Source organism: Rhea pennata, unplaced genomic scaffold, assembly GCF_028389875.1.
Source record: "Rhea pennata isolate bPtePen1 unplaced genomic scaffold, bPtePen1.pri scaffold_44, whole genome shotgun sequence".
Lineage (NCBI taxonomy): Eukaryota > Metazoa > Chordata > Aves > Rheiformes > Rheidae > Rhea > Rhea pennata.
Window position 1 is genome coordinate 83,150 of NW_026907683.1, and position 127,387 is coordinate 210,536.

Here is a 127,387-nt window from a genome sequence, read left to right on the forward strand (position 1 = left end):
TGCGCGCTGGCCAGCTCCAAGTCTCGGCACATAGAAGCGCAAGCGAGGCACCTGCTCGCAGTTTGTCCCGGGCATGGGAAGCAGCATGCTGCGTGCCCAGAACACATCTCGCACTGTCCTGCCTGCCACAGGGCTGTTTCTGAGCACGGAGGCACGCCTACAAGCCAGCTGAGATGGGCTTTGCCTAAGAGTGAGGGAAGTGTCGAGTGGAACAAGGGATGTGCTGCACAGCTTCCCTCGCAGGCAGATTCCCTCCTGGGCCGCTAACTTCTCTTGCTTTAGTGCCCTGCTTTGTTTGGAGGCTGTTTGCGGACAGCAGCACACACAGCGGGAAGGTGCGCTCTGATCGGCTCCAAGTCTCGGCAGATAGAAGCGCAAGCGAGGCACCGGCTCGCAGTTTGTCCCGGGAATGGGAAGCAGCATGCTGCGTCCCCAGAGTACTTCTCGCACTGTCCTGCCTGCCACAGGGCTGTTTCTGAGCACGGAGGCACGCCTACAAGCAAGTTGAGATGGGCTTTGCCTAAGAGTCAGGGAAGTGTCGAGTGGAACAAGGGAACTGCTGCACAGCTTCCCTCGCAGGCAGATTCCCTCCTGGGGCTCTTAGTTTTCTTGCTTTAGTGCCCTGCTTTGTTTGGAGGCTGTTTGCGGACAGTAGCACACACAGCGGGAAGGTGCGCTCTGATCGGCTCCAAGTTTCGCAGATAGAAGCGCAAGCGAGGCACCGGCTCGCAGTTTGTCCCGGGCATGGGAAGCAGCATGCTGCGTGCCCAGAACACATCTCGCACTGTCCTGCCTGCCACAGGGCTGTTTCTGAGCATGGAGGCATGCCTACAAGCAAGTTGAGATGGGCTTTGCCTAAGAGTGAGGGAAGTGTCGAGTGGAACAAGGGAACTGCTGCACAGCTTCCCTCGCAGGCAGATTCCCTCCTGGGGCGCTTACTTCTCATGCCTTAGTGCCCTGCTTTGTTTGGAGGCTGTTTGCGGACAGCAGCACACACAGCGGGAAGGTGCGCGCTGGCCAGCTCCAAGTCTCGGCACATAGAAGCGCAAGCGAGGCACCGGCTCGCAGTTTGTCCCGGGCATGGGAAGCAGCATGCTGCGTGCCCAGAACACATCTCGCACTGTCCTGCCTTCCAAGGGACTGCTTCTGAGCACGGAGGCACGCCTACAAGCAAGTTGAGATGGGCTTTGCCTAAGAGTGAGGGAAGTGTCGAGTGGAACAAGGGAACTGCTGCACAGCTTCCCTCGCAGGCAGATTCCCTCCTGGGGCGCTTCCTTTTCCTTTCCTTAGTGCCCTGCTTTGTTTGGAGGCTGTTTGCGGACAGCAGCACACACAGCGGGAAGGTGCGCGCTGGCCAGCTCCAAGTCTCGGCACATAGAAGCGCAAGCGAGGCACCGGCTCGCAGTTTGTCCCGGGCATGGGAAGCAGCATGCTGCGTGCCCAGAACACATCTCGCACTGTCCTGCCTGCCACAGGGCTGTTTCTGAGCACGGAGGCACGCCTACAAGCCAGCTGAGATGGGCTTTGCCTAAGAGTCAGGGAAGTGTCGAGTGGAACAAGGGATGTGCTGCACAGCTTCCCTCGCAGGCAGATTCCCTCCTGGGACGCTAACTTCTCATGCCTTAGCGCCCTGCTTTGTTTGGAGACTGTTTGCGGACAGCAGCACACACAGCGGGAAGGTGCGCGCTGGCCAGCTCCAAGTCTCGGCAGATAGAAGCGCAAGCGAGGCACCGGCTCGCAGTTTGTCCCGGGCATGGGAAGCAGCATGCTGCGTCCCCAGAGTACTTCTCGCACTGTCCTGCCTGCCACGGGACTGCTTCTGAGCACGGAGGCACGCCTACAAGCAAGTTGAGATGGGCTTTGCCTAAGAGTGAGGGAAGTGTCGAGTGGAACAAGGGATGTGCTGCACAGCTTCCCTCGCAGGCAGATTCCCTCCTGGGACGCTAACTTCTCATGCCTTAGTGCCCTGCTTTGTTTGGAGGCTGTTTGCGGACAGCAGCACACACAGCGGGAAGGTGCGCGCTGGCCAGCTCCAAGTCTCGGCACATAGAAGCGCAAGCGAGGCACCGGCTCGTAGTTTGTCCTGGGCATGGGAAGGAGCATGCTGCATGCCCAGAATACATCCCCCTGTATCCTGCCTGCCACGGGACTGCTTCTGAGCACGGAGGAACACCTACAAGCCAGCTGAGATGGGCTTTGCCTAAGAGTCAGGGAAGTGTCGAGTGGAACAAGGGATGTGCTGCACAGCTTCCCTCGCAGGCAGATTCCCTCCTGGGGCGCTTACTTCTCTTGCCTTAGTGCCCTGCTTTGTTTGGAGGCTGTTTGCGGACAGCAGCACACACAGCGGGAAGGGGCGCTCTGATCGGCTCCAAGTCTCGGCACATAGAAGCGCAAGCGAGGCACCGGCTCGCAGTTTGTCCCGGGCATGGGAAGCAGCATGCTGCGTGCCCAGAACACATCTCGCACTGTCCTGCCTTCCAAGGGACTGCTTCTGAGCACGGAGGCACGCCTACAAGCAAGCTGAGATGGGCTTTGCCTAAGAGTGAGGGAAGTGTCGAGTGGAACAAGGGAACTGCTGCACAGCTTCCCTCGCAGGCAGATTCCCTCCTGGGGCGCTTACTTCTCTTGCCTTAGTGCCCTGCTTTGTTTGGAGGCTGTTTGCGGACAGCAGCACACACAGCGGGAAGGTGCGCGCTGGGCAGCTCCAAGTCTCGGCAGATAGAAGCGCAAGCGAGGCACCGGCTCGCAGTTTGTCCCGGGCATGGGAAGCAGCATGCTGCGTGCCCAGAACACATCTCGCACTGTCCTGCCTGCCACGGGACTGCTTCTGAGCACGGAGGCACGCCTACAAGCCAGCTGAGCTGGGTTTTGCCTAAGAGTCAGGGAAGTGTCGAGTGGAACAAGGAAACTGCTGCACAGCTTCCCTCGCAGGCAGATTCCCTCCTGGGGCGCTTACTTCTCTTGCTTTAGTGCCCTGCTTTGTTTGGAGGCTGTTTGCGGACAGCAGCACACACAGCGGGAAGGTGCGTGCTGGGCAGCTCCAAGTCTCGGCAGATAGAAGCGCAAGCGAGGCACCGGCTCGCAGTTTGTCCCGGGAATGGGAAGCAGCATGCTGCGTCCCCAGAGTACTTCTCGCACTGTCCTGCCTGCCACAGGGCTGTTTCTGAGCACGGAGGCACGCCTACAAGCAAGTTGAGATGGGCTTTGCCTAAGAGTCAGGGAAGTGTCGAGTGGAACAAGGGAACTGCTGCACAGCTTCCCTCGCAGGCAGATTCCCTCCTGGGGCTCTTAGTTTTCTTGCTTTAGTGCCCTGCTTTGTTTGGAGGCTGTTTGCGGACAGTAGCACACACAGCGGGAAGGTGCGCTCTGATCGGCTCCAAGTTTCGCAGATAGAAGCGCAAGCGAGGCACCGGCTCGCAGTTTGTCCCGGGCATGGGAAGCAGCATGCTGCGTGCCCAGAACACATCTCGCACTGTCCTGCCTGCCACAGGGCTGTTTCTGAGCATGGAGGCATGCCTACAAGCAAGTTGAGATGGGCTTTGCCTAAGAGTGAGGGAAGTGTCGAGTGGAACAAGGGAACTGCTGCACAGCTTCCCTCGCAGGCAGATTCCCTCCTGGGGCGCTTACTTCTCATGCCTTAGTGCCCTGCTTTGTTTGGAGGCTGTTTGCGGACAGCAGCACACACAGCGGGAAGGTGCGCGCTGGCCAGCTCCAAGTCTCGGCACATAGAAGCGCAAGCGAGGCACCGGCTCGCAGTTTGTCCCGGGCATGGGAAGCAGCATGCTGCGTGCCCAGAACACATCTCGCACTGTCCTGCCTTCCAAGGGACTGCTTCTGAGCACGGAGGCACGCCTACAAGCAAGTTGAGATGGGCTTTGCCTAAGAGTGAGGGAAGTGTCGAGTGGAACAAGGGAACTGCTGCACAGCTTCCCTCGCAGGCAGATTCCCTCCTGGGGCGCTTCCTTTTCCTTTCCTTAGTGCCCTGCTTTGTTTGGAGGCTGTTTGCGGACAGCAGCACACACAGCGGGAAGGTGCGCGCTGGCCAGCTCCAAGTCTCGGCACATAGAAGCGCAAGCGAGGCACCGGCTCGCAGTTTGTCCCGGGCATGGGAAGCAGCATGCTGCGTGCCCAGAACACATCTCGCACTGTCCTGCCTGCCACAGGGCTGTTTCTGAGCACGGAGGCACGCCTACAAGCCAGCTGAGATGGGCTTTGCCTAAGAGTCAGGGAAGTGTCGAGTGGAACAAGGGATGTGCTGCACAGCTTCCCTCGCAGGCAGATTCCCTCCTGGGACGCTAACTTCTCATGCCTTAGCGCCCTGCTTTGTTTGGAGACTGTTTGCGGACAGCAGCACACACAGCGGGAAGGTGCGTGCTGGCCAGCTCCAAGTCTCGGCAGATAGAAGCGCAAGCGAGGCACCGGCTCGCAGTTTGTCCCGGGCATGGGAAGCAGCATGCTGCGTCCCCAGAGTACTTCTCGCACTGTCCTGCCTGCCACGGGACTGCTTCTGAGCACGGAGGCACGCCTACAAGCAAGCTGAGATGGGCTTTGCCTAAGAGTGAGGGAAGTGTCGAGTGGAACAAGGGATGTGCTGCACAGCTTCCCTCGCAGGCAGATTCCCTCCTGGGACGCTAACTTCTCATGCCTTAGCGCCCTGCTTTGTTTGGAGGCTGTTTGCGGACAGCAGCACACACAGCGGGAAGGTGCGCGCTGGCCAGCTCCAAGTCTCGGCACATAGAAGCGCAAGCGAGGCACCGGCTCGTAGTTTGTCCTGGGCATGGGAAGGAGCATGCTGCATGCCCAGAATACATCCCCCTGTATCCTGCCTGCCACGGGACTGCTTCTGAGCACGGAGGAACACCTACAAGCCAGCTGAGATGGGCTTTGCCTAAGAGTGAGGGAAGTGTCGAGTGGAACAAGGGATGTGCTGCACAGCTTCCCTCGCAGGCAGATTCCCTCCTGGGGCGCTTACTTCTCTTGCCTTAGTGCCCTGCTTTGTTTGGAGGCTGTTTGCGGACAGCAGCACACACAGCGGGAAGGTGCGCGCTGGCCAGCTCCAAGTCTCGGCACATAGAAGCGCAAGCGAGGCACCGGCTCGCAGTTTGTCCCGGGCATGGGAAGCAGCATGCTGCGTGCCCAGAACACATCTCGCACTGTCCTGCCTTCCAAGGGACTGCTTCTGAGCACGGAGGCACGCCTACAAGCAAGCTGAGATGGGCTTTGCCTAAGAGTGAGGGAAGTGTCGAGTGGAACAGGGGAACTGCTGCACAGCTTCCCTCGCAGGCAGATTCCCTCCTGGGACGCTTACTTCTCTTGCCTTAGTGCCCTGCTTTGTTTGGAGGCTGTTTGCGGACAGCAGCACACACAGCGGGAAGGTGCGCGCTGGGCAGCTCCAAGTCTCGGCAGATAGAAGCGCAAGCGAGGCACCGGCTCGCAGTTTGTCCCGGGCATGGGAAGCAGCATGCTGCGTGCCCAGAACACATCTCGCACTGTCCTGCCTGCCACGGGACTGCTTCTGAGCACGGAGGCACGCCTACAAGCCAGCTGAGCTGGGTTTTGCCTAAGAGTCAGGGAAGTGTCGAGTGGAACAAGGAAACTGCTGCACAGCTTCCCTCGCAGGCAGATTCCCTCCTGGGGCGCTTACTTCTCTTGCTTTAGTGCCCTGCTTTGTTTGGAGGCTGTTTGCGGACAGCAGCACACACAGCGGGAAGGTGCGCGCTGGGCAGCTCCAAGTCTCGGCAGATAGAAGCGCAAGCGAGGCACCGGCTCGCAGTTTGTCCCGGGCATGGGAAGCAGCATGCTGCGTGCCCAGAACACATCTCGCACTGTCCTGCCTGCCACAGGGCTGTTTCTGAGCACGGAGGCACGCCTACAAGCCAGCTGAGCTGGGTTTTGCCTAAGAGTCAGGGAAGTGTCGAGTGGAACAAGGAAACTGCTGCACAGCTTCCCTCGCAGGCAGATTCCCTCCTGGGGCGCTTAGTTCTCTTGCTTTAGTGCCCTGCTTTGTTTGGAGGCTGTTTGCGGACAGCAGCACACACAGCGGGAAGGTGCGCGCTGGCCAGCTCCAAGTCTCGGCAGATAGAAGCGCAAGCGAGGCACCGGCTCGCAGTTTGTCCCAGGCATGGGAAGCAGCATGCTGCGTCCCCAGAGTACTTCTCGCACTGTCCTGCCTGCCACCGGACTGCTTCTGAGCACGGAGGCACACCTACAAGCCAGCTGAGATGGGCTTTGCCAAAGAGTCAGGGAAGTGTCGAGTGGAACAAGGGAACTGCTGCACAGCTTCCCTCGCAGGCAGATTCCCTCCTGGGACGCTAACTTCTCATGCCTTAGTGCCCTGCTTTGTTTGGAGGCTGTTTGCGGACAGCAGCACACACAGCGGGAAGGTGCGCGCTGGCCAGCTCCAAGTCTCGGCACATAGAAGCGCAAGCGAGGCACCTGCTCGCAGTTTGTCCCGGGCATGGGAAGCAGCATGCTGCGTGCCCAGAACACATCTCGCACTGTCCTGCCTGCCACAGGGCTGTTTCTGAGCACGGAGGCACGCCTACAAGCCAGCTGAGATGGGCTTTGCCTAAGAGTGAGGGAAGTGTCGAGTGGAACAAGGGATGTGCTGCACAGCTTCCCTCGCAGGCAGATTCCCTCCTGGGCCGCTAACTTCTCATGCCTTAGCGCCCTGCTTTGTTTGGAGGCTGTTTGCGGACAGCAGCACACACAGCGGGAAGGTGCGCGCTGGCCAGCTCCAAGTCTCGGCAGACAGAAGCGCAAGCGAGGCACCGGCTCGCAGTTTGTCCCGGGCATGGGAAGCAGCATGCTGCGTGCCCAGAACACATCTCGCACTGTCCTGCCTGCCACAGGGCTGTTTCTGAGCACGGAGGCAGGCCTACAAGCCAGCTGAGATGGGCTTTGCCTAAGAGTGAGGGAAGTGTCGAGTGAAACAAGGGATGTGCTGCACAGCTTCCCTCGCAGGCAGATTCCCTCCTGGGGCGCTTACTTCTCTTGCCTTAGTGCCCTGCTTTGTTTGGAGGCTGTTTGCGGACAGCAGCACACACAGCGGGAAGGTGCGCGCTGGCCAGATCGAAGTCTCGGCAGATAGAAGCGCAAGCGAGGCACCGGCTCGCAGTTTGTCCCGGGCATGGGAAGCAGCATGCTGCATGCCCAGAATACATCCCCCTGTATCCTGCCTGCCACGGGACTGCTTCTGAGCACGGAGGCACACCTACAAGCCAGCTGAGATGGGCTTTGCCAAAGAGCCAGGGAAGTGTCGAGTGGAACAAGGGAACTGCTGCACAGCTTCCCTCGCAGGCAGAGTCCCTCCTGGGGCGCTTACTTCTCTTGCCTTAGCGCCCTGCTTTGTTTGGAGGCTGTTTGCGGACAGCAGCACACACAGCGGGAAGGTGCGCTCTGATCGGATCCAAGTCTCGGCAGATAGAAGCGCAAGCGAGGCACCGGCTCGCAGTTTGTCCCGGGCATGGGAAGCAGCATGCTGCGTGCCCAGAACACATCTCGCACTGTCCTGCCTGCCACAGAACTGCTTATGAGCACGGAGGCACGCCTACAAGCCAGCTGAACTGGGCTTTGCCTAAAAGTCAGGGAAGTGTCGAGTGAAACAAGGGAACTGCTGCACAGCTTCCCTCGCAGGCAGAGTCCCTCCTGGGGCGCTTAGTTCTCTTGCTTTAGTGCCCTGCTTTGTTTGGAGGCTGTTTGCGGACAGCAGCACACACAGCGGGAAGGTGCGCGCTGGGCAGCTCCAAGTCTCGGCAGATAGAAGCGCAAGCGAGGCACCGGCTCGCAGTTTGTCCCGGGCATGGGAAGCAGCATGCTGCGTGCCCAGAACACATCTCGCACTGTCCTGCCTGCCACAGGGCTGTTTCTGAGCACGGAGGCACGCCTACAAGCCAGCTGAGATGGGCTTTGCCTAAGAGTCAGGGAAGTGTCGAGTGGAACAAGGGAACTGCTGCACAGCTTCCCTCGCAGGCAGATTCCCTCCTGGGGCGCTTACTTCTCTTGCCTTAGCGCCCTGCTTTGTTTGGAGGCTGTTTGCGGACAGCAGCACACACAGCGTGAAGGTGCGCTCTGATCAGCTCCAAGTCTCGGCAGATAGAAGCGCAAGCGAGGCACCTGCTCGCAGTTTGTCCCAGGCATGGGAAGCAGCATGCTGCGTGCCCAGAATACATCCCCCTGTATCCTGCCTGCCACGGGACTGCTTCTGAGCACGGAGGCACGCCTACAAGCCAGCTGAGATGGGCTTTGCCTAAAAGTGAGGGAAGTGTCGAGTGGAACAAGGGATGTGCTGCACAGCTTCCCTCGCAGGCAGATTCCCTCCTGGGGCGCTTACTTCTCTTGCCTTAGCGCCCTGCTTTGTTTGGAGGCTGTTTGCGGACAGCAGCACACACAGCGGGAAGGTGTGCTTTGATCGGCTCCAAGTCTCGGCAGATAGAAGCGCAAGCGAGGCACCGGCTCGCAGTTTGTCCCGGGCATGGGAAGCAGCATGCTGCGTGCCCAGAATACATCCCCCTGTATCCTGCCTGCCACGGGACTGCTTATGAGCACGGAGGCACGCCTACAAGCCAGCTGAGATGGGCTTTGCCTAAGAGTGAGGGAAGTGTCGAGTGGAACAAGGGAACTGCTGCACAGCTTCCCTCGCAGGCAGATTCCCTCCTGGGGCGCTTACTTCTCTTGCCTCAGTGCCCTGCTTTGTTTGGAGGCTGTTTGCGGACAGCAGCACACACAGCGGGAAGGTGCGCTCTGATCGGATCCAAGTCTCGGCAGATAGAAGCGCAAGCGAGGCACCGGCTCGCAGTTTGTCCCGGGCATGGGAAGCAGCATGCTGCGTGCCCAGAACACATTCCCCTGTATCCTGCCTGCCACAGGGCTGTTTCTGAGCACGGAGGCAGGCCTACAAGCCAGCTGAGATGGGCTTTGCCTAAGAGTGAGGGAAGTGTCGAGTGGAACAAGGGAACTGCTGCACAGCTTCCCTCGCAGGCAGATTCCCTCCTGGGACGCTTAGTTCTCTTGCCTTAGTGCCCTACTTTGTTTGGAGGCTGTTTGCGGACAGCAGCACACACAGCGGGAAGGTGCGCGCTGGCCAGCTCCAAGTCTCGGCACATAGAAGCGCAAGCGAGGCACCGGCTCGCAGTTTGTCCCGGGCATGGGAAGCAGCATGCTGCGTGCCCAGAATACATCCCCCTGTATCCTGCCTGCCACGGGACTGCTTCTGAGCACGGAGGCACGCCTACAAGCCAGCTGAGATGGGCTTTGCCAAAGAGCCAGGGAAGTGTCGAGTGGAACAAGGGAACTGCTGCACAGCTTCCCTCGCAGGCAGAGTCCCTCCTGGGGCGCTTACTTCTCTTGCCTTAGTGCCCTGCTTTGTTTGGAGGCTGTTTGCGGACAGCAGCACACACAGCGGGAAGGTGCACTCTGATAGGCTCCAAGTCTCGACAGATAGAAGCGCAAGCGAGGCACTGGCTCGCAGTTTGTCCCGGGCATGGGAAGCAGCATGCTGCGTGCCCAGAACACATCTCGCACTGTCCTGCCTGCCACAGAACTGCTTATGAGCACGGAGGCACGCCTACAAGCCAGCTGAACTGGGCTTTGCCTAAAAGTCAGGGAAGTGTCGAGTGGAACAAGGGAACTGCTGCACAGCTTCCCTCGCAGGCAGAGTCCCTCCTGGGGCGCTTAGTTCTCTTGCTTTAGTGCCCTGCTTTGTTTGGAGGCTGTTTGCGGACAGCAGCACACACAGCGGGAAGGTGCGCTCTGATCGGCTCCAAGTCTCAGCAGATAGAAGCGCAAGCGAGGCACCGGCTCGCAGTTTGTCCCAGGCATGGGAAGCAGCATGCTGCGTGCCCAGAACACATCTCGCACTGTCCTGACTGCCACGGGACTGCTTCTGAGCACGGAGGCACACCTACAAGACAGCTGAGATGGGCTTTGCCTAAGAGTGAGGGAAGTGTCGAGTGGAACAAGGGATGTGCTGCACAGCTTCCCTCGCAGGCAGATTCCCTCCTGGGACGCTAACTTCTCTTGCCTTAGCGCCCTGCTTTGTTTGGAGGCTGTTTGCGGACAGCAGCACACACAGCGGGAAGGTGCGCTCTGATCAGCTCCAAGTCTCAGCAGATAGAAGCGCAAGCGAGGCACCGGCTCGCAGTTTGTCCCGGGCATGGGAAGCAGCATGCTGCGTGCCCAGAACACATCCCCCTGTATCCTGCCTGCCACGGGACTGCTTCTGAGCACGGAGGCACGCCTACAAGCCAGCTGAGATGGGCTTTGCCTAAGAGTCAGGGAAGTGGCGAGCGGAACAAGGGATGTGCTGCACAGCTTCCCTCGCAGGCAGATTCCCTCCTGGGACGCTAACTTCTCATGCCTTAGCTCCCTGCTTTGTTTGGAGGCTGTTTGCGGACAGCAGCACACACAGCAGCAAGGTGCGCTCTGATCAGCTCCAAGTCTCGGCAGATAGAAGCGCAAGCGAGGCACCGGCTCGCAGTTTGTCCCGGGCATGGGAAGCAGCATGCTGCGTGCCCAGAACACATCTCGCACTGTCCTGCCTGCCACAGGGCTGTTTCTGAGCACGGAGGCACGCCTACAAGCAAGTTGAGATGGGCTTTGCCTAAGAGTCAGGGAAGTGTCGAGTGGAACAGGGGAACTGCTGCACAGCTTCCCTCGCAGGCAGATTCCCTCCTGGGGCGCTTACTTCTCTTGCCTTAGCGCCCTGCTTTGTTTGGAGGCTGTTTGCGGACAGCAGCACACACAGCGGGAAGGTGCACTCTGATAGGCTCCAAGTCTCGACAGATAGAAGCGCAAGCGAGGCACCGGCTCGCAGTTTGTCCTGGGCATGGGAAGCAGCATGCTGCATGCCCAGAATACATCCCCCTGTATCCTGCCTGCCACGGGACTGCTTCTGAGCACGGAGGCACGCCTACAAGCCAGCTGAGATGGGCTTTGCCTAAGAGTCAGGGAAGTGTCGAGTGGAACAAGGGATTTGTTGCACAGCTTCCCTCGCAGGCAGATTCCCTCCTGGTGTGCTTATTTATCCTGCCTTAGCGCCCTGCTTTGTTTGGAGGCTGTTTGCGGACAGCAGCACACACAGCGGGAAGGTGCGCTCTGATCGGCTCCAAGTCTCAGCAGATAGAAGCGCAAGCGAGGCACCTGCTCGCAGTTTGTCCCAGGCATGGGAAGCAGCATGCTGCGTGCCCAGAACACATCCCCCTGTATCCTGCCTGCCACGGGACTGCTTCTGAGCACGGAGGCACACCTACAAGCCAGCTGAGATGGGCTTTGCCTAACAGTCAGGGAAGTGTCGAGTGGAACAAGGGATGTGCTGCACAGCTTCCCTCGCAGGCAGATTCCCTCCTGGGACGCTAACTTCTCTTGCCTTAGCGCCCTGCTTTGTTTGGAGGCTGTTTGCGGACAGCAGCACACACAGCGGGAAGGTGCGCTCTGATCAGCTCCAAGTCTCGGCAGATAGAAGCGCAAGCGAGGCACCGGCTCGCAGTTTGTCCCGGGCATGGGAAGCAGCATGCTGCGTCCCCAGAGTACTTCTCGCACTGTCCTGCCTGCCACCGGACTGCTTCTGAGCACGGAGGCACGCCTACAAGCCAGCTGAGATGGGCTTTGCCTAAGAGTGAGGGAAGTGTCGAGTGGAACAAGGGATGTGCTGCACAGCTTCCCTTGCAGGCAGATTCCCTCCTGGTGTGCTTATTTATCCTGCCTTAGCGCCCTGCTTTGTTTGGAGGCTGTTTGCGGACAGCAGCACACACAGCGGGAAGGGGCGCTCTGATCGGATCCAAGTCTCGGCAGATAGAAGCGCAAGCGAGGCACCGGCTCGCAGTTTGTCCCGGGCATGGGAAGCAGCATGCTGCGTGCCCAGAATACATCCCCCTGTATTCTGCCTGCCACGGGACCGCTTCTGAGCACGGAGGCAGGCCTACAAGCCAGCTGAGATGGGCTTTGCCTAAGAGTCACTGAAGTGTCGAGTGGAACAAGGGAACTGCTGCACAGCTTCCCTCGCAGGCAGATTCCCTCCTGGTGTGCTTATTTAAACTGCCTTAGCGCCCTGCTTTGTTTGGAGGCTGTTTGCGGACAGCAGCACACACAGCGGGAAGGTGCGCGCTGGCCAGCTCCAAGTCTCGGCACATAGAAGCGCAAGCGAGGCACCGGCTCGCAGTTTGTCCCGGGCATGGGAAGCAGCATGCTGTGTGCCCAGAACACATCTCGCACTGTCCTGCCTGCCACAGGGCTGTTTCTGAGCACGGAGGCACGCCTACAAGCCAGCTGAGATGGGCTTTGCCTAAGAGTCAGGGAAGTGTCGAGTGGAACAAGGGATGTGCTGCACAGCTTCCCTCGCAGGCATATTCCCTCCTGGTGTGCTTATTTATCCTGCCTTAGCGCCCTGCTTTGTTTGGAGGCTGTTTGCGGACAGCAGCACACACAGCGGGAAGGTGCGCGCTGGCCAGATCCAAGTCTCGGCAGATAGAAGCGCAAGCGAGGCACCGGCTCGCAGTTTGTCCCAGGCATGGGAAGCAGCATGCTGCGTGCCCAGAACACATCTCGCACTGTCCTGCCTGCCACAGGGCTGTTTCTGAGCACGGAGGCACGCCTACAAGCCAGCTGAACTGGGCTTTGCCTAAGAGTGAGGGAAGTGTCGAGTGGAACAAGGGATGTGCTGCACAGCTTCCCTCGCAGGCAGATTCCCTCCTGGTGTGCTTATTTAAACTGCCTTAGCGCCCTGCTTTGTTTGGAGGCTGTTTGCGGACAGCAGCACACACAGCGGGAAGGTGTGCGCTGGCCAGCTCCAAGTCTCGGCAGATAGAAGCGCAAGCGAGGCACCTGCTTGCAGTTTGTCCCGGGCATGGGAAGCAGCATGCTGCGTGCCCAGAACACATCTCGCACTGTCCTGCCTGCCACAGGGCTGTTTCTGAGCACGGAGGCACGCCTACAAGCAAGTTGAGATGGGCTTTGCCTAAGAGTCAGGGAAGTGTCGAGTGGAACAGGGGAACTGCTGCACAGCTTCCCTCGCAGGCAGATTCCCTCCTGGGGCGCTTACTTCTCTTGCCTTAGCGCCCTGCTTTGTTTGGAGGCTGTTTGCGGACAGCAGCACACACAGCGGGAAGGTGCACTCTGATAGGCTCCAAGTCTCGACAGATAGAAGCGCAAGCGAGGCACCGGCTCGCAGTTTGTCCTGGGCATGGGAAGCAGCATGCTGCATGCCCAGAATACATCCCCCTGTATCCTGCCTGCCACGGGACTGCTTCTGAGCACGGAGGCACGCCTACAAGCCAGCTGAGATGGGCTTTGCCAAAGAGCCAGGGAAGTGTCGAGTGGAACAAGGGAACTGCTGCACAGCTTCCCTCGCAGGCAGATTCCCTCCTGGGACGCTAACTTCTCTTGCCTTAGCGCCCTGCTTTGTTTGGAGGCTGTTTGCGGACAGCAGCACACACAGAGGGAAGGTGCGCTCTGATCGGCTCCAAGTCTCAGCAGATAGAAGAGCAAGCGAGGCACCGGCTTGCAGTTTGTCCTGGGCATGGGAAGCAGCATGCTGCATGCCCAGAATACATCCCCCTGTATCCTGCCTGCCACAGGGCTGCTTCTGAGCACGGAGGCACGCCTACAAGCCAGCTGAGATGGGCTTTGCCTAACAGTCAGGGAAGTGTCGAGTGGAACAAGGGATGTGCTGCACAGCTTCCCTCGCAGGCAGATTCCCTCCTGGGGCGCTTACTTCTCTTGCCTTAGCGCCCTGCTTTGTTTGGAGGCTGTTTGCGGACAGCAGCACACACAGCGGGAAGGTGCGCTCTGATCGGCTCCAAGTCTCGGCAGATAGAAGCGCAAGCGAGGCACCGGCTCGCAGTTTGTCCCGGGCATGGGAAGCAGCATGCTGCATGCCCAGAACACATCCCCCTGTATCCCGCCTGCCACGGGACTGCTTCTGAGCACGGAGGCACGCCTACAAGCCAGCTGAGATGGGCTTTGCCTAAGAGTGAGGGAAGTGTCGAGTGGAACAAGGGATGTGCTGCACAGCTTCCCTCGCAGGCAGATTCCCTCCTGGTGTGCTTATTTATCCTGCCTTAGCGCCCTGCTTTGTTTGGAGGCTGTTTGCGGACAGCAGCACACACAGTGGGAAGGTGCGCGCTGGCCAGATCCAAGTCTCGGCAGATAGAAGTGCAAGCGAGGCACCGGCTCGCAGTTTGTCCCAGGCATGGGAAGCAGCATGCTGCGTGCCCAGAATACATCCCCCTGTATCCTGCCTGCCACGGGACTGCTTCTGAGCACGGAGGCACGCCTACAAGCCAGCTGAGATGGGCTTTGCCTAAGAGTCAGGGAAGTGGCGAGTGGAACAAGGGATGTGCTGCACAGCTTCCCTCGCAGGCAGATTCCCTCCTGGTGTGCTTATTTATCCTGCCTTAGCGCCCTGCTTTGTTTGGAGGCTGTTTGCGGACAGCAGCACACACAGCGGGAAGGTGCGCGCTGGCCAGCTCCAAGTCTCGGCAGATAGAAGCGCAAGCGAGGCACCTGCTCGCAGTTTGTCCCAGGCATGGGAAGCAGCATGCTGCGTGCCCAGAATACATCCCCCTGTATCCTGCCTGCCACGGGACTGCTTCTGAGCATGGAGGCACGCCTACAAGCCAGCTGAGATGGGCTTTGCGTAAGAGTCAGGGAAGTGTCGAGTGGAACAAGGGATGTGCTGCACAGCTTCCCTCGCAGGCAGATTCCCTCCTGGTGTGCTTATTTATCCTGCCTTAGCGCCCTGCTTTGTTTGGAGGCTGTTTGCGGACAGCAGCACACACAGCGGGAAGGTGCGCGCTGGCCAGATCCAAGTCTCCGCAGATAGAAGCGCAAGCGAGGCACCGGCTCGCAGTTTGTCCCGGGCATGGGAAGCAGCATGCTGCGTGCCCAGAACACATCCCCCTGTATCCTGCCTGCCACGGGACTGCTTCTGAGCACGGAGGCACGCCTACAAGCCAGCTGAGCTGGGCTTTGCCTAAGAGTCAGGGAAGTGGCGAGTGGAACAAGGGATGTGCTGCACAGCTTCCCTCGCAGGCAGATTCCCTCCTGGGACGCTAACTTCTCATGCCTTAGTGCCCTGCTTTGTTTGGAGGCTGTTTGCGGACAGCAGCACACACAGCGGGAAGGTGCGCTCTGATCGGCTCCAAGTCTCGGCAGATAGAAGCACAAGCGAGGCACCGGCTCGCAGTTTGTCCTGGGCATGGGAAGCAGCATGCTGCGTGCCCAGAACACATCTTGCACTGTCCTGCCTGCCACAGGGCTGTTTCTGAGCACGGAGGCACACCTACAAGACAGCTGAGATGGGCTTTGCCTAAGAGTCAGGGAAGTGTCGAGTGGAACAAGGGATGTGCTGCACAGCTTCCCTCGCAGGCAGATTCCCTCCTGGGGCGCTTACTTCTCTTGCCTTAGTGCCCTGCTTTGTTTGGAGGCTGTTTGCGGACAGCAGCACACACAGCGGGAAGGTGCACTCTGATAGGCTCCAAGTCTCGACAGATAGAAGCGCAAGCGAGGCACCGGCTCGCAGTTTGTCCCGGGCATGGGAAGCAGCATGCTGCATGCCCAGAATACATCCCCCTGTATCCTGCCTGCCACGGGACTGCTTCTGAGCACGGAGGCACGCCTACAAGCCAGCTGAGATGGGCTTTGCCTAAGAGTCAGGGAAGTGGCGAGCGGAACAAGGGATGTGCTGCACAGCTTCCCTCGCAGGCAGATTCCCTCCTGGGACGCTAACTTCTCATGCCTTAGCTCCCTGCTTTGTTTGGAGGCTGTTTGCGGACAGCAGCACACACAGCGGCAAGGTGCGCGCTGGCCAGCTCCAAGTCTCGGCAGATAGAAGCGCAAGCGAGGCACCGGCTCGCAGTTTGTCCCGGGCATGGGAAGCAGCATGCTGCGTCCCCAGAGTACTTCTCGCACTGTCCTGCCTGCCACCGGACTGCTTCTGAGCATGGAGGCACACCTACAAGCCAGCTGAGATGGGCTTTGCCTAAGAGTCAGGGAAGTGTCGAGTGGAACAAGGGATGTGCTGCACAGCTTCCCTCGCAGGCAGATTCCCTCCTGTGACGCTAAGTTCTCATGCCTTAGCGCCCTGCTTTGTTTGGAGGCTGTTTGCGGACAGCAGCACACACAGCGGGAAGGTGCGCGCTGGCCAGCTCCAAGTCTCGGCAGATAGAAGCGCAAGCGAGGCACCGGCTCGCAGTTTGTCCCGGGCATGGGAAGCAGCATGTTGCGTGCCCAGAACACATCTTGCACTGTCCTGCCTGCCACAGGGCTGTTTCTGAGCACGGAGGCACGCCTACAAGCCAGCTGAGATGGGCTTTGCCTAAGAGTCAGGGAAGTGTCGAGTGGAACAGGGGAACTGCTGCACAGCTTCCCTCGCAGGCAGATTCCCTCCTGGGACGCTAACTTCTCTTGCCTTAGCGCCCTGCTTTGTTTGGAGGCTGTTTGCGGACAGCAGCACACACAGCGGCAAGGTGCGCTCTGATCGGCTCCAAGTCTCGGCAGATAGAAGCGCAAGCGAGGCACCGGCTCGCAGTTTGTCCCGGGCATGGGAAGCAGCATGCTGCATGCCCAGAACACATCCCCCTGTATCCCGCCTGCCACGGGACTGCTTCTGAGCACGGAGGCACGCCTACAAGCCAGCTGAGATGGGCTTTGCCTAAGAGTCAGGGAAGTGTCGAGTGGAACAAGGGATGTGTTGCACAGCTTCCCTCGCAGACAGATTCCCTCCTGGTGTGCTTATTTATCCTGCCTTAGCGCCCTGCTTTGTTTGGAGGCTGTTTGCGGACAGCAGCACACACAGCGGGAAGGTGCGCTCTGATCGGCTCCAAGTCTCAGCAGATAGAAGCGCAAGCGAGGCACCTGCTCGCAGTTTGTCCCAGGCATGGGAAGCAGCATGCTGCGTGCCCAGAACACATCCCCCTGTATCCTGCCTGCCACGGGACTGCTTCTGAGCACGGAGGCACACCTACAAGCCAGCTGAGATGGGCTTTGCCTAACAGTCAGGGAAGTGTCGAGTGGAACAAGGGATGTGCTGCACAGCTTCCCTCGCAGGCAGATTCCCTCCTGGGACGCTAACTTCTCTTGCCTTAGCGCCCTGCTTTGTTTGGAGGCTGTTTGCGGACAGCAGCACACACAGCGGGAAGGTGCGCTCTGATCAGCTCCAAGTCTCGGCAGATAGAAGCGCAAGCGAGGCACCGGCTCGCAGTTTGTCCCGGGCATGGGAAGCAGCATGCTGCGTCCCCAGAGTACTTCTCGCACTGTCCTGCCTGCCACCGGACTGCTTCTGAGCACGGAGGCACGCCTACAAGCCAGCTGAGATGGGCTTTGCCTAAGAGTGAGGGAAGTGTCGAGTGGAACAAGGGATGTGCTGCACAGCTTCCCTTGCAGGCAGATTCCCTCCTGGTGTGCTTATTTATCCTGCCTTAGCGCCCTGCTTTGTTTGGAGGCTGTTTGCGGACAGCAGCACACACAGCGGGAAGGGGCGCTCTGATCGGATCCAAGTCTCGGCAGATAGAAGCGCAAGCGAGGCACCGGCTCGCAGTTTGTCCCGGGCATGGGAAGCAGCATGCTGCGTGCCCAGAATACATCCCCCTGTATTCTGCCTGCCACGGGACCGCTTCTGAGCACGGAGGCAGGCCTACAAGCCAGCTGAGATGGGCTTTGCCTAAGAGTCACTGAAGTGTCGAGTGGAACAAGGGAACTGCTGCACAGCTTCCCTCGCAGGCAGATTCCCTCCTGGTGTGCTTATTTAAACTGCCTTAGCGCCCTGCTTTGTTTGGAGGCTGTTTGCGGACAGCAGCACACACAGCGGGAAGGTGCGCGCTGGCCAGCTCCAAGTCTCGGCACATAGAAGCGCAAGCGAGGCACCGGCTCGCAGTTTGTCCCGGGCATGGGAAGCAGCATGCTGTGTGCCCAGAACACATCTCGCACTGTCCTGCCTGCCACAGGGCTGTTTCTGAGCACGGAGGCACGCCTACAAGCCAGCTGAGATGGGCTTTGCCTAAGAGTCAGGGAAGTGTCGAGTGGAACAAGGGATGTGCTGCACAGCTTCCCTCGCAGGCATATTCCCTCCTGGTGTGCTTATTTATCCTGCCTTAGCGCCCTGCTTTGTTTGGAGGCTGTTTGCGGACAGCAGCACACACAGCGGGAAGGTGCGCGCTGGCCAGATCCAAGTCTCGGCAGATAGAAGCGCAAGCGAGGCACCGGCTCGCAGTTTGTCCCAGGCATGGGAAGCAGCATGCTGCGTGCCCAGAACACATCTCGCACTGTCCTGCCTGCCACAGGGCTGTTTCTGAGCACGGAGGCACGCCTACAAGCCAGCTGAACTGGGCTTTGCCTAAGAGTGAGGGAAGTGTCGAGTGGAACAAGGGATGTGCTGCACAGCTTCCCTCGCAGGCAGATTCCCTCCTGGTGTGCTTATTTAAACTGCCTTAGCGCCCTGCTTTGTTTGGAGGCTGTTTGCGGACAGCAGCACACACAGCGGGAAGGTGTGCGCTGGCCAGCTCCAAGTCTCGGCAGATAGAAGCGCAAGCGAGGCACCTGCTTGCAGTTTGTCCCGGGCATGGGAAGCAGCATGCTGCGTGCCCAGAACACATCTCGCACTGTCCTGCCTGCCACAGGGCTGTTTCTGAGCACGGAGGCACGCCTACAAGCAAGTTGAGATGGGCTTTGCCTAAGAGTCAGGGAAGTGTCGAGTGGAACAGGGGAACTGCTGCACAGCTTCCCTCGCAGGCAGATTCCCTCCTGGGACGCTAACTTCTCTTGCCTTAGCGCCCTGCTTTGTTTGGAGGCTGTTTGCGGACAGCAGCACACACAGCGGGAAGGTGCACTCTGATAGGCTCCAAGTCTCGACAGATAGAAGCGCAAGCGAGGCACCGGCTCGCAGTTTGTCCTGGGCATGGGAAGCAGCATGCTGCATGCCCAGAATACATCCCCCTGTATCCTGCCTGCCACGGGACTGCTTCTGAGCACGGAGGCACGCCTACAAGCCAGCTGAGATGGGCTTTGCCTAAGAGTCAGGGAAGTGTCGAGTGGAACAAGGGATGTGTTGCACAGCTTCCCTCGCAGACAGATTCCCTCCTGGTGTGCTTATTTATCCTGCCTTAGCGCCCTGCTTTGTTTGGAGGCTGTTTGCGGACAGCAGCACACACAGCGGGAAGGTGCGCTCTGATCAGCTCCAAGTCTCAGCAGATAGAAAGCAAGCGAGGCACCTGCTCGCAGTTTGTCCCAGGCATGGGAAGCAGCATGCTGCGTGCCCAGAACACATCCCCCTGTATCCTGCCTGCCACGGGACTGCTTCTGAGCACGGAGGCACGCCTACAAGCCAGCTGAGATGGGCTTTGCCTAACAGTCAGGGAAGTGGCGAGTGGAACAAGGGATGTGCTGCACAGCTTCCCTCGCAGGCAGATTCCCTCCTGGGACGCTAACTTCTCACGCCTTAGCTCCCTGCTTTTTTTGGAGGCTGTTTGCGGACAGCAGCACACACAGCGGCAAGGTGCGCTCTGATCAGCTCCAAGTCTCGGCAGATAGAAGCGCAAGCGAGGCACCGGCTCGCAGTTTGTCCCGGGCATGGGAAGCAGCATGCTGCGTCCCCAGAGTACTTCTCGCACTGTCCTGCCTGCCACGGGACTGCTTCTGAGCACGGAGGCACACCTACAAGCCAGCTGAGATGGGCTTTGCCTAAGAGTCAGGGAAGTGTCGAGTGGAACAATGAACTGCTGAACAGCTTCCCTCGCAGGCAGATTCCCTCCTGGGACGCTAACTTCTCATGCCTTAGCGCCCTGCTTTGTTTGGAGGCTGTTTGCGGACAGCAGCACACACAGCGGGAAGGTGCGCGCTGGCCAGCTCCAAGTCTCGGCAGATAGAAGCGCAAGCGAGGCACCGGCTCGCAGTTTGTCCCGGGCATGGGAAGCAGCATGCTGCGTCCCCAGAACACATCTCGCACTGTCCTGCCTGCCACAGGGCTGTTTCTGAGCACGGAGGCACGCCTACAAGCAAGTTGAGATGGGCTTTGCCTAAGAGTCAGGGAAGTGTCGAGTGGAACAGGGGAACTGCTGCACAGCTTCCCTCGCAGGCAGATTCCCTCCTGGGACGCTAACTTCTCTTGCCTTAGCGCCCTGCTTTGTTTGGAGGCTGTTTGCGGACAGCAGCACACACAGAGGGAAGGTGCGCTCTGATCGGCTCCAAGTCTCAGCAGATAGAAGAGCAAGCGAGGCACCGGCTTGCAGTTTGTCCTGGGCATGGGAAGCAGCATGCTGCATGCCCAGAATACATCCCCCTGTATCCTGCCTGCCACAGGGCTGCTTCTGAGCACGGAGGCACGCCTACAAGCCAGCTGAGATGGGCTTTGCCTAAGAGTCAGGGAAGTGTCGAGTGGAACAAGGGATGTGCTGCACAGCTTCCCTCGCAGGCAGATTCCCTCCTGGGGCGCTTACTTCTCTTGCCTTAGCGCCCTGCTTTGTTTGGAGGCTGTTTGCGGACAGCAGCACACACAGCGGGAAGGTGCGCTCTGATCGGCTCCAAGTCTCGGCAGATAGAAGCGCAAGCGAGGCACCGGCTCGCAGTTTGTCCCGGGCATGGGAAGCAGCATGCTGCATGCCCAGAACACATCCCCCTGTATCCCGCCTGCCACGGGACTGCTTCTGAGCACGGAGGCACGCCTACAAGCCAGCTGAGATGGGCTTTGCCTAAGAGTGAGGGAAGTGTCGAGTGGAACAAGGGATGTGCTGCACAGCTTCCCTCGCAGGCAGATTCCCTCCTGGTGTGCTTATTTATCCTGCCTTAGCGCCCTGCTTTGTTTGGAGGCTGTTTGCGGACAGCAGCACACACAGTGGGAAGGTGCGCGCTGGCCAGATCCAAGTCTCGGCAGATAGAAGTGCAAGCGAGGCACCGGCTCGCAGTTTGTCCCAGGCATGGGAAGCAGCATGCTGCGTGCCCAGAATACATCCCCCTGTATCCTGCCTGCCACGGGACTGCTTCTGAGCACGGAGGCACGCCTACAAGCCAGCTGAGATGGGCTTTGCCTAAGAGTCAGGGAAGTGGCGAGTGGAACAAGGGATGTGCTGCACAGCTTCCCTCGCAGGCAGATTCCCTCCTGGTGTGCTTATTTATCCTGCCTTAGCGCCCTGCTTTGTTTGGAGGCTGTTTGCGGACAGCAGCACACACAGCGGGAAGGTGCGCGCTGGCCAGCTCCAAGTCTCGGCAGATAGAAGCGCAAGCGAGGCACCTGCTCGCAGTTTGTCCCAGGCATGGGAAGCAGCATGCTGCGTGCCCAGAATACATCCCCCTGTATCCTGCCTGCCACGGGACTGCTTCTGAGCATGGAGGCACGCCTACAAGCCAGCTGAGATGGGCTTTGCGTAAGAGTCAGGGAAGTGTCGAGTGGAACAAGGGATGTGCTGCACAGCTTCCCTCGCAGGCAGATTCCCTCCTGGTGTGCTTATTTATCCTGCCTTAGCGCCCTGCTTTGTTTGGAGGCTGTTTGCGGACAGCAGCACACACAGCGGGAAGGTGCGCGCTGGCCAGATCCAAGTCTCCGCAGATAGAAGCGCAAGCGAGGCACCGGCTCGCAGTTTGTCCCGGGCATGGGAAGCAGCATGCTGCGTGCCCAGAACACATCCCCCTGTATCCTGCCTGCCACGGGACTGCTTCTGAGCACGGAGGCACGCCTACAAGCCAGCTGAGATGGGCTTTGCCTAAGAGTCAGGGAAGTGGCGAGTGGAACAAGGGATGTGCTGCACAGCTTCCCTCGCAGGCAGATTCCCTCCTGGGACGCTAACTTCTCATGCCTTAGTGCCCTGCTTTGTTTGGAGGCTGTTTGCGGACAGCAGCACACACAGCGGGAAGGTGCGCTCTGATCGGCTCCAAGTCTCGGCAGATAGAAGCACAAGCGAGGCACCGGCTCGGAGTTTGTCCTGGGCATGGGAAGCAGCATGCTGCGTGCCCAGAACACATCTTGCACTGTCCTGCCTGCCACAGGGCTGTTTCTGAGCACGGAGGCACGCCTACAAGCCAGCTGAGATGGGCTTTGCCTAAGAGTCAGGGAAGTGTCGAGTGGAACAAGGGATGTGCTGCACAGCTTCCCTCGCAGGCAGATTCCCTCCTGGGGCGCTTACTTCTCTTGCCTTAGTGCCCTGCTTTGTTTGGAGGCTGTTTGCGGACAGCAGCACACACAGCGGGAAGGTGCGCTCTGATAGGCTCCAAGTCTCGACAGATAGAAGCGCAAGCGAGGCACCGGCTCGCAGTTTGTCCCGGGCATGGGAAGCAGCATGCTGCATGCCCAGAATACATCCCCCTGTATCCTGCCTGCCACGGGACTGCTTCTGAGCACGGAGGCACGCCTACAAGCCAGCTGAGATGGGCTTTGCCTAAGAGTCAGGGAAGTGGCGAGCGGAACAAGGGATGTGCTGCACAGCTTCCCTCGCAGGCAGATTCCCTCCTGGGACGCTAACTTCTCATGCCTTAGCTCCCTGCTTTGTTTGGAGGCTGTTTGCGGACAGCAGCACACACAGCGGCAAGGTGCGCGCTGGCCAGCTCCAAGTCTCGGCAGATAGAAGCGCAAGCGAGGCACCGGCTCGCAGTTTGTCCCGGGCATGGGAAGCAGCATGCTGCGTCCCCAGAGTACTTCTCGCACTGTCCTGCCTGCCACCGGACTGCTTCTGAGCATGGAGGCACACCTACAAGCCAGCTGAGATGGGCTTTGCCTAAGAGTCAGGGAAGTGTCGAGTGGAACAAGGGATGTGCTGCACAGCTTCCCTCGCAGGCAGATTCCCTCCTGGGACGCTAAGTTCTCATGCCTTAGCGCCCTGCTTTGTTTGGAGGCTGTTTGCGGACAGCAGCACACACAGCGGGAAGGTGCGTGCTGGCCAGCTCCAAGTCTCGGCAGATAGAAGCGCAAGCGAGGCACCGGCTCGCAGTTTGTCCCGGGCATGGGAAGCAGCATGTTGCGTGCCCAGAACACATCTTGCACTGTCCTGCCTGCCACAGGGCTGTTTCTGAGCACGGAGGCACGCCTACAAGCCAGCTGAGATGGGCTTTGCCTAAGAGTCAGGGAAGTGTCGAGTGGAACAGGGGAACTGCTGCACAGCTTCCCTCGCAGGCAGATTCCCTCCTGGGACGCTAACTTCTCTTGCCTTAGCGCCCTGCTTTGTTTGGAGGCTGTTTGCGGACAGCAGCACACACAGCGGCAAGGTGCGCTCTGATCGGCTCCAAGTCTCGGCAGATAGAAGCGCAAGCGAGGCACCGGCTCGCAGTTTGTCCCGGGCATGGGAAGCAGCATGCTGCATGCCCAGAACACATCCCCCTGTATCCCGCCTGCCACGGGACTGCTTCTGAGCACGGAGGCACGCCTACAAGCCAGCTGAGATGGGCTTTGCGTAAGAGTCAGGGAAGTGTCGAGTGGAACAAGGGATGTGCTGCACAGCTTCCCTCGCAGGCATATTCCCTCCTGGTGTGCTTATTTATCCTGCCTTAGCGCCCTGCTTTGTTTGGAGGCTGTTTGCGGACAGCAGCACACACAGCGGGAAGGTGCGCGCTGGCCAGATCCAAGTCTCCGCAGATAGAAGCGCAAGCGAGGCACCGGCTCGCAGTTTGTCCCGGGCATGGGAAGCAGCATGCTGCGTGCCCAGAACACATCCCCCTGTATCCTGCCTGCCACGGGACTGCTTCTGAGCACGGAGGCACGCCTACAAGCCAGCTGAGATGGGCTTTGCCTAAGAGTCAGGGAAGTGGCGAGTGGAACAAGGGATGTGCTGCACAGCTTCCCTCGCAGGCAGATTCCCTCCTGGGACGCTAACTTCTCATGCCTTAGCGCCCTGCTTTGTTTGGAGGCTGTTTGCGGACAGCAGCACACACAGCGGGAAGGTGCGCTCTGATCGGATCCAAGTCTCGGCAGATAGAAGCACAAGCGAGGCACCGGCTCGGAGTTTGTCCTGGGCATGGGAAGCAGCATGCTGCGTGCCCAGAACACATCTTGCACTGTCCTGCCTGCCACAGGGCTGTTTCTGAGCACGGAGGCACGCCTACAAGCCAGCTGAGATGGGCTTTGCCTAAGAGTCAGGGAAGTGTCGAGTGGAACAAGGGATGTGCTGCACAGCTTCCCTCGCAGGCAGATTCCCTCCTGGGGCGCTTACTTCTCTTGCCTTAGTGCCCTGCTTTGTTTGGAGGCTGTTTGCGGACAGCAGCACACACAGCGGGAAGGTGCACTCTGATAGGCTCCAAGTCTCGACAGATAGAAGCGCAAGCGAGGCACCGGCTCGCAGTTTGTCCCGGGCATGGGAAGCAGCATGCTGCATGCCCAGAATACATCCCCCTGTATCCTGCCTGCCACGGGACTGCTTCTGAGCACGGAGGCACGCCTACAAGCCAGCTGAGATGGGCTTTGCCTAAGAGTCAGGGAAGTGGCGAGCGGAACAAGGGATGTGCTGCACAGCTTCCCTCGCAGGCAGATTCCCTCCTGGGACGCTAACTTCTCATGCCTTAGCTCCCTGCTTTGTTTGGAGGCTGTTTGCGGACAGCAGCACACACAGCGGCAAGGTGCGCGCTGGCCAGCTCCAAGTCTCGGCAGATAGAAGCGCAAGCGAGGCACCGGCTCGCAGTTTGTCCCGGGCATGGGAAGCAGCATGCTGCGTCCCCAGAGTACTTCTCGCACTGTCCTGCCTGCCACGGGACTGCTTCTGAGCATGGAGGCACACCTACAAGCCAGCTGAGATGGGCTTTGCCTAAGAGTCAGGGAAGTGTCGAGTGGAACAAGGGATGTGCTGCACAGCTTCCCTCGCAGGCAGATTCCCTCCTGGGACGCTAAGTTCTCATGCCTTAGCGCCCTGCTTTGTTTGGAGGCTGTTTGCGGACAGCAGCACACACAGCGGGAAGGTGCGCGCTGGCCAGCTCCAAGTCTCGGCACATAGAAGCGCAAGCGAGGCACCGGCTCGCAGTTTGTCCCGGGCATGGGAAGCAGCATGTTGCGTGCCCAGAACACATCTTGCACTGTCCTGCCTGCCACAGGGCTGTTTCTGAGCACGGAGGCACGCCTACAAGCAAGTTGAGATGGGCTTTGCCTAAGAGTCAGGGAAGTGTCGAGTGGAACAGGGGAACTGCTGCACAGCTTCCCTCGCAGGCAGATTCCCTCCTGGGACGCTAACTTCTCTTGCCTTAGCGCCCTGCTTTGTTTGGAGGCTGTTTGCGGACAGCAGCACACACAGCGGGAAGGTGCGCTCTGATCGGCTCCAAGTCTCGGCAGATAGAAGCGCAAGCGAGGCACCGGCTCGCAGTTTGTCCCGGGCATGGGAAGCAGCATGCTGCGTGCCCAGAACACATCCCCCTGTATCCCGCCTGCCACGGGACTGCTTCTGAGCACGGAGGCACGCCTACAAGCCAGCTGAGATGGGCTTTGCCTAAGAGTCAGGGAAGTGTCGAGTGGAACAAGGGATGTGCTGCACAGCTTCCCTCGCAGGCAGATTCCCTCCTGGGACGCTAACTTCTCATGCCTTAGCGCCCTGCTTTGTTTGGAGACTGTTTGCGGACAGCAGCACACACAGCGGCAAGGTGCGCTCTGATCGGATCCAAGTCTCGGCAGATAGAAGCGCAAGCGAGGCACCGGCTCGCAGTTTGTCCTGGGCATGGGAAGCAGCATGCTGCGTGCCCAGAACACATCTTGCACTGTCCTGCCTGCCACAGGGCTGTTTCTGAGCACGGAGGCACGCCTACAAGCCAGCTGAGATGGGCTTTGCCTAAGAGTCAGGGAAGTGTCGAGTGGAACAAGGGATGTGCTGCACAGCTTCCCTCGCAGGCAGATTCCCTCCTGGGGCGCTTACTTCTCTTGCCTTAGTGCCCTGCTTTGTTTGGAGGCTGTTTGCGGACAGCAGCACACACAGCGGCAAGGTGCGCTCTGATCAGCTCCAAGTCTCGGCAGATAGAAGCGCAAGCGAGGCACCGGCTCGCAGTTTGTCCCGGGCATGGGAAGCAGCATGCTGCGTGCCCAGAACACATCTCGCACTGTCCTGCCTGCCGCAGGGCTGTTTCTGAGCACGGAGGCACGCCTACAAGCCAGCTGAGATGGGCTTTGCCTAAGAGTCAGGGAAGTGTCGAGTGGAACAAAGGATGTGCTGCACAGCTTCCCTCGCAGGCAGATTCCCTCCTGGGACGCTAAACGCTAACTTCTCATGCCTTAGCGCCCTGCTTTGTTTGGAGGCTGTTTGCGGACAGCAGCACACACAGCAGGAAGGTGCGCTCTGATCGGCTCCAAGTCTCGGCAGATAGAAGCGCAAGCGAGGCACCGGCTCGCAGTTTGTCCCGGGCATGGGAAGCAGCATGCTGCGTGCCCAGAATACATCCCCCTGTATCCTGCCTGCCACGGGACTGCTTCTGAGCACGGAGGCACACCTACAAGCCAGCTGAGATGGGCTTTGCCTAAGAGTCAGGGAAGTGGCGAGTGGAACAAGGGATGTGCTGCACAGCTTCCCTCGCAGGCAGATTCCCTCCTGGGACGCTAACTTCTCATGCCTTAGCGCCCTGCTTTGTTTGGAGGCTGTTTGCGGACAGCAGCACACACAGCGGGAAGGTGCGCGCTGGCCAGATCCAAGTCTCGGCAGATAGAAGCGCAAGCGAGGCACCGGCTCGCAGTTTGTCCCGGGCATGGGAAGCAGCATGCTGCGTCCCCAGAGTACTTCTCGCACTGTCCTGCCTGCCACCGGACTGCTTCTGAGCACAGAGGCACGCCTACAAGCCAGCTGAGATGGGCTTTGCCTAAGAGTCAGGGAAGTGTCGAGTGGAACAAGGGATGTGCTGCACAGCTTCCCTTGCAGGCAGATTCCCTCCTGGTGTGCTTATTTATCCTGCCTTAGCGCCCTGCTTTGTTTGGAGGCTGTTTGCGGACAGCAGCACACACAGCGGGAAGGGGCGCTCTGATCGGCTCCAAGTCTCGGCAGATAGAAGCGCAAGCGAGGCACCGGCTCGCAGTTTGTCCCGGGCATGGGAAGCAGCATGCTGCGTGCCCAGAATACATCCCCCTGTATCCTGCCTGCCACGGGACCGCTTCTGAGCACGGAGGCAGGCCTACAAGCCAGCTGAGATGGGCTTTGCCTAAGAGTCAGGGAAGTGTCGAGTGGAACAAGGGAACTGCTGCACAGCTTCCCTCGCAGGCAGATTCCCTCCTGGGGCGCTTACTTCTCTTGCCTTAGTGCCCTGCTTTGTTTGGAGGCTGTTTGCGGACAGCAGCACACACAGCGGGAAGGTGCGCTCTGATCGGCTCCAAGTCTCGGCAGATAGAAGCGCAAGCGAGGCACCGGCTCGCAGTTTGTCCCAGGCATGGGAAGCAGCATGCTGCGTGCCCAGAACACATCTCGCACTGTCCTGCCTGCCACAGGGCTGTTTCTGAGCACGGAGGCATGCCTACAAGCAAGTTGAGATGGGCTTTGCCTAAGAGTCAGGGAAGTGTCGAGTGGAACAAGGGAACTGCTGCACAGCTTCCCTCGCAGGCAGATTCCCTCCTGGGACGCTAACTTCTCATGCCTTAGCGCCCTGCTTTGTTTGGAGGCTGTTTGCGGACAGCAGCACACACAGCGGGAAGGTGCGCTCTGATCGGCTCCAAGTCTCGGCAGATAGAAGCGCAAGCGAGGCACCGGCTCGCAGTTTGTCCTGGGCATGGGAAGCAGCATGCTGCATGCCCAGAATACATCCCCCTGTATCCTGCCTGCCACGGGACTGCTTCTGAGCACGGAGGCACGCCTACAAGCAAGCTGAGATGGGCTTTGCCTAAGAGTCAGGGAAGTGGCGAGTGGAACAAGGGATGTGCTGCACAGCTTCCCTCGCAGGCAGATTCCCTCCTGGGCCGCTAACTTCTCATGCCTTAGCGCCCTGCTTTGTTTGGAGGCTGTTTGCGGACAGCAGCACACACAGCGGGAAGGTGCGCGCTGGCCAGCTCCAAGTCTCGGCAGATAGAAGCGCAAGCGAGGCACTGGCTCGCAGTTTGTCCCGGGCATGGGAAGCAGCATGCTGCGTGCCCAGAACACATCTCGCACTGTCCTGCCTGCCACAGGGCTGTTTCTGAGCATGGAGGCACGCCTACAAGCAAGTTGAGATGGGCTTTGCCTAAGAGTCAGGGAAGTGTCGAGTGGAACAAGGGATGTGCTTGGACTGACCAAGTCCCACCAGTGCAGGTAGCTCAGACTAAGTACAATTCTGCAACCCACTGGCCGAGTCGCACCAAAGCAGGGTGGGAGGCCTCAGTGCAGCTGTGCACCCCACTGACCGAGTCTCAGCAATGCAGGTAGCGTGGCCTCAGTGCAGTTGTCCATCTCACTGACCGAGTCCCAGCAATGCAGGTGGTGCAGCCTCGGTACAGCTGTGCAACCCACTGACCAAGTCTCACCAATGCAGGTTGCTCGGCCTCTGTAAGCTGTGCACCCCACTGACCGAGTCCCACCAATGAAGGGTGGGAGGCCTCAGTACAGCTGTCACTCCACTGACCGAGTCCCACCAATGTAGGTGGTAGCTTACATACAGCTGTGCACCCCATTGATCGAGTGCCACCAATGCAGGTGGCGTAGCCTCAGTACAACTGTGCACCCCACTGACCAAGTCCCACCAGTGCAGGTAGCTCAGACTAAGTACAATTCTGCACCCCACTGACCGAGTCGCACCAAAGCAGGTGGTTCAGCCTCAGTGCAGCTGTGCACTCCACTGACCAAGTCTCAGCAATGCAGGTAGCACGGCCTCAGTGCAGTTGTCCATCTCACGGACCGAGTCCCAGCAATGCAGGTGGTGCAGCCTCGGTACAGCTGTGCAACCCACTGACCAAGTCTCACCAATGCAGGTTGCTCGGCCTCTGTACAGCTGTAACGCCGCTGACCGAGTCCCACCAATGCAGGTGGCTCGGCCTCGGTATAGCTGTCACTCCGCTGACCGAGTCCTACCTATGCAGGGGGCTCGGCCTCAGTTCAGCTGTGCACCCCACTGACCGAGTTCCACAAATGCAGGTTGCTCGGCCTCGGTACAGCTGTCACTCCACTGACCGAGTCCCACCAGTGCAGGTGGCCCAGGCTTGGTACAGCTGTGCACCCCACTGACCGAGTCCCACCAATGCAGGCGGCTCAGCCTCGGTACAGCTGTGAACCTCACTCACCGTGTCTCAGCAATGCAGATAGCTCAGCCTCGGTACAGCTGTGAACCCCACTGACCGAATTTCACCAATGCAGGTGGCTCGGGCTTGGTACAGTGGTTCACCACACTGACCAAGTCCCACCAACGCAGGTGGCTCAGCCTCTGTAGAGCTGTGCAGCCCACTGACCGAGTCCCACCAGTGCAGGTGGTGCTGCAGCTGTACGGCTGTGCACTCCACAGATCGAGTCCCACCAATGCAGGTGGTGTGTGCTCGGTGCAGCTGTGCACCCCACTGACCGAGTCCCACCAATGCAGGTGGCACAGCCTCGGTACAGCTGCTCACCCCACTGACCGAGTCCCACCAATGCAGGTTGCGCAGCCTCGGTACAGCTGTGCACCCCACTGACCGAGTCCCACCAAAGCAGGTGGGAAGGCTTCGGTGCAGCTGTGCACCCCACTGACCGAGTCCCACCAATGGAGGTGGCGAGGCATCAGTGCAGCTGTGCACCCCACTGATCTACTCCCAAAAATGCAGGTGGCTCGGCCTTGGTACAGCTGTGCACCCCACTGACCGAGTCCCACCAATGCAGGGTGGGAGGCCTCGGTACAGCTGTCACCCAATGACCGAGTCCCACCAATGCAGGTGGTAGCTTACATACAGCTGTGCACCCCACTGACCGAGTCCCACCAATGCACGTGGCTCAGCCTCGGTACAGCTGTGCACCCCACTGACCGAGTCCCACCAATGAAGGGTGGGAGGCCTCAGTACAGCTGTCACTCCACTGACTGAGTCCCACCAATGTAGGTGGTAGCTTACATACAGCTGTGCACCCCACTGACCGAGTCCCACCGATGCAGGTAGTGCAGACTCGGTGCAGCTGTGCACCCAACTGACCGAGTCCCACCAATGCAGGTCGCAAGGCCTCGGTACAGCTCTGAACCCCACTGACCGAGTCTCAGCAATGCAGGTAGCGCGGCCTCAGTGCAGTTCTCCATCCCACTGACCGAGTCCCAACAATGCAGGTGGTGCAGCCTCGGTACAGCTGTGCACCCCACTGACCGAGTGCCACCAATGCAGGTGGCGTAGCCTCAGTACAGCTGTGCACCCCACTGACCAAGTCCCACCAGTGCAGGTAGCTCAGACTAAGTACAATTCTGCACCCCACTGACCGAGTCGCACCAAAGCAGGTGGTTCAGCCTCAGTGCAGCTGTGCACCCCACTGACCAAGTCCCACCAGTGCAGGTGGTGCAGCCTCGGTACAGCTGTGCAACCCACTGACCAAGTCTCACCAATGCAGGTTGCTCGGCCTCTGTACAGCTGTGCACCCCACTGACTGAGTCCCACCAATGAAGGGTGGGAGGCCTCAGTACAGCTGTCACTCCACTGACCGATTCCCACCAATGCAGGTAGTGCAGACTCCGTGCAGCTGTGCACCCAACTGACCGAGTCTCACCAATGCTGGTGGTGCAGCCTCAGTACAGCTGTGCACCCCAGTGACCAAGTCCCACCAATGCACATCACGCACGCTCAGTACAGCTGTGCACCCCACTGACCAAGTTCCACAAATGCAGGTTGCTCGGCCTCAGTACAGCTGTCACTCCGCTGACCGAGTCCTACCTATGCAGGGGGCTCGGCCTCAGTTCAGCTGTGCACCCCACTGACCGAGTTCCACCAGTGCAGGTGGCCCAGGCTTGGTACAGCTGTGCACCCCACTGACCGAGTCCCACCAATGCAGGCGGCTCAGCCTCGGTACAGCTGTGAACCTCACTCACCGTGTCTCAGCAATGCAGATAGCTTAGCCTCGGTACAGCTGTGAACCCCACTGACCGAATTTCACCAATGCAGGTGGCTCGGGCTTGGTACAGTGGTACACCACACTGACCAAGTACCACCAACGCAGGTGGCTCAGCCTCTGTAGAGCTGTGCAGCCCACTGACCGAGTCCCACCAGTGCAGGTGGTGCTGCAGCTGTACGGCTGTGCACTCCACAGATCGAGTCCCACCAATGCAGGTGGTGTGTGCTCAGTGCAGCTGTGCACCCCACTGACCGAGTCCCACCAGTGCAGGTTGCGCAGCCTCGGTACAGCTGTGCACCCCACTGACCGAGTCCCACCAAAGCAGTTTGCGCAGCCTCGGTACAGCTGTCACCGCACTGACCGAGTCCCACCGATGCAGGTGGCGAAGCCTGAGTACAGCTGTGCACCACACTGACCGAGTCCCACTAATGCATGTGGGGAGGCCTCAGTACAGCTGTCACCCCACTGACCGAGTCCCACCAAAGCAGGTGGGAAGGCTTCGGTGCCGCTGTGCACCCCACTGACCGAGTCCCACCAATGGAGGTGGCGAGGCTTCAGTGCAGCTGTGCACCCCACTGACCAAGTCCCAGCAATGCACGTGGCACAGGCTGTGCATGCCACTGACCGAGTCCGACCTGCATGGTGCCGCAGCCTGAGTACAGCTGTACACCACACTGACCAAGTCCCACCAATGCAGGTGGCAAGGCCTCGGTGCAGCTGTGCACCCCACTGACCAAGTCTCACCAATGGAGGTGGCGAGGTCTCGGTGCAGCTTTGCACCCCACTGACCGAGTCCCAGCAATGCAGGTGGCGCAGCCTCGGTACAGCTGTGCAACCCACTGACCAAGTCTCACCAATGCAGGTTGCTCGGCCTCTGTACAGCTGTAACGCCGCTGACCGAGTCCCACCAATGCAGGTGGCTCGGCCTCGGTATAGCTGTCACTCCGCTGACCGAGTCCTACCTATGCAGGGGGCTCGGCCTCAGTTCAGCTGTGCACCCCACTGACCGAGTTCCACCAGTGCAGGTGGCGAAGCCTCGGTACAGCTGTCACCCCACTGACCAAGTCCCACGAAAGCAGCTGGCTCGGCCTCCGTACAGCTGTGCACCCCGCTGACCGAGTCCCACCAATGCAGGTGGCAAGGCCTCAGTAGAGGAATGAACCCCACTGACTGAGTCCAACCAATGCAGGTCACGCAGCCTCATTACAGCTATGCACCCCACTGACCGAGTCCCACCAATGCAGGTGGCGAGGCCTCGGTGCAGCTGTGTACCCCACTGACCAAGTCTCACCAATGCAGATGGCGACGCCTCAGAGGAGCTGTGCACCCCACTGACTAAGTCCAACCAATGCACGTTACGCACGCTCAGTACAGCTGTGCACCCCACTGACCGAGTCCAACCAATGCAGGTGGCGGAGCCTCATTACAGCTGTCACCCCACTGACCGAGTCCCACCAATGCAGGTGGCGAGGCCTCGGTAGAGCTATCACCCCACTGACCGAGTCCAACAAATGAAGGTGGCTTGCCTTAGTACAGCTGTGTACCCCACTCACCGAGTCCCACCAATGCAGTTGGGAAAGCCTCGGTGCAGCTTTGCACCCGACTGACCGAGTCCCACCAATGCAAGTGGCGAGGCATCAGTGCAGCTGTGCACCCCACTGACAGAGTCCCACCAATGCAGGTGGCACAGCCTTGGTACAGCTGTGCACACTACTGACCGAGTCCCACCAAAGCAGGTGGCAAGTTCTCCGTACAGCTGTGCACCCCACTGACCGAGTCCCACCAATGCAGGTGGCTCGCCTCGGTATAGTTGTGCACCCCACTGACTGAGTCCCACCAATGCAGGTAGTGCAGACTCGGTGCAGCTCTGCACCCCACTGACCGAGTCCCACCAATGCAGGTCGCGAGGCCTCGGTACAGCTGTCACCCCTCTGACCGAGTTCCACCAATGCAGGTGGTGTAGGTTACATACAGCTGTGCACCCCACTGAGCGAGTCCCACCAATACAGGTAGTGCAGACTCGGTACAGCTGTGTACCCCACTGACCGAGTCCCATCAATGCAGGTTGCGAGGCCTTCTTACAGCTATGCACCCCACTAACCGAGTTCCACCAGTGCAGGTGGCCCAGGCTTGGTACAACTGTGCACCCCACTGACCGAGTCCCACGAATGCAGGCGGCTCAGCGTCCGTTCAGCTGTTCGCTTCACCAATCTCACTATTCTGCAAACCATGGGAATTCCTTTCTCGTCACCAATTTATGTTGTAGATAGATTCCCAGGAGTAAACATCTGGGTTGGCAAGCCAGCACACACACACACACGCACACACACACACAAACACTCTTCAGGAGCAAGCTTATTAGGAGATATTTACAAACAGACCGACCTGATGGTAATCTCGACAAGGACCACCTCAACGCTTGTCCCGATCGTCTGCATGGTGAGAGAGAGAGTCGGCAGGCACAATCTTTGCGGGCATCCCCGAGGAGGCAAAGTGGTCCTCTGTTGTGTAGCAGCATCTCTCTCCTTTGGAAGAAATCAGGTATTCATGATTATTTGCGGAAGGCAGGAGTCCTGGCACATGGGGCCATCAAATGCAGGGAGTCTAGCCCAACTCCGCCCCAGTCGCATAACCGGGCTATCATACTGCACGCGTGTGCAGACTTATTTTGGGGACCACACTTGACTTTGGGGGTCACTGCTTCACTACTCTTCAACTTCTACCTTCATGTTAACTGCAGCTGCACTGGAAAGGCTGTCTGACACTGACAGAGCAACTCAGCACTGCAACAGCCCTCCACATAATGCCACACCTCTGCTGTGCCAGCTGTGCCACCGTCTCTGCCCCACACAGCTGCCTCGTCTACTACATGCAACCAAGTGCCAGCAAGAAGACAGGCATGCAGGGCACTCCCCACTTGCACACGCCCCAGGCACTGCTCTCCTCACTGCCTTCCCTTGACTCGAAAACCCAGGCACGCAGGGAAGCTCTTGCACTAACACCAAAGGTGGCCAAGGCACTCCAGGCTCACAAGGCACGTGCAAATGATCAGGCACAGAGCTGGCTCCTGGCATGATGTGGCTCTTTTCACACGGCAGGATCCTGCTCTCTTTGGGCAGAGCAGGCTGCTGCTTTCCATCCCCATCCGCTCAAGAATCTCCACCTAAGTATGGAGGGACCGAGATTTTCTTTAGGAATACAGAAGTTGCAGATACAACGTTGAAACATTTGAGAGTCCTGAAGGCCCCCTGACCTCAAGGTAACCTCGGTTCCCTTCCTTTCCTTACTTAGAGCCCCTGTGATTGGACAAAGGTGCAGAGGTTTTGAAATGAGGCCCTAGCAAGGAGACAGCCCCAGGCTGGAGGTCTGCTGAAATGCCAGCTCTCCTGGCTGTGCGGCCTCTGCAGCAGGAGTCCCAGCTCCACAGTTGGGTTCACACAGCACTGAGGATTGAGTGCCACGAGCAGCCTGGCTCTGGGCACATCTTCAGCCCTCGCAGAGCCAGGAGCCCAACAGCTCTGAGACCTCCGTTCAAGCTACCAAGGATTTCGGGCACTCACACAAAGGCACTTGACAGATGCTGGCTTTCATTATAAGGGTCTTTCACTCATCCTACAGGGCACCACAACCTTCTAGGAAAAGCAAGGGGCACAATCTCATTTCCTGAGTGTGCTGGCAGTAACAGCATCTGTATGATGTGGGACGTGCAGCTCAGCAGAGGTACCAGAAGGTGAACCCACACGCCCCAGGTCACCCATGGAAGATGGGCGCATTCATGGAAGCCTTCACATCCACGCATAGCCTCATCTCATTCACTTGCAGCTCCTTTCACAGAGGGCTCACAATGGTGGCAAAGATGCTGACAGCTACAGGGACACACCCTGGCATCCTGCCTCCATCCTCAGTGGCTCGAGGATTGCACGGGGAACCTACACAACTGGAGCAACCTAGAAAGAAAGAAAGACAGAATCGATTAGGATGCAGTACGTTCTGAGATGGGAAGATGCAAGGAGGGTCCAGATTCCACAGAAAGCCTTGAAGGAATGAGCAGACCACTTTCTCCAGCAGAGTCCGTAAAACCCAAAAGACTCAGGAAGCATCAAGACCTTCAGAAACTGCAAGCCTGAACCTCAGCTGACAGAAAACAACTAACTGCAAGCATCCCTCGCTCACACCAGGATGCTCCAAGCAGGGAGCACAGTCAGCACCAGTGCTCACCCAGGGCTCCCACAAGGACACTGGGATGGCAGGCTGGCCTCTGGGAGCAGAGCACTGCTCTCTCCACACACCTCCTCCCATGCTGAGCAGCACAACACTGAGCCAACATGTGCCTGTGCATCAGTGGTGCACAGGGCACAGCACCACACACGGCAGCACACAGGACACCCCCAAGGGCCCCACAACACAGAAAGCCCAACTCTCCAGCCCTTCCAGTCCCTTCTAGGCCTCCAAGGCATGGGAAACAGTGCTTCCTCTGAACATCCACTCACAGCCCTGACATGGTCACTTCCCATCTCCAGGAAGCAGAGAGCAAGCGCTCTCACAGCTGCTGATCAGGCCAGCTCTTGCTGCTCACTTTTGCCTTACATGCCCTCAAGGCGCTCACCCAAAGGGGCCTCCCTACTGACAGGCCCCTAGAGCCTTCAAAGGGAAGCCCATCCTCACACCTTCTCTTCCCTACAGCTCGGAGGCAGGACAAACACTTTCTTCTGAAATGGCAAAAGGTAGCTTCACTTGAACAAAAAAGGAGGACAGATCCACAGGCTCATTCTCCACATGCAGATGAGAGCTGCCCGACAGCCCACAAGGTACCCAGAGATGACTGGCTGGGGGCAGGCTTCAGCACCAAGGGAAATACAGTGGCCTCAGAGTCTGCTGGAGCTCATGGCAGCTTTGTGAATCTCTGAAATAAATGCAAGGCTGCTTGGGCATCGCCTGCTGCCAGAAGGATGCTTTGGGCAAGAAAGGGTCAAAGATGGTACTCCATGTCTTAGGTACACCAGGAAGCATGACCCACCATGCCTGACAGGAGCAGAAGGACTTGACTGTCCAATTCACAAGCCACTCCACAATACTCGACAGCTGAGGTTGGCACTGAAACTCAGTCAGGGAGCACACAGACTTGGGCCCTGGCCTTGATGACCTGCCATTTGCCATCGATCATCCTCAGAGAATCCAGGGAGTGATGCCAGAGAACAAAGCGTGGTGCTGAGCCATCTCCAGAGCAGTACCTGACATGACACAGCTCCTGAACTTAGGCCTTCCCACAGTGGAGCCAGCAGTAAAAGGCTTCAAGAACAGAGGGGACATAATGCACGCCAAACAGCTGGGAGGCTAGCGGTGGGATGTATGTGCTCACCACCACTGCCTTGACTCCAGCTACTCTGAGCAATGCAGCTAGAGCTAAGTGGGGCTCCTCACCACCACCCAAAGTGCAGGCAAAATCCAGTCCCTTGCCAGGGTCAGCAGGGTCAGCACCTAACCACACCACACTTAGCACACTGATGGCTACACGTGGCTGCTTCCTTATTTCCCCGCTGCAGCACAGAAAGTTCACACTACAGCACGATGGTGGGGTAAATTGCAGAGACTGCACCTGGAAGGAAGAGAGACGTGGGCTGCACATCCCTTGCAGGGCACTTTTGCCTTGCTGCTCCCATTCAAAGGCACTCCTCCAAAAAAATGTGGTACAGGAAGGATTCCACCCCTTGACAGTCAGCTCCCAAGAACTCACCTGCCTTTCTCCAAAGACCACCACACCACAAGGCCTTCACTCCTTCAAAGGGATTCCAGCAGGCTAATGCCCAGACAGAAAAGCGCATCTCCCACAATGTCCGCTCCTCTCAGCACACACTGCTGCAGACCAAAGCTCTTATGAGCAAGAGGAAATGAGAGGAAAGAGGGAAAATGCAGGCTTGGTTCGCATCCCGGAGCAAGGAGAAACACTCCCTGGCCGTCAGGAAAAATCCATGCTGCAGATCCTGGAAATTGCTTAGCATCTCCAAGGCCTGAACCTCAGTGCATCAAAGGCAGCAGGCTGCCAGCGACTCTGGCCCATGACACCAGGGCAGCCTAGGCCCAGCCAGCATATTCACACCCCCACCTTGCAGTGCTCCCCAGCTCCACACTCTGGCAGCACTGCTCACACACAGCACATCCCTCTCCAGCTATCTCCTCCCATGCTGAGCACCAAAACACTGGGACCACCACCCGGACCCTCCACCCGGCACACTTGCACTGTGACACCCTGCCCACACCACTGCTCACCTCACAGACGGGGGCCAGCAAACATGCACCTCTGCATCAGCAACACAGAGGGCACCCCAAGTGCCCCACAACAGAGAAAGCCCAGCTCTCCAACTCTGCAGTTCCCTTCTAGTCCTCCAAGGCTTTGCAACAATCACTGCCTCTCAGCATCCACTCACAGTCCTATACACAGTTACTTCCCTTCTCCAGGAAGCAGACGAGTGCTCTCACAAGCCCTGATCGGGCCACTTCTTGCCACTCATTTGTGCCTCAACTTCACTGAAAAGAACATCTCTTTCAAAATGTGGCCAGTACCTGTTTGGGGGTGACATTCCTTCTGTCTCCTCCAACAGACTTGGCACCCATTCTCCACTGGCTGCACACTTGGACAGAAAATCACCAACCTCTAATGTATTACAGTTCCAAATGTGTCATAAAATCAGGTGGACACCTGAAAGACAGGTACAGCATTTGGGCCTTGCAGGAACATCTCATAAGCTCCTTGTTGTTTCCACAGGGGGAATTTCCAAAGCACACACAGACAATGGGGAGAAGAGATTACTAACACCACTGCTTACACCAGCATCAGATTGATTTAGCAGCCTCAAAACTCTGTCTGGACTCCCTAGCTGACCGGGAGCAGCCTGCAAGCTTCTACTTAGCAACAAGTGCAAAGTCAAACTCCATGTCCATATTCACCAGAGAACAACACCCACATTTTTCATGTAGTAGTACTGACACAGGATGACAGACTGGAACAGAATTCCTGTCAGACGATTTGGAACATCTGCTTGACTGAATAGTTACATTTACATATTGCTGTAGAGCTCTGCAGCGGTCAGTCCCTCCTCTGGGCACACACAACAAACCCAGAAGTCACTTCACCACCACCATCCAGGCTGCGTGTCTTCTCCTGATCTACCACCTGCTCAGAGAAGTGACCTCACAAGGGCAAACCCCCAACACACGCCTACAGCTGCTACGGGCTGCAGAGATACACATTTCCTCAAAATAACTTCCCCCGCCATGAACCACTGCTGCCTGAGCAGGTACTCAGACAAAAGAGACCTCACACTCAATGCCCATGCCTAACACACACTTTGGGAAGAAGAGATTATTAGCACCACTGCGTACACCAGCACTAGATTTATTCAGTAGTTTAAAAGATCTAGTTGGACTCCCATGATGACCACTAGTAGGCTGCAAGCTTCTACTTAGGAACTCAACAAAGTCAAGCTCCATGTCCATGTTCACCAGAGAACATCATCTGTAGAGAATTGGCTGCCTGAGCATGGATATCAGGCCATGCAAATGAGCAACCCTGACTTGCTGATATGGAGTAACCTTGGAGACACCTTGAAGGACAAGTAATGAGGGAGTAAGAATGAATGCTGTGTAAAAACAGGATGAAGGGGTTGGCGAGATGGGACAGTGAATATGTGGATAGCCAATAGCACAGAGCTTTGCGGCGTGAACTATAGTAGTAAGCCAATTAGATATAGCCAGCTGGATGCTTGAGCGTGTGAACAGCATATGATGGTATATAAGCAGGTTAAGTTGCTGAAATAAACGGATCATATTGCTAGCTCATATTGGGTCGTCTTATGATTCCGCGAGCCCGCCTCCGACAATCATCCACATTTTAAATGTAGCAGTACTAACGCAGGATGACAGAGTAGACTAGAATTTGTGTTAGATGATGGGGGACATCTACTTCTGCTTGATTAATTTGTTGCTCTTCTCTGCTGCTGTAGAGCTCTGCAGCGGTCAATCTCTCCTCTGGGCACACGCAACAAACCCAGGAGTCACCTTACCACCACCATCCAGGCCATGAGGCTTCTCCTGACCTGTCAGCTGCTCACAAGGGCAAACCCCCAACACATGCCTGCTGATGGCCTACGGGCTTCAGAGACACTAGTTGCCTCAAAAATAACTTCCCCAGCCATAAGCCACTGCTGCCCGAGCAGGTACTCGGACAAAAGAGACCTCACTCTCAACGCCCACGACTAACTGCCTGCTGCCGGTCTATCAGGGACTCAGACAGATGGGACCTCGCAGTCACCTGCACAACCAGGTCTCAGTCACTGGCCAAAAAGCCCCCAAGGCAGGAATTACCTCACTAGAACTTCCCCAGCCAGCAGACAAATCCTGGCTGATCCGCTGCTCAGGCAGAAACCATCTCAAAAACACATCCCAGTGTGGACCTCCTGCTGCCCTATCCACTGCTCTGCGGGAAGTGACATCACAAGCAACAGCCACGCCTTCTCCCTCCAGCCGGCCTATCAGGGACTCGTGCAGAACTGACCTCACCATCAACAGCTGAGCCATGGGCCTCCTCCAGCCCCACCAGCTACCTACAAACACTTGATGGGACACAGGGCATTTTCTCATACAGCCTTTTTAAACACTAGGGATCTCACTGCCCACCCTGCTGCTGCCTACAGCTCCCCCTGCCCTTTCCCACGGCTGAGCCACCTCCTGATTCACTTCCTGGCTTCCCAATGCTCACAGTGCAGCAAAGCACCCATTACGTAGCAGTTGCAATCCCCTAAAAATACATTAGCTTTAGCCTAGACAGTCTGTGTATGTAGCAAGAGAGCAGGGCCTCATGTCCCAGTCAGAGGGAGAAGCCTTCCACAGCTCACAAGTCTACTTCCTTCCCAAATGCTGAACAAGCACAGCAAATCCTCTGCACATCGAGCACGACAAGCATTCTCCTATTTTACGCACTGACAATTTGAGATACGGCAACGGACTCCATCCAGGACATTTCAATTGCTGAAACCAGCAGAGCCAGAATTCAGCAATTCTTCATCCTCATCTAGGATTATGCGAATAACAACGGCGAGTGTGAAAATGGCCTTTCGTCAACTTCCAAGGCCCCTGAAAAGCAAAACACCTCACACTTTACAGAGCTCTTCTGCAAACACCCTTCAGGCTGCTCCCAGGGTCACAGGTCCTGGAGCACACCAAGAACTATGGAGCAGGCACAACGACTTGGGCACGACACCTCGCAAGGACAGCAGCAACCTGCTCTCACTTTGACCAGCAGATCCCAAACACAGCTCTGAGCAGCACCTGGGGGCTGCGGGGGCAGCAGCAACTCAGGGAAACCCTTGAAAATGCATCTCAGACCCACAAAAGGTTCAAAGCTTCCTGCACCCAATCCCCACCAAGCTGCCCAGGCCCAGCTGCTCGGCGCAGGCCGGCATGCCTGGCTCGCAGGTCAGTTCCCCTCGGTGACAGGGCGCTGGGTCCCCTGGCCACAGCCCCAACAGCCCCTTCGGGAGCCCCTGCAGGGAAGCAGCCCCCTCGCCAGCACTGCTGCCCTTGCTGCAGCGAGAGTGCACCCGCCGGCATTTGAACGCACCCGCAGCCCCCACCAGCCCCACTCGCACCCGCTCTCACTCCCGCTCCCTTCTTGCCTGCTTCGCTCCCTCCCTTCTTGCACCTCTCTCTTCTCTTGGCCTTTTCCCACTCTGGACTCCGATTGGCTGACACAGCCGTCATTCAAATCCATCCCCGCCCTCCTTCTCAGGACAGCCAATAGGAGGGCCGCACTCAGGCGATGCCATGGCAACGCCGCATCCTCCTGCCCTGACAGCCAGCTCTGCCCCCTCCCACCGCGGGATGGCGCCATCTTGTGGGCAGCAGCACGGGGCGCGGCGGGGCCTTGGGGCAGCCCGGCGCCGGGTGTCCGGGCAGTGCAGGGCCCCGGGGGCGGCCGCTCTGCCACAGGGTCCTCGCGGGGCTCCTCGCTGCCCTGCACCCTGGGGGCCGTGCTGGGCTTGGAGGGCAGCCCTGGGGCCTGTGCTGGTGCCGGCGCTGGGGCCCTGGGAATGGCCGGGGTGCCGGAGCCTGCGGGCGATGTGCTGCTGCTGCCAGGGCAGGGCAGTGTCCTCTCGGCCCTTCTGCCCCGGCCCCTTCCCCAGGGTAGCCCCAGGGCTTTGCAGCCCTCCTGCTGTGCCTGGCAGGGCTGGGAGGGGGTCCTGGAGGGGTCACTCCAGAGGGCTGAGGAGCCCCATGGGGGCACAGGGCAGCAAGGGGGAGACCAGCTCTGGGCCTGTTCGTGCCAGGGAGTGGAGGTATGGAGTGACCAAGGGCATCGGGGGAGATGGCCATGTTGGGCTCACCCCAGCAGTGCACCCCCCAGAGAAAAGTCCTTGGGGTAGGCAGGTCTTACAGGGTGACAGTGGTGCCTCTACCTGTTCACAAAGTGCTCTCCCAAACAGGCTGTCTTTTGGGTGCAGAGGTTGGGGCCCATTTTGCAGGAGGACAGAGGCTGTGGCCATCTCAGGATGAAATCTCAGAGCCCCAAATCTGCTCTGCCAAGTTACAGTTATAAAAGGGTACAAATGGTGTCAATCCTCACTGGAGAGATACAGAAGCACTGGAAACAAGCAAGTGCATTCCTGGCTGATGGTGTCCCTGCAGCAGTCCTCCATCTCGCTTGTCCCTTTGCCCTCAGCTCACCTCTCAAGCCCAGGACGAGGGACGCTCTTCCTATCTCATCACCCAATACTCCTTTCCAACATGCTGCTGCTCCTCCACATGTCGACAAGGGCTCCTAGTGCACCCCCGTTGCCTCCTGTCCCGCGTCATTGCCATGGAGCCACCACGAAGGACAGTGGTGAGGACTGCGTGAGCAGTGCCCAGCAGCACCTGGGCCTCGCAGGGCAGTGAGGGCCCCCACCCAGGACACCAGGGAGACCTCCCTGTGATGCAGCACATCCCGCTGTGACCTCAGCTCGTGTCATCTGGGGGCTCACTATGCCATTGCCATGGAGATGGCCCAGCCAGGGAGCAGAGAGATTTCCTCCCACGTCCTGGAAAGCCATCCACTCCCTTACCCCAGTTATTTCCCAAACATTTCTGATAAATTCCTTCATCTCCAGAGGGGCCTTGGGTCAGGGCAGCCCCAGCCCCAGGACCCAGGCATCCTGGCTGCCACATGGTCTCCCGAGCCACACAAGCTTCTCAGGCAGGATTTTGCCCGGGATCCACAGCAGGTTTTTCAGATCAAAGTTTCTGTGTGCCTCCTCAAACAGGAGCCCCTGAAGGCTCCCAGGGAGCTGCAGGAGCGTTGGGAACAAGCAACTGTTGCCTGGGCTGATGGTATTGGTCCAGCAGTCGTCCCTCTCACTTGCTGCTTGTCCTTGCCTCACCTCTGTAGCTGAGGAGGAGGGATGCTCTTCCTGTTTTGGCACCCAAAACTCCTTTACAATGAGCCCCTGCCCCACTGCCTGCTGGCGAGGGGCCCCAATTTTGCCCCATTGCATCCTGTCCCCACTTCTTTCCATAGAGCTGCTGTGGAAGACAGAAGTTTCTTTACTCTTCTTGCTCTCCATTTCCTGCTTTTGCCCATAGCAAGACAGCAGAAAAATCTCACTCTTTCAGCAGAGTTCCCTACTTTTACAACCTGCTTTCTGCACTTTTTCAACACCCTCTGTCTCCCCAACCTATGCCCCCCCATAGACCAGTTCCTGTCCTTTGCTCCAGCAGCATGCTAAGATTGAGAAAGCCTAAGTGGGGTGTGTATGCGGGGGAAATAAAATAAATAATGAGATGCCAGCATGAACAGCAGTGGGATGGCAAAGCAGGTACTGTACGAAAATGCTTGCAAGCCATGTCAGACACCCCAAAGAAGTCATGTCCTTCCAAAATCTGCCAAGTGGAAATGACGTACAAAGCCAAACATTTCTGAAGGCTTGTGGAATTTGGTGCCTCTGGTTGTGCATGATGTCAGGGCCACCTGGCTGTAAGAAGCACTTGGGATAGGGCCAAGCCTTGCAGGAGGCAGCCTCGGCTGGAGCTGAGCCCTGGCAGGAGCAGGAGAGAGCAAGGCAGGGGTCTTGCGGGTGCTCTGCTTCTCCTGCTAGCCAGGCTGTCTGGGCAGAGGCTTTGTCAGTGTGGGGCAAGAGATGGGAAATGGCAGCTGCCTTCGGCACCCCCAGGTATGTCCTTGCAGGCTGCCAGGCAGAGCATGCAGTCAGCCTGCTGGCAGGCAGAGACCTCCTGCTCCTTGCCAGCACTTCCCACCTGCTCCTCGGCAGCTCCGGGGAGTCAGGCAGAGGCTTTCAAGGCCACCGTCATGGTCAGCTCTGCACCTTTCCAGAAGCACGTGAGCCCTGTGCGTTGGGAAGCCGAGGCAGCCTATGCCTTTGGTGGGAGTAAGCTGGGCTCCGGCTGCGCTGCACTGCTGTGTGCAGCTGCTGCTGGCCACCTGTGGGCAGAAGGACTCACAGGGTGGAGGTGGTTGCCTTGGTCTGAGTGGCTGGTGAAGAGCAGGAAACCTGAGGGCTGTGTGCAAGGGAAGCTCTGGCTGCACGCGGCCTGGCTGAGCTGGGCCCAGACCTGCTCTCTGCCCCTCAGCGCAGAGCTCACGGGCTCTGTGGGGCCCTTGGAACACGCAGGTTGCTGTGCTTTGTCCCAGGGAAAGTCCCGAGGACCGGCAAGAAATTCCCACCTGGCTGCAGCAGCTCCTGCCTGCCTCTTCCACCCCAGCTCCTTTGTCAAACCAGCTGCCTGCTCTCCGGGCAGCTCCCATGCCTGCTGCCTGCCTCTGCCTCCAGCCCCATGGCTCACCTCACCCCTGCGCTCCGGCGTGCCTGGCAGTGCGTGTGCAGCCTGGCAGCAGACGTTTGCTGCCGCTCCTCATCCCTCTGCATGATCCTCTGCTGGGGTCCTGCTGCTCTGGCCCCAAGGGCAGCTGCTGCCTCTTCAGGGAGCAGCTCTCCTCAGAGGGAGGACCCCGGGGGCTCTGTTCACAGCAGGGACACAGTCCCCATGGAGACAGCCCCATCACCAGGGCCTTGGAGGCACCATGCCACCACAATCACAAAGCCCTGCTGCTCACTGTGGCAACACCCCTCACCAAGCCCCGGGGATCGCTGGGGTCACCCCCAGCACAACGCCTTGGCAGTCCCCATGGGCACACCCATCCCCATGGCCTTGCCTCCAAGCCTGTGCTTTCAGCTTTGGAGCCTGCCTGGCAGCTGACAGCTGGGCAGCACCACCAAGTTGCCTCTCTCCACCCCTGCACTCCATGCCCCTTGCACAGGCTGCCCTTCTTCAGGCACTCCAGAGCACACAGCCACTCCAAGGACACCCCTTGCTCTGCCTGCTAATCCTCCCGGCACCATCCGGCACCTTTCCTTGCCATCCGAGGCCATCTCTTCCTTACTCACTTATATTACAGTTACCCTCTCCTCCAAGTTTCTGGTGCTAGAAGGCTCTCCTCTCCAGCTTGCCCAGCTGATTCACACTTACCAGCTGCAGCCCACAGCCCAGCTGGGCTAAGAGAGGGGCTGGGGACCTGCCCCAGGGAAAGCGGGGCTGTCAGCAGGGGCACCGGGGCGCTGGCTGCCTCCTGCCTCCAGCCTAGAGAAACCAAAAGCACCGCTGCAGCCACGGCCTCTCCTCACAGCTGGGATGGTGCTGAGAAACTGGCACCACAGCTGGCACCGAGCCACGGGGCTGTTAGGAGAAAGGGTGCAAGAGCCGGGGACTCCCGGGTGCCGGAGGCGGCCCAGGCCGGGCCAGGCCTTCCCCACCGCTGCGGCCACACAGCCCGGCCGCGGCGGCTCCAGCTGCCCCACGCACACGGCCGCTCGCTCTGCCCAGCCCGCGGCCCTCGGCCCCAGCGCGGCAGCTCCCGGCGCTGCGGCTAAAGGCTCTGGGCGGCCCTGGGCCGGGAGACGCTGCCCCGCGGCAGCAGCCGCCTCTCGCCCCCTCCCCGCCCGCAGGACCCAGGCAGCCCCGCCCCCGCCCCACCCCTCACCGCCTGCCTCTGGGCCACTGCGCATGCTCTGCCCTGACAGGCCACGCCCCTCCCTCTTTACCACGCCCCTCTTGGTCCCTCCCCTCGGCTCCCCTGCCCGCCTCTCCCTCCCTGGCCCCTGAACAGCGCACGCGCACTGCTGCCTCCCTCCCGCCCCTCCCTGGGGTCCCGCCCCGCGAGGTCACGTCCAACGGGAGCTATTGGAGGAGGGGTGGGAGGGTCTGTGGTGCAGGGGGCGTCACTTCCGGCTGTGGGGGCGGGGCCTGTGTGTCCCTGGCTGCTGGTGCTGGTGCGTGGGGAAATGCTGCTGCCGGGCGCTGCTGCTGCAGGGCCCCGCTCTGCCCCGGGGCCTGGGCGAGTCTGCGGGAGGGGAGGGGAGGGGAGGGAGGGGAGAGAAACCTCTGCACTGCGCTGGGGGCAGCTGCTGCCCGTGAGCATCCCGGGGACACAGCAGGGGGTTTCAGCCTGCACTGTGGCCTGGCGGGTGTCGAGAAGCCCTGAGCTGTGAGAGCTGCAGCACTAGTGACCCCACAGGCAGCAGGGGAGGAGGGAGAGGAACAGAGCAGCTGCTGCCTGTGCTGCTTCTGTCCTGGGATGTTCTCCCCTCCTGGAAAGCTGAAACGCCCTGGGCGTGTGTGGGGAGACTGTTAGGAAAAGCAGATAGGCAGGAGCTGCTGTTGTAGTGTGCGGGCGCAGTGCAGTATTCAGTTTTCTCGATCAACCTGTGAAAATTTGATTTATTTTCAGCTTTAAGTTACAAACGTTAGCAGTCTGTCCTCTGCAGTAATGAGGAAAGAAGATGGCTGTGAAAAAAAGCACGGCCTGAGCCCTGAGGTACGTACATGTAGAGCTCTAGTGCTGTTTTGGTATCTTCCTCTTGTCCTCCTTTTGCTAAGGAGGAAAGGAAAAAGATGGCCATAAATGGGCTCTGTCCTTGCTAGAGCAAGGAGAAGGATGTGAACACACCCTTGCATGGAGAGCTATTTCAAAGAGCTTACAGGTCAGGGCCCGTTGTTTCTGTTTATTTCTATTGACCCCGGTGTCCTTATTCCTTTTTCCCAGGCCCTTGGTTAAACGTACATTTTAAAGCCAGAGCATAAGGTGTGCACTGCTGCTGGAGGCAGAGGTATCTAAGCAGAGATAGATTATTTTTTCTTGCGTCTGCGTTGTGGCCATCCGTGTTCCCTGGCTGCAGCTGCTTTAGCAAATCCAAGCTCTCTCCATTCATTCCTGAATATGAAAATAAATTGGCTTTTCCTGTATGGTCAAACTACTTCTAACCCCCAGAGTGTTTGATAAGGGCAGAACAAGGTCTCCCACATGGTGAGTGCTCTCCTAAAACTGGAGAAAGATATGCTTCTGTTCAACAGTAGGTATTGCTACTACAGCCAGGTATTTAAACTGTCGTGATCCCTGAATGTCACCTTGAGCAGGCTGTAGTGTTCTTTCTCTCTGCTGGCAGGCAGATGCTGGCCAGTTGTGACTGAAGAGAGCTCGGCACAAACTTGTGTCTTGCTCAAAGTTGACCTGGGGGACACAGAAATCATAAAAATCATAGAACCACAGAATAGGAAGGGTTGGAAGGGACCTCAGGAGATCATCTAGTCCAACCCCCCTTCTCCAGCAGGGTCACGTAGAGCATTTTAGAGAGGGTTGCATTCAGACAGGCTTTGAATATCTCCAGAGAAGGAGAAAAGATTCTGCCCTTATCACATGGGACAACTGAAAAGAGTTTGTCCCTGTCCCCTTGACACCCTCCCTTCAGATACTGAAGACATTGATAAGATCCCCCCTCAGGCTTCTCTTCCCCAGGCTAAAGAGGCCCAGCTCTCACAGCCGTTCCTCACAGGAACAGAGACTTTGAGCATCTCTCTCTGCTGGATTCTGACCCACGCTTGCCCACCTTGCGGTCACTCCTGGTAATAGCAGCTGGACAGTGTGCATTTAGAAGTATAGCAACTGGTGCATAGGTGAAAATCCATTCCAAATTATATACTCAGGCAAATGAGGACTATCAAAATGTAAAAGTACCATTGAGACTGATGTTACCTCCTGCCTCCTGGGCACAGAAGCAAGACCATCCTAGCAGGGAACTGTACTATTTTAACACAGTGAAAAGACCTAAAAAATTAAATCAGTTAATGCGTGCACTGTTCCCAAGTGTGGGTGTCATCTCTGCCACCCTTGAAATCATTCAAAATGCTGCTCTTAAGTGTCTCAAGAAACCTAAAAGTAGAAGCGAAGTCTTTCTCCCCATTAGCCCTCTAGAATCGCTGGGCTTTAGATTACCTAGTGGCCACACAGTAGGGAGTGTGTGTGTTGGCATGCACTGTCTAAAAACAAATATTATGCAAACATCATTCAATGACATGTGCGTACCTTCCATCGAGTAGCCAAAGAGCAGTAACTGCTTAATTTCCTAGCAACAGAACTGGTCATGGTTGTGGTCATGGCTACCAGGTCTGGGAGTGTGGACCAGATGTATTTTAATAATTTTAACATTAATCCTGGCAGTAGGAACGGTGCTTTTCTCTTGTCTCATGCATGGGTCAAATATGCCTCTCCATGTGTAAGGAGATATCGGTGTAGACCAGCGTAATATTGAAAGGTGGTATGCATGAAATGAAAGGAGGGAATGTTAAGGGAATTTCCACTGTCCTCTAGTTTAGCAGAAAAAAGAACATGGAAGCTCATGTACCCTGCAAGCAGAACATCTTATCTGACTTCGCCTTAGGCCTGTTCTTGTACAAAGTTGAAGATCTGCAAAGAAGCCAGGTTAATCCAGCCAGCAGTACAAAAGTTGTTCCAAGGTACCAGCAGAAGAGGTGCAAAATCAGCTCATGAAGAAGATGGACCATATGAGGTTGTCACGGAACTCTCTTGTACTGTAACACAGCAAGAGGATGGGTAGAAGTAAAAATTGTGGATCGATCTGGCTGGTTGTGTAAATTAAAGTATTGAACATGTAACAATTAACTATTGCTTAAAAGTTGTAACAAAAAGCTGCTTGCGGCCCCTTCTTGTGCTGCCAGCCAAGAGGCAGTTTATTGCTAGCAATAAAAACTAAAAAAACTTAAAAATCTGACTCCAGCTGCTCATTACTGGTGCCTGTGAATGCACAAATGAGAACAGGTAATTTTGACACCATAACCCACTTCCTGCTCACACAGTACCTCTGCCCTTCAACAGTTTTCATCCCCTGCCCAGCAGTTTTGCGGCCTCATGTCCCAGCAGGACCTCTGGCTCACGTGTTCCTATTCCTATCATGTTCATTTTCTCTCTTTCCCACCCAGGCCCCTCAGACTTCTCTTGGCTCTCCCACTGGTGGGATCTGTGAGTGGAAGACCGTTTTCCCGACCTCCGGACGTCTCTCCTGCCTTGTGGTGACACATTCACTTCAGTGCAGGAGCAGGACCTGCACAAACCTCCCAGCTCGCCAGACTCGAGCAATGCACTTGTGGGTGAAAAGGCTCCCTGCACTTGTGAATAGGGGGCTCTCTGGTTTGACAAGGAACTCTGCTCAGAAGGGTCTAACAGCTGAGTAGGAAGGCTGAAAGTGATGTAGGAAAAAAACAGGCTTGGGGGAAATGTGAGGAAAGGTTATTGAAATTCTTTTTTACTCAGCAATATTGCCTGCCTCCTGGAGGCTGGGTTACAAAAAGCACTTAAGGTGTGCCTTACTCTGCTTCTTTACTGGCACGTCCTTTCCAAAGTCTATCAGCAGGTGTTACGTAGTTAAGCCTTGTTCTTGGCGCATACTCACTGTTAAAAGGTATGGCCTTCTCCTAGAGCAGGCAGCAGATTGCTGAGCACATCACCTTTTCTATTCTGATTACAACACCCTGGGGTGAATTCGGGGCTGAATTTCTGTACTTGCGCACAGCTGTACAGGGATCCTTCACAATGTCTCCTGCCCCTCCCTGCCCCAGCTGTGTCCTGGTCTAGCTGAGCAGTCCAAAGGACTTGGAAGGATAACCATTTTCCCTTTCTGAAAAGGAAAACTTAATGGCAGCCCCGATGAGGACACCTCCGGGAGGCTGGGAGATCAACAGTGTTAGGACCAGCACCCAGCACAAGGCATACACTTTACTAGGGCTAAAATATAATCAGTCAGGGTTATAGAAGGCTCTCTCTTCTGCCCTGTGTCATCTTCCAAGAAAGAGAAGAAAGAGCATCCTGAGCAGCCACAAATGAAACCCAAGAGTTTCCCAAAACATCTCCTGGCTGTGTCTTCACTGGCCTCTTGATGTGCTGGGAACCTTCTTGTGCCTCCCCTGCTCACGGGAAATGCTCTTTTCTGCTACCAGGAACTGACCCGGGAAACCCAGAGGGAAAAGGGAAAATTCCCCTCCTCACAACAGATGAGAGTGTGCAGGGTTGTTCAATTCAGCACTGCCTACAAGAGCACAGGACATATAGTTCAGACTTCTCCCTGCTGCTCAGTCCCAATGTTCAAAAAAAGAAAAAAATCCTCACAAGTCCAGAAGTACCTACAATGGCTGGATTTGTTTTATTCAAAGTTGAAAAATACCAACTGCCAACAACAGCATGGCAATGAGGTGGCCAGGGGGTTTACAGTGACGCACTGCTAATCTGTTCTGCACCATACACACGGGCTCAATCAACATCCTCATCAAAGATGCTCCTGTTCCTGACTCAAGACCAGCCCGGAAGGAGTCTTTGGGGGCAGTGGGTGGTCTGCAGTCACTGTCCCCACAGGCAAGCATTTTCAAGGTCATTCTCAAAGCTGCCCAAGCAATCACCTGCTTCTCCCCACTCCTCTCACTTGAGCTCAGTCACAACAAATGCCAAACATCTCTGGAGGGTACATCCCTGGGTCGGCAGACCTGCTGGTGCCTGGGACATGCATGCTGCTATGGGACATCCTTTCTGGACCACATGGGATGGCCAGAGAAGCTGAAGAGCAACACGGAGGATGCATGTGTGTCTTGTTGAAGCTGAGCTGAGCTGAGCTGAGCCATCCCCCTCCCTGATACAAAGGACAGACAAGGACCAGCATGTATCCATTTTGAGTGGTCATGTCTGTACATCTCCCTCCTGAATGGGGAGAAGGGAGGGTGCAGTGCTGTGGGGCAGCCAAAGAGGCCAGTTGAGTCCCTGCTCCTGTGACTGTGTGGGAATGTGGGAGCGCTTCAGAGCTCTGCCTGCTGTGCAGACAGCTCTGCCAGAGACCCCTGTGGCAGCGTTAGACCTTTATCTGCCCGGAGCACAACCTCAGCTGAGTGGGCAGTGCTCTTCCGCCAGTCTATGCTCAATCCTTGGCCTGACTTTTTGGCCGGAGAGAAGCTGAGACTGGAGACAGAGCAGGATGTCCTGTGTCACAGATGTAGCTGAGCTCCTGCTGGGACAGCAGGGTTCAGCAGCAGCAAGAGCTGCTGAGGGGTTGCAGCAGCAGAACTTCTTCCCCTATGCAGAGACAGGAGCTGCAAGGTGCTGCAGTTGGGCTGGCCCTGGCAGCCTGATGGATGAGAACATTTGGGTAAGGAAACTGGGAGGGGGCGGGGGGATGCAGACATTTGTGCCGTGAGCTGGCACAGAGAACAAAAAGTTCAGGAGATGTAGAAAAACCCAGTAAATTTGTAGAGCAAAACTGAGTACCAGTCTCTGATCTGAGGCTCCTGTGAAGCCAAGGTTTTACAGTCAGGTTTCACCCTGCCTGCTACATCCCAGGGGAGTCACTGCGATTCTGCTGTGCCTTGGGCCCTTTCAGCAGGAAGGAGCTGATGCAGAGGAACATTCATTAGGGGTCCCAGGCAGATCTCTCTGTGCTCTTTCTCTTCCACAACACAGCCTGCTTTTTCTTTCCCTTTTACACCTCTCATTCCAAGCACCAGCTCCAAGAAATCTTTGGGGAATAAATCACAGCCAGGGATTCTGCATTTTTAAGCATTTGCCCTTCCAAAAAGGAAACCTTAATGGCAGCCCTACAAAGGAAACCTCAGGGAGGCTGGGTCCAAAGAGATCCATCCTTTCATGGCCTCCAGCACTTCACCTCAAGTCTTCAGCAGCTGCCACTGGCTTGGGAACAAGCGTCTCTCCTGGTTTAAACAATGTCGTGCTTTATAAGAAACACCCTAGCAGAAACCTGAGCCCTTTGAAGGGACATCCCTAACAAGGAGAGGTGCCTGTGGAAAACAACATCGTGATACAGACCTCTGGAAAACATCCTCACAGGCTGATAACTTGAACCACCCAATCAGTGGTCTAGGTGCCTTCAGGGTGTCTCCAGGCTGCTAAGGGCATTGCAGCATCAGCTGTGGCCCCCTGAAAAAACACAGTATGCAGTTATACAAAGATACACAGGCTTGGAGTGACTTGGTTCAGCTACTGTCAACAGAGCCTCTTTTTCTGCAGAATCCAATGACATGCATGTACCTGAGAAAGAGTCATCACTAGGATCGGATCTGCTCCAGCCTCCAGGGTGAAGCGAAAAATCTGAAATATCACCATTACAACACAGGGTGTCCTAATTCACTAGCAGTGGACTAAGACTACTCTTCAAGTCCTCATTTTCCATGGCCATGTCAGCCTCCTGCTTTCCTCGGCCTGAATTTGCTCTGCCCTCTTCCCTTTTACAGGCAGTGTTGGTGACAGGCCTAACTGGTTCCCTGATAGAATAAAAGCAAGCTTCAGCACAGCGTATTTGTTGGTATGAATCACGAGGCCAATTAAAAAACTTGAGAGCAGAAATCTCAACAGGACTGCTGACAGCTCACTTTGCATTCCACAGCACTAGAGCTCTGAATTGCTAAGAGCAGCCATCCACCAATACATGGGGAAAATAACGCAGTTTACCCTTCTCTCTTCTTCAGCAGCAAAGGGACTACTCCCACCAAGACTACCCTCGCCACTAGCACACCGGAGATGACTTCAGAAGCTATTACAATGCGTTTGTGTAGATCTTTATGAGCTGAAGCCTCCACTTTCTTCTTCTTACCCCACCTGGAGGAGAAATACTACCATTCTGCACACTAGAGTGGCAGACTCTGCATTACTCCTCACCTAATGGTGCCTCCAGATTTCCCAGGCAAGCTGAGGAGTTAACATGTCTGCCTGAGAGAAAACCCTGCAGCTGCAACATTTTCTAGGTTCCACGAGGAACAGCGGGAACTCCCAGCTCCCTGCCAAGGAAGGCACTCCCAGCTCAGCACCCTAAGCCCAGCTCACAGAGGCAGGCTCTCTTGTGCTCCTGCTCTCTTGCTCAGGGACATTGGGGGCCCTGGCTGCAGAGAGGCACAGTTGCAGCTGGAACAGTACCAGCTGCACTTCCCAGCCCAGCAGTCACTGTGTGCTCCGGCTTCCCTAACACACAGGCATCACCTCACCTTCCTCCTCTCACAGCTCTTCCAGGGAACACTTGAATGCATCCAGGTTCCAGCACTGCTCTCTGGGGACTTTTGCATCCCCTCACAGCACCAAAGGCATGCAGCTAAGTGCGGGAAGCCCAGAAATAATCGTTACACCTACAAGCTGGTCCTCTAGCCTTGGCCAACAGAAAAATGCCCTTTAGGTCTCAGAGGCTCCCCTGAAAATGTATGTGAGGATCAAGAGAGACACGTATCGTGGGCTTTCACCACTATATTCCTCCTACAAGCAGCACCATTGCTGCACTCACAGAATCTTCCAAAATGTGCACACTACCTTTCCGTCAAGAGCAGGCTGCTCTACTAGACTCAGGAGAGAACTAGAATTCACACGGTGCTTTCCGAGGTTCGATTTGATGAGACCAAAGCGACACACCTGGGCTTCAGAATTAAAAGCACCAAACACAACAGGAATCTTGCACGGGGTCTCCTTCTCCTGTCTCACTGCACATGAGGGTCCCCTTGCAGTTACACAGACTGCAACAACATCTGCCCCAGTAAATCACAAACAGCAATAATCGCCACATACCAGAGATGAAAGGCTGCTCCAAAAAGCCACTGCTGGCCGATCTTCCTATCTCCTAAGGAAGGAGCCCAGAGGCACACAAGCAGTTAGAGGTATTACACCAGCTGACAAGGGACAGCAATTACCTGGCATCCCTCTTCCTTCCATAGGCTTGGCTCCTCTATCGGAGACAAACACTCTGTGACTGCCTCCTTCCCAAAACATCTCCTCTTCCACAGTCTCATTATCTGTCCCTTTAGAAAGAAAGAAAGGAAAGGTGAAAGCAAGGGAAGTCTTTAGAAAGCAAGGAACTGTGAGCAGACCTAACTGGGACCTCATCAGGAACACAGTATCTTCAGGAGGCAATACTTCCCAAAGGGCTTGAAGACCAAAACTTCTGTCCTTGGTGGTCCAGCTAGCCCACTAGCCCAAACAATGTTTTATGTGCGGAGAAAAAGGTAAGGGCACAACATCTTCCAAGAAACTGGTGCAGACAGCAAAACCAGACAGGCTGGATGATGAGAAACTTGCATGTGCTCTTCCTGCTCACATGCCAATTTTTGGCATTTTGGTGGGGGCAATGTAAGAGGACACTGAATCATAGAATGGTAAAGTTGGAAGGAACCTCTGGAGGTCATCTATTCCAACCCTCAGCACAGCCCATACAGGGATTGAACCCGCGACCTTGGCATTAGCAGCACCACACTCTAAACAACTGAGCTAAACCTGCCCCCCAAGGATTCACATCACAGAGGACAGGAAAAAAGGGGCAGGCATTTCAGCTGGGGACAAAATCCTTCTGAGAAGCAAGTCCCATCATGCCAGGGAGCTTATCAGAAATTCCCCCTGCACTATTTTCCTCACAGCTTCTGAAAATCCCACAGAATATTCAGATGCTTTATCTAGGAAGCTTCTCTCTGAGGATCTTCAGAGAAAGTAGTAAGTTACATTTCAAAGAATACAACACGAAAACAGAAAGGTTTCTTTGTGCATGGAAATCCATGGAGACCATTAACCCACAGGATCCCTCCCAGGCTTTGAATTCAGGAGCCACCTGAGAGGCAGGGTCACAAGTGTCTACAGGCACATCTACAACCAAATACAAATGAGAAGGTACCAGTGTTTTTTTTCCAATATGATACAAACTGCAGGGAAGGCGAGTGGATCATGTCACTCCACAGGATGTACATGTGGGTCTAGATTCTCAAAGTTGCAGAGTGGGGCAGGCGCCCTTTCAACTGGAACCGGCACCTCCTCAAATCCTGCATTGATGCAGGATTTTACATCCCTCAAAGATCAGCTATACCAACAGCCTGGCCCTTGGTGCAATGTCCCTGACAAGGAGGTCTCTAATGGGATACCAAAGAAGCCACAGCTGGAGAGGCAGCATTTTGCCCCAGCACACAAAACAGACCCTTTACACTTGCCTTGTACAAGAGCCCGTTGTACAATTGGTATGAATCTGGGCTTCATACCAAAGATGTTTGCTGGGTAGCCTGGATTCATCTGGAGGGCAGACAACTATTACAAGAGAAAAGACGATTTGTGCCAGTATTGAATAGCCACACCTCACCTGTGCAATTCAGACCTCTCTCCAAAACCTCAGCTAGCTGAGAATCTGCAGAAGCCTCCCTCCAGCCACATCTGCAACTGGAGAAGAGATTTCCTTCACTTATGTATTCAGATAGATGGCTTTGGAGTCACAAAAGTGATCCCATAACATCACAAGCTGCTTCATTCAGGGAAAAAGTATTAACTACTTGCCTGTAGCGTTCTGCAGAGAGGCCAAAACCTCGTCCAGACGAAAGGCTGGGAAAGCTTCACCTACAGGCACATCTGCAATCAGAGAGGAGATTGGTTTTGCTTCTCTGTCATGGCAGACGTCTTTTGAGCTACCATCCAGATTACAGCACGGAAAAAATTGTTTATAAAAATCTTGTCCCTGGCAGCAAATAAAACCTGACTCCTTACCCCTGGGGTCCTGCAGAGGCTCCCAAACCTCATCCAGCTGAGCAGCCACATGTGCAGCATCCACAGGCACATCTGTAAGCCCCGAGGCACTGCCAGAGGCTGCTGGAGGGCTGCAGCAGAGCCAGCGACAGCCGTTCCCGTCTATGGCACAGCTCGGGGCAGCAGCAGGTTTGCAGGCAAAGCCAGTGCTGGGCTTGGCCAAGCTTTCCTCTTCCAGCCTCTTCAGGCTGTCTCCTGCCGCACCAGCTCCCAAAAAGGCCCCGTGGGCCCCATGTCCCCTCCTGCCCTGCACCTCCACACTACCTTCCCACCACCTGCTCACTGCAGAGGCCTATATTGGCTCCGGCACCAGCCCTGGCACCAGCACCAGTGGTGCTGCCAGCCAGGCCAGCGGTGCTGCTGTCTCTGTGCTGTCTGTCCACCCTACCTGGGCCCAGTGCTCCCTGCACAGCAGCCTGGGCATCACGGGCACACAGAGACCCTTTCAAAGGTGAGAGAGTGCAGCCTTGCAAGGACCTAGGCTAAAACGTTCAGCTCCCACAGATGCAGTCTGTGAGGGCCCCACGCACTTCTATGGGCAGAGCTCTGGCAAGGAATCCCTCCCTCGAACCTTGCACGCTGCCTGTAGTTCATCTCCCCCACAACCCCCCTCCACTAAGCATAGGAGCTGGGGGTGGGGCGGATGTTGTTGTTGAAGACCAAGGCAAAGAAGGCACCGAGGACCTCACCTTTACCTGCCTCTGCTCTCTATCTCTCCTGCTAGGGAGCTTTCTCTTTCCTAAGGCCATGCCCATGTGCCTGGGAAACACTTCTAAACTCTTCCTCTGTAGCCTTCTCCCTTCTCCCTGCTCCTATCCCCCACGTGCTGCCTTTTTGCCTTCTAACTGCATCAGGAATTCGCTGTTTACAGCAGTGGTCTCCTGCTGTGCCCGTTCTCCTGAGCACAGGGCTGCACTCTTCTGGCACTTGGAGGCAGCTGCTTTTAAAGGCTTGCCAGCTTCCCTGCTCTCCTTCCCCCTTCAGAGCTGCCTCCCATGACATGCCCCCCACCAGCTGCCTCAAGGAGGTGAAGTCTGCTCTCTCAAAGGCCACATCTCTACAGTTGATACTGTCCTTCCCCATTGCCCTCAGCATCTTGAACCTCCAGGACTGCATGGCGACTACAGGCACCAGCACCTGCCCACCAGCATCCTGGGCTGCATTAGGAGGGCAGTCACCTCCAGGTGATTTTCTCCTCTCCTCAGATCCAGTGAGGCCACACCTGGACTACTGTGCAGTTCTGCCCTCCCCAGTACAGGAGAGACATGGCCATACTGCAGCAAGTCCAGCAAAGGGTCATGAAGATGATTACAGGACTGCAGCATCACATGCAGAGAGGCTGGGAGTGGTCAGCGTGGAGAAAAGAAGTCTCGGGGGGAATCTGATCAATGTGTTTCAACACATTGGAAGAACAGCGGATGGAGGCCGACTCTTCTCCCTGGGGCCCAGTGACAGGACAAGAGGCAATGGGCACAAACTGGCATCTAGGAAATTCTCTTGAAACACAAGGGACAGGTTTTTCACTCAGAGGGGGTGGTCAAACACTGCCCAGGTCACCCAGAGAGGCTGTGGGGTCTCTGTTGGTGGAGATATTGAACACCTGACTGAACGCGACCCCAAGCAACCTGCTCTAGCTGACCCCCACCCTCTGCCGTTCCGTGGTTCCGTGACCCTGAGGTTGTTGATGTTCAAATCTCGGAACAAGCCTGAGTTCTCCCAGGCAGAGAGGACGCCACGCAGCAAGCTAGAAAGCTTCCTGGTCTTCAGAGGTATACAGACAGTGCATTAAGAGAGAGCCAACAGGTAAATCTTCCTTTAAAAAGCAGAATCACCCAGAACTCACTGAGGTCAAGGGCAGGTCCTCGCCACCTCCCTCTGCTCTGCAGGAAGCATGTCTGCTTGCCCTTAGATTGTTCTCAGTAGTTCTGTGTATCCCGCCCCACTTTCATGCCTCAGCTATACATTACCTGACACCCCCATCCCCACCCCTGCCCCCTCCACAGGCAGCTCTGTCTGACGAATGCTTCCCTTCCTCCTTCAGAAATGCTGGGCAATTCCACAGATTCATCCCGTATTTCTGCCTCTCCTCATGTTACCTCTGACGACTTCTCTGAATTCCGGATCGGTTGCGGCCTTATTCACACGGTTTGAGGTACCAAGCCACAGGTCGGATTTTCCCCTAACTGCAGCCTGTTCCCTTCACAGCCACACGCACATACACACAGGGCCCTCCAGCCTGACAGCACCGCGCGGAGAGCGCACCTGAACCCTTGGAGGAGCCGAGACGCACCTGCGTTCCCCACGCGCACTGCCCCCAGCAGAGAAGCCCATGGAGGTGGGTGCCATCCGCTCTCACTGAGCAGCCCACAACTGACGGGACACGCGGAGCGACGGGGCTTGCTCTTATCGTGCTGAGAGAGGCCATCACACTGCCGCCTGCTGCCAAAGCCCCCGCCCTGCCCACTGTGAAGACACTGTCAGCTTGGGGAAGCTGCAGGGTCAGGAGAGGCCCCCGTCCTCTCCTCCAGCTCATCGCCTCTCCACCCTGCCTTGAAAAGAGCAGGGTCCAGAGCTGCCAGGGACACGGGGTGTTGCTGAATTCTGCTGCCTTTGGCTGGATGGCAGCGCGGAGGGGCTCTCTCTCTGCCCAAAGAAATAACATTGCTCCCTGACAGAGAACTCACGTGTCTGGGCCTGAACCTTCAACCAGACAGCTCAGGAAGCACCCTGAAAGCTGTGGAAAAGCGCAAAGATCCAGGAAGGCTTGCCAAAGGTGTCCAAGCCCTGGCACCATGTCCTTTCCCAAAGGAACACTGGTCCTGTGGTCAGGGCGTCCTCTCTGTGCAGCTCAGGGCACCCTTGTGATGGCACCTCTGAGCTTCTGGGGCTGCTCTGCTCTCCGTGCAGCTCCCCAGGGGCAGAGTCCTGCCCAGCTTAGCTCACCCCCAGGCTGCTGATGAGCCTGTGTGCAAGACACAGCAGGAGCTCCGCTCACGCATGCCACTCTCACGGGGGCTGGGATGTTTTGGGGCTAGCAGCAGTCCAGGGTGCTCAATTCCAAAGGTGCCTTCTGTCTTTCCCATAATCCCACTGGGCTCACTGAGCTGACAGCGAGGCTGTGCATCTATGGCCAGTGCTCTGTGGGCACCAAGAGGCTGCAGGGGTCTCTGGAAACACTCAGGCACCTCGCTGCCTCTTCCTCAGTGCCCACCGGCAGCTCTGAGCTGCACCTGGCAATGCCCCGCAGGCTAGGCTAGGCAAGGAAGGGGTGATGGAGAGTGGGCTTTGGGGAAGTGCTGAGTCCCAAGCAGCACAGCAATGCTTTTGAAGAGGAGAAGCAGAAAGGGCTGCACTGAGACTGGGTACCCAAGAATGGCAAGGCTGCCCGTCATCCCCAGGCACAGTATGTTGGTTCCCCAGGTACCTGGCTGCTCCCAGTTCATCAAGGAAGAGTTGCTCTGAGGCATGACTGAATGCATGTGCCCACAGCCTCCCGTGTTCGGCTGATGAAAGTGGTATTGGTGCAAACAGGCCTCTCCTCTTTCTGAGGAAGGAGGCAGAGAGCTTCTGCACATCCTAGGCAGTTCCTGAGCCTGAACATTTTGCAATGCCTTTCCTTGCTCTCTTCCTTAGTTGGCAGGAGCTTGACCCACAACACCTCCCTTTTTGAGGGCACCCAGGCTTTCCAGGTTATTAGCCCACCAGCGCCCACATTCTTTTGTCTCAGCCCCAAAGGTGCCTCCTCTGAGTTTCGGTGTGTGCCAATGGTTCTTCTGCACCCCCACCTGCACCCTAGTCCAGCCCCCACATCACCCTCACAGTCTTCCTGACAAAGGGAATCATCTTGGCCTCTCTTTCTTCAGCAGAGCACAGCAGCAGCAGCTGAGGCACCTGCCATGGATGGTAGTTCCTCATCCTCAGCTCTCCCCAGCCCTCTGCAGCACACCACACCAACACCAGCAGCTCCAGATGCTACATGTCCCATCTGTCTGGACACCTTAGACGACATTGCCTACGTGAAACCCTGCTTCCACAAGTTCTGCTTTGGTTGTGTGCTCCGCTGGTCGAAAACAAAGGCCGAATGCCCCCTCTGCAAGCAGGTTTTCCAGTCTATTCTGCACACAGTGCTGGCAGAAGATGACTACCAGGAGTATGTTGTGAGGCCTCCCAAAGATAGCTCTTGTGCCTGGCGGCCGCGACAGAGAGCTCCTCGTCGCCCTGCCACCAGGAGGCACCATCGCCCTGCACCTCACCTGCAGCAGCAGTCCCCTGCTCCTCAGATGCCATCCTCTGCCCAGGATGGCAGCAGCCTGGAGGGGCCTCCAAGCCACAGCAGGCAGAGGCAGAGAGCCGGAGGGCTGCGGGAGCCAAGCCAGAGGCTGTCTCTGCACAGGCAGGCCAGTGCTGAGAGCAGATCTCAGAGACATGTGCCAGCGACAGAGGAGGAGATGCTGAACTTCCGCCGTGCTCTGTACCGCACAGGGATGCGCGTGCAAAGGGTTCCCCATGGCGGCCACCCCCAAGACATCTCCGCAGAGTTCTTCTCCCGCAATCCGGACAGCATTCAGAGGTTGCTGCCCTGGCTCCAGCACGAACTGAGAGTCCTCTTTGGAGTCCACCAGTCACTGATCACCATCACGGAGCTCATCGTCCTGACAAACCTCAGGAGGTATGACCTGGACAGTCAGGCCTTTGCTGACGACTTAGAGCTGCTGCTGCTGAGTCGCACCAGGCATTTCGTCCACGAGCTCATCAGCTTTGCCCAGTGCTCATGCACCATGGAGACCTACGACCAGCAGGCCATATATGATTGCCACTCTCACAGCCAGCACGAAGGAGGCCCCTCAGCATCATTAAGCCCAGCAGCTGCTGCGAGTACAGCCACGACTCCAGGGCCAGCCCAGAGTCCATCCCCAGCTGGCAGCCCTGGCTATACAACGCTTCCTGTCACCTCGTATGCAGGCCCCCGTGACATTGCCACAGCCACACAATCTCACCAAGATCTACAGACAAACTCTGACAACAGGGCAGCTCAAGCAGGAGGAGAAGCCCAGAGACAGTTGCCGGCTCCTGCCAACCCCCAGGACAGTGACTCCTCGTCAGACAGCTGTGTCCTTGTGGGATATTGGAAGCCCTCGGCAGAGAGAAGCCCTGAATGCACTGTGCTCTCCTCAGACTCGGAGCACTCAGCCCCAGCAGAGGAAGGTGACACGGGGCAGAAAGAGCAGCCACTCCACACACCCAGCTGCAGCCACAGCAAAGCCAGGGCGGGCAGCTCGCTAGTCTCTGCCATGCCAAACCAAACTGGCTGGAGCCACCCCAGCTGCTGCCCTGCTGCCTCCAGGGAGGAGAGAGAGCTCCAGCAGGGGCACATGGAGGACACGGCTGCTTGCGCTGTGCAGGGCTGCAGCCACATCCCCTTTGCTGATGGCAGGGACAGGCAGCGCTCACCCGGGAGGACCCGGCTGCCCACCAAGAGGAAGGCAAGCAGCTCTGAGGCCTGTGCCCAGCCCAGCAAGAGGCACGCATGGCCTCAGCAGTAGGAGGGACAGTGGGACTGCCCAGCAGACGGTCAGCAAGCAGAGATGAGAGCAGTCCAAGAAGCCTGGGGAGATGAAGACTACAAAAGAACACCAAAGCAAGTGGAAAAGGGTCTGGAGTGCTGCACTCTGAGGGCTGTCTTCAGCACGACAAGCTCTGATAGTCAGTTGGTGAGTAGTGTCATCCTTGGTGGAGGGGGAACTGCAATGCTAGGGGCAAAGACTCGTTAAGGTCCTTCTCAATGAGCTGAAGAAGGGCATGAACGGCTCCTGGGGAAATCTTGGAGCACGAGCTGGGCTAGGCACTGGCAGGTGCAGAGCCCGCACACATGACCACGTCTGTCTGTCCCCACAGCTGTTAGTCGAGGAGCTGGCTGTCTAAAAGTACCTTTGGCAGGACACTGCAGCACCAGGTTTATAGAAAGACCAGCGCAATGCAGCTGGGTGCCATGACAAATGCTGAGCAGAGGCAAGGTGTCAGAACATCCCCAAGCTGGGGATTCAGGGAGACCCTGAGGAGTCCCAGTGAGACAGTTTTCTCGTTGTCTGTGCCCTTTACACTAGTCTAAGAGATGAACGCCAACACCACTCCAGATACAGCATCTGGGCCCTGCAACATGGGCTCTCCTACTGCAGGATTTGTGTTTTCAAGACACAGACCACTACTGTGCTGGCCAGGAGCCCCAGACGGACACGTGAGGATCGATGGCAGAGAGCAGTAAAAGGCTGTGCCAAGAGAGCAGCTGAGCACTGACAGAGCAGGTCCTGTCTGGAAGCAAAGTCCCACAGCTGTGCGATGCGCTCAACACCTCCCTCCTCCATACCGGAGCTGACTTCTAAGAGGTTCCTCAGCATGACTCACTTGCCTCCTGTCACCCTCTGCTCTCCCTCAGCAGGGAGACCCTGACTCCTGTCCTTCCCTGCTTTGTCTGGTGTTCCTGCTGGTGCCTTGTTTGTAGGAGCTCTGCACAGCCATTGGAAGCTGGACAGATGCAGGTAAGTGCGGTGGGAGAATTATGTGCACTGAGCTGCTTCGGGTAGGAATGGTTTGGATTGGGGTTTGGGTTTAGATTGCCTCCACGTTTTGCTCCTTTCACTCTCACCCCACCTGCCCATGGGATTTTATCTCCTTGTGTGTTTTAATTCTTCCCCTTTGTGCTGTTGCTGTGCAGTGCAAGCCACGGTGTTGGAGCTGGAGCTACCTTCCAGGTAAGAAGCTGGCACTGGCTCTCTTCAGCAGTGCTCTTGCTCTTGTTCATTTCAACTCCCTTAAGCCATGTAGCATGGGAGCTGCTGGAGAGCTGCCAGAGCTCAGGACACAAGAAGATTGCCTTCAGTTGCCTCGCTCTCCTCTGCTTGGAGGCAGAGCTAGCAGCACCAGGACATGACAACTTCACAACCCCACTTGGAAGCTTCTTTTAAGCAGCAGCAAGATCACCTCCGGGAGGTGCATCACCTCAGCACATCCAATGGCTCCTGCGAACTGGGCTGCAGCCCTGGTGAGTATGGCTTTGGCCGTGGGAGTTGGCAGGGCTGAGCAATGCAGGCTCTGGCACTCTCTCCCCAGGGCCCCTGCAATGAGGTGAGGAAATGCATGGCGTCTCTGATGTCTCCTCCCAGGGCCACCCTGCAGATCTGCAAGAGCAGATCACGCTGCCTGACCCCTGCTCATCTTTCTCACAGGCACTTCCCCACCCCCATGCTCCCGGTGTCACCTCAGCACAAGGCTGGGGGGCAGCTTCCAGCATGAGCCCTTGTGCTGTTATGATGGAGAGCAGGCAGGTTGCTGAGAGCAGTGGGCAGGAGGGAGGCTGGTGCCAGATCAGGTGCAGACAGGAGCGTTGGCAGCTGGGCTGTAGGAAGGGCGGCCTGGGGAAAGCAGAGTGAGCTGCTGGGGGATGAGGGCTTCGTGATGGCGTGCCTGGCTTCAGGTCGCGGGTGGACAATTCCAACTGTTTGCTTTCCTGTCTCCTGCCCAGCACCATCTTTCCATGCCATCTGCGTGGCTCCTCAGGGCTTCTGTCTCCCTTCTATGACTCACACGTGCTTTACGCTGGGGGACGATGAAGCGTGTCCCATGTGAGCGAACGTTGACCTGTCCGGTTCTTCTCCCAGCCTGCATTGCATCACCCACCTCGCGCACGGTGAAGTCCAAGGTGCTCTTGAGGTGCATGAACAAAAGGCCATGGGCTGATAGGATGCGGCTGGAGAGACCCTGCAGAATGAGTCCATATTTCCCACTGCCAGCGACATTCCTGCGCATTCCACACCACAAGTTTCATGGGCAGGTACTTTGCAGAGCCCTAACCTTCCCACACAAGGATTTGGGCATGACTACGTTGGGAGGGGGTACATCCATTTGTGATGTTGCACAGCTTTGGGGACCAGGCACTCTCCCCACATCGTCATGCAGTGCCCCACAGCCTGGCTCAGAGGAGCTCATCTCTTTGCCTTTAGGGTGGTGGAAACAGACGGCACTAGGAGACCAGGCCCAAGACGCTGTGGCTGAACTACTTGCTGGAATATTGTTCCCATTTACCATAGAAGGGAATAGGGGAGTGGCAGTATGTACCTTTAGCGTCTCAGTAGGGTACTGGATTCTTGGTCTTCAGGGCCATCAGAGTTCAAAAGAGTAAGTGGTATGCAGAAAAGAGAGGGGGGCAGATGACAGCCTCCGTTTCCAGCTTCATGCATGTACCACTGTTGGCTCGACCCAATTTACCTCTGAAAGTGGCCAGCTTACTGGTGGAAGTGCCAGCAGAATCAAAAACAACTTAGCTCCCTAGCTTTGGTGAATGAATTTAATTGAAGTTCCATTTCCAAAGGGGACCTGAGAAGCGTAAAACTCTCAGCTCCTTTGCACACCACTTGTGCTTGCAGGATGGGCAGCCTCACCTCAGTCTGACAGGCAGCAGGGTAAACTCTCCAGGGGGTCTGTCTCCCAGCAAGTTTTGGAGCCTCTAGAGAGCCCTGTGGATCTCAAGGCGGACAAGGCCTAGTGCACCTTGTGTCTTCAGCTGTGGGCTTGTGGAGTAGCGGAACGACACTTTGGCAGCTGCTGCTTCTCTGCAATGATGGTAAATGGAGCACAAAGAGTCATCCACAGGCAGACATCTGCATCACAAGGGTTTAAGGCTGCACAGGGTGAATGCAGCACTCGCTGGGGGGTGATGTTAGCTTTCCCAGGGAGATTTGTGCCCTTTTTCTCTTCTGCTCTCCCACCAGGAATGATGCCAAAGAGAAACCTTCAAGTGGCAGCCTCTGAGATTTTTCCTTCCTTCAAACCGAGCCCAGCCAAGAGCCTCACTGAGCCCAGCTCCATGTTTGTGCCTGCCGCGTAACTCTTTGCTGCAAGTGGGGAAATGCAACCACCACAAGCATCTACAAAATGACAGCAGGATGCCAGGGCCTACGTAAGGAGATCAGCCCAGGGAGCAGCTGCACTGGAAAGGCTGTCTGACACTGACAGAACAACTCAGCACTGCAACAGCCATCAACCTCATACCAGACTTCTGCTGTGCCAGCTAGTCTACAAACACACTGTCTCTGCCCCACACAGCTGCCTCGTCTGCTACATGCAACCAAGAGCCAGCAAGAAGATGGATCCGCAGGACACTGGCCACTCACACTCCCCAGGCACTGCTCTGTTCACTGCCTTCCCATCCCTCCAAAACACAGGCACACAGGGAAGCTCTTGTGCTAACATCACAAGGTGGCCAAGGCACTCTAGGCTCACAGGGCATGTGCAAATGATCAGCACAAGATCAAGCACAGGGCTGGCTCACAGGGCAATGCTGCTGTTTTCAGAGGGGAGGATTCTGCTTTCTTCAGGCAGAGCAGGCTGCTACTTTCCACCCCCACAATCTCAGGAACCTCCACCTACTCAGGGCAGGGATGGGGTTTTTCTTTAATAATACAACGCTACAGATATAACGTAGAAACATTTGAGAGTCCTTAAGGCCTCCTGAGATTGAGGCCTCCTGAGACCAAAGTAACCTCGCTTCCTTTCCTTTAGTTACTTGGACAAGAAGTCCCTGTGAAGGGAAAAAGTGTGCAGAGGCTTTGAAATGAGGCCCAAGCAAGCAGACAGCCCCAGCCTGGCGGTCTGCTGAAATGCCACCTGTCTGGCTGCACGGGCTTTGCAGCAGCACTCTGAGCTCCACAGCTGCATTCACAACCTGACCCTGGGCACATCTTCACCCCTCACAGAGACAGGAACCCAACAACTGTGAGACATCCTCAATTTCAAGCTACAGAGGCTTTGGGACACTCAGACAAATATGTGGCACCACAACCTTCTTGGAAAAGGAGGGAACACAGTAGCATTTGCAGAGCAAGCTGGCACTAACAGCATTTGTGCGATGCAGAAGTTGCAGCACAGCGGACGTGAACCTACACCCCAAGTCACCCATGGAAGCCAGGCGCACTTACAGAAGCCTTCACATCCACTCGTAGTAGCCTCACCTCATTCAACACCTCACGTCTTGCAGCTGCTTTCTCAGACAGATCACAATGGTGGCAAAGATGTTGACAGGTACAGGCACACACCCTGGCATCCTGCCTCCATCCTCAGCAGTTTTAGGACTACGCCAGCAACATATGGGACTGGAGTAACCTAGAAAGAAAGAGAAAATCAGCGTGTTACTGTCAGTTCTGCTGGCCTTCAACAGTCGCAACAGTCGGTGGCAAATGTCTCCCCTCTGCGCTGAGCTGTATTTCTGAGAGCACAGCCTGTGGGGCCACTGAAAGCTTCTACTCCTCTTTTTGGCACAGCTGAGACCATGTCTGTATATCGGGTCCCCTCTGGACACCCCAGTTCTGCAAAGGCCCAAACACACAGCAGGGGGTCCAGCACAGGGACACCAAGACAGTCAAGGCCTGGAGCATGGGGCATACAGGTAGAGGCTGAGAGAGCTGGGATTCTTAAGCCTAGACAAGACAAAGCCAAGAGGGACACGCATGCTGTGCACAGCTGGCTTATGGAGGGCACAGACAAGACAGAGATGGATTTTTTTGGAGGAGCACACTGAGAGCATGAGAGGCCACAGGGACAAATTGGACAATGGCAAATTCTTCTTACATATTAAGAACCCTTGTTTTCCAGGAGGGTGGCCAAACTGTGGCACAGGGATCCAGGCACGTCCCCACATCTCCATCCAGGCAGATAATCAAAACTCTACTGAGAAAGGCCCAAATAGACCTGCTCCACTGGGACCTGCCTTCAGCAGGCTGTTAGATCCCTATCTCCAGATGTCTCCCCATTGAAGGCTCAAGGCATCTGCTGTTCTCAGACTCCTTCCAAAGGCACCAGTGGCTTTGCAGATGCTGCCTCCACCACTGACCAGGGACAGAAAGCCTTGAAGGAGTGAGAAGATTGCTTTCTCCAGGGGAAACGGTAAAATCTCAAAGTCTCAGGAAAGCACAAGACCTTCAAAAACTGCAAGCCTGAACCTCAGCTGACAGAAATCACCAAACTGTAAGCATCTCTGGCTCACACCAGGATGCTCTAAGGTCAGAACACGGTCACCAAGAGTCCTCACCCATGTTTCCCAGAAGGACACAGTGATCGCAGTCCGGGCTCTAGGAGCACAGTACTGCTCTGTCCATACACCTCCTCCCATGGCTGAGCACCAAACCACTGGGGCCACCACACAGCTCCAACACAGCCCCTTGACAGTCAGCTCCCAAGAACATACCTGCCTGCCTCCAACAACCATCTTGCCAGAAGGCCTTCACTCCTTCAAAGAGCTTACGGCATTCCCTTGCCCACTTCCCAACATGCATCCCCCGCCTGCTCCTCCTCTCTCAGCAAACACTGCTGCAGATAAAAGATTTCATCAGGAAAAGCAAACAAGAGGCAAGGAAGGAAAAAGCAGGCTTTGTTTGCATCTCAGAACAAGGAGAAACACTCCGGGTCCTTTAGGCAGCATCCTACCTGCACATCCTGGCAAGAGCTTAGCAAGCTCAAGGCCTGGACCTCAGCGCACTGAAGGCAGCAGTCTCCCAGCATCTCTGGCCCATGACACCACAGCAGCCTCGGTCCTTTGAGCAAACACCTCCTTACTTCACAGGGCTCCTCAGCTCCCCAACCTGGCAGCACTCCTTCTGCACTGTACTGCTCTCTCCAGCTACCTTCCTCCATGCTGAGCACCGAGACATTGCAGCTACCACCCAGCCCCACCACAGGCCATGCCTGCACAGGGATGCAAACCGCATTCATCGCCCCTCGCCTCTAAAAAGGGTTGTCAGCCAACATCCACAATTGTATCAGCGACACACACAGCACTGCACCACATATGACAGCTGGCAGGGCACCCCTATGTGCCCCACAACACACAAAGCCCAACTCTACATCCTTCAACTCCCTTCTGCTCCTCCAAGGCCTTGCAACAGGCACTACCTCTCAGCATCCACTCACAGCCCAGGGCCTGCTCACTTCCCACCTCCAGAAAGCACAGAGCAAGGGGCTCTCACAAGGGAGGAGCAGGCCAGCTCTTGCCTCTTGCTTGTGTCTCAGCTTCCATGAAAATGAAATCTCTTTGAAAATGGGGCCCATAACTTTGGGGGGATGACATTCCTTCATTTCCCTCCAACACCCTTTGCACTCCTTCTCCAGTGACTGCATACTCGGACAGAAACTCAGAGACCTCTAACATGTTACACTTCCAAATGCGTCATAAAAGCAGGTGGACACCTAAAAGACAGGCACAGCATTCAGACCTTGCAGGAAAATCTCACAGCCTCCCTACTGTTTCAACAGGGGGAATTTCTAAAGCACACACACACCCTGGGAATCAGAGATTACTAATATCATTGTGCACATCAGCACTAGATTCATTTAGCAGCCTCAAAACTCTACTTGGACTCTAGCTGACCAGGAATGGGCTGCAAGACTCTACTCAGCAAGAAGTACAAAGTCAAACTGCATGTCCACATTCACCAGAGAACATCATCTGCATTTTAAACGTAGCAGGACTAATGCAGGATGATGGAGTGGAACAGAATTTGTGACAGATGGTATGGAACATCTACTTCTGCTTGACTGAGTAGCTGCAGTTCCATATTGCTGCAGAGCTCTGCAGGGGTCAACTCCTACCCTGGGCACAAAACCAGGAGTCAGTCACCTCACCACCACCATCCTGGCCATGTTGCTTCTCCTGACCTGTCAGCTGCTCACAGAGAGGGGACCTCACAAGTGCAAACCCCCAACACATGCCTGCTGCTGCTATGGCCTTCAGGGACAGAAATTTCCTCAAAGTAACTTCCCCTGCCACGAACCACTCCTGCCCTAGCAGGGACTTGGACAAGAGACCTCACACTCAACGCCCAGGCCTAACTGCCTGCTACCGGTATATCAGGGAATCAGAAAGATGGGACTTCACAGTCACCTGCAAAACCAGGTCTCTGCCTTTGGCCAAGAAGACTCTGAGGCAAAAATTACCTCACTAGAACTTCCTCAGCCACGAGACAAATCCTGACTGATCAGCTGCTCAGGCAGAAATGATCTCAAAAACACACAGCCTCGCCGCAGACCTGCTGATGGCCGTGGTCACAGCCCCAACAGCCTCCTGCAGGAAAGCAGCCCCCTCGGCAGCACCTGCAGCACCTGCTGCAGCGAGAGGGCACCCGCCGGCATTTGAACGCACCCGCAGCCCCCACCAGCCCCACTCGCACCCGCTCTCACTCCCGCTCCCTTCTCGCCTGCTTCGCTCCCTCTGCTCTTGCACCTCTCTCTTCTCTTGGCCTTTTCCCACTCTGGACTACGATTGGCTGAGACAGCCATCATTCAAATCCTTCCCACCCTCCTCCTCAGGACAGCCAATAGGAGGGCCGCACTCAGGCGATGCCATGGCAACGCTGCGCCCTCCTGCCCTGGCAGCCAGCTCTGCCCCCTCCCCTCCCACCGCGGGATGGCGCCATCTTGTGGGCGGCACCGCGAGGTGCAGCGGGGCCTCAGGGCAGCCCGGCGCTGGGTGCCCGGGCAGTGCAGGGCCCCGGGCCGGGCCACTCTGCTGCAGGGGCCCCGTGGGGCTTCTTGCTGCCCTGTGCCCTGGGGGACGTGCTGGGCTTGGAGGGCGGCTCTGGGGCCTGTGCTGGTGCCAGCCCTGGTGCCGGCGCTGGGGCCCTGGGAATGGCCGGGGCGCCGGAGCCTGCGGGCAACGTGCTGCTGCCACCAGGGCAGGGCAGTGTCCTCTCGGCCCTCCTGCCCCAGTCCCTTCCCCAGGGTAGCCCCAGGGCTTGGCAGCCCTCCCGCTGCGCCTGGCAGGGCTGGGCCATGGCCCAGCAGGGGCTGCTCTGTGTGGGTCTGGGCTGTGCCCCGAGGGGTCGCTCCAGAGGGCTGAGGAGCCCCATGGGGGCACAGGGCAGTGAGGCTGGGGACCAGCTCTGGGCCTGCTGGTGCTAGGAAGTGGGGGTGTGGGGTCGTGAAGGGACTGGGGGAGATGGCTCTTTTGGGCTTACTGCAGCACTGCACCCCATAGCTCAGAGAAAAATCCTTGGGTCAGTCAGGACTTGGCAGTGGGCACCGTGCCTCCACCTGTTTCCAAGGTGCTCTCCCAAATAGGCTTTCTGTTGCATGCAGATGTTTTGAGTCCAACCTGCGCAAGGACACAGGCTATGACCATCTCAAGATGGCTTCTCTGAGCCCAAAACATGCTGTACCAACTTGTACCAAGCATGAAAGGATCAGAGGTCCTCTCAAACAGGCAGGGGACCTGGGGTCATTACAAGGTGGTTTCCTTATTGTACATGGACATTTCAGCAGGTTCTTGAGAGCCCCATGAGAGCAGCAGGCTGCCCCAGCCTCTGGGATGCAGGACCCCAATTCTTCTCAGAGCCAGGTCGCAAAGGGGGACACGATCCATGGAAAACCTGCCATGCATTCCCATGCCCCCCACAGACCCCAAAAGGCAATGGAGCTGGACCACAGAAGCCTTGAGGCTCAGCGCATCTCCTGCCCCATGACCCAGGAGTCCTGGCTGTCCACTAAGACAGATGGGACCCTCAGAGATGACTCTTGTGGCAGCCCCCAGTCCTGTCCAGCCACCCCCACAGCCCTGGATTCACAGCAGTTTTTGCAGTTACCAATCTTTGTGCAACATCTCGGGAAGAAGTACCCGAACCCTTACCCTCAGTGGAGAGCTGCAGGAGCCTTGGGAACAAGGAACTGTGGTCTCGGCTGATGGTGTCCATCCAGCAGTCCTCCATCTCGCCTCTTTGCCCTCGGCTCACCTCTGCAGCCCAGGAGGAGGGATGTTCTTCCCTTCACCCAACACTCCTTTTCATCGTGCTCCTGTTCCTCTGCGTGTCAGCGACGGATCCCAGCACAGCCCCCATTAACTCCTGTCTCCAGTCTTGCCATGGAGCCACTACAAGGGCAGCGGCAGGGAGGGCGTGAGCAGTGCCCAACAGCACCTAGGTCTCGGAGGGAACTGAGGGCCCTCACCCAGGACACCATGGAGACCTCCCTGTGATGCAGCACATCCTGCTGTGACCTCAGCTTGTGTCATCTGGGGGCACAGCAGGTCAGTGCCATGGAGATGGCACCGCCAGGGAGAGAGCAGAGAGATTTCCTCTCCCCTCCTGGAAAGCAGGCATCTCCCTTCCCCCAGTTATTTTCCCAAACTTTCTGATAAATCCTTCAAGAATGTCTCCAAGTGGTGTCAAAGTCAGGGAAACATCTGAAGTGGGGACCTGGAGAGGTCACTGCTGTGCTCCTGCACTCCCTGGCTGCTGCACGAGGCAACAGGATTCTGTGCAGGAATCTGGGGTTTGGGGGTTTGATTGGAGTTTGGCATTTTTACAGGATCAAAGTCCAGTGGGATGAAAAAGCACAAAGGGTGGCCACAGGCTGAGATGCTTAGATGAGCCTCAAAACTGGTGGCTGCTGTGGATCTCTCTTTTATTTGAAGTAGGGTATAGGAGAATAAGGGACAGGACGTAACCTTCCTCCTTTAGGCACCAAAGCAGGCTCTTTGATTTGAGAAGCCTTCAGCAAGGTTTCTTGGTCTGTGGTGCTTAAGATATAGATGATATGCCAGAAAAGAGCAAACACACAACATCTAGAGGGCTTTGCCTAGGAGACTCGTCCCTGCCAGGTTACAAAGCCATGGGTCAGGCCACGTAGCCAATTGGAGGAAGTTTTCCCATTTCCCATGAACTTAGTCCACCTTTCCTTCTGTGTGAGCCTGAGGAAAGCCAGGTCTCAACTCTGGGCTTCAGATGGTCCTTGGGCTTTTCAGTGTCACTTTGGGGCTCTGCTTCTCCCCTGGGTACGCTCCTCAGCCCCCTGCCCTTCCCCACACTAGCCCCCTGGCTCCTCCAGGGATCTGTGCAGCCCAGGCACCCTGGATCCACACTGGCACCCTTGCTCTCCCACGATCTGTACAGCTCTGGCACCCTGGATCTCCCACATTTGAGGATTCAAGGCTTCTCAGGACATCCCTCATACTGCAGTGCTGCTCTCTGGGCTCTGGTGCAGAGCCTACGAGGCACTGCAATGCCTCAGGGCCTGCATTCAGAAGTTTGTAAGGGCACCTCCCCGCTCTGAAGCTGCTAAAGCTTGCGAGCGTCCCTACAGCCAACCTTCCTGCTCTTCCTAGTCTCTGCAGAGTGGTGGGGCAAGTCTTGCAGGAGGGAGACTCCACCCCCCTTAAATACTGTCCGAGATGTGCCTTTTCAAGTCCCTACAGGAGTTAGTTTGCTTAGTCAGCCTCTAGTCATCTGTGACGCAGGGAGCCCAACTCTACCCGCTGGCATCTCTGCCCTTTCTCTCCCTTGTCTCCTGTGTGCCTACCCAGTCTTCTCCATGCACCAGAGTCATGGGAAGTGTTGCCTGAGAGAACTCACCTGAAGCTATGACATGTTCTGGAGCTGAGGGCCTGATGGAAGCAAGTCTGGGATGACTGTTCCCCCATCTCCTCTCCTACTCCCAGCCCAAGGGTTAAGAAAGTCCTCTGGAGAGAGTGGTTGGTTTGGTATGGCTGGGATGGGTTTCCCTCGATATCGCTGGGTCCTGCCTGTGTTGCTCTGAGTGCCCAGAAAATTTCTCTTCTCTGGGGGCTTGCATCAATGTTTTCCAGACTTTTGTACAGAAAAATAGCTTGCTCCAAGAGCCCCCAAATCCCTCCCCACACATACACACCCCCGCAGGACGGCACAATCTTGTAGAGATTTGTTTTGCTTCTCTGTCGTGACAGACATCTTTTGAGCTACCGTCCAGATTACAGCAGGGAAAAAAAAATGTTTGTTTAAAAAAATCTTATCCCTGGCAGCAAATACAAACTGACTCCTTACCCCTGCACCTCCACCATTCAGTAGAGCAGCAGCTGAACCCTCTCTGCTTTCCCCACCAGTTTCACCACCCACCCAGAGTGTTTCAGCTTTCCATTAGGAGGGAACATCAAGCAGTAGAAGTGGCAAAGAAAGCGGCTTATCTCTTCTTTTCACTCTTCACCTGCTGCCTTAGGTTTCACTAGTGATGGAGCTCTCACAGCTCAGGGCTTCTCTGCACCTCTCAGGCTGCCGTGCTGCGACAAGAATTTCTGCTCTAAATGTGGAGGTTGCTGCGAGTTCTTATGCAGGCACAAAGCTGAGTATATCAGCTAGTTACAGATTAATAATCTACAAGTAGAATCACGAAGAAAGGAATAGTTTCCCAGCAGATACAGAAGTATTCCTAATGGCACTTGAGGGATAGCATATGACGTACTGTGAGTAATTCTGGTTTCCTTGGAGAAAAAGGAACTGAGACTGCAACAAAAAGCAACAAAGGCAGGCTATGCAAATGCCCCAGAAGTGAAGTGCCAATCACACGGAAGCACACTCGGAGAAATCAGTTTGACATAGCCAAACTAAGACAGAGGAAACAGGATTGTTCCGTACAGGAGAAGTTGCTCTATGGAGAGAGAATCAGTTACCCTCACAAGCAATGCTGCCACAAGGAGCAATACCCATAAAGTTGCCATCAGGAAATGCCACTTGGATTTGAAAAGACTTCAAATTCCTGAAAAGGAAATTCTGCATGTGGCTCTCAATCAAGGAAATATCTCACAAGGGAACTTAAGTCTATCTATAAAATTGATTCTGTGATAGATTTGCCTGGAGCAGGTGACTGAACTCCAGGACCCAGGAGATTCTTTGGGAGGGGATGAGATGTCAAGGAAAAACGGGCAAATAGGGACCCAAACCTGAGTCACAGCGACAGGCACAGGAAGCTAAGCAGTGCCCCTTTAGCCTCTAGGCTAACCCCACTGCCCAAGCACACAGCGTTCCTCTGTGTATAAGGAATAAGACAACTTAGTAACTGAGGAGCAAACCACAACAAATTAAAAGCTGCTTGTGCCTATGCGATGGAAGGCATCAGGTAGTCTTCTTGCCTCTTTCAACCCCAGCCATCGCTTGGATAAGTTTTAGAGTGGAAAAAAAAAGGAGCATGAAGTGTATATGCCAACTTCTCACTGTTCCTTCAGTTTTTCTAAGGAAGAAGATAGGTCCTCCCTGATTAGAGGATACCTCTAGTATGGCCATACTTATCAATTTGTAAGTTATAATGAGACAGGGATAATAAAAGTTCTCTCGGACTGTGACACTCTGAGAGCGTGTGAGAGACTGTGTCACTCTGAGAAATTGAGACAGGTACATAAAACCATAGAAAAGAGGAAAAAAAAGAAGGAAATGGTCCCTTTGGAGACATCATTAAGAACAAGTATTTGAGAACTTGCAATTACATGCTGCACTTAGATTCCATTTTCCCTCCTGCTGAGTGCAGTGAAAGAAAAGCAAAGAAATTGAAAAGAAACTTCACATACACAGTCAAGAGGTATGAGAACATGACTACACGGCAGCAGACATTACCTCATCCTTGAACTAGCAAAGGTTCCTTAGTCTATGGATATCCTCAGGGGTGGCAGTGAGGTCGAAAGCACTACTCCTGATCTCCTCTGGCTTGCCTTCCTCCGATGCAGCAGTGAGCTCTCTCACAGTGGCCTGAAAAAACACAGTGAAAGCGCAAAGGGCTCACTGAGCGCACAAACCTGGATGGAGCAGTCGCCTGAAAAAAGGCCCACCAAAAAGCCGGTCAAGTTAGACCTTGGAAACTGTCACAGTGTTTCAGAGCAGAGGATCACAGGCTTCCTCAGCTTGCTGCTCAGGTAGCAACAGCAGCCGTGTTCTTTGTTTCACACTCCTCGCTTGGAAGGGCACAGTTGTTTCAGGCTGTTCTCACTTCAGCAGTAACAGGGGAAAGAGAGGAAGCTGACAGAAAACAGGAGGACTAGCACAGGAGGACTAGCACAGGAGGACTAGCACTAGCACTGAAAACAGGAGGGCTACACAAGAAAGCAGCTCAGGAATGAACACGAGAACAGCAAAGGCCTCTTGTGCCACATGACGCTGTAGCCCTCCCAACACTGAGGTTTCAGACAACCACAGCAGGCGTTCTCCAGACCAAGGCACCAAAGACAGGAGTCTGGAAGAACTGGAGGCAGGTGAGCTCCAAAGGGAGCTGAGCTGACAGCCAAAGGGGAACAGACAACAACACTGGAGTCAGGCAATAAAGACACCACGGTGTGCATTAGACTGGCTGCAACACGGCTGTTGGCATCCAAGTGTGCTTAAGGAAGGCAAACAACCCCTGGGCCTGTTAGGATAAAATACCTGGATCTGCAATAGGGCTGGGTTCACAAACAACAACAACAACAAAAATAAATAAAGAAAAAATATCCCTTTTTCCTCAGGCTGTAGCATGACTCTGCAGGCCCTTGTTTTCCTAGCCCTCTGAAAGCCAAGTGCTAGCAAACAAGGACAGACCATCTGACTAGCAGACAGTGCAAAGAGTCTTCCTCATGCATAAAACAGCGAGAAGGATACTTTTGCACACAAAAGCACCCAACCAACCAGCACATTCCTCCCTTTCCAAACTCCCAAGGTCCTTCTTTGGGATGGCTGCTTTCAAACTATCCCACTGTGTACTACTGTTTCTGTGCTCAGAATGGCACAGAAACAAAATAAGTGACAGCAGGCAACCTCTGGGAAAGTGTCATTTGCAGAAGGATGCTCTCCTCTCCCCTGGGGAAAAAATAAGGCAGCAGAGCATTCTTTACAACATACAAAGAGTGCAATGGCTGAATACACTCAATCATCATTCCCTAAAAATGAAATGATAAGGAACACTAGCTTACCTCTGCACTGGCTTGCTTCACTGCTTTGCCCTTGTCACAAGCATTTTCTGCTGGTCTGTAATGCCTGAGAGAAGCAGAGAAAGACAGCAACGAGTTGTTTCAATGCCATCACCTCCAGTGCTGATGAATCCACCTCAGGGTTAGGAGGTGCCCTTTTTGCAGTGCTCAGTCTGGCTAAAACCTCCATTGCATAAATGGACAAGGGAAAACATCACATCAGCTTCCAGCACTACTCTTTCTGAGCAGCAAGAGAAAAAAAGAGAAAAGAGAAAGAAGAGCTCACGTGCTTTCCCACTGCCTTCTCTCAACGCATGGCAGGAGCCTTTCTCTTTTGCGGTGTCACTTTCACTCATTGGAAAAGGGGGAAGCCACCAGCACCTCCTCTGTAAAGCCCTTGGTGATCTACTGGGGAGGAAGACTGCAAGCTGCATGTTATCCTGCCAGGGAAAACAGGAACATTTCCAAGCATACTTGCCTCCAAGCACAGTTAGCTCACTCCAAGTAAAGACCAGCACACCGAGTTACAACTGGACGTCTCCAAAATGCTCACTTGCATTTTAGAGGCCAGTCAGCAGAGTGACTATCTCCACCTGGAAAGGAGTACCATTAAACCACATAGACTCTGAACACCAAGCACATACACAGACATTCCCTGTATACACCTCTACTGCCCCCCAAAGGAGTACTTTCACTGTCACCAGAGATGGGACTGTTCACTCTGGCTCAGCCTTTGCACTTAATACCTGGCTCCTGCTGAGGCCTGTGGTAGGCTGCGGGCAGCACCATTAGGCTACAACGAGAGCAAACACCTACACCACACCCTCACGGACAAAAAGAATGAGGTCTGCTATCCTTGCAGGTTTTTCAGTAACTCTTTGTTTATACCTGCCAAGTCTGGAACTCTTTGGAATTAAGTCAATCCTTCCCCAGTAACCAAAAGGACCAATAGGGATGGTATGGACCAAACTTCCCAGCTCGAAGGTACTGGAAGGAAAATGCTCTCCACGCAAGGGTGTGTTCAAGTCCTTCTCCTTGGTCTAGCAAGGACAGTGCCCGTTTGCGGCCATCCTGTTGCTTTCTTCCTTAGCAACTGCAGGAAGAGAGGAAGCTTTCAACAAACCTCTAGAGTGCTACATATAGTTACCTCAGGGCTCAGGCTCTTCTCTTTTCACAGCCCTCTTTTCTCCCCACTCCTGGACATGACACCTTGTGACTGTTCCTAATTGAAAGCTGAAGAAAGAAGTCACATTTTCACAGGTTGATCAAGAAAACTGAATACTGCACTGCCCCAGCACACTACGACAGCAGCTCCTGCCTATCTGCTTTCACCAAGTTTCCCCCACACACACCCAGGGTGTTTCAGCTTTCCAGGAGGGGAGAACATCCCGGGGCAGAAGCAGCACAGGAAGCAGCTGCTCTGTTCCTATCCGTCCTGCCCTGCTGCCTGCGCGGTCACTAGTGCTGCAGCTCTCACAGCTCAGAGCTTCTCGACACCCGCCAGGCTGCAGCGTGGGCTGAAAACCCCCGCTGTGTCCCCGGGATGCTCGCGGACAGCAGCTGCCCCCAGCGCAGCGCAGAGGTTTCTCTCCCATCCCTCCCCTCCCCTCCCCTCCCGCAGACTCGCTCAGGCCCCGGGGCAGAGCGGGGCCCTGCGGCAGCAGCGCCCGGCAGCAGCGTTTCCCCACGCACCAGCACCAGCAGCCAGGGACACACAGGCCCCGCCCCCACAGCCGGAAGTGACGCCCCCTGCACCACAGACCCTCCCACCCCTCACTCCTCCAATTGGCTCCCGTTGGACGTGACCTCGCGGGGCGGGACCCCAGGGAGGGGCGGGAGGGAGGCAGCAGTGCGCGTGCGCTGTTCAGGGGCCGGGTGGGAGGGGGGCAGGGGAGCCAAGGGGAGGGACCAAGAGGGGCGTGGCAAAGAGTTGGGGGCGTGGCCTGTCAGGGCAGAGCATGCGCAGTGGCCCAGAGGAGGGCGGTGAGGGGCGGGGTGGGGGCGGGTGCGGGGCTGGCCGGGCCCTGCGGGCGGGGAGGGTGCGAGAGGCGGCTACTGCCGCGGGGCAGCGTCTCCCGGCCCGGGGCCACCCGGAGCCTTTAGCCGCAGCGCTGGGAGCTACCGCGCCGGGGCCGAGGGCCGCGGGCTGGGCAGAGCGAGCGGCCGTGAGCGTGGGGCAGCCGGAGCCACTGCGGCCCGACTGTGTGGCAGCAGCGAACAGTGGCAGCAGTGGGGAAGGCCCGGCCTGGCCTGGGCCACCTCCGGCCCCCGGGAGTCCCCGACTCTTGCGTCCTTTCTCCTTGTGGCCCCATGGCTCGGTGCCGGATGCTGTGGTGCTGGTTCCTCAGCACCATCCCAGCTGTGAGGAGAGGGTGCAGGTACAGCGGTGCTTGTGGTGTCTCCAGGCTGGAGGCAGGAGGCAGCCAGCACCCCGGTGCACCTGCTGACAGCCCTGCATTTCCCTGGGACAGGTCCCCAGCTCCTCTCTGAGCCCAGCCCGGCTGTGGGCACTGTGAGGAGCAGGATGTGTGGAGGCTCCTGATGGCCGTGGCCAGAGCCAGGCTCTCAGGTATCGCGGCAAAGCGGCTGTGGAAGAGCTGTGCCCTTCTGGAGGGCACTCACAGCCCCTCAGGACACCTCCCCAGAGACAGTCGAGGGTCTGAAGGTGACATTTCCTCAGGAGAGCAATGACCCACAGGCCCATCACAGCCCTGTGTGCTCAGCTCTGCCCCACAGACACCTCCTGGCAGCGAGGCAGTGTTGAGGGGCATCTGCGTGTTGGCAGGTGCTCACGGGCAGTGGGGACAGATCCTGCTGAGGCCAGCAAAGGTGCTGCTGGTGCTGTGCATGTCGGGGAAGGAACTTTGTGAGCTTCCTTCAGACCTACTGGTCTCTCCATCAGCTTTGGAGTCTCGGGCTCTTGTCCAGGCTTGGCAGCTCCTCTCCCTTCCACCCACCCCAGCAGCTGGGACCTGAAAGCAGAGATGTGGGGAAGCTCCTTGCCTTTGGTGTCATCCCTGCCTGCAGCTACCTGCTGAGAAGCCCCTGTGAAGTGTCCTGGGGGTGAGCAGGAGCTGTGAGGAGCCCTGCCCCATGCAGACCCCTCTCCGTGGGGGAATGACCCTGCCCTGCGTGGGCCACTCCTTCACCCTAGAGCTTCTCCAGCCCGTGTTCAGCCTATTTGTAGTTATCCCTAGTTATCCTAGTTATCCTATCCTAGGATTAGCAGGCAGAGCGAGGGGTGTCCTTGGAGTGGCTGTGTGCTCTGGAGTGCCTGAAGAAGGGCAGCCTGTGCAAGGGGCATGGAGTGCAGGGGTGGAGAGAGGCAACTTGGTGGTGCTGCCCAGCTGTCAGCTGCCAGGCAGGCTCCAAAGCTGAAAGCAGAGGCTTGGAGGCAAGGCCATGGGGATGGGTGTGCCCATGGGGACTGCCAAGGCGTTGTGCTGGGGGTGCCCTCAGCGATCCCCGGGGCTTGGTGAGGGGTGTTGCCATGGTGAGCAGCAGGCCTTGGTGGTGGTGGTGGCATGGTGCCTCCAAGGCCCTACTGATGGGGCTGTCTCCATGGGGACTGTGTCCCTACTGTGAACAGAGCCCCCGGGGTCCTCCCTCTGAGGAGAGCTGCTCCCTGAGGAGGCAGCAGCTGCCCTTGGGGCCAGAGCAGCAGGACCCCAGGAGAGGATCATGCAGAGGGACGAGGAGTGGCAGCAAACGTCTGCTGCCAGGCTACACACGTACTGCCAGGCACGCCGGAGTGCAGGGGCGAGGTGAGCCATGGGGCTGGAGGCAGGGGCAGGCAGCAGGCATGGGAGCTGCCCGGAGAGCAGGCAGCTGGTTTGGCAAAGGAGCTGGGGTGAAAGAGGCAGGCAGGAGCTGCTGCGGCCAGGGGGGAATTTCTTGCCGGTCCTCGGGACTTTCCCTGGGACAAAGCACAGCAACCTGCATGCTCCAAGGCCCCCATGGAGCCCATGAGCTCTGTGCTGCTGGGCAGAGAGCAGCTCTGGGCCCAGCTCAGCCAGGCCGCGTGCAGCCAGAGCTTCCCTTGCACACGGCCCTCAGGTTTCCTGCTCTTCACCAGCCACTCGGACCAAGTCAACCGCATCCACCCTGTGAGTCCTTCTGCCCACAGGGTGGCCAGCGGCAGCTGCACGCAGCAGTGCAGCACAGCCGGAGCCCAGCTTACTCCCACCAAAGGCACAGGCTGCCTTGGCTGCCCAACGCGCAGGGCTCACAGGCTTCTGCACGTGTCCTCGCAAAGGTGCAGAGATGACCATGATGATGGCTTTGAAACCCTCTGCCTGACTCCCCGGAGCTGCCGAGGAGCAGGTGGGAAGTGCTGGCAAGGAGCAGGAGGTGTCTGCCTGCCTGCAGGCTGACTGCATGCTCTGCCTGGCAGCCTGCAAGGACATACCTGGGGGTGCCCAAGGCAGCTGCCATTTCCCATCTCTTGCCCCACACTGACAAAGCCTCTGCCCAGACAGCCTGGCTAGCAGGAGAAGCAGAGCACCCGCAAGACCCCTGCCTTGCTCTCTCCTGCTCCTGCCAGGGCTCAGCTCCAGCCGAGGCTGCCTCCTGCAAGGCTTGGCCCTCTCCCAAGTGCTTCTTACAGCCCTGTGTCCCTGGCATCATGCACAACCAGAGGCACCAAACTCCACAAGCATTCAGAATTGTTTAGCTTTGTACGTCATTTCCACTTGGCAAATTTTGGAAGGACATGACTTTTTTGGGGTGTCTGACATGGCATTTCCATACACCACCTGCTTTGCCATCCCACTGCTGTTCATGCTGGCATCTAGTTACTTATTTTATTTCCCTCACATACACACCCCACTTAGACTTTCTCAATCTTAGCATGCTGCTGGAGCAAAGGAAAGGAACTGGGGTGTATGGTGGCGGTAGGCAGGGAATACAGAGGGTGTTGAAAAAGTGCAGAAAGCAGGTGTGTAAAAGTAGGGGACTCTGCTGAAAGAGTGAGATTTTTCTGCTGCCTTGCTATGGGCAAAAGCAGGAAATGAAGAGAAAAGAAACTTTTGATTTGCATAGCAGCTCTATGGAAAGAAGTGGGGACAGGATGCAATGGGGCCACATTGGGGCCCCTCGCCAGCAGGCAGTGGGGCAGGGGCTCATTGTAAAGGAGTTTTGGGTGCCAAAACAGGAAGAGCATCCCTCCTCCTCAGCTACAGAGGTGAGCCAAGGACAAGCATCAAGTGAGATGGAGGACCGCTGGACCAATACCATCATCCCAGGCAACAGTTGCTTGTTCCCAACGCTCCTGCAGCTCCCTGGAAGCTTTCAGGGGCTCCTGTTTGAGGAGGCACACAGAAACTCTAAACTGAAAAACCTGCTGTGGATCCCGGGCAAAATCCTGCCTGAGAAGCTTGTGTGGCTCGGGAGACCATGTGGCAGCCAGGATGCCTGGGTGCTGGGGCTGGGGCTGCCCTGATGCCCAAGGCCTCTCTGGAGATGAAGGAATTTATCAGAAATGTTTGGGAAATAACTGGGGTAAGGGAGGGGATGGCTTTCCAGGACGTGGGAGGAAATCTCTCTGCTCCCTGGCTGGGCCATCTCCATGGCGACGGCATAGTGAGCCCCCAGATGACACGAGCTGAGGTCACAGCAGGATGTGCTGCATCACAGGGAGGTCTCCATGGTGCCGTGGGTGGGGGCCCTCACTGCCCTGCGAGGCCCAGGCGCTGCTGGGCACTGCTCACGCAGTCCCCACCACTGTCCTTCGTAGTGGCTCCGTGGCAATGACGGGGGACAGGAGGCAACGAGGCTGCACTAGGAGCCCTTGTTGACATGTGGAGGAGCAGCAGCATGTTGGAAAGGAGTATGGGGTGATGAGATGGGAAGAGCGTCCCTCGTCCTGGGCTTGAGAGGTGAGCTGAGGGCAAAGGGAGAAGTGAGATGGAGGACTGCTGCAGGGACACCATCAGCCAGGAATGCACTTGCTTGTTTCCAGTGCTTCTGTAGCTCTCCAGTGAGGATTGAAACTGTTCGTATCCTTTTATGATTCTAACTTGGCAGAGCAGATTTGGGGCTCTGAGATGCCATCTTGAGATGGCCACAGCCTCTGTCCTCCTGCAAAACAGGCTCCAACCTCTGAACCCAAAAGACAGCCTGTTTGGGCAAGCACTTTGTGAACAGGTGGAGACACCACTATCAGCCTGTAAGACCTGCCTACCCCAAGGACTTTTCTCTGTGGGGTGCACTGCTGGGGTGAGCCCAACATGGCCATCTCCCCCAGCCCCATCCTGATCCCACACCTCCACTCCCTGGCACCAGCAGGCTCAGAGCTGGTCTCCCCCTCACTGCCCTGTGCCCCCGTGGGGCTCCTCAGCCTTCTGGAGCGACCCGTCGGGGCATAGTCCGGCCCCACACAGAGCAGCCCCTTCTGGGCCGTGGCCCAGCCCTGCCAGGTGCAGCGGGAGGGCTGCCAAGCCCTGGGGCTACCCTGGGGAAGGGGCCGGGGCAGGAGGGACGAGAGGACACTGCCCTGCCCTGGCGGCAGCAGCACGTCGCCCGCAGGCTCCAGCACCCAGGCCATTCCCAGGGCCCCAGCGCCGGCACCAGGGCTGGCACCAGCACAGCACCCAGGGCTGCCCTCCAAGCCCAGCACGGCCCCCAGGGCACAGGGCAGCGAGGAGCCCCACGGGGCCCCTACGGCAGAGCAGCCGGTCCTAGGGCCCTGCACTGCCCGGGTACCTGGCGCCGGGCTGCCCAGAGGCCCCACCGTGCCCTGCGCTGCCGCCCACAAGATGGCGCCGTCACGTGGGGGGAGGGGGCAGAGCTGGCTGTCAGGGCAGGAAGGCGCAGCGTTGCCATGGCATTGCCTGAGTGCGGCCCTCCTATTGGCTGTCCTTGAGAAGGAGGGTGGGGATGGACTGGAGTGATGGCTGTGTCAGCCAATCGTAGTTCAGAGTGGGAAAAGGCCAAGAGAAGAGAGAGGTGCAAGAGCGGAGGGAGCGAAGCAGGCGAGAAGGGAGTGGGAGTGAGAGCGGGTGCGAGTGGGGCTGGTGGGGGCTGCGGGTGCGTTCAAATGCCGGCAGGTGCCCTCTTGCTGCAGCAGGGGCAGTGGTGCTGGCGAGGGGGCTGCTTTCCTGCAGGAGCTCCCGAAGAGGCTGTTGGGGCTGTGAGCAGGGGACCCAGTGCCCTGTCACCGAGGGGAACTGACCTGCGAGCCAGGCGTGCCGGCCTGCGCCGAGCAGCTGGGCCCAGGCGGCTTGGTGGGGTTTCGGTGCAGGAAGCTTTGAACCTTTTGTGGGTCTGAGATGCATTTTCAAGGGTTTCCCTGAGTTGCTGCTGCCCCCACAGCCCCCAGGTGCTGCTCAGAGCTGTGTCTGGGATCTGCTGGTCAGAATTGAGAGCAGGTTGCTGGTGTCCTCGCAAGGTGTCGTGCTCAAGTCGTTGTGCTTGCTCCATAGTTCTTGGTGTGCTCCAGGACCTGTGACCCTGGGAGCAGCCTGAAGGGTGTTTGCAGAAGAGCTCTGTTAAGCGTGAGGTGTTTTGCTTTTCAGGGGCCTTGGAAACTGACGAAAGGCCATTTTCACACTCACCATTGTTATTCCCATAATCCTAGATGAGGAGGAAGAGCTGCTGAATTCTGGCTCTGCTGGTTTCAGCAATTGAAATGTCGTGGACGGAGTCTGTTGCCATGTCTCAAATTGTCAGCGTGTAAAATAGAAGAGTGCTTGATGTGTAGAGGATTGTCTGTGCTTGTTCAGCAATGGGGAAGGAAGTAGACTGTGAGCTGTGGGAAGGCTTCTCCCTCTGACTGGGACATGAGGCCCTGCTCTCTTGCTACATACATAGACTGTCTAGGCTAAAGCTAATGTATTTTTGGGGGGTTGCAACTGCTACGTAATGGGTGCTTTGCTGCACTGTGAGCATTGGGAAGCCAGGAAGTGAATCAGGAGGTGGCTCAGCCGTGGGAAAGGGCAGGGGGAGCTGCAGGCAGCAGCAGGGTGGGCAGTGAGGTCCCTAGTGTTTAAAAGGGCTGTATGAGAAAATGCCCTGTGTGCCATCAAGTGTTTGTAGGTAGCTGGTGGGGCTGGAGGAGGCCCATGGCTCAGCTGTTGATGGTGAGGTCAGTTCTGCAAGAGTCCCTGATAGGCCGGCTGGAGGGAGAAGGCGTGGCTGTTGCTTGTGATGTCACTTCCCACGGAGCAGTGGATAGGGCAGCAGCAGGTCCGCACTGGGATGTGTTTTTGAGATGGTTTCTGCCTGAGCAGCGGATCAGCCAGGATTTGTCTGCTGGCTGGGGAAGTTCTAGTGAGGTAATTCCTGCCTTGGGGGCTTTTTGGCCAGTGACAGAGACCTGGTTGTGCAGGTGACTGTGAGGTCCTGTCTTTCTGAGTCCCTGATAGACCGGCAGCAGGCAGTTAGTTGTGGGCGTTGAGAGTGAGGTCTCTTTTGTCCGAGTACCTGCTAGGACAGCAGTGGCTTATGGCTAGGGAAGTTATTTTTGAGGCAGCTAGTGTCTCTGAAGCCCGTAGGCCATCAGCAGGCATGTGTTGGGGGTTTGCCCTTGTGAGGTCACTTCTCTGAGCAGGTGGTAGATCAGGAGAAGACAGGCAGTCTGGATGGTGGTCTGGGTTTGTTGTGTGTGCCCAGAGGAGGGACCGCTGCAGAGCTCTACAGCAATATGTAAATGTAACTATTCAGTCAAGCAGATGTTCCAAATCGTCTGACAGGAATTCTGTTCCAGTCTGTCATCCTGTGTCAGTACTACTACATGAAAAATGTGGGTGTTGTTCTCTGGTGAATATGGACATGGAGTTTGACTTTGCACTTGTTGCTAAGTAGAAGCTTGCAGGCTGCTCCCGGTCAGCTAGGGAGTCCAGACAGAGTTTTGAGGCTGCTAAATCAATCTGATGCTGGTGTAAGCAGTGGTGTTAGTAATCTCTTCTCCCCATTGTCTGTGTGTGCTTTAGAAATTCCCCCTGTGGAAACAGCAAGGAGCTTATGAGATGTTCCTGCAAGGTCTAAATGCTGTGTCTGTCTTTCAGGTGTCCACCTGCTTTTATGACACATTTGGAACTGTAATACATTAGAGGTTGGTGCTTTTCTGTCCAAGTGTGCAGCCAGTGGAGAATGGGTGCCAAATCTGTTGGAGGAGACAGAAGGAATGTCACCCCCAAACAGGTACTGGCCACATTTTGAAAGAGATGTTCTTTTCAGTGAAGTTGAGGCACAAATGAGTTGCAAGAAGTGGCCCGATCAGGGCTTGTGAGAGCACTCCTCTGCTTCCTGGAGAAGGGAAGTAACTGTGTATAGGACTGTGAGTGGATGCTGAGAGGCAGTGATTGTTGCAAAGCCTTGGAGGACTAGAAGGGAACTGCAGAGTTGGAGAGCTGGGCTTTCTGTGTTGTGGGGCACTTGGGGTGCCCTCTGTGTTGCTGATGCAGAGGTGCACATTTGCTGGCCCCCGTCTGTGAGGCGAGCAGTGGTGTGGGCAGGGTGTCACAGTGCAGGGTGCCAGGTGATGGGTCCGGGTGGTGGTCCCAGTGTTTTGGTGCTCATCATGGGAGGAGATAGCTGGAGAGGGCGGTGCTGTGTGTGGGCAGTGGTACCAGAGTGTGGAGCTGGGGAGCACTGCAAGGTGGGGGTGTAAATATGCTGGCTGGGCCTAGGCTGCCCTGGTGTCATGGGCCAGAGTTGCTGGCAGCCTGCTGCCTTTGATGCACTGAGGTTCAGGCCTTGGGGTTGCCAAGCGATTTCCAGGATCTGCAGCATGGATTTTTCCTGAAGGCCAGGGAGTGTTTCTCCTTGCTCCGGGATGTGAACCAAGCCTGCATTTTCCCTCCTTTCCTCTCATTTCCTCTTGCTCATAAGAGCTTTGGTCTGCAGCAGTGTGTGCTGAGAGGAGCGGACATTGTGGGAGATGTGCTTTTCTGGCTGGGCCTTAGCCTGCTGGAATCCCTTTGAAGGAGTGAAGGCCTTGTGGTGTGGTGGTCTTTGGAGAAAGGCAGGTGAGTTCTTGGGAGCTGACTGTCAAGGGGCGGAATCCTTCCTGTACCATATTTCTTTGGAGGAGTGCCTTTGGATGGGAGCAGCAAGGCAAAAGTGCCCTGCAAGGGATGTGCAGCCCAGGTCTCTCTTCCTTCCAGGTGCAGTCTCTGCAAGTTACCCCACCATCGTGCTGTAGTGTGAGCTTTCTGTGCTGCAGCGGGGAAATAAGAAAGCAGCCACGTGTAGCCATCAGTGTGCTAAGTGTGGTGTGGTTAGGTGCTGACCCTGCTGACCCTGGCAAGGGACTGGATTTTGCCTGTGCTTCGGGTGGTGGTGGTGAGGAGCCCCACTTAGCTCTAGCTGCATTGCTCGGAGTAGCTGGAGTCAAGGCAGTGGTGGTGAGCACATACATCTGACTGCTAGCCTCCCAGCTGTTTGGCGTGCATTATGTCCCCTCTGTTCTTGAAGCCTTTTACTGCTGGCTACGTTGTGGGAAGGCCTAAGCTCAGGAGCTGTGTCATGTCAGGTACTGCTCTGGAGATGTCTCAGCGCCACGCTTTGTCCTCTGGCATCACTCCCTGGATTCTCTGAGGATGATCGATGGCAAATGGCAGGTCATCAAGGCCAGGGCCCAGGTCTGTGTGCTCAATAACTGAGTTTCAGTGCCAACCTCAGCTGTCGAGTGTTGTGGAGTGGCCTGTGAATGGGACAGTCAAGTCCTTCTGCTCCTGTCAGGCATGGTGGGTCATGCTTCCTGGTGTACTTAAGACATGGAGCACCATCTTTGACCCTTTCTTGCCCAAAGCATCCCTCTGGCAGCATGCGATGCCCAAGAAGCCTTGCATTTATTTCAGAGATTCGCAAAGCTGCCATGAGCTCCAGCAGTCTCTGAGGCCACTGCATTTCCCTTGGTGCTGAAGCCTGCCCCCAGCCAGTCATCTCTGGGTACCTTGTGGGCTGTCAGGGGCAGCTCTCATCTGCATGTGGAGAATGAGCCTGTGGATCTGTCCTTCTTTTTTGTTCAAGTGAAGCTGCCTTTTGCCATTTCAGAAGAAAGTGTTTGTCCTGCCTCCGAGCTGTCGGGAAGAGAAGGCGTGAGGATGGGCTTCCCTTTGAAGGCTCTAGGGGCCTGTCAGTAGGGAGGCCCCTTTGGGTGAGTGCCTTGAGGGCATGTGAGGCAAAAGTGAGCAGCAAGAGCTGGCCTGATCAGCAGCTGTGAGAGCGCTTGCTCTCTGCTTCCTGGAGATGGGAAGTGACCATGTCAGGGCTGTGAGTGGATGTTCAGAGGAAGCACTGTTTCCAAGGCGTTGGAGGCCTAGAAGGGACTGGAAGGGCTGGAGAGTTGGGCTTTCTGTGTTGTGGGGCCCTTGGGGGTGTCCTGTGTGCTGCCATGTGTGGTGCTGTGCCCTGTGCACCACTGATGCACAGGCACATGTTGGCTCAGTGTTGTGCTGCTCAGCATGGGAGGAGATGTGTGGGGAGAGCAGTGCTCTGCTCCCAGAGGCCAGCCTGCCATCCCAGTGTCCTTGTGGGAGGCCCTGGGTGAGCACTGGTGCTGACTGTGCTCCCTGCTTGGAGCATCCTGGTGTGAGCGAGGGACGCTTGCAGTTAGTTGTTTTCTGTCAGCTGAGGTCCAGGCTTGCAGTTTCTGAAGGTCTTGATGCTTCCTGAGTCTTCTGGGTTTTACGGACTCTGCTGGAGAATGTGGTCTGCTCATTCCTTCAAGGCTTTCTGTGGCATCTGGACCCTCCTTGCATCTTCCCATCTCAGAATGTACTGCATCCTAATCGATTCTGTCTTTCTTTCTTTCTAGGTTGCTCCAGTTGTGTAGGTTCCCCGTGCAATCCTCGAGCCACTGAGGATGGAGGCAGGATGCCAGGGTGTGTCCCTGTAGCTGTCAGCATCTTTGCCACCATTGTGAGCCCTCTGTGAAAGGAGCTGCAAGTGAATGAGATGAGGCTATGCGTGGATGTGAAGGCTTCCATGAATGCGCCCATCTTCCATGGGTGACCTGGGGCGTGTGGGTTCACCTTCTGGTACCTCTGCTGTGCTGCACGTCCCACATCATACAGATGCTGTTACTGCCAGCACACTCAGGAAATGAGATTGTGCCCCTTGCTTTTCCTAGAAGGTTGTGGTGCCCTGTAGGATGAGTGAAAGACCCTTATAATGAAAGCCAGCATCTGTCGAGTGCCTTTGTGTGAGTGCCCGAAATCCTTGGTAGCTTGAACGGAGGTCTCAGAGCTGTTGGGCTCCTGGCTCTGCGAGGGCTGAAGATGTGCCCAGGGCCAGGCTGCTCGTGGCACTCAACCCTCAGTGCTGTGTGAACCCAGCTGTGGAGCCTGGACTCCTGCTGCAGAGGCCGCGCAGCCAGGAGAGCTGGCATTTCAGCAGCCCTCCAGCCTGAGGCTGTCTCCTTGCTAGGGCCTCATTTCAAAACCTCTGCATCTTTGCAGAGTTCCCTCCATACTTAGGTGGAGATTCTTGAGCAGATTGGGGATGGAAAGCAGCAGCCAGCTCTGCCCAAAGAGAGCAGGATCCTGCCCAGTGTAAAGAACCGCATCATGCCAGGAGCCAGCTCTGTGCCTGATCATTTGCACGTGCCTTGTGAGCCTGGAGTGCCTTGGCCACCTTTGGTGTTAGTGCAAGAGCTTCCCTGCGTGCCTGGGTTTTGGAGTCAAGGGAAGGCAGTGAGGAGAGCAGTGCCTGGGGCGTGTGCAAGTGGGGAGTGCCCTGCATGCCTGTCTTCTTGCTGGCACTTGGTTGCATGTAGTAGACAAGGCAGCTGTGTGGGGCAGAGACGGTGGCACAGCTGGCACAGCAGAGGTGTGGCATTCTGTGGAGGGCTGTTGCAGTGCTGAGTTGCTCTGTCAGTGTCAGACAGCCTTTCCAGTGCAGTTGCTGCCTGGGCTGATCTCTCAACGTTGGCCCTAGAAATGGAAGTGGCATCCTGCTGTCAATTTGTAGGTGCTTGTATCTGTACTACGTGAGACTTGATGGGAATGGTCTGTGTTGTAACTTTTTAGTGCCTAGAACAATACCGCTGTGTTAAGCGGCATACAAATACGTAACTAACAAGGTCTTGGAAATCTGCGAGGAAGAACAGCAGTTGGTTACATATGGATTGTGTGGCTTCCAGCCACAGAATAACCATGAGAAGCAGTTAACATGAAGGTCAGAAGTTGAAGAGTAATGAAGTAGCGACCCCCAAAGTCAAGTGTAGCGCCCGAAATAAGTCTGCACACGCATGCAATATGATAGCCCGGTTATGCGACTGGGGCGGAGTTGGGCTAGACTCCCTGCATTTGATGGCCCCATGTGCCAGGACTCCAGCCTACCACAAATAATCATGAATACCTGTTTTTTTTCCAAAGGAGAGAGAGGCTGCTACACAACAGAGGACCACTTTGCCTCCTCGGGGACGCCTGCAAAGATTGTGCCTGCCGACTCTCTCTCTCACCATGCAGACGATCGGGACAAGCATTGGAGTGGTCCTTGTCGAGATTACCATCGGGTCGGTCTGCTTGTAAGTATCTCCTAATAAACAGCTTGCTACTGAAGAGTGTTTGTGTGTGTGTGTGTGTGTGTGTGTGTGTGTGTGTGTGTGTGTGTGTGTTTGCACTGGCTTGCCATACGAGATGTTTGCCCCCGGGAATCTAACTAGAACATAAATTGGTGATGAGAATGAGATTCCTGGGGTTTGCAGCATAGTGAGATTCGTGAAGCGAACAATTGTACGGACGCTGAGCCGCCTGCATTGGTGGGACTCGGTCAGTGGGGTGCACAGCTTTACTGAGGTCGCACCACCTGCAGTGGTGGACACCGTCAGTGGGGTGCACAGGTACACCGAGGCCTTGCCACCTGCATTGGTAGTTCTCGTTCAGTGGGATGCACAGCTGCACCGAGGCCTCGCCACCTGCATTGGTGGGACGCAGTCAGTGGGTTGCATAGCTCTACCAAGTCCTCGCTACCTACATTGGTGGGCCTCGGTCAGTGGTGTGCACGGCTGTACTGAGGCCGAACGACCTGCATTGGTGGGACTCTGTCAGTGGGGTGCACAGCTGTACCGAGGCTGCACCACCAGCATTGGTGTGACTTGGTCAGTGGGGTGCACAGCTGTACCGAGGCTGCACCACCTGCTTTAGTGGGACTCGATCAGTGTGTTGCACAGCTGTACTGAGGCCGCACGACCTTCTTTGATGGGACTCGGTCAGTGGGGGACAGAGCTATACTGAGGCCGAACCACCTGCATTAGTGGGACTCGGTCAGTGGTTTGCACAGCTGTACTGAGGCCGAGCCATCTGTATTAGTTGGAATTGGTCAGTGCGGTACACAGCTGTATTGAGGCCACACAACCTGCATTGGTGGGACTCCATAAGTGGGGTGTACAGCTGTACCAAGCCCGAGCCACCTCCATTGGTTGGACTCGGTCTGTGGGGTGCAGAGCTCCACTGAGGCCGAATCACGTGCATTAGTGGGAATCGGTCAGTGGGGTGCAAAGCTGTAATGAGGCTGCTCCACCTGCATTTGTGGGACTCGGTAAGTGGGGTGAGCAGCTGTACCGAGGCTGTGCCACCTGCATTGGTGGGACTCGGTCAGTGGGTGGCACAGTTGTACGGAGGCTGCACCACCAGCATTGGTGGGACTTGATCAGTGAGCTGCACAGCTGTACCGAGGCCTAGCGACCTGCATTGGTGGGACTCGGTCAGTGGGGTGCACAACTGTACTGAGGCTGAGCCACCAGCATTGTTGGGACTCGGTCAGTGGGTTGCACAGCTGTACTGAGGCCGCAAGACCTCCTTTTGTGTGACTCAGTCAGTGTGGTGCAGAGCTGTACTGAGGCCTTGCCATCTGCATTGGTGGCACTCAGTCAGTAGGGTGCACAGGTGTACCGAGGTGAGCCACCTGCATTGGTGGGACTCGTTCAGTGGGGTACACAGCTGTAACGAGTCTGCTCCACCTGCATTGGTGGGACTTGCCCAGTGGGATGTAGAAACTCACTGAGGCCCGGCTACCTGCATTGGTGGGACTCGGTCAGTGGGTTGCGCCATTGTACCGAGGCTGCACTAACTGCGTTGGTGGGACTAGGTCAGTGGTATGCACAGCTGTACCGAGGCCGAGCCACCTGCATTGATGGTACTCGGTCAGTAGGTTGCACCGTTGTACATAGTCTGCACCACCTGCCTTGGTGGTACTCGGTCAGTGGGGTGCACAGCTGCACCGAGGCCAAGCCAGCTGCATTGGTGGGACTCGGTGAGTGGTGTGCAAAGCTGTACTGAGGCCTCGCAACCTCCATTGGTGGTACTCGGTCAGTGGGGTGCACAGCTATACTTAGGCCGAGCCACCTGCATTGGTTGGACTCGGTCAGTGGGGTACAGAGCTGTACCGAGGCTACACCACTTCCATTGGTGGTACTCGGTCAGTGGGTGTACAGCTGTACCTGAGGCTGTGCAACCAGCATTGGTGGGACTCGGTCAGTGGGTTGCACAGCTGTGCTGAGTACTTGCTACGTGCATTGGTGGAACTCAGTCAGTGGGGTGCACAGCTGCACCGAGGCCTTGCGACCTGAATTGGTGGTTCGCGGTCAGTGGGGTGCAAAGCTGTACCAATGCGAGCCACGTGCATTGGTGGGACTCGGTCAGTGGGGTGCACAGCTGTACTGAGGTTGAGCCGCCTGCATTGGTGGTACTCGGTCAGTGGGGTGCACAGGTGTACCAAGCCTGGGCCACCTGCACTGGTGATACTCGGTCAGTGGGGTGCACAACTGAACTGAGGCCGCAAGACCTGCTTTGGTGTAACTCGGTCAGTGGGGTGCACAGCTGTACCGAGGCCGAGTCACCTGCATTGGTGGGATTCAGTCAGTGGTGTGCACAGCTATACCAAGGCCGAGCCACCTGCATTGGTGGGACTCGGTCAGTGGGTAGCACCGTTCTACCGAGGCTCCACTACCTGCATTGTTGGGACTCGGTCAGTGGTGTGAACAGCTGTACCGAGGCTACACCACTTGCATTGGTGGTACTCGCTCAGTGGCGTGCACAGCTGTACCGAGGCCGAGCCACCTGCATTGTTGGGACTCGGTCAGTGGGTTGCAGAGCTGTACGGAGTACTTGCCACATGCATTAGTGGGCCTCGGTCAGTGCAGTGCACAGCTGTTCTTAGTCTGAGCCACTTGCATTGGTGGGACTCAGTCAGTGGGGAGCAGAGCTGTACCGAGGCTGCACCAGCTACATTTGTGGAACTTGGTCAAGGCATTGCACAGCTGCACCGAGGCTGCTCCACCTGCACTGGGGGGACTTGGTCAGTGGGATGGACAACTGCAGTGAGACCGCGCTACCTGCGTTGGTGGGACTCGATCAGTGGGTTGCATAGCTGTACCGAGTCCTCGCTACCTGCATTGGTGGACTCTGTCAGTGGGGTGCACCGTTGTACCGACGCCTTGCCACCTGCATTGGTGGGACTCAGTCTGTGGGGTTCACAGCTGTAACAAGGCTGCGCCACCTACATTGGTCGGAGTTGGTCAGTGGGTTGAACAGCTGTACTGAAGTGAGCCACCTGCATTGGTGGGACTCGGTCAGTGGGGTGCACAGCTGCACCGACTCCGAGCCTACGGCATTGGTGGGACTCGGTCAGTGGTGTGCACAGCTGTACCAAGGCCTTGATACCTGCATTTCTGGGACTCGGTTAGTGGGGTGCACAGCTGCGCCGAGGCCCACCCACGTGCATTAGTGTGACTCTGTCAGTGGGGTGCACAGCTGTACCGAGGCTGCATGAGCTGCATTGGTGGGACTCGGTCAGTGGTGTGCACAGCTGTACCGAGGCCGCACCAGCTACATTGATGGACTCGGTCATTGGGGTGCATAGCTGTACCGAGGCCGAGCCAGCTGCATTGGTGGGACTCGGTCAGTGGGGTGCACCGTTGTACCGAGGCCTTGCCACGTGCATTGGTGGGACTCGGTCCGTGGGGTGCACAGCTGTACTTAGGCCGAGCCACCTGCACTGGTGGGACTCGGTCAGTGGGGTGCACAGCTGTACTGAGGCGAGTCACCTGCATTGGTGGGACTCTGTCAGTGGGGTGCATAGCTCTACCGAGTCCTTGCTACCTACATTGGTGGGACTCGGTAAGTGGGGTGCACAGCTGTACCGAGACCGAGCCGCCTGCATTCGTGGGAGTCGGTCAGTGCAGTACACAACTGTACTGAGGCCGCAAGACCTGCTTTGGTGCGACTCGGTAAGTGGGGTGCACAGCTGTACCGAGGCTGCGCCACGTGCATTGCTGGGACTCGGTGAGTGTGGTGCAGAGCTGTACTGAGTACTTGCCACCTGCATTCGTTGGACTCGGTCAGTGGGGTGCACCGTTGTACCAAGTCTGCACCACCTGCATTGTTGGGAATCGGTCAGTACGGTGCACAGCTGTACCGAGGCCGAGCCACCTGCATTGGTGGGACTTTGTCAGTTGGGTGCACAGCTGTACTGAGGCCGAGCCACCAGCATTGGTGGGACTCAGTAAGTGTGGTGCTGAGCTGTACTGAGGTCGAGCCACCTGCATTGGTGGGACTCAGTGAGTTGAGTGCACAGCTGTACCGAGGCTACACCACTTGCATTGGTGGTACTCAGTCAGTGGGGCGCACAGCTGTACCGAGGCTGCGCCACCTACATTGGTGGGACTCGGTCCGTGGGGTGCACAGCTGTACCGAGGTGAGGCACATGCATTGGTGGGACTTGGTGATTGGGGTGCACAGCTGCACCGAGGCCTCGCCACGTGCATTGGTGGGACTCGGTCAGTGGGGTGCAGAGCTATACCGAGGCTGTACCAGCTGTATTTGTGGAAATCGGTCAAGTCGGTGCACAGCTGCACCGAGGCTGCTCCACCTGTACTGGGGGGACTTGGTAAGTTGGATCGACAACTGCACTGAGGTCGTGCTACCTGCATTGGTGGGACTCGGTCAGTGGGGTGCACAGCTGCACCGAGGCCGAACTACGTGCATAAGTGTTATTCGGTCAGTGGCGTCACAGCTGTACCAAGGTGAGCCACCTGCATTGGTGGGACTCGGTGAGTGGGGTTCACAGCTGTACCGAGGCTACACCACGTGCATTGGTGGACTCTGTCATTAGGGTGCACAGCTGTACTGAGGCCGCACCAGCTGCATTTGTCAAACTCGGTAAAGGCGGTGCACAGCTGCACCGAGGCTGCTCTACCTGCACTGGGGGGACTTGGTCCGTGGGATGGAGAACTGCACTGAAACCGCGCTACCTGCATTGGTGGGACTTGGTCAGTGGGGTGCACAGCTGTACCGAGGCCGAGCCAACTGCACTGGTGCGACTCGGTCAGTGGGATGCACAGCTGTACCGAGTCTGCTCCACCTGCATTGGTGGGACTTAGTGAGTGGGATGCAGAAATGCACTGAAGCCCCGTTACCTGCATTGGTGGGACTCAGTCAGCGGGGTGCACAGCTGTACCAAGCCCGAGCCACCTCTATTTGTGGGAATCAGACTGTGGGGTGCACAGGTGTAATGAGGCCGCGCCACCTGCATTTTTGGGACTCAGTCAGTGGGGTTCACAGCAGTAATGAGGCTGCGCCAGCTGCACTGGTGGGACTCGGTGAGTGGGGTGCACAGCTGTACTGAGGCTGCGCCACCTGCATTGGTGGGACTTGGTCAGTGGGGTGCACAGCTGTACCGAGCCCTCGCACCTTGCATTGGTGGGACTCGGTCAGTGGGGTGCACAGCTGTACTGAGGCTGCGCCACCTGCATTGGTGGGACTCGGTGAGTGGGGTGCACAGCTGTACTGAGGCCTTGCAACCTGCATTGGTGGGACTCGGTGAGTGGGGTGCACAGCTGTACTGAGGCCGAGCCACCTGCATTGGTGGGACTTGGTCAGTGGTGTGCATGGCTGCACTGAGTTCAAGCCACTGGCATTGGTGGGACTCGGTCAGTGGGATCCACAGAGAAATACTTTTAGAGAAATACTGTGAGAAAAGCCTTGCAAATAGGTAACATGACTCTAGGACAAGAGAGGTAGAAAAGCCGTACTGCAAAGTATAACCAGCTCCGGCCAAATTAGCCTTCATAAAACCACAGTGCTTCTAAGAATGCGATGGCTAGGTAAGACAAAAACAGCAGAGTAACCCAGAAGTGACCTTAGGTTCATTAAGGCTTATTAACATATTAAACTTCACAACCCTAAATGAATAATGAGATGTAAATGACATGATAATGATGTTACCGCCTCTTCTTCACTTCCTATGCTAATTAACAAGAGCGTTAAAACGCAAGTGCAGAGCAATTACCTGATGTAATGAAACTGTAACCAATAGAAAGATTTGTATAAAATACTCCCTGAAAAGTGTGTATAAATGAAGGATGAGAGGGAGAGAAGGTGTGCTAGCTTTGCGGATTTACCACCTCGCACCCATCTCTGCGCAGAAATGAAATAAACAAATATCTTGACCCTGTGTGTCTATTGGTTGCTTACACGCTGGGTAACAGAACCCAGATTTTGGACAACAGCAGGACAAACACTTTCTTCTGAAATGGCAAAAGGCAGTGAGAGCTACATGGGGCTCCTCACCACCACCACCCAAAGCACAGGAAAAAATCCAGTCCCTTGCCAGGGTCAGCAGGGTCAGCACCTAACCACACCACACTTAGCACACTGATGGCTACACGTGGCTGCTTTCTTATTTCCCCGCTGCAGCACAGAAAGCTCACACTACAGCACGATGGTGGGGTAACTTGCAGAGACTGCACCTGGAAGGAAGAGAGACCTGGGCTGCGCATCCCTTGCAGGGCACTTTTGCCTTGCTGCTCCCATTCAAAGGCACTCCTCCAAACAGATCTCCTACAGGAAGGACTCAGCCCCTTGACAGTCAGCTCCCAAGAACTCACCTGCCTTTCTCCAAAGACCACCACAACACAAGGCCTTCACTCCTTCAAAGGGATTCCAACAGGCTAAGGCCCAGCCAGAAAAGCGCATCTCCCACAAAGTCTTTCCCTCTCAGCAAACACTGCTGCAGACCAAAGCTCTTATGAGCAAGAGGAAATGAGAGGAAAGGAGGGAAAACGCAGGCTTGGTTCACATCCCGGAGCAAGGAGAAACACTCCCTGGCCTTCAGGAAAAAATCCATGCTGCAGGTGCTGGCAAGCGCTTGGCATCCCCAAGGCCTGAACCTCAGTGCATCAAAGGCAGCAGGCTGCCAGCAACTCTGGCCCATGACACCAGGGCAGCCTAGGCCCAGCCAGCGTAGTCACACCCTCACCTTGCAGTGCTCCCCAGCTCCCCACTCTGGTACCACTGCCCACACACAGCACCGCCCTCTCCAGCTATCTCCTCCCATGCTGAGCACCAAAATACTGGGACCACCACCTGGCTCCCCAACAGGGAACCCCTGCAGTGCAACACCCTGCCCACACCACTGCTCGCCTGACAGACGGGGGCCAGCAAACGTGCACCTCTGCATCAGCAATGCACAGGGCACCACAAGTGCCCCACAACACAGCCCAGCTCTCCAACTCTGCAGTTCCCTTCTAGTCCTCCAAGGCTTTGCAACACGCACTGCCTCTCAGCATCCACTCACAGTCCTACACATGGTTACTTCCCTTCTCCAGGAAGCAGACGAGTGCTCTCACAAGCCCTGTTCAGGCCACCTCTTGCCATTCGTTTGTGCCTCAACTTCCCTGAACAAGAAATCTCTTTGAAAATGTGGCCGGTACCTGTTTGGGGGTGACATTCCTTCTGTCTCCTCCAACAGATTTGGCACCCATTCTCCACTGGCTGCATACTCGGACAAAAATCATCAATTTCCAAGGTGTTACAGATCCAAATGTGTCATAAAAGCATGTGGACACCTGAAAGACAGGCACAGCATTTAGACCTTGCAGGAACATCTCACAAGCTCCCTCCTGTTTCCACAGGGGGAATTTCCAAAGCACACACACATGCTGGCAATCAGAGATAACTAACGCTGCTTACACTAGCATTAGATTGATTTAGCAGTTTAAAAAGCCCAGCTGGACTCCCTAGCTGTCTGGCAGCAGGCCGCAAGCTTCTACTTAGCAACAAGGGGGAAAAACAAACTTCATGTCCATATTCACTGGAGAACATCATCCACATTTTAAATGTAGCAGTACTAACTCAGGATCATGGAGTGAAATAGAATTTGTGTCAGACGATGGGGAACATCTGCTTGATTAATTAGTAGACTTTCTCTACTGCTGTAGAGCTCTGCAGCGGTCAATCCCTCCTCTGGGCACACGCAACAAACCCAGGAGTCAGCTCACCACCACCATCCAGGCCATGAGGCTTCTCCTGACCTGTCAGCTGCTCACAGAGAGGGGACCTCACAAGTACAAACCCCAACACACGCCTGCTGATGGCCTATTGGCTTCAGAGACACTAGCTGCCTCAACATAACTTCCCCAGCCATGAGCCACTGCTGCCCTAGCAGGTACTTGGAAAGGAGACCTCACACTCAACGCCCATGCCTAACTGCCTGCTGCCAGTCTATCAGGGACTCAGAAAGATGGGACCTCGCAGTCAGCTGCACAACCAGGTCTCAGTCACTGGCCAAAAAGCCCCCAAGGCAGGAATTACCTCACTAGAACTTCCCCAGCCAGCAGACAAATCCTGGCTGATCCGCTGCTCAGGCAGAAACCATCTCAAAAACACATCCCAGTGCGGACCTGCTGCTGCCCTATCCACTGCTCCGCGGGAAGTGACATCACAAGCAACAGCCACGCCTTCTCCCTCCAGCCGGCCTATCAGGGACTCGTGCAGAACTGACCTCACCATCAACAGCTGAGCCATGGGCCTCCTCCAGCCCCACCAGCTACCTACAAACACTTGACGGGACACAGGGCATTTTCTCATACAGCCCTTTTAAACACTAGGGACCTCACTGCCCACCCTGCTGCTGCCTGCAGCTCCCCCTGCCCTTTCCCACAGCTGAGCCACCTCCCAAATGGCCTCCCTGATTCACTTCCTGGCTTCACAATGCTCACAGTGCAGCAAAGCACCCATTACGTAGCAGTTGCAACCCCCCAAAAATACATTAGCTTTCACCTAGGTAGTCTCTATATGTAGCAAGAGAGCAGGGCCTCATGTCCCAGTCAGAGGGAGAAGCCTTCCCACAGCTCAAGGTCTACTTCCTTCCCCATCGCTGAACAAGCACAGCAAATCCTCTACACACTCAAGCACTCTCCTATTTTACACGCTGACAATTTGAGACATGGCAACAGACTCCGTCCACGACATTTCAATTGCTGAAACCAGCAGAGCCAGAATTCAGCAGCTCTTCCTCCTCATCTAGGATTATGGGAATAACAATGGTGAGTGTGAAAATGGCCTTTCGTCAGTTTCCAAGGCCCCTGAAAAGCAAAACACCTCACGCTTAACAGAGCTCTTCTGCAAACACCCTTCAGGCTGCTCCCAGGGTCACAGGTCCTGGAGCACACCAAGAACTATGGAGCAAGCACAACGACTTGAGCACGACACCTTGCGAGGACACCAGCAACCTGCTCTCAATTCTGACCAGCAGATCCCAAACATAGCTCTGAGCAGCACCTCGGGGCTGCAGGAGCAGCAGCAGCTGAGGGAAAAATTCAAAAATGCATCTCAGACCCACAACACGTGCAAAGCTTCCTGCACCCAAACCCCACCAAGCCGCCCAGGCCCAGCTGCTCGGCGCAGGCCGGCACGCCTGGCTCGCAGGTCAGTTCCCCTCGGTGACAGGGCACTGGGTCCCCTGCTCACAGCCCCAACAGCCCATTTGGGAGCCCCTGCAGGGAAGCAGCCCCCTCGCCAGCACCACTGCCCCTGCTGCAGCAAGAGGGCACCCGCCGGCATTTGAACGCACCCGCAGCCCCCACCAGCCCCACTCGCACCCGCTCTCACTCCCGCTCCCTTCTTGCCTATTTCGCTTCCTCCCTTCTCGCACCTCTCTCTTCTCTTGGCCTTTTCCCACCCTGGACTATGATTGGCTGACACAGTCGTCATTCCAATCCATCCCCGCCCTCCTCCTCAGGACAGCCAATAGGAGGGCCGCACTCAGGCGATGCCATGGCAACGCTGCGCCCTCCTGCCCGGCAACCAGCTCTGCCCCCTCCCCCGCAGGACGGCGCCATCTTGTGGGCAGCAGCGCGGGGCGCGGCGGGGCCTTGGGGCAGCCCGGCGCTGGGCAGTGCAGGGCCCCGGGGGCGGCCGCTCTGCTGCAGGGGCCCCGCGGGGCTCCTCGCTGCCCTGTGCCCTCGGGGCCGTGCTGGGCTTGGAGGGCAGCCCTAGGTCCTGTGCTGGTGCCAGCCCTGGTGCCGGCGGTGGGGTCCTTTGAATGGCCGGGGCGCCGGAGCCTGCGGGCGACGTGCTGCTGCCGCCAGGGCAGGGCAGTGTCCTCTCGTCCCTCCTGCCCCAGCCCCTTCCCCAGGGTAGCCCCAGGGCTTGGCAGCCCTCCCGCTGTGCCTGGCAGGGCTGGGCCATGGCCCAGCAGGGGCTGCTCTGTGTGGGTCTGGGCTGTGCCCCAAGGGGTCACTCCAGAGGGCTGAAGAGCCCCACGGGGGCACAGGGCAGTGAGGGGGAGACCAGCTCTGAGCCTGCTGGTGCCAGGGAGTGGAGGTGTGGGATCAGGATGGGGCTGAGGGAGATGGCTCTTTTGGGCTTACTGCAGCACTGCACCCCATAGCTCAGAGAAAAGTCCTTGGGGTAGGCAGGTCTTACAGGCTGATAGTCGTGCCTCCACCTGTTCACAAAGTGCTTGCCCAAACAGGCTGTCTTTTGGGTTCAGAGGTTGGAGCCTGTTTTGCAGGAGGACAGTGGCTGTGGCCATCTCAAGATGGCATCTCAGAGCCCCAAATCTGCTCTGCCAAGTTAGAATCATAAAAGGATACGAACGGTGTCAATCCTCACTGGAGAGCAACAGAAGCACTGGAAACAAGGAAGTGCATTCCTGGCTGATGGTGTCCCTGCAGCAGTCCTCCATCTCGCTTCTCCCTTGCCCTCAGCTCACCTCTCAAGCCCAGGACGAGGGACGCTCTTCCCATCTCATCACCCCATACTCCTTTCCAACATGCTGCTGCTCCTCAACATGTCAACAAGGGCTCCTAGTGCAGCCCCGTTGCCTCCTGTCCCCCGTCATTGCCACGGAGCCACTACGAAGGACAGTGGTGGGGATTGCGTGAGCACTCGCAGGGAAGTGAGGGCCCCCACCCATGGCACCAGGGAGACCTCCCTGTGATGCAGCACATCCTGCTGTGACCTCAGCTCGTGTCATCTGGGGGCTCACTATGCCGTCGCCATGGAGATGGCCCAGCCAGGGAGCAGAGAGATTTCCTCTCATGTCCTGGAAAGCCATCCCCTCCCTTCCCCCAGTTATTTCCCAAACATTTCTGATAATTTCCTTCATCTCCAGAGGGGCCTTGGGCATCAGGGCAGCCCCAGCCCCAGCACCCAGGCATCCTGGCTGCCACATGGTCTCCTGAGCCACACAAGCTTCTCAGGCAGTATTTTGCCCGGGATCCACAGCAGGTTTTTCAGTTAAAGGTTTCTGTGTGCCTCCTCAAACAGGAGCCCCTGAAGGCTCCCAGGGAGCTGCAGGAGCTTTGGGAACATGGAACTGTTGCCTGGGCTGATGGTATTGGTCCAGCAGTCCTCCCTCTCACTTGCTGCTTGTCCTTGCCTCACCTCTGTAGCTGAGGAGGAGGGATGCTCTTCTGTTTTGGCACCCAAAACTCCTTTACAATGAGCCCCTGCCCCACTGCCTGCTGGCGAGGGGCCCCAATGTGGCCCCATTGCATCCTGTCCCCACTTCTTTCCATAGAGCTGCTATGCAAATCAAAAGTTTCTTTTCTCTTCATTTCCTGCTTTTGCCCATAGCAAGGCAGCAGAAAAATCTCACTCTTTCAGCAGAGTCCCCTACTTTTACACATCTGCTTTCTGCACTTTTTCAACACCCTCTGTATTCCCTGCCTACCACCACCACACGCCCCAGTTCCTTTCCTTTGCTCCAGCAGCATGCTAAGATTGAGAAAGTCTAAGTGGGGTGTGTATGTGAGGGAAATAAAATAAATAACGAGATGCCAGCACGAACAGCAGTGGGATGGCAAAGCAGGTGGTGTATGAAAATGCCATGTCAGACACCCCAAAGAAGTCACGTCCTTCCAAAATCTGCCAAGTGGAAATGACGTACAAAGCTAAACAATTCTGAATGCTTGTGGAGTTTGGTGCCTCTGGTTGTAAATGATGCCAGGGCCACCTGGCTGTAAGAAGCACTTGGGAGAGGGCCAAGCCTTGCAGGAGGCAGCCTCGGCTGGAGCTGAGCCCTGGCAGGAGCAGGAGAGAGCAAGGCAGAGGTCTTGCAGGTGATCTGCTTCTTCTGCTAGCCAGGCTGGCTGGGCAGAGGCTTTGTCCACGTGGGGCAAGAGACGGGAAATGGCAGCTGCCTTGGGCACCCCCAGATATGTCCTTGCAGGCTGCCAGGCAGAGCATGCAGTCAGCCTGCAGGCAGGCAGAGACCTCCTGCTCCTTGCCAGCACTTCCCACCTGCTCCTCGGCAGCTCCGGGGAGTCATGCAGAGACTTTCAAAGCCATCATCATGGTCATCTCTGCACCTTTGCGAGGACACGTGCAGAAGCCCATGAGCCCTGTGCATTGGGCAGCCGAGGCAGCCTGTGTCTTTGGTGGGAGCAAGCTGGGCTCCGGCTGTGCTGCACTGCTGCGTGCAGCTGCCGCTGGCCACCTGTGGGCAGAAGGACTCACAGGGTGGATGCGGTTGACTTGGTCCGAGTGGCTGGTGAAGAGCAGGAAACCTGAGGGCCGTGTGCAAGGGAAGCTCTGGCTGCACATGGCCTGGCTGAGCTGGGCCCAGAGCTGCTCTCTGCCCCTCAGCACAGAGCTCATGGGCTCTGTGGGGGCCTTGGAGCATGCAGGTTGCTGTGCTTTGTCCCAGGGAAAGTCCCGAGGACCGGCAAGAAATTCCCCCCTGGCCACAGCAGCTCCTGCCTGCCTCTTCCACCCCAGCTCCTTTGCCAAACCAGCTGCCTGCTCTCTGGGCACCTCCCATGCTTGCTGCCTGCCTCTGCCTCCAGCCCCATGGCTCACCTCACCCCTGCGCTCTGGCCTGCCTGGCAGTGCGTGTGCAGCCTGGCAGCAGACGTTTGCTGCCGCTCCTCGTCCCTCTGCATGATCCTCTGCTGGGGTCCTGCTGCTCTGGCCCCAAGGGCAGCTGCTGCCTCCTCAGGGAGCGGCTCTCCTCAGAGGGAGGACCTTGGGGGCTCTGTTCACAGTAGGGACACAGTCCCCATGGAGACAGCCCCATCAGCAGGGCCTTGGAGGCACCATGCCACCACCACCACCAAGCCCTGCTGCTCACCGTGGAAACACCCCTCACCAAGCCCCGGGGATCGCTGGGGTCACCCCCAGCACAACGCCTTGGCAGTCCCCATGGGCACACCCATCCCCATGGCCTTGCCTCCAAGCCTCTGCTTTCAGCTTTGGAGCCTGCCTGGCAGCTGACAGCTGGGCAGCACCACCAAGTTGCCTCTCTCCACCCCTGCACTCCATGCCCCTTGCACAGGCTGCTGTTCTTCAGGCACTCCAGAGCACACAGCCACTCCAAGGACACCCCTCGCTCTGCCTGCTAATCCTCAGCCCTCTCCAATGGCTCCTTGTGCAGTCCACGCCACAGCTCCCTGCATTCCTGCTGCTGTCGTGATGGGCTTGTTTTTCCCCACACCACCTGGCACCTTTGCTTGCCATCCCAGGCCATTGCTTCCTCACTCTTCTTGCAGTCAGTGTCTCCTCTAGGTTGCTCCCCCACCAGCTTGCCCAGCTGAATCACCATCAGCTCAGCACTTGGCAAGTCTCCTGCCAAAGAAACGCTGCCACCCTTGTTTGAGCGATGCTGTGAAAAAAACCCTGCAAATAGCAAACAAGACTCAAGGAAAAGAAGGGAAGAAGAGTAAGAAGCAGAGAAGGTGTGCTAGCTTTGTGGATCTACCTCCTGGCACCCATCTCTGTGCAAAAATGAAAGAAACAATTTTCTGGACCCTGTGTGTCTATTGGGTGCTTGCACACTGGGTAATAGAACGCAGTTTGGGGACAACACAGGGATAACTACAAATAGTCTGAACACGGGCTGGGGAAGCTCTAGGGTGAAGGAGTGGCCCACGCAGGGCAGGGTCATTCCCCCACGGAGAGGGGTCTGCATGGGGCAGGGCTCCTCACAGCTCCTGCTCACCCCCAGGACACTTCCCAGGGGCTTCTCAGCAGGTAGCTGCAGGCAGGAAGCTCCAAAGGCAAGGAGCTTCCCCACATCTCTGCTTTCAGGTCCCAGCTGCTGGGGTGGGTGGAAGGGAGAGGAGCTGCCAAGCCTGGACAAAAGCCCGAGACTCCAAAGCTGATGGAGAGACCAGCAGGTCTGAAGGAAGCTCACAAAGTTCCTTCCCCGACATGCACAGCACCAGCAGCACCTTTGCTGGCCTCAGCAGGATCTGTCCCCACTGCCCGTGAGCACCTGCCAACACGCAGATGCCCCTCAACACTGCCTCGCTGCCAGGAGGTGTCTGTGGGGCAGAGCTGAGCACACAGGACTGTGATGGGCCTGTGGGTCATTGCTCTCCTGAGGAAATGTCACCTTCAGACCCTCGACTGTACCTGCACCCTCTCCTCACAGCTGGGATGGTGTTGAGGAACCGGCACCACAGCATCCGGCACCGAGCCATGGGGCCACAAGGAGAAAGGACGCAAGAGCCGGGGACTCCCGGGGGCCGGAGGTGGCCCAGGCCAGGCCGGGACTTCCCCAGCCGCTGCTGCCACACAGACGGGCCGCAGAGGCTCCGACTGCCACCACGTGCACGGCCACTCGCTCTGCCTAGCCCGTGGCCCTCGGCCCCCGCACGGTAGCTCCCGGCGCTGCGGCTAAAGGCTCCGGGCGGCCCTGGGCCAGGAGAGACTGCCCCGCGGCAGCAGCCGCCTCTCGCCCCCTCCCCACCCGAGGGGCCCGGGCAGCCCTGCACCCGCCGCCACCCCGCCCCTCACCGCCCTCCTCTGGGCCACTGCGCATGCTCCGCCCTGACAGGCCACGCCCCCAACTCTTTGCCACGCCCCTCTTGGTCCCTCCCCTTGGCTCCCCTGCCCCCCTCCCACCCGGCCCCTGAACAGCGCATGCGCACTGCTGCCTCCCTCCCGCCCCTCCCTGGGGTCCCGCCCCGCGAGGTCACGTCCAACGGGAGCCAGTTGGAGGAGTGAGGGGTGGGAGGGTCTGTGGTGCAGGGGGCGTCACTTCCGGCTGTGGGGGCGGGGCCTGTGTGTCCCTGGCTGCTGGTGCTGGTGCGTGGGGAAACGCTGCTGCCGCAGGGCCCCGCTCTGCCCCGGGGCCTGGGCGAGTCTGCGGGAGGGGAGGGGAGAGGAGGGGAGGGATGGGAGAGAAACCTCTGCGCTGTGCTGGGGACAGCAGCTTGCCCGTGAGCATCCCGGGGACACAGTGGGGGATTTTAGCCTGCACTGCGGCCTGGCGGTTGCCGAGAAGCCCTGAGCTGTGAGAGCTGCAGCACTAGTGACCGCGCAGGCAGCAGGGGAGGAGGGAGAGGAACAGAGCAGCTGCTTCCTGTGCTGCTTCTGCCCCGGGATGTTCTCCCCTCCTGGAAAGCTGAAACACCCTGGGTGTGTGGGGGGGAAACTTGGTGAAAGCAGATAGGCAGGAGCTGCTGTCGTAGTGTGCTGGGGCAGTGCAGTATTCAGTTTTCTCGATCAACCTGTGAAAATGTGACTTCTTTCTTCAGCTTTCAATTAGGAACAGTCGCAAGGTGTCATGTCCAGGAGTGGGGAGAAAAGAGGGCTGTGAAAAGAGCAGGGCCTGAGCCCTGAGGTAACTATATGTAGCACTCTAGAGCTTTGTTGAAAGCTTCCTCTCTTCCTGCAGTTGCTAAGGAAGAAAGCAACAGGATGGCTGCAAACGGGCACTGTCCTTGCTAGACCAAGGAGAAGGACTTGAACACACCCTTGCGTGGAGAGCATTTTCCTTCCAGTACCTTTGAGCTGGGAAGTTTGGTCCATACCATCCCTATTGGTCCTTTTGGTTACTGGGGGAAGGATTGACTTAATTCCAAAGAGTTCCAGACTTGGCAGGTATAAACAAAGAGTTACTGAAAAACCTGCAAGGATAGCAGACCTCATTCTTTTTGTCCGTGAGGGTGTGGTGTAGGTGTTTGCTCTCGTTGTAGCCTAATGGTGCTGCCCGCAGCCTACCACAGGCCTCAGCAGGAGCCAGGTGTTAGGCGCAAAGGCTGAGCCAGAGTGAACAGTCCCATCTCTGGTGACAGTGAAAGTACTCCTTTGGGGGGCAGTAGAGGTATATACAGGGAATGTCTGTGTATGTGCTTGGTGTTCAGAGTCTATGTGGTTTAATGGTACTCCTTTCCAGGTGGAGATAGTCACTCTGCTGACTGGCCTCTAAAATGCAAGTGAGCATTTTGGAGACGTCCAGTTGTAACTCGGTGTGCTGGTCTTTACTTGGAGTGAGCTAACTGTGCTTGGAGGCAAGCATACTTGGAAATGTTCCTGTTTTCCCTGGCAGGAAAACATGCAGCTTGCAGTCTTCCTCCCCAGTAGATCTCCAAGGGCTTTACAGAGGAGGTGCTGGTGGCTTCCCCCTTTTCCAATGAGTGAAAGTGACACAGCAAAAGAGAAAGGCTCCTGCCATGCGTTGAGAGAAGAAAGTGGGAAAGCACGTGAGCTCTTCTTTCTCTTTTCTCTTTTTTTCTCTTGCTGCTCAGAAAGAATAGTGCTGGAAGCTGATGTGATGTTTTCCCTTGTCCATTTGTGCAATGGAGGTTGTAGCCAGACTGAGCACTGCAAAAAGGGCACCTCCTAACCCTGAGGTGGATTCATCAGCACTGGAGGTGATGGCATTGAAACAACTCGTTGCTGTCTTTCTCTGCTTCTCTCAGGCATTACAGACCAGCAGAAAATGCTTGTGACCAGGGCAAAGCAGTGAAGCAAGCCAGTGCAGAGGTAAGCTAGTGTTCCTTATCATTTCATTTTTAGGGAATGATGATTGAGTGTATTCAGCCATTGCACTCTTTGTATGTTGTAAAGAATGCTCTGCTGCCTTATTTTTTCCCCAGGGGAGAGGAGAGCATCCTTCTGCAAATGACACTTTCCCAGAGGTTGCCTGCTGTCACTTATTTTGTTTCTGTGCCATTCTGAGCACAGAAACAGTAGTACACAGTGGGATAGGTTGAAAGCAGCCATCCCAAAGAAGGACCTTGGGAGTTTGGAAAGGGAGGAATGTACTGGTTGGGTGCTTTTGTGTGCAAAAGTATCCTTCTCGCTGTTTTATGCATGAGGAAGACTCTTTGCACTGTCTGCTAGTCAGATGGTCTGTCCTTGTTTGCTAGCACTTGGCTTTCAGAGGGCTAGGAAAACAAGGGCCTGCAGAGTCATGCTACAGCCTGAGGAAAAAGGGATATTTTTTCTTTATTTATTTTTGTTGTTGTTGTTGTTTGTGAACCCAGCCCTATTGCAGATCCAGGTATTTTATCCTAACAGGCCCAGGGGTTGTTTGCCTTCCTTAAGCACACTTGGATGCCAACAGCCGTGTTGCAGCCAGTCTAATGCACACCGTGGTGTCTTTATTGCCTGACTCCAGTGTTGTTGTCTGTTCCCCTTTGGCTGTCAGCTCAGCTCCCTTTGGAGCTCACCTGCCTCCAGTTCTTCCAGACTCCTGTCTTTGGTGCCTTGGTCTGGAGAACGCCTGCTGTGGTTGTCTGAAACCTCAGTGTTGGGAGGGCTACAGCGTCATGTGGCACAAGAGGCCTTTGCTGTTCTCGTGTTCATTCCTGAGCTGCTTTCTTGTGTAGCCCTCCTGTTTTCAGTGCTAGTGCTAGTCCTCCTGTGCTAGTCCTCCTGTGCTAGTCCTCCTGTTTTCTGTCAGCTTCCTCTCTTTCCCCTGTTACTGCTGAAGTGAGAACAGCCTGAAACAACTGTGCCCTTCCAAGCGAGGAGTGTGAAACAAAGAACCCAGCTGCTGTTGCTACCTGAGCAGCAAGCTGAGGAAGCCTGTGATCCTCTGCTCTGAAACACTGTGACAGTTTCCAAGGTCTAACTTGACCGGCTTTTTGGTGGGCCTTTTTTCAGGCGACTGCTCCATCCCGGTTCGTGCGCTCAGTGAGCCCTTTGCGCTTTCACTGTGTTTTCTCAGGCCACTGTGAGAGAGCTCACTGCTGCATCGGAGGAAGGCAAGCCAGAGGAGATCAGGAGTAGTGCTTTCGACCTCACTGCCTCACTGAGGATATCCATAGACTAAGGAACCTTTGCTAGTTCAAGGATGAGGTAATGTCTGCTGCCTTGTAGTCATGTTCTCATACCTCTTGACTGTGTATGTGAATTTTCTTTTCAATTTCTTTGCTTTTCTTTCACTGCACTCAGCAGGAGGGAAAATGGAATCTAAGTGCAGCATGTAATTGCAAGTTCTCAAATGCTTGTTCTTAATGATCTCTCCAAAGGGACCATTTCCTTCTTTTTTTTCCTCTTTTCTATGGTTTTATGTACCTGTCTCAATTTCTCAGAGTGACACAGTCTCTCACACTCAGAGTGTCACAGTCTGAGAGAACTTTTATTATCCCTGTCTCATTATAACTTACAAATTGATAAGTATGGCCATACTAGAGGTATCCTCTAATCAGGGAGGACCTATCTTCTTCCTTAGAAAAACTGAAGGAACAGTGAGAAGTTGGCATATACACTTCATGCTCCTTTTTTTTCCACTCTAAAACTTATCCAAGCGATGGCTGGGGTTGAAAGAGGCAAGAAGACTGCCTGATGCCTTCCATCGCATAGGCACAAGCAGCTTTTAATTTGTTGTGGTTTGCTCCTCAGTTACTAAGTTGTCTTATTCCTTATACACAGAGGAATGCTGTGTGCTTGGGCAGTGGGGTTAGCCTAGAGGCTAAAGGGGCACTGCTTAGCTTCCTGTGCCTGTCGCTGTGACTCAGGTTTGGTTCCCTATTTGCCTGTTTTTCCTTGACATCTCATCCCCTCCCAAAGAATCTCCTGGGTCCTGGAGTTCAGTCACCTGCTCCAGGCAAATCTATCGCAGAATCGATTTTATAGATAGACTTAAGTTCCCTTGTGAGATATTTCCTTGATTGAGAGCCACATGCAGAATTTCCTTTTCAGGAATTTGAAGTCTTTTCAAATCCAAGTGGCATTTCCTGATGGCAACTTTATGGGTATTGCTCCTTGTGGCAGCATTGCTTGTGAGGGTAACTGATTCTCTCTCCATAAAGCAACTTCTCCTGTACGGAACAATCCTGTTTCCTCTGTCTTAGTTTGGCTATGTCAAACTGATTTCTCCGAGTGTGCTTCCGTGTGATTGGCACTTCACTTCTGGGGCATTTGCATAGCCTACCTTTGTTGCTTTTTGTTGCAATCTCAGTTCCTTTTTTTTCCAAGGAAACCAGAATTACTCACAGTATGTCATATGCTATCCCTCAAGTGCCATTAGGAATACTTCTGTATCTGCTGGGAAACTATTCCTTTCTTCGTGATTCTACTTGTAGATTATTAATCTGTAACTAGCTGATACACTCAGCTTTGTACCTGCATAAGAACTCGCAGCAACCTCCACATTTCCTGAATCCTGCTTTAGAGCAGAAATTCTTGTCACAGCACGGCAGCCTGAGAGGTGCAGAGAAGCCCTGAGCTGTGAGAGCTCCATCACTAGTGAAACCTAAGGCAGCAGGTGAAGAGTGAAAAGAAGAGAGAAGCCGCTTTCTTTGCCTCTTCCACTGCTTGATGTTCCCTCCTAATGGAAAGCTGAAACACTCTGGGTGCGTGGTGAAACTGGTGGGGAAAGCAGAGAGGCATGAGCTGCTGCTCTGCTGAATGGTGGAGGTGCAGGGGTAAGGAGTCAGTTTGTATTTGCTGCCAGGGATAAGATTTTTTTAAACAAACATTTTTTTTCCCTGCTGTAATCTGGACGGTAGCTCAAAAGATGTCTGTCATGACAGAGAAGCAAAACAAATCTCCACAAGATTGTGCCGTCCTGCGGGTGTGTGTGTGTGGGAAGGGATTTGGGGGCTCTTGGAGTAAGCTATCTTTCTGTACAAAAATCTGGAAAACATTGATGCAAGCCCCCAGAGAAGAGAAATTTTCTGGGCACTCAGAGCAACACAGGCAGGACCCAGCGATGTCGAGGGAAACCCATCCCAGCCATACCAAACCAACCACTCTCTCCAGAGGACATTCCTAACCCTTGGGCTGGGAGTAGGAGAGGAGATGGGGGAACAGTCATCCCAGACTTGCTTCCATCAGGCCCTCAGCTCCACAACGTGTCATAGGTTCAGCTGAGTTCTCTCAGGCAACACTTCCCATGCCTCTGGTGCATGGAGAAGACTGAGTAGGCACACAGGAGACAAGGGAGAGAAAGGGCAGAGATGCCAGCAGGTAGAGTTGGGCTCCCTGCGTCACAGATGACTAGAGGCTGACTAAGCAAACTAACTCCTGTAGGGACTTTGAAAGGCACATCTCGGACAGTATTTAAGGGGGGTAGAGTCTCCCTCCTGCAAGACCTGCCCCAGCGCTCTGCAGAGACTAGGAAGAGCAGGAAGGTTGGCTGTAAGGACGCTTGCAAGCTTTAGCAGCTTCAGAGCTGGGAGGTGCCCTTATAAACTTCTGAATGCAGGCCCTGAGGCATTGCAGTGCCTTGTAGGCTCTGCACCAGAGCCCAGAGAGCAGCACTGCAGTATGAGGGATGTCCTGAGAAGCCTTGAATCCTCAAATGTGGGAGATCCAGGGTGCCAGAGCTGTACAGATCATGGGAGAGCAAGGGTGCCAGTGTGGATCCAGGGTGCCTGGGCTGCACAGATCCCTGGAGGAGCCAGGGGGCTGGTGTGGGGAAGGGCAGGGGGCTGAGGAGCGTACCCAGGGGAGAAGCAGAGCCCCAAAGTGACACTGAAAAGCCCAAGGACCATCTGAAGCCCAGAGATGAGACCTGGCTTTCCTCAGGCTCACACAGAAGGAAAGGTGGACTAAGTTCATGGGAAATGGGAAAATTTCCTCCAATTGGCTACGTGGCCTGGCCCAACGGCTTTGGAATCTGCCAGGGACGAGTCTCCTAGGCAAAGCCCTCTAGATGTTGTGTGTTTGCTCTCTTCTGGCATATCATCTCTATCTTAAGCACCACAGACCGAGAAACCTTGCTGAAGGCTTCTCAAATCAAAGAGCCTGCTTTGGTGCCTAAAGGAGGAAGGTTACGTCCTGTCCCTTATTCTCCTATACCCTACTTCAAATAAAAGAGTGATCCACAGTTTTGAGGCTCATCTAAGCATCTCAGCCTGTGGCCACCCTTTGTGCTTTTTCATCCCACTGGACTTTGATCCTGTAAAAATGCCAAACTCCAATCAAACCCCCAAACCCCAGATTCCTGCACAGAATCCTGTTGCCTCGTGCAGCAGCCAGGGAGTGCAGGAGCACAGCAGTGACCTCTCCAGGTCCCCACTTCAGATGTTTCCCTGACTTTGACACCACTTGGAGACATTCTTGAAGGATTTATCAGAAAGTTTGGGAAAATAGCTGGGGGAAGGGAGATGCCTGCTTTCCAGGAGGGGAGAGGAAATCTCTCTGCTCTCTCCCTGGCGGTGCCATCTCCATGGCACTGACCTGCTGTGCCCCCAGATGACACAAGCTGAGGTCACAGCAGGATGTGCTGCATCACAGGGAGGTCTCCATGGTGTCCTGGGTGAGGGCCCTCAGTTCCCTCCGAGACCTAGGTGCTGTTGGGCACTGCTCACGCCCTCCCTGCCGCTGCCCTTGTAGTGGCTCCATGGCAAGACTGGAGACAGGAGTTAATGGGGGCTGTGCTGGGATCCGTCGCTGACACGCAGAGGAACAGGAGCACGATGAAAAGGAGTGTTGGGTGAAGGGAAGAACATCCCTCCTCCTGGGCTGCAGAGGTGAGCCGAGGGCAAAGAGGCGAGATGGAGGACTGCTGGATGGACACCATCAGCCGAGACCACAGTTCCTTGTTCCCAAGGCTCCTGCAGCTCTCCACTGAGGGTAAGGGTTCGGGTACTTCTTCCCGAGATGTTGCACAAAGATTGGTAACTGCAAAAACTGCTGTGAATCCAGGGCTGTGGGGGTGGCTGGACAGGACTGGGGGCTGCCACAAGAGTCATCTCTGAGGGTCCCATCTGTCTTAGTGGACAGCCAGGACTCCTGGGTCATGGGGCAGGAGATGCGCTGAGCCTCAAGGCTTCTGTGGTCCAGCTCCATTGCCTTTTGGGGTCTGTGGGGGGCATGGGAATGCATGGCAGGTTTTCCATGGATCGTGTCCCCCTTTGCGACCTGGCTCTGAGAAGAATTGGGGTCCTGCATCCCAGAGGCTGGGGCAGCCTGCTGCTCTCATGGGGCTCTCAAGAACCTGCTGAAATGTCCATGTACAATAAGGAAACCACCTTGTAATGACCCCAGGTCCCCTGCCTGTTTGAGAGGACCTCTGATCCTTTCATGCTTGGTACAAGTTGGTACAGCATGTTTTGGGCTCAGAGAAGCCATCTCGAGATGGTCATAGCCTGTGTCCTTGCGCAGGTTGGACTCAAAACATCTGCATGCAAAAGAAAGCCTATTTGGGAGAGCACCTTGGAAACAGGTGGAGGCACGGTGCCCACTGCCAAGTCCTGACTGACCCAAGGATTTTTCTCTGAGCTATGGGGTGCAGTGCTGCAGTAAGCCCAAAAGAGCCATCTCCCCCAGTCCCTTCACGACCCCACACCTCCACTTCCTAGCACCAGCAGGCTCAGAGCTGGTCCCCCTCCTCACTGCCCTGTGCCCCCATGGGGCTCCTCAGCCCTCTGGAGCGACCCCTCGGGGCACAGCCCGACCCCTCACAGAGCAGCCCCTGCTGGGCCGTGGCCCAGCCCTGCCAGGCACAGCGGGAGGGCTGCAAAGCCCTGGGGCTACCCTGGGGAAGGGGCTGGGGCAGGAGGGCCTAGAGGACACTGCCCTGCCCTGGCGGCAGCAGCACGTTGCCCACAGGCTCCGGCACCCCGGCCATTCCCAGGGCCCCACCGCCGGCACCAGGGCTGGCACAAGCACAGCACCCAGGGCTGCCCTCCAAGCCCAGCACAGCCCCCAGGGCACAGGGCAGCAAGAAGCCCCACGGGGCCCCTGCAGCAGAGCGGCCGCCCCCGGGGCCCCACACTGCCTGGGCACCCGGCGCTGGGCTGCCCCCAGGCCCCGCCGCGCTCCGCGCTGCCGCCCACAAGATGGCGCCGTCCCGCGGTGGGAGAGGAGGGGGCAGAGCTGGCTGCCAGGGCAGGAGGGCGCAGCGTTGCCATGGCATCGCCTGAGTGCAGCCCTCCTATTGGCTGTCCTGAGGAGGAGGGCGGGGATGGATTGGAATGATGGCTGTCTCAGCCAATCGTAGTCCAGAGTGGGAAAAGGCCAAGGGAAGAGAGAGGTGCGAGAAGGGAGGGAGCGAAGCAGGCGAGAAGGGAGCGGGAGTGAGAGCGGGTGCGAGTGGGGCTGGTGGGGGCTGCGGGTGCATTCAAATGCTGGCGGGTGCCCTATCGCTGCAGCAGGTGCTGGCGAGGGGGCTGCTTTCCTGCAGGAGCTCCCGAAGAGGCTGTTGGGGCTGTGACCACGGCCATCAGCAGGTCTGCGGCAGGGCTGTGTGTTTTTGAGATCATTTCTGCCTGAGCAGCTGATCAGCCAGGATTTGTCTCGTGGCTGAGGAAGTTCTAGTGAGGTAATTTTTGCCTCAGAGTCTTCTTGGCCAAAGAAAGACAGAGACCTGGTTGTGCAGGTGACTGTGAGGTCCCGTCTTTCTGAGTCCCTGATAGACCGGCAGCAGGCAGTTAGGCCTGGGCGTTGAGTGTGAGGTCTCTTGTCCAAGTCCCTGCTAGGGCAGCAGTGGTTCGTGGCAGGGGAAGTTACTTTGAGGAAATTTCTGTCCCTGAAGGCCATAGCAGCAGCAGGCATGTGTTGGGGGTTTGCACTTGTGAGGTCCCCTCTCTGTGAGCAGCTGACAGGTCAGGAGAAGCAACATGGCCTGGATGGTGGTGGTGAGGTGACTCCTGGTTTTGTGCCCAGGGTAGGAGTTGACCCCTGCAGAGCTCTGCAGCAATATGGAACTGCAGCTACTCAGTCAAGCAGAAGTAGATGTTCCATACCATCTGTCACAAATTCTGTTCCACTCCATCATCCTGCGTTAGTCCTGCTACGTTTAAAATGCAGATGATGTTCTCTGGTGAACGTGGACATGCAGTTTGACTTTGTACTTCTTGCTGAGTAGAGTCTTGCAGCCCATTCCTGGTCAGCTAGAGTCCAAGTAGAGTTTTGAAGCTGCTAAATGAATCTAGTGCTGATGTGCACAATGATATTAGTAATCTCTGATTCCCAGGGTGTGTGTGTGCTTTAGAAATTCCCCCTGTTGAAACAGTAGGGAGGCTGTGAGATTTTCCTGCAAGGTCTGAATGCTGTGCCTGTCTTTTAGGTGTCCACCTGCTTTTATGACGCATTTGGAAGTGTAACACGTTAGAGGTCTCTGAGTTTCTGTCTGAGTATGCAGTCACTGGAGAAGGAGTGCAAAGGGTGTTGGAGGGAAATGAAGGAATGTCATCCCCCCAAAGTTATGGGCCCCATTTTCAAAGAGATTTCATTTTCATGGTAGCTGAGACACAAGCAAGAGGCAAGAGCTGGCCTGCTCCTCCCTTGTGAGAGCCCCTTGCTCTGTGCTTTCTGGAGGTGGGAAGTGAGCAGGCCCTGGGCTGTGAGTGGATGCTGAGAGGTAGGTAGTGCCTGTTGCAAGGGCTTGGAGGAGCAGAAGGGAGTTGAAGGATGTAGAGTTGGGCTTTGTGTGTTGTGGGGCACATAGGGGTGCCCTGCCAGCTGTCATATGTGGTGCAGTGCTGTGTGTGTCGCTGATACAATTGTGGATGTTGGCTGACAACCCTTTTTAGAGGCGAGGGGCGATGAATGCGGTTTGCATCCCTGTGCAGGCATGGCCTGTGGTGGGGCTGGGTGGTAGCTGCAATGTCTCGGTGCTCAGCATGGAGGAAGGTAGCTGGAGAGAGCAGTACAGTGCAGAAGGAGTGCTGCCAGGTTGGGGAGCTGAGGAGCCCTGTGAAGTAAGGAGGTGTTTGCTCAAAGGACCGAGGCTGCTGTGGTGTCATGGGCCAGAGATGCTGGGAGACTGCTGCCTTCAGTGCGCTGAGGTCCAGGCCTTGAGCTTGCTAAGCTCTTGCCAGGATGTGCAGGTAGGATGCTGCCTAAAGGACCTGGAGTGTTTCTCCTTGTTCTGAGATGCAAACAAAGCCTGCTTTTTCCTTCCTTGCCTCTTGTTTGCTTTTCCTGATGAAATCTTTTATCTGCAGCAGTGTTTGCTGAGAGAGGAGGAGCAGGCGGGGGATGCATGTTGGGAAGTGGGCAAGGGAATGCCGTAAGCTCTTTGAAGGAGTGAAGGCCTTCTGGCAAGATGGTTGTTGGAGGCAGGCAGGTATGTTCTTGGGAGCTGACTGTCAAGGGGCTGTGTTGGAGCTGTGTGGTGGCCCCAGTGGTTTGGTGCTCAGCCATGGGAGGAGGTGTCTGGACAGAGCAGTGCTGTGCTCCTAGAGCCCAGCCTGCGATCACTGTGTCCTTCTGGGAAACGTGGGTGAGGACTCTTGGTGACCGTGCTCTGACCTTAGAGCATCCTGGTGTGAGCCAGAGATGCTTACAGTTTGGTGATTTCTGTCAGCTGAGGTTCAGGCTTGCAGTTTTTGAAGGTCTTGTGCTTTCCTGAGACTTTGAGATTTTACCGTTTCCCCTGGAGAAAGCAATCTTCTCACTTCTTCAAGGCTTTCTGTCCTTGGTCAGTGGTGGAGGAAGCATCTGCGAAGCCTCTGGTGCCTTTGGAAGGAGTCTGAGAACAGCAGATGCCTCGAGCCTGCAATGGGGAGACATCTGGAGATAGGGATCTAACGGCCTGCTGAAGGCAGGTCCCAGTGGAGCAGGTCTATTTGGGCCTTTCTCAGTAGAGTTTTGATTATCTGCCTGGATGGAGATGTGGGGACGTGCCTGGATCCCTGTGCCACAGTTTGGCCACCCTCCTGGAGAACAAGGGTTCTTAATATGTAAGAAGAATTTGCCATTGTCCAATTTGTCCCTGTGGCCTCTCATGCTCTCAGTGTGCTCCTCCAAAAAAATCCATCTCTGTCTTGTCTGTGCCCTCCATAAGCCAGCTGTGCACAGCATGCGTGTCCCTCTTGGCTTTGTCTTGTCTAGGCTTAAGAATCCCAGCTCTCTCAGCCTCTACCTGTATGCCCCATGCTCCAGGCCTTGACTGTCTTGGTGTCCCTGTGCTGGACCCCCTGCTGTGTGTTTGGGCCTTTGCAGAACTGGGGTGTCCAGAGGGGACCCGATATACAGACATGGTCTCAGCTGTGCCAAAAAGAGGAGTAGAAGCTTTCAGTGGCCCCATAGGCTGTGCTCTCAGAAATACAGCTCAGCGCAGAGGGGAGACATTTGCCACCGACTGTTGCGACTGTGGAAGGCCAGCAGAGCTGACAGTAACACGCTGATTTTCTCTTTCTTTCTAGGTTACTCCAGTCCAGTATGTTGCTGGCGTAGTCCTAAAACTGCTGAGGATGGAGGCAGGATGCCAGGGTGTGTGCCTGTACCTGTCAACATCTTTGCCACCATTGTGATCTGTCTGTGAAAGCAGCTGCAAGACGTGACATGCTGAATGAGGTGAGGCTGCTATGAATGGATGTGAAGGCTTCTGTAAGTGCGCCTGGCTTCCATGGGTGACTTGGGGTGTAGGTTCACGTCTGCTGTGCTGCAACTTCTGCATCGCACAAATGCTGTTAGTGCCAGCTTGCTCTGCAAATGCTACTGTGTTCCCTCCTTTTCCAAGAAGGTTGTGGTGCCACATATTTGTCTGAGTGTCCCAAAGCCACTGTAGCTTGAAATTGAGGATGTCTCACAGTTGTTGGGTTCCTGTCTCTGTGAGGGGTGAAGATGTGCCCAGGGTCAGGTTGTGAATGCAGCTGTGGAGCTCAGAGTGCTGCTGCAAAGCCCGTGCAGCCAGACAGGTGGCATTTCAGCAGACCGCCAGGCTGGGGCTGTCTGCTTGCTTGGGCCTCATTTCAAAGCCTCTGCACACTTTTTCCCTTCACAGGGACTTTTTGTCCAAGTAACTAAAGGAAAGGAAGCGAGGTTACTTTGGTCTCAGGAGGCCTCAATCTCAGGAGGCCTTAAGGACTCTCAAATGTTTCTACGTTATATCTGTAGCGTTGTATTATTATAGAAAAACCCAATCCCTGCCCTGAGTAGGTGGAGGTTCCTGAGATTGTGGGGGTGGAAAGTAGCAGCCTGCTCTGCCTGAAGAAAGCAGAATCCTCCCCTCTGAAAACAGCAGCATTGCCAGCTTTGTGCTTGATCTTGTGCTGATCATTTGCACATGCCCTGTGAGCCTAGAGTGCCTTGGCCACCTTGTGATGTTAGCACAAGAGCTTCCCTGTGTGCCTGTGTTTTGGAGGGACGGGAAGGCAGTGAGCAGAGCAGTGCCTGGGGAGTGTGAGTGGCCAGTGTCCTGCAGACCTATCTTCTTGCTGGCTCTTGGTTGCATGTAGCAGACGAGGCAGCTGTGTGGGGCAGAGACAGTGTGTTTGTAGACTAGCTGGCACAGCAGAGGTCTGGTATGAGGTTGATGGCTGTTGCAGTGCTGAGTTGCTCTGTCAGTGTCAGACAGCCTTTCCAGTGCAGCTGCTCCCTGGGCTTATCTGTCTACGTAGGTCCTGGAAATGGAAGTGTCATTCTGCTGTCATTTTGTAGATGCTTGTGGTGGTTGCATTTCCCCACTTGCAGCAAAGAGTTACGTGGCAGGCACAAACATGGAGCTGGGCTCAGTGAGGCTCTTGGCTGGGCTCAGTTTGTAGGAAGGAAAAATCTCAGAGGCTGCCACTTGAAGGTTTCTCTTTGGCATCATTTCTGGTGGAAGAGCAGAAGAGAAAAAGGGCACAAATCTCCCTGGGAAAGCTAACATCACCCCCCAGCGAGTGCTGCATTCATCCTGTGCAGCCTTAGACCCTTGTGATGCAGATGTCCGCCTGTGGATGACTCTCTTTGTGCTCCATTTACCATCATTGCAGAGAAGCAGCAGCTGCCAAAGTGTTGTTCCCCTACTCCACAAGCCCACAGCTGAAGACACAAGGTGCACTAGGCCTTGTCTGCCTTGAGATCCACAGGGCTCTCTAGAGGCTCCAAAACTTGCTGGGAGACAGACCCCCTGGAGAGTTTACCCCGCTGCCTGTCAGACTGAGGTGAGGCTGCCCATCCTGCAAGCACAAGTGGTGTGCAAAGGAGCTGAGAGTTTTACGCTTCTCAGGTCCCCTTTGGAAATGGAACTTCAATTAAATTCATTCACCAAAGCTAGGGAGCTAAGTTGTTTGATTCTGCTGGCACTTCCACCAGTAAGCTGGCCACTTTCAGAGGTAAATTGGGTCGAGCCAACAGTGGTACATGCATGAAGCTGGAAACGGAGGCTGTCATCTGCCCCCCTCTCTTTTCTGCATACCACTTACTCTTTTGAACTCTGATGGCCCTGAAGACCAAGAATCCAGTACCCTACTGAGACGCTAAAGGTACATACTGGCACTCCCCTATTCCCTTCTATGGTAAATGGGAACAATATTCCAGCAAGTAGTTCAGCCACAGCGTCTTGGGCCTGGTCTCCTAGTGCCGTCCGTTTCCACCACCCTAAAGGCAAAGAGATGAGCTCCTCTGAGCCAGGCTGTGGGGCACTGCATGACGATGTGGGGAGAGTGCCTGGTCCCCAAAGCTGTGCAACATCACAAATGGATGTACCCCCTCCCAACGTAGTCATGCCCAAATCCTTGTGTGGGAAGGTTAGGGCTCTGCAAAGTACCTGCCCATGAAACTTGTGGTGTGGAATGCGCAGGAATGTCACTGGCAGTGGGAAATATGGACTCATTCTGCAGGGTCTCTCCAGCCGCATCCTATCAGCCCATGGCCTTTTGTTCACGCACCTCAAGAGCATCTTGGACTTCACCGTGCGCGAGGTGGGTGATGCAATGCAGGCTGGGAGAAGAACCGGACAGGTCAGCGTTCGCTCACGTGGGACACGCTTCATCGTCCCCAGAGTAAAGCACGTGTGAGTCATAGAAGGGAGACAGAAGCCCTGAGGAGCCACGCAGATGGCATGGAAAGATGGTGCTGGGCAGGAGACAGGAAAGCAAACAGTTGGAATTGTCCACCCGCGACCTGAAGCCAGGCACGCCATCACGAAGCCCTCATCCCCCAGCAGCTCACTCTGCTTTCCCCAGGCCGCCCTTCCTACAGCCCAGCTGCCAACGCTCCTGTCTGCACCTGATCTGGCACCAGCCTCTCTCCTGCCCACTGCTCTCAGCAACCTGCCTGCTCTCCATCATAACAGCACAAGGGCTCATGCTGGAAGCTGCCCCCCAGCCTTGTGCTGAGGTGACACCGGGAGCATGGGGGTGGGGAAGTGCCTGTGAGAAAGATGAGCAGGGGTCAGGCAGCGTGATCTGCTCTTGCAGATCTGCAGGGTGGCCCTGGAGGAGACATCAGAGACGCCATGCATTTCCTCACCTCATTGCAGGGGCCCTGGGGAGAGAGTGCCAGAGCCTGCATTGCTCAGCCCTGCCAACTCCCACAGCCAAAGCCATACTCACCAGGGCTGCAGCCCAGTTCGCAGGCGCCATTGGACGTGCTGAGGTGATGCACCTCCTGGAGGTGATCTTGCGGCTGCTTAAAAGAAGCTTCCAAGTGGGGTTGTGAAGTTGTCATGTCCTTGTGCTGCTAGCTCTGCCTCCAAGCAGAGGAGAGCGAGGCAACTGAAGGCAATCTTCTTGTGTCCTGAGCTCTGGCAGCTCTCCAGCAGCTCCCATGCCACATGGCTTAAGGGAGTTGAAATGAACAAGAGCAAGAGCACTGCTGAAGAGAGCCAGTGCCAGCTTCTTACCTGGAAGGTAGCTCCAGCTCCAACACCGTGGCTTGCACTGCACAGCAACAGCACAAAGGGGAAGAATTAAAACACACAAGGAGATAAAATCCCATGGGCAGGTGGGGTGAAAGGAGCAAAACGTGGAGGCAATCTAAACCCAAACCCCAATCCAAACCATTCCTACCCGAAGCAGCTCAGTGCACATAATTCTCCCACCGCACTTACCTGCCTCTGTTCAGCTTCCAATGGGTGTGCAGAGCTCCTACAAACAAGGCACCAGCAGGAACACCAGACAGAGCAGGGAAGGACAGGAGTCAGGGTGTCGTTCCTTTGCCTGCTGAGGGAGAGCAGAGGGTGACAGGAGGCAAGTGAGTCATGCTGAGGAACCTCTTAGAAGTCAGCTCCGGTATGGAGGAGGGAGATGTTGGGGACATCGCACAGCTGTGGGACTTTGCTTCCAGACAGGACCTGCTCTCTCGGTGCTCAGCTGCTCTCTTGGCACAGCCTTTTACTGCTCTCTGCCATCGATCCTCACGTGTCCGTCTGGGGCTCCTGGACAGCACAGTAGTGGTCTGTGTCCATTGAAAACACAAATCCTGCAGTAGGAGAGCCCATGTTGCAGGGCCCAGATGCTGTATCTGGAGTGGTGTTGACATTCATCTCTTAGACTAGTGTAAAGGGCACAGACAACGAGAAAACTGTCTCACTGGGACTCCTCAGGGTCTCCCTGAATCCCCAGCATGGGGATGTTCTGACACGTTCCCTCTGCTCAGCATTTGTCATGGCACCCAGCTGCATTGCGCTGGTCTTTCTATAAACCTGGTGCTGCAGTGTCCTGCCAAAGGTACTTTTAGACAGCCAGCTCCTCGACTAACAGCTGTGGGGACAGACAGAGGTGGTCATGTGTGCGGGCTCTGCACCTGCCAGTGCCTAGCCCAGCTCGTGCTCCAAGGTTTCCCCAGGAGCCCTTCACGCCCTTCTTCAGCTCATTGAGAAGGACCTTAACAAGTCTTTGCCCCTAGCATTGCAGTTCCCCCTCCACCAAGGATGACACTACTCACCAACTGACTATCAGAGCTCGTCGTGCTGAAGACAGCCCTCAGAGTGCAGCACTCCAGCCCCCTTTCCACTTGCTTTGGTGTTCTTTTGTAATCCTCATCTCCCCAGGCTTCTTGGACTGCTCTCATCTCTGCTTGCTGACCGTCTGCTGGGCAGTCCCACTGTCCCTCCTACTGCTGAGGCCATGCGTGCCTCTTGCTGGGCTGGGCACAGGCCTCAGAGCTGCTTGCCTTCCTCTTGGTGGGCAGCCGGGGCCTCCCGGGTGAGCGCTGCCTGTCCCTGCCATCAGCAAAGGGGACGTGGCTGCAGCCCTGCACAGCGCAAGCAGCCGTGTCCTCCATGTGCCCCTGCTGGAGCTCTCTCTCCTCCCTGGAGGCAGCAGGGTAGCAGCTGGGGTGGCTCCAGCTAGTTTGGTTTGGCATGGCAGAGACTAGCGAGCTGCCCGCCCTGGCTTTGCTGTGGCTGCAGCTGGGTGTGTGGAGTGGCTGCTCTTTCTGCCCTGTGTCACCTTCCCCTGCTGGGGCTGAGTGCTCCAAGTCTGAGGAGAGCACAATGCATTCAGGGCTTCTCTCTGCCAAGGGCTTCCAATATCCCACAAGGACACAGCTGTCTGACGAGGAGTCACTGTCCTGGGGGTTGGCAGGAGCCGGCAACTGTCTCTGGGCTTCTCCTCCTGCTTGAGCTGCCCTGTTGTCAGAGTTTGTCTGTAGATCTTGGTGAGATTGTGTGGCTGTGGCAATGTCACGGGGGCCTGCATACGAGGTGACAGGAAGCGTTGTATAGCCAGGGCTGCCAGCTGGGGATGGACTCTGGGCTGGCCCTGGAGTCGTGGCTGTACCCGCAGCAGCTGCTGGGCTTAATGATGCTGAGGGGCCTCCTTCGTGCTGGCTGTGAGAGTGGCAATCATATATGGCCTGCTGGTCGTAGGTCTCCATGCTGCATGAGCACTGGGCAAAGCTGATGAGCTCGTGGATGAAATGCCTGGTGTGACTCAGCAGCAGCAGCTCTAAGTCGTCAGCAAAGGCCTGACTGTCCAGGTCATACCTCCTGAGGTTTGTCAGGACGATGAGCTCCGTGATGGTGATCAGTGACTGGTGGACTCCAAAGAGGACTCTCAGTTCGCGCTGGAGCCAGGGCAGCAACCTCTGAATGCTGTCCGGATTGCGGGAGAAGAACTCTGTGGAGATGTCTTGGGGGTGGCCGCCATGGGGAACCCTTTGAACGCGCATCCCTGTGCGGTACAGAGCACGGCGGAAGTTCAGCATCTCCTCCTCTGTCGCTGGCACATGTCTCTGAGGTCTGCTCTCAGCACTGGCCTGCCTGTGCAGAGACAGCCTCTGGCTTGGCTCCCACAGCCCTCCGGCTCTCTGCCTCTGCCTGCTGTGGCTTGGAGGCCCCTCCAGGCTGCTGCCGTCCTGGGCAGAGGATGGCATCTGAGGAGCAGGGGACTGCTGCTGCGGGTGAGCTGCAGGGCGACAGTGCCTCCTGGTGGCAGGGCGCCAAGGAGCTCTCTGTCGCGGCCGCCAGGCACCAGAGCTATCTTTGGGAGGCCTCACGACATACTCCTGGTAGTCATCTTCTGCCAGCACTGTGTGCAGAATAGACTGGAAAACCTGCTTGCAGAGGGGGCATTCGGCCTTTGTTTTCGACCAGCGGAGCACACAACCAAAGCAGAACTTGTGGAAGCAGGGTTTCACGTAGGCAACGTCGTCTAAGGTGTCCAGACAGATGGGACATGTAGCATCTGGAGCTGCTGGTGTTGGTGTGGTGTGCTGCAGAGGGCTGGGGAGAGCTGAGGATGAGGAACTACCATCCATGGCAGGTGCCTCAGCTGCTGCTGTGCTCTGCTGAAGAAAGAGAGGCCAAGATGATTCCCTTTGTCAGGAAGACTGTGAGGGTGAAGTGGGGGCTGGACTATGGTGCAGGCGGGGGTGCAGAAGAACCATTGGCACACACCAAAACTCAGAGGAGGCATCTTTGGGGCTGAGACAAAAGAATGTGGGCGCTGGTGGGCTAATAACCTGGAAAGCCTGGGTGCCCTCAAAAAGGGAGGTGTTGTGGGTCAAGCTCCTGCCAACTAAGGAAGAGAGCAAGGAAAGGCACTGAAAAATGTTCAGGCTCAGGAACTGCCTAGGATGTGCAGAAGCTCTCTGCCTCCTTCCTCAGAAAGAGGAGAGGCCTGTTTGCACCAATACCACTTTCATCAGCCGAACACGGGAGGCTGTGGGCACGTGCATTCAGTCATGCCTCAGAGCAACTCTTCCTTGATGAACTGGGAGCAGCCAGGTACCTGGGGAACCAACATACTGTGCCTGGGGACGACGGGCGGCCTTGCCATTCTTGGGTACCCAGTCTCAGCGCAGCCCTTTCTGCTTCTCCTCTTCAAAAGCATTGCTGTGCTGCTTGGGACTCAGCACTTCCCCAAAGCCCACTCTCCATCACCCCTTCCTTGCCTAGCCTAGCCTGCGGGACATTGCCAGGTGCAGCTCAGAGCTGCCGGTGGGCACTGAGGAAGAGGCAGCGAGGTGCCTGAGTGTTTCCAGAGACCCCTGCAGCCTCTTGGTGCCCACAGAGCACTGGCCATAGATGCACAGCCTTGCTGTCAGCTCAGTGAGCCCAGTGGGAGTATGGGAAAGACAGAAGGCACCTTTGGAATTGAGCACCCTGGGCTGCTGCTAGCCCCAAAACATCCCAGCCCCCGTGAGAGTGGCATGCGTGAGCGGAGCTCCTGCTGTGTCTTGCACACAGGCTCATCAGCAGCCTGGGGGTGAGCTAAGCTGGGCAGGACTCTGCCCCTGGGGAGCTGCACGGAGAGCAGAGCAGCCCCAGAAGCTCAGAGGTGCCATCACAAGGGTGCCCTGAGCTGCACAGAGAGGACGCCCTGACCACAGGACCAGTGTTCCTTTGGGAAAGGACATGGTGCCAGGGCTTGGACACCTTTGGCAAGCCTTCCTGGATCTTTGCGCTTTTCCACAGCTTTCAGGGTGCTTCCTGAGCTGTCTGGTTGAAGGTTCAGGCCCAGACATGTGAGTTCTCTGTCAGGGAGCAATGTTACTTCTTTGGGCAGAGAGAGGGCCCCTCAGCACTGCCATCCAGCCAAAGGCAGCAGAATTCAGCAACACCCCGTGTCCCTGGCAGCTCTGGACCCTGCTCTTTTCAAGGCAGGGTGGAGAGGCGATGAGCTGGAGGAGAGGACGGGGGCCTCTCCTGACCCTGCAGCTTCCCCAAGCTGACAGTGTCTTCACAGTGGGCAGGGCGGGGGCTTTGGCAGCAGGCGGCAGTGTGATGGCCTCTCTCAGCATGATAAGAGCAAGCCCCATCGCTCCGCGTGTCCCGTCAATTGTGGGCTGCTCAGTGAGAGTGGATGGCACCCACCTCCATGGGCTTCTCTGCTGGGGGCAGTGCGCGTGGGGAACGCAGGTGCGTCTCGGCTCCTCCAAGGGTTCGGGTGCGCTCTCCGCGCGGTGCTGTCAGGCTGGAGGGCCCTGTGTGTATGTGCGTGTGGCTGTGAAGGGAACAGGCTGCAGTTAGGGGAAAATCCGACCTGTGGCTTGGTACCTCAAACCGTGTAAATAAGGCCGCAACCGATCCGGAATTCAGAGAAGTCGTCAGAGGTAACATGAGGAGAGGCAGAAATACGGGATGAATCTGTGGAATTGCCCAGCATTTCTGAAGGAGGAAGGGAAGCATTCACCAGACAGAGCTGCCTGTGGAGGGGGCAGGGGTGGGGATGGGGGTGTCAGGTAATGTATAGCTGAGGCGCGAAAGTGGGGCGGGATACGCAGAACTACCGAGAACAATCTAAGGGCAAGCAGACATGCTTCCTGCAGAGCAGAGGGAGGTGGCGAGGACCTGCCCTTGACCTCAGTGAGTTCTGGGTGATTCTGCTTTTTAAAGGAAGATTTACCTGTTGGCTCTCTCTTAATACACTGCCTGTATACCTCTGAAGACCAGGAAGCTTTCTAGCTTGCTGCGTGGCGTCCTCTCTGCCTGGGAGAACTCAGGCTTGTTCCGAGATTTGAACATCAACAACCTCAGGGTCACGGAACCACGGAACGGCAGAGGGTGGGGGTCAGCTAGAGCAGGTTGCTTGGGGTCGCATTCAGTCAGGTTTTCAGTATCTTCAACAGCAGAGACCCCACAACCTCTCTGGGTGACCTGGGCAGTGTTTGACCACCCCCTCTGAGTGAAAAACCTGTCCCTTGTGTTTCAAGAGAATTTCCTAGATGCCAGTTTGTGCCCATTGCCTCTTGTCCTGTCACTGGGCCCCAGGGAGAAGAGTCGGCCTCCATCCGCTGTTCTTCCAATGTGTTGGAACACATTGATCAGATTCCCCCCGAGACTTCTTTTCTCCACGCTGACCACTCCCAGCCTCTCTGCATGTGATGCTGCAGTCCCGTAATCATCTTCATGGCCCTCTGCTGGACTTGCTGCAGTATGGCCATGTCTCTCCTGTACTGGGGAGGGCAGAACTGCACACAGTAGTCCAGGTGTGGCCTCACTGGGCCTGAGGAGAGGAGAAGAATCACGTGGAGGTGACTGCACACCTAATGCAGCCCAGGATGCTGGTGGGCAGGTGCTGGTGCCTGTAGTCGCCATGCAGTCCTGGAGGTTCAAGATGCTGAGGGCAGTGGGGAAGGACGGTATCAAATGTAGAGATGTGGCCTTTGAGAGAGCAGACTTCACCTCCTTGAGGCAGCTGGTAGGGGCATGTCATGGGAGGCAGCTCTGACGGGGGAAGGAGAGCAGGGAAGCTGGCAAGCCTTTAAAAGCAGCTGCCTCCAAGTGCCAGAAGAGTGCAGCCCCATGCTCAGGAGAACGGGCACAGCAGGAGACCACTGCTGCTAAACAGCGAATTCCTGATGCAGTTAGAAGGCAAAAAGGCAGCACGTGGGAGATAGGAGCAGGGAGAAGGGACAAGGCTACAGAGGAAGAGTTTAGAAGCATTGTCCAGGCACATGGGCATGGCCTTAGGAAAGAGAAAGCTCATCTGGAGCTGAGCCTTGCGAGGTGTACCAAGGGCAATAAGAAAATCTTCTGTCACTGCATGAGTAGTAGGAGAAAGAGAGCAGAGGCAGGTAAAGGTGAGGTCCTCGGTGCCTTCTTTGCCTTGGTCTTCAACAACAACATCCGCCCCACCCCCAGCTCCTATGCTTAGTGGAGGGGGGTTGTGGGGGAGATGAACTACAGGCAGCGTGCAAGTGTCAAGGGAGGGATTCCTTGCCAGAGCTCTGCCCATAGAAGTGCGTGGGGCCCTCACAGATTGTGTCTATGGGAGCTGAACGTTTTAGCCTAGGTCCTTGCAAGGCTGCACTCTCTCACCTTTGAAAGGTTCTCTGTGTGCCCAGGATGTGCAGGCTGCTGCGCAGGGAGCGCTGGGCCCAGGTAGGGTGGACAGACAGCACAGAGACAGCAGCACCGCTGGCCTGGCTGGCAGCACCACTGGTGCTGGTGCTGGGGCTGGTGCTGGAGCCAATATAGGCCCCTGCAGCAGGCAGGTGGTGGGAAGGTAGTGTGGAGGTGCAGGGCAGGTGGGGACATGGGGCCCACGAGGCCTTTTTGGGAGCTGGTGCAGCAGCAGACATCCTGAAGAGGCTGGAAGAGGAAAGCAGGGCTAAGCCCAGCACTGGCTTTGCCTGCAAACCTGCTGCTGCCCCGAGCTATGCCATAGACAGGAGCGGCTGTCGCTGGCTCTGCTGCAGCCCTCCAGCAGCCTCTGGCAGTGCCTCGGGGCTTACAGATGTGCCTGTGGATGCTGCACATGTGGCTGCTCAGCTGGATGAGGTTTGGGAGCCTCTGCAGGACCCCAGGGTTAAGGAATCAGTTTTTGTTTGCTTCCAGGGACAAGATTTTTTTAAACATTTTTTTTCCGTGCTGTAATCTGGATGGTAGCTCAAAAGATGTCTACCATGACATAGAACCAATGGTTCTATGGACATAGAACCATAAAACCAATCTCCTCTCTGATTGCAGATGCGCCTGTAGGTGAAGCTTTCCCAGCCTTTCGTCTGGACAAGGTTTTGGCCTCTCTGCAGAACGCTACAGGCAAGTAGTTAATACTTTTTTCCCTGAATGAAGCAGCTTGTGATGTTACATAATTTCTCTTTGCACTCCAGTGATCACTTTTGTGACTCCAAAGCCATATATCTGAATACATAAGTGAAGGAAATCTCTTCTCCAGTTGCAGATGTGGCTGGAGGGAGGCTTCTGCTGATTGTCAGCTAGCTGAGGTTTTGGAGAGAGGTCTGAATTGCACAGGTGAGGTGTGGCTATTCAATACTGGCATGAATCGTCTTTTCTCTTGTAATATCTGTCTGCCCTCCAGATGAATCGAGGTTACCCAGCAAACATCTTTGGTATGAAGCCCAGAGGAAGAGTCAGGGGTAGTTAGGACTCAGGCTTTGCCTGCCCGGTGGCTCTTGTACAAGGCAAGTGTAAAGGGTCTGTTTTGTGTGCTGGGGCAAAATGCTGCCTCTCCAGCTGTGGCTTCTTTGGTGTCCCATTAGAGACCTCCTTGTCAGGGACATTGCACCAAGGGCCAGGCTGCTGGGGCAGCTGATCTTTGAGGGATGTAAAATCCTGCATCAATGCAGGATTTGGGGAGGTGCCAGTTCCAGTTGAAAGGGCGCCTGCTCTGCTCTGCAACTTTGAGAATCTAGACCCACATGTACATCCTGTGGAGTGACATGATCCACTCGCCTTCCCTGCAGTTTGTATCATATTGGAAAAATCACACTGGTACCTTCTCATTTGTATTTGGTTGTAGATGTGCCTGTAGACACTTGTGACCCTGCCTCTCAGGTGGCTCCTGACTTCAAAGCCTGGGAGGGATCCTGTGGGTTAATGGTCTCTGTGCATTTCCGTGCACAAAGAATCCTTTCTGTTTTTGTGTTGTATTCTTTGAAATGTAACTTACTACTTTCTCTGAAGATCCTTGGAGAGAAACTTCCCAGATAAAGCATCTGAATATTCTGCGGGATTTTCAGAAGCTGTGAGGAAAATAGTACAGGGGGAATTTCTGATAAGCTCCCTGGCATGATGGGACTTGCTTCTCAGAAGGATTTTGTCCCCAGCTGAAATGCCTGCCCCTTTTTCCTGTCCTCTGTGATGTGAATCCTTCAATGTCCTCTTACAGTTGCCCTCCCCCCAAATGCCAAAAAGTGGCATGTGAGCAGGAAGAGCACAGGCAAGTTTCTCATCATCCAGTCTGTCTGGTTTTGCTGTCTGCACCAGTTTCTTGGAAGATGTTGTGCACATCTTGGAAGATGTTTTGGGAAGGAGGCAGTCACAGAGTGCTTGTCTCCGATAGAGGAGCCAAGCGTATAGAAGGAAGAGGGATGCCAGGTAATTGCTGTCCCTTGTCACCTGGTGTAATACCTCTAACTGCTTGTGTGTCTCTGGGCTCCTTCCTTAGGAGATAGGAAGACCAGCCAGCAGTGGCTTTTTGGAGAGGCCTTTCATCTCTGGTATGTGGCAATTACTGCTGTTTGTGATTTACTGGGGCAGATGTTGTTGCAGTCTGTGTAACTGCAAGGGGACCCTCATGTGCAGTGAGACAGGAGGAGGAGACCCTGTGCAAGACTCTTGGTGTGTTTGGTGCTTTTAATTCTGAAGCCCAGGTGTGTCGCTTTGGTCTCATCCAATCGAACCTCGGAAAGCACCATGTGAATTCTAGTTCTCTCCTGAGTCTTGTAGAGCAGCCTGCTCTTGTCAGAAAGGTAGTGTGCACATTTTGGAAGATTCTGTGAGTGCAGCAATGGTGCTGCTTGTAGGAGGAATGTGGCAGTGAAAGCTCCCTTGATGCTCACATACATCTTCAGGGGAGCCTCAGAGACCTAAAGGGCATTTTTCTGTTGGCCAAGGCTAGAGGACCAGCTTGTAGGTGTAACGATTATTTCTGGGCTTCCCGCACTTAGCTGCATGCCTTTGGTGCTGTGAGGGGATGCAAAAGTCCCCAGAGAGCAGTGCTGGAACCTGGATGCATTCAAGTGTTCCCTGGAAGAGCTGTGAGAGGAGGAAGGTGAGGTGATGCCTGTGTGTTAGGGAAGCCAGAGCACACAGTGACTGCTGGGCTGGGAAGTGCAGCTGGTACTGTTCCAGCTGCAACTGTGCCTCTCTGCAGCCAGGGCCCCCAATGTCCCTGAGCAAGAGAGCAGGAGCACAAGAGAGCCTGCCTCTGTGAGCTGGGCTTAGGGTGCTGAGCTGGGAGTGCCTTCCTTGGCAGGGAGCTGGGAGTTCCCGCTGTTCCTCGTGGAACCTAGAAAACGTTGCAGCTGCAGGGTTTTCTCTCAGGCAGACATGTTAACTCCTCAGCTTGCCTGGGAAATCTGGAGGCACCATTAGGTGAGGAGTAATGCAGAGTCTACCACTCTAATGCGCAGAATGGTAGTATTTCTCCTCCAGGTGGGATAAGAAGAAGAAAGTGGAGGCTTCAGCTCATAAAGATCTACACAAACACATTGTAATAGCTTCTGAAGTCATCTCCGGTGTGCTAGTGGCGAGGGTAGTCTTGGTGGTAGTAGCCCCTTTGCTGCTGAAGAAGAGAGAAGGGTAAATTGGGTTATTTTCCCCATGTATTAGTGGGATGGCTGCTCTTAGGAATTCAGAGCTCTAGTGCTGTGGAATGCAAAGTGAGCTGTCAACAGTCCTGTTGAGATTTCTGCTCTCAAATTTTCTTAATTGGCCTCGTGATTCATACCAACGTGATTCATACGGTGTGCTGAAGCTTGCTTTTATTCTATCAGGGAACCAGTTAGGCCTGTCACCAACACTGCCCGTAAAAGGGAAGAGGGCAGAGCAAATTCAGGCCGAGGAAGGCAGGAGGCTGACATATTGCTGTGGAAAATATGGACTTGAAGAATAGCTTCAGTCCACTGCTAGTGCATTAGGACACCCTGTGTT

The 127,387-nt window shown here is 56.1% G+C and overlaps 2 protein-coding genes across 2 annotated transcripts; one reads left to right on the top strand and one right to left on the bottom strand.

Moving 5' to 3' along the window:
• Positions 1 to 58,763: 58,763 nt before the first annotated feature.
• Positions 58,764 to 63,349, top strand: LOC134154807 (E3 ubiquitin-protein ligase Topors-like; the record flags this gene model as incomplete). The annotated part of the gene is made up of 3 exons (XM_062601462.1): positions 58,764 to 60,015; positions 62,466 to 62,638; positions 63,296 to 63,349. Coding segments are annotated over 3 exons (1,479 nt in total), but the record flags the coding sequence as incomplete, so codon positions are not given.
• A 1,585-nt stretch (positions 63,350 to 64,934) lies between these two features.
• Positions 64,935 to 120,246, bottom strand: LOC134154788 (E3 ubiquitin-protein ligase Topors-like; the record flags this gene model as incomplete). Its single annotated transcript, XM_062601445.1, has 3 exons — positions 64,935 to 64,965; positions 116,490 to 116,541; positions 118,995 to 120,246. Coding segments are annotated over 3 exons (1,335 nt in total), but the record flags the coding sequence as incomplete, so codon positions are not given.
• Between the last annotated feature and the right edge of the window lie 7,141 nt (positions 120,247 to 127,387).